General features: G+C 39.9%; 2 protein-coding genes and 1 long non-coding RNA gene across 7 annotated transcripts; 2 read left to right on the top strand and 1 right to left on the bottom strand.

Annotated features, from left to right (window-relative positions):
• Window positions 1–364: 364 nt before the first annotated feature.
• On the top strand, window positions 365–43,868 carry LOC115353458 (N-acetylated-alpha-linked acidic dipeptidase 2-like). Of its 4 annotated transcripts, XM_030042903.2 has the most exons (20): window positions 367–1,155; window positions 2,706–2,817; window positions 5,798–5,984; window positions 7,148–7,249; window positions 8,057–8,182; window positions 8,849–9,035; window positions 10,158–10,251; window positions 10,533–10,631; window positions 12,832–12,917; window positions 13,514–13,633; window positions 14,068–14,150; window positions 16,975–17,038; window positions 19,714–19,781; window positions 24,779–24,796; window positions 25,438–25,529; window positions 26,989–27,079; window positions 27,736–28,000; window positions 33,087–33,168; window positions 34,094–34,186; window positions 35,862–43,868. In XM_030042903.2, the coding sequence occupies exons 1-20, from the start codon at window positions 1,074–1,076 to the stop codon at window positions 36,049–36,051; spliced, it is 2,241 nt and encodes a 746-aa protein (XP_029898763.1). In that variant the 5' UTR covers window positions 367–1,073; the 3' UTR covers window positions 36,052–43,868. The 4 variants fall into 4 exon arrangements, with proteins under 4 accessions (XP_029898765.1, XP_029898767.1, XP_029898763.1 ...); XM_030042905.2 differs by lacking the exon at window positions 34,094–34,186 and having other exon boundaries at window positions 365–1,155; XM_030042904.2 differs by lacking the exon at window positions 24,779–24,796 and having other exon boundaries at window positions 368–1,155.
• A 1,572-nt stretch (window positions 43,869–45,440) lies between these two features.
• On the bottom strand, window positions 45,441–64,567 carry CHORDC1 (cysteine and histidine rich domain containing 1). Of its 2 annotated transcripts, XM_030042513.2 has the most exons (11): window positions 64,212–64,562; window positions 58,716–58,765; window positions 56,603–56,659; window positions 55,965–56,125; window positions 55,271–55,371; window positions 54,263–54,321; window positions 53,117–53,187; window positions 52,782–52,887; window positions 50,936–51,055; window positions 50,202–50,264; window positions 45,441–49,691 (listed from the first exon to the last, which is right to left on the bottom strand). In XM_030042513.2, exons 1-11 carry the CDS (start codon window positions 64,273–64,275, stop codon window positions 49,548–49,550), a joined length of 996 nt encoding a protein of 331 aa, XP_029898373.1. In that variant the 5' UTR covers window positions 64,276–64,562; the 3' UTR covers window positions 45,441–49,547. The 2 variants fall into 2 exon arrangements, with proteins under 2 accessions (XP_029898373.1, XP_040974416.1); XM_041118482.1 differs by lacking the exon at window positions 50,202–50,264 and having other exon boundaries at window positions 64,212–64,567.
• Window positions 64,568–64,664: 97 nt separating this feature from the next.
• On the top strand, window positions 64,665–68,773 carry LOC115353301. Its single transcript, XR_003927537.2, has 3 exons — window positions 64,665–65,211; window positions 67,300–67,386; window positions 67,997–68,773. It is a non-coding gene; the product is annotated as an uncharacterized LOC115353301 (long non-coding RNA).
• Window positions 68,774–121,896: the final 53,123 nt, after the last annotated feature.

Raw genomic sequence — 121,896 nt, 5'->3', positions numbered from 1 at the left:
GACATTAACTAGTCTTTTCAGATGTTTCTGAATGTTTTCAGTGCAACCTAGTGTATTTAAGGAAGTTCTGATACTTGGAGTACTTCCATTTCTTTCACAAAATGTACCTACTTTGGACTCTTTTGGAGCAAGTGGTAAGAACTCAGAGCATGTCCAGGCTCCCAGAAAAACTTTCCCATCTTCAGCCAGATAACTGGTCTCAGATGGGCAAGTCCTCAGTTCCAGAAACTTCAGTCTTGGCTTCCGTGTAGCTGTGCAGGAGCTCACCGGCACGGAGTGATGTGCAAGGCCAGGGTAAGTGCGTACAAAATATGATGATTCTATGATAATATCTTGACTATTCCCGGGGCTGAAGTTGTGTCCTTTCCCATGAGATACAGATGGATTTGGCTGAATTAGACTAGGAAAACTTGATCCTAAGAACCTTGTAATCCAAAATGTAAAAAGCTAGAGAATATAGGAAATAATTTTGCAACTTTTCGCAGTTGCAAATTGGATGATGTCTGGAAGTGTCCCCATTGGCTAATCTAAATTGCATTCTGAGCTGCTCTAAGCATTCATCACTTGCCAAGGATTAATGTAACCACAGATTACAAAGGGGAGCAATTCAGTGCTTCCTTGGTAAAGAGAAAACAAGTTTTCCGTTCCTCCATTTTATCTCTTGGCCACTTCCACCGCAACAAATACTGATTGTGATTAAGCCTAAACCAGGAACTTTCAAAACCAGAAAGTCCTGATAATTAATAGAAATTAGCTTTGAAGATAGTATTTACGCATTGCTTGGTGCACAGTCTAGGTGCATACTTGTTACACAGCTACACACACAGCTACACACAAGCTGTCTTGTGGGGTCAGACTAAGAAATGCAGTGCTTAATTGTACTCAGCAAATCATGTCATCGTCATCCAGGGATTAAGGCTGGTTAGGCAGAAAGAGAGCTGAAAAACACAGAAGCCAGGGGCAGCCCTGGGGCTGAGGGCGGGAAGAGGAGGAGGAGGAGAGGGAGGAGGACGAAGGCGGCTGCTTGCCTGCCCTCCTCGCCGCCTGCAAAGCTGCCGGCCTCCCGTGTCCCCATGGCCAGGAGCAAGGCCACCCTCCGCACATGGCTGAGCTGCCCCGGGCTGCTCGCCTGTTTCTTGCTGGGCTTTCTCGCAGGTGAGTACGGAGACACAGGGGCTCAGCCCGCAGCCTTTGCCCTCTGCAGATACTTATGTGCACCCCCTGTTGTGATTAACTCCCCATCGGGGAGCTTTTACTGCTTTTTAGGGACGCTATGAAATACTCGTCCCCTTGTTTTTCTAAGAGGTTGTTTAGCAATTTTGGTCTTCAGGGAGTGAGGACTATAACGGCTGCATGCTTCAGCCCAGGATGAGCCCTGGTGAATTGATAGCTTCCCATAACAGGCAGTCAGACATTCGAAGAGGAGAGATTAAGAGAAGAGTTTGAGACTTCTGTGTCTGCAAAACCTCCAGGATTATTTTTTTATTTGTATTTCCTGATTTTTACTGAAGATCTATTTAAATGCTCCTATTCAGTTGCTATTTTAGAAATTAAGGGCAGAGTGTAGAGGAGGAGTTTTGACTGACAGCCAAGAGTGGAGTTGCTGAATTTTTCATCATGTACGATGAACTGTACTAGAACATTAGATTCTTTTCTGGAGTCACTTGCAGCATTTGATTTTAAGTCTAAAATTGCATGTCTGCTTATGTCCTTTTAAAACTTGTGTTGTAGCACACACCTAAGGCTAAAGCATGACAGAAAAATCCATGAGGGCTATTAAATATAAAAAAACATTAGTTTGATTTAGAAGATTCCTGAGCTGCAAATTTCTGATGCTTGTGCTATTCTTATACATTTCCCTGAACAACATCTTTTTGCCATGCTCCAAAACAGGATGCTGGGCATGATGGACCTTTGGTCTGATCCAGTATCACTGTTATGTTCAGACTGTTACTACAATTGTATTTAAGTCTAACAGGCCATATAGATTGTGCATGTGACAGCACATATACTTGGCTTTATTATGACAATTTTCCCAGTTTGGGGTTTTCTAGCTATAATAATAATAAAAGGATTTGTTGTTTTGGGGTTTTTTTAAGACAAATTCATATAGTTGATATAGTTTCTCCTTTCAGATTTATGGCTACTGAAAAATCTTTAACGTTTTAAAACTGACTTGGGTCACAGTTAACTTTATTCCTTTAATTATTAAATAGACTAACCCCACCCTTCCCCAAATCTGTAACTACTATAATGCTGGCAGGGTGGCTGTTGAGTCCTAGACCTTCACTTTAACTATGCTTACACACATATTTTTAAATATATGTATAAATTAAATACGGGAATTTCATCATGAGTATCAGGACTTCAATCAGTCCTCACACTGGAGTCAGTTAATTGAGCACTTAAACTTTAGTTTAAAATTAATGAGAGATGAATCTGCCTTAAAAAGGGACTGTATTTAGCAGAGATTTAGGGTGTGTTGTTTGAATTCTGTCACTTTTTTGGCAATTCAGTCAATTAAGTATATTTTATTTTTCTGCTTGATTTCTGTGTTTGAGCCAGCAAACAGTGACAGAGGGTGCTCTAAGCCCTGTTCATTCTCGTGGTTTTAATGAGACTTTAGTACTTTAGGTTGCATGTGGGCTCAAATAGGTGAGGACTGGGGTTCTTGCTAAGCAGGAAGATTTTCAACTGTGTTTCAGGATGGTTTACAAAACTGACTGAAAAAAACCCCAACTCTTCAGATGTCTATCAAAATGTGCGACAGAAACTTGTGGCTGAAATGAAAGCAGAAAACATCAAGCAATTCCTTCGGTAAGCTCTGTGCATCTTGGGTTTTGAATAATTTTATCACTCAAAAAAGCCAGAAAGTGGTAACATCAGCTCCAAGGGAGAGCCTCTGAAAGCAGAGCTGTTAAGATGCTTTTGAAGTATTTGGTTTGTACAGAATGTCTGGGGGAAGGAGAAGGGAGAGACTCACAACCCTTCCGTTCGCCCCGTCCCCATTTTTGAAGTTACCTTTTTGGAGTGGTTGTACTGTTAAGTGTACTTCCCTCAAGCTCCATTACTGCCAGTGCTTATCATGCTTTTTTATTATGATTTTCCATAGTCTTGATTTAATGCAGTATAAGTGTCTGGTTTTTCCTCACAAGTGTCTGAAGTTCTGACATTAGATAACTTTGCTTTGTCTCTGAGATGATTTTACTTTTTTGGGGATACACTGACTGCTATTAATTACATTCGATTGATAATCTGTCCAGTGTCTCCTTAAACTTTCAGTTTGAGCAGCTAGTCTAAGTAGAAAATTAATATATTAAATGTAGCATTAAAAATGCTGCAAAGTTTGCATGTATACTTACAACTGATAATTCCTTTAGTGTGGCCAGATCCCATTATACCCTGTCTTCTGTTTCAGAAGATGAAAAGGTCTATCCATGTGCAGTGTGTGTGTATGGTTGGTTAAGTCTTGCATGATGTAATTGTTATTAAATATTCTTTTTTTTGCATCCTAGTGCATCCATGTGGTTCTTTCAAAACATCTAAAATGCTGGGGATATAGAAATACTCTCTTGTTTTGCTGTGTATTCCACTGGAAATGAAAAAAAAAACATTATTGTACGTATTTATATCTTCAACAGAGGAACAAATATATTCACAGAAAAAGTAAACAAATATCTCTGCTTAGTAACATGTTGGTATTTAGCATGTAAGTCAGCAGCTGCATCGCAAACATCAAAGGATTACTGACAAATTTGATTTCTCTACATTTATTCTAAACCCAAAAGGTTTCATTTCTAACATCAATTAGCTTTTTAAGTCTCTAGGCCTTATCTTATTTTGTATTTGTTGCTCTCAGTAGATTGGAGAGTTCCTGAAGATTATGTTTGAGTGAGAGTCTAGGCAACACAGAGATTGATGACAGTATAAAATAGCTCTGTAATTATGCTAAAGTTTCTTGGCCATAGGGTGTTAATGGTATCTGGTTTATCTGCTTGCTTTGATGATAGGCCAAATGCTTCACACTGTTTTGGGTTTTTTTCCTAAATTCAAATAAAAAGCAGGAACTGCAGAAAAATTATATTAATACACTATCCAGAAAGTTTTTTAAAAGCATAAAAAATGTGAACTTGAGAATTTTGGTCCATATTCATAGTGTTTCAGACTACTAAATCTGCTTTTATGAAGTGGGGAAAACAAACTATGAGTCTCAGAAAATGCAGACACTTTGACCTTAGCATTTCCTCTGGGAAGGATGAAACTGGAAGTGAAAAATTGAAAAAAGGCATCATGTGTTGTTCAGTGTATTTTTCCTTAGGGCATTTGTAGTATTTAAACTAGAGTACTTAAGGAATTAACAGGTACTTAAAATACTCTAGAGAATTAAAGCGCAAGAAGAGACAGGCAACAAGCTTTGGCAAAGGTTGCTTCCAGACCTCGGTGCATACCTGCACAGTTTAAAGAGAAGGAAAGACAACAGCAGAGAACAGAAGGTTGTGGTCTACTTAGCGAATCGAGATGGATTCAAATCTAGGGGGCCAGGTGGGATTCACAGGAAAGACCTGGATGTCATGATTGCAAGGCTGCTGTCTATGAGAAGTTCTGGTGGTTGAAAGACATCCCTGGTGGCTGAAAAGGGCTGATGTGCCATCTTTAAGTAAGGCAAGGACAACATGGGGGGACTGTGGGCTGGTCAGCTTCACTTCAGTCCCTGGAAGGGTGACCAAACATCCTTCTCGAATCTGTTTCCAAACACATGAAGGACACAAAGATAGTTAGGAACAGTCAGCATTTCTTTACTAGTTGTTTATATGATCAGCATGATGGCCTTCTGTGAGGAAGAGAGTGGCTACATGGATGAGTAGAGACATTACAGTGGCTGTAACATCCTTGACTTTAACAAGGCTTTGGACGTCGTCTCCTGCAACATTCTCATTTGGAAGCTGAGGAAGTGCATACTGAAGAACAAGCTGTTACATGGGTTGAAAATAGTCTGAACTGACATGTTGAAGTGGTACTAATCATGGTATTTGGTACCACTAATTAATGGTAATTAATGGTATCTGACATAATGGGGCAGCCATTAACAAGTAGCCTGTTGGGAATTCGAAGGCGGTGCTTAGTACCCGGCTGACTGATCAGCGTTCACCATAACTCATTTGTTCAGTGGACCAAACAAATTGTAGACAGATTTGTGTGGGGTAGCCCAGAAGGGGCAAATGTTTCTGACTATTTATCACCATTATGTGTTATATCTGATCTCGATGTAAATGTTAAGAAGGCTTTGATTATTCAGGCTTTTGATTAAGAAAAAAAGAACAAATCTGTGCAGGTAATTTGACATAATGATTTTCAAGTTAAACTTACTAGTACGATATGCCAACAATGTACAAACCCATCATCAGATACCAGAACTATTTGGAGGGCTTCTTTCTGAATGTGTAGCTTTTCTGTATCTATTTCTGCTCCTTGCATACTGTTCATACTCTTTTGCTGAATGTCTTTGACACTGATTTTCATTGCTTATGTGTAGATGTGGTTATTTCTGTTATGCAAAGAGAAAGGTTCAGCTGACTTATCTTAAGGCCTCAGGAAAGATCCTCTGCTCTGACTACATTTTGTGCTTATCCTGTTGCAGACTCTGATAAACAAGCATGTTATACAGCTCAGACTTTAACCATAAGACCTTACTTTCCATGCATGTGGCTTGACGATAAGCTTTATACACACTGATCCTTGTTCACTATTGTGCCTCTCTGCATTTGCTGCTTACTAGCAATTTTCTGTTTTATTCTAGCTCGTTTACCAAGTTGCCTCACCTCGCAGGAACTGAACAGAATCTTCTTCTTGCCAAACAAATTCAAGGCCAGTGGAAGGAATTTGGACTGGATTCAGTAGAACTCGTTCATTATGATGTGCTTCTTTCATACCCAAATGAAACGCAGCCAAACTACATCTCAGTAATTGATGATCAAGGGAATGAGGTGATCTTTTTAATGATTAAACTATATTTATTTAAGACTTCTTTAAAGAAACAGTGTCTTCCTCTGTTCTCCCACACAGTCATCCCAGCGTGTGCTTTATAATATGATAAAAAATCCAGCATGGTGCAATTAGTCTCTTTAAGAATCCTTATTAGACCTCTTTTCCAAGTATTTATCCAGTTAGTGACCCTTGTTAGACCTCTCTTCCAAGTACCTATCCAATCTCTGCTTGAACATCTGTACAATTTTTGCTTCCACAACATGCTGAGGTAAGGAATGCCACACAGATACTGTCCACTGTATGAAGTACTACCTCCTTTTATTTGATCTGAACCTGATCCTACTGGCTTCCTATGGTGTCTCCTAAATAATAATGAACATTGGGTCTATAGTCACCTTCTCCATTTTGTACACACAGGGGAATAAAGAAGTAGATGTAAAATCTGGCAAGGAGCCTGAGTGACTAGAGGAGATGGGACTGGTAGAGGAGATGGGACTGGTAGAGGAGATGGGACTGGTAGAGGAGATGGGACTGCTAGAGAAGCATCATAGCACATAGGTAGGGATGAAGAGCCCTGGCAGAAACTAAGGAATATGTGCTCGGGGGTGACATAAGCTTAGAGGTGAAAGAATGGAGAAATTCTTCCAGAAACCCCATAACAATCTCTCAGCTATAATCTCACAAGGTGACAAAAAGTGGACATGAATCTTGAGGCAACATGAGTGTTACAATAGATAGTGATAAAAGGCAGCACATTTAACTAGAACATAACTAGCAAAGAGGTGAAGAGAAGAGTAATAATACAGGTGGAAGTAATCACAAAAAAATACCTGTGTTGGCATGGATGAACTACGTGTCTTTTTATTGCCACCACCTCTTGGCAATTTTCAGCTACTTCTTTGCTTAGGTTCAGGCAGTGACTGATGAGCATCTTCTGACAAATGATCTACCTCTCTATATTCATATCTGCATTCTGTTACAAAAATTCAGCTATGTATCCCTAGCTGTTTTTTTGTTTAAACTTATGCGTGCTGGTTAGAATTGTATTTTTTGCTAACAATTTATGTAATCTAGCATATCATTTGCAATAACCAAGCTTAGTGTACAAACTTGTGCCTGGAGGTAGAGTGTCTGACCAAAGACTTCTCTTATTTATTGATAGATTTTCAATACATCATTGTTTGAACCACCTCCACAGGGGTATGAAAATGTTACTGATATACTACCACCATATAATGCTTTTTCAGCACAAGGAGTGCCAGAGGTAAGAAAAAAGATTATGTAAGAGTATTATTAGCTGAAGTCATATTTTGTGAAACACTTGCTGGGACAGATTGCTCCAACTTCTCAAAATATTTGTTGTAGTTTTAATTAACCATTAGTATAAGAGAACACTTAAGGACAGGTAGGCCACATATTGTGTGAAGGTTAGAAGTCTCCTATTACCAAAAAAAGATTTCTCAAGTTGCTAGAACTCTGAATCACATAATAAGTGAACAGCTTTTATCTTTATGGAAAATGTTGGATACATCTCAGATTACTCCACATTACTCAACCATATGGAGAGGACTTGCTTAAGTCTTGAGTAGAAATAGCAACATATAAATCAAATTGGAAGACATTTTGGATTAAGTGAATGTCTTCAAAGGCTACAAAAGTCCTTCAATCTGATAATTCATCATGGGGTAACAAGTCAGGGACATCACTGCATTGCATAAATGAAATCATATAATAGCGAGTGTATGCATATGCAAGGAATACCACTATTTTTTCATGGCCACAGAATTTTGTCAGTTTAGCAAAGTACATTGATTTAGGTTCCGAACTCAGTTTATAGGGCTGCTGTTAAGTGCAGGATAATATAGAAAGGTCAGCAGTTTGAGCCAAGGCTTCCTATAGAATATTATGTATATCTTTTGCTATCATTTTTATGGGCACTGGATCTCACTTGTAGAAATGCAAAAAAATAACTGTATCATACACAGTGAATAAAACTGTTTATTTCTGAAATCAGATATTGTGTTTGTTGAATGACCAGTTGCCATGAAACTGCTTTTCTTTTTCTGTGCAGGCAGATCTGGTATATGTGAATTATGGCCGTACTGAAGATTTTTTTAAGCTGGAGCGTGAAATGGGAATTACCTGCACAGGAAAGATTGTCATTGCCAGATATGGGAAAATCTTCAGAGGAAACAAAGTAAGGGTTGTGTTTTCTTTTTTCCTCTGTGGGTCAGACACTGCTCATGATAGAGCCAGTGGGAGATAATGAGGGCTGTAAATTGGAACATAAGAGTGTAAGGAAGTCTGCAATGTATCCATTGTGACTGCATTCTAAGAATAACTTTAAAACAATAAAAACAGAAGAATGTATTAATCTCCTGAGACTGAGATGATGGCAAACTCCTTAGACAGTTCTTGCAAGAGATTAGCTTAGGGAACTGAGTAGTTTGTAGACCCAAGGGTTTTAGTACCTTTCATCCATAGAACTGCAGTACTTTGAAGAAGTAAGTATTTGACAAGGAGCACAGAGACTGAATAACTAACTCTTCTGACTTTAGACAACAACTCTGACAAAACTGATGATAGTGGGACAGTGGGGATAGTGGTCAGGTTTTGTGCCTAAGTTTTATGTCCTGTGCTTTATTTCATAGCCTTGAGGTATGACTAAAGGTGTGACACTAATAATGAACATGCTGTGTTTCACTGTGGTTTGTTCTGCTGAGTCTGTGGTCATTTTCACTCTTCCATATATACAACTTCTAAAGCTACTTCCCCATGGAAGTAAATTGCAACATTCAGATTTATTACTGCATTTAAAAAAAAAAAAAAAAAAGGCATTTCCTAAAAGCAAATAATTTCACAGGTTAAAAATGCCATATTAGCAGGAGCCCGAGGGATCATACTTTATTCAGACCCTGCTGACTACTGTGCCCCAGGAGTAGATGCTTATCCAGATGGCTGGAACCTTCCAGGTGGAGGAGCCCAGCGTGGGAATGTGTTAAACCTGAATGGAGCTGGGGACCCTCTAACACCAGGTTATCCTGCAAAAGGTGAGTGAAAGATCTGTACCCTGGGCCATCAAGTACTTCATAAACTGGTGCTGAAAGTTATTGTGGCACTAGAAATTCATCCATTTTCAATACAGATGCAAAGAAAAAAGCTGCTTAAAATTATTTTTAGCAGTATTTAATTTTCCCGTTGTAGACTAAGATCTACCTGTATGTCATTTCAACTGGTTGCTTTTAAGTTAGGCAGGGAAAGTAAGTTTTTAGGAAAATCTCTTTGTATGATCTCAGCCTTGTAACTCTTAGAAAAGCAGGACGAGTGAGTTTACAGACTGTGAAGCAGCAGAAAACGGCTGAGAATTTATAGTCATTTTTAAATATCTGTGTTTCTCAAGAGGACCAGTTTAAACTAGATTATAGTCTACCATCAAAGAGGAGTAATAGCTTTGCTTGGAGGTATGTTTCCTGGCTGATCCTAAATTCCAAGCACAAAACCAGTTTAAAATCCTCTTTACAGGGAGTAAAATTTCTGTAGTAAAAATAACAGTAGCCTAGAGTCTTTCAAAACTTGGCACCATGAGCTTGTCTTGTCCTTGTAGGCATCCTGAACTCAGTCTGAACTAAGATGCCTGCGAGTCCTGTCTGCTGATGGGATGGGAATACAGGGGTGCTTCTGGCTTGTGTGACCATTTTGGGGGGCATAAGACAAGATAAGACAACAACCTACTGAAAAAATAGGATAGATTGTGTGTGTCTGGCCCACCAGATTCAGAGAGTCACTGACTGTCTTCAGCATAGGTAAATGCATCTGTGGATGTCTTCTGCAGCTTGCCCACAGGCTGCACAGGGGCCATCTTCACCTCACACACCAGCTTGGTATTCCCACAGTCACCTTTGAGGAGATCTAATAATATGGATGGACAGCAAATCTAACCTTGCATCAGATGTGGGGATTTCTCTTACACAGTTGTGCAGATGCACTATTGGGTTTGTGGTTCTGTCATTACATTTTGGTTTCCTAGAAGCAGTATCTAAGAAATGATGTAAGAATTAAAAAATTCATGCATGCTCATGGCTACTATGTGGCTGCATTGTTCAAAAGTATTTCCAGTTTGGTGAAAGTTGCTAAGAACACTATAAACTTAACATTTTGTTCTGGTTTCTCAGAGTATACTTTCAGGTATAAAGTTAATGAAGGTGTAGGGATTCCCAAAATCCCAGTTCATCCCATTGGATATCATGATGCAGAAGTATTATTGCGGTGAGTATACATCAGTCCTCCTCACCAGAATTCAGTATTCACAAATGTGCAGCAAAATTTTTTATACTATGTTGGTAAAACCTATGCTATTACTTGTATTTATTACTCTTTTGTAGTAGTGTGTGCTTCAGAAAACGTGGAAAATTCAAAGCAATCTGTTTCTGGCATAATTTTTTTAAGAATTTTGTAAACCCACCTTGTTTTAGGTGCAGTAATCATTAAGGGAATTTAAGGTTTTAGCCTACTGGTCAACTACATTTGTCTTGGTTTTCACTGAACAGTGCAATGGGAGGACCTGCAGCTCCAGACAGCAGCTGGAAGGGAAGTCTCAATGTGTCTTACAACATAGGGCCAGGATTTGCAGACAACTCTTCTACAAGGTCTGTTTTAACACTTGCCTATTTATAAAATATTGCAAAAAAAAAAAAATCTCAGCAAGAAAAAGACTGTGAAACAGTACATCTAGAGATATTCTGGAGAAATTTACTTCCTTCTCAATGGGCAACACTTGGTGATAATTATTAGAATTTGAAAATAAATTATCAAAACTATGGTTTTGCTCAGTGTCCCCAGTGTCAATGGATAGATTCAGAGGGTATAGGTCCAGCTCTGTCATTCCAACTTTAATCCTTACTTCAAGGTTCAGACATTGTTTCACTGGTCCTTTTCAAAATGGCTATAGTAAGTAGACATTTTTTAATACTGTTGGATTAACCCTAAAGTTCCTCCTCACTTCAAGTTTGGTCTTTCTTTTCTGTTTCTGATGACCAAGGGGACAATAGGACAGCTAGCTTGTACCAGTCCAACAGGGAAGGACTGACAATTCAGTAGTTCTCTTCTATGTACGTTTCCCTTGTCCACTGGAAGCCTCCCAGGGTTTCTGTGAACTTAGAGCTGTAAAGTGTGGCAATGATTTGGGAGTCCATCAGCTGTTCCCCAAAGCTGGTAGGCCCCGTGGTTGAAAGCCCTGAAGAACAACAGGACGGAAGAGCCCTAAGCACATATATCTTACTAATATGTCTGGGAGGAACTGGCCTTTGACCAGTTGGATTAGCAATAGTATGTTTGCGGTTTACATTTTTTCAGCTCTAACAGAGAAATACAAGTGTCCAGGTCTTCAGCACTAACAGAGTCGCTCTTCAGCAGACCAAGTCATGTAACAATTGCATTTGGTGATCAGGGATTTGACTGGCAGTCAGGGACTGTCATAGCATTCTTCCTTGTTTATAACTGGTAAGCTGTAATAGATAAAGCTGAAGATCACTTTTCTCTCACTTTTTCATGTAAAAATACTTTCGGTTTATGTGAGAGATTATTCTGTGAGGACTGGGAGTGTACCACAATGAACAGTGTGTAAAAATCCTGTATCACTATCACTGCTCCACCTCTGGCAAAACAAGAGTATGTCTGAATATATGATTTTATAAAGACTTCATTGATCATTATTCTTTCCTGCTCTGCTTTAACACTAGCTGAAAATGAATAAAGTAAGAATAAATAAATAAGAAAGCATATTTGACATAATTAAGGTGCTGTTTGGAATGTCTTGAAGAGCAACAGTGAGAAAAGAAACAATATGATTCATCCACAAAACATATACATGGGACATATTTCTGAATGCACTTTATAACATCTTCCTACTTGATAGGCTAACAGTTTTTGTAAATATGGCTAATCCTACATATACTTCTTTCTCAGAGTAGCTCCATATCAAAATGAACCTTCTGAGTCTAGGTAGAAAGTCACTTGCACATGGAAAGTGTGCAAGTATATGCAAGCTGAAGGCGCTGGTATCAGTAATTTTCTGGGCAAAGATCCAGTAGCTGTCCTGAAGTAGGTTTTGATTTTGACAGCTATGCAGATTTGCTGCTGAAAAGATAACTTCAAATGTGAAACTCTTGGGGTTTTGCCAGACACAAAAAAAGCTTTGTTTGATGCTTTGTTTATTCTACAGGTTAAGAGGGGCTGAATACTACATTATTTTTAGCTCTCCTAATACTCAAATTTCCTTCCTTTTTATAAAATTTCACAGCGGATTTTACTGAGGTGGGTGGGATGGAGGGTTGACAAATCTTGATCACTTAGATCTGCTGTCCTAAACAGAGATTTCAGTTTATTCCTGGATGAATATTTCTAATGACCTTCTCTCCAAGTTCTATCTTATTACATGGAATTGTGCTAGATACCCAAAGTGTGTTCTTTATAAAAATAAGTATATCCACAATTATCATTTTGGTCAAAATGCAAATGTGTTTTTAATTACTGTATATGCTTCTCAGTTTACTCCTCTAATACACAATTATCTGATTGATTCCCATAAATAACAATTCAATAAATTCTGTAAATGTTTGAAAGTTTATAGATTGGCCCACTTCATAGGGTTGTTTCTAAGGCATCTTTCTGTCAGCAGCTTAACCTGAAATAAAAAATGGGACACTGATACAACATGACAGGTTAGACCAGTACTGAACACACAAAACCGAACAGAAGCACAAACTTTCTGGCTTACAAGTTACTAACATTGACTTTTTATTGCCTTCTCAGTCAGAAATAGTTACTCCATACTGCTTTTCATTTCAGAAAAGTCAGAATGCATGTTCATACAAACAATAAAATAACACGAATTTACAATGTCATTGGCATCCTCAGAGGAGCTGTGGAACCAGGTGAGCATCAGGTGCTTGATGATTTTAATTCCTTCTTTATTTTGTGTTTGGTGAAATTGTTCTCATGTTGCAAGAAACTTCAAGTTTTTTAGGTAGCCGGATAATATGGAATCTGACAAACCCTTAATAGTTGTCCTGTCCCTCCCATCACACTGTTTTTCATTGGCATTCCCAAGAATATATTTGAATGGGAATGCTAGAATGATAGATGTCAGAGAATTTTTTTATAACGCCTGTCATTTTACAGTAGGTTCCCTCTTACATCATTCATACATTTTGCCTTTGCAAAAATTAACACAATGCAAAGTACAGAAAACTAGTGATGATTTGGGACCTCGACATACTATTGTTGATAGTAGCAGGTCATATATATAAAAGACTTTTAAGGGGAAAAATATGTATAAAATATTTCTTGTCTTCATATATATTCTTCAGTAGAGTAAGTGAATGATTGCAGATTACCTTAAAAAATAAATTTGTAGCACTGGTATTAAACTTCGTATTTTGTTTGACACAAGTAGGTATGCAATCAAAGGAAATACAGGTAACCTAAATGCATTTTTAATTAAGGATTGATATTGTGTGTTTGTTTCCAGACAGATATATTATTTTAGGAGGTCATAGAGACTCTTGGGTATTTGGTGGTATCGATCCAACTACGGGTGCAGCTGTTCTGCAAGAGATTGTACGGAGTTTTGGTAAAATGAAGATGGAAGGTAACTTACTTATTATAGACATAAAATGATGGATATGGAAAACAGCATCTTTGAGGAACTGTGTTGAATGTTCCCATGAGTAGTTTTGTTGATTTAACTTTTCACCTCTACAGAAAGTTGTATTTTTCATTATGAAAGATGCAAATTCATTGAAGAGATGCATATGTAGCATTGCATCTTAGCTGGCTGAATTTATTCCCTCACGTCTCTCATCAGTGTAATAGTACCCTCTTAGTTGTGTGGAATGAAATTACTGCATTAGGAAGAAATGCCTCTGCAATAATATGTTCCTCTAAGGAGTTTAGAGAGGATTTTTTTTACTGCTATATCAATTAAGTGCTATTTTTTTAAAGTGATTTAAATTAACTGTGGTGATCTTTCACTAGACTTTTTAACTTTCAGTTGAATTTTCAAGTTTAACTATGTGATTGCAGGTTGGAGACCTAAGCGAACTATTATTTTTGCTAGCTGGGATGCAGAAGAATTTGGATTATTGGGTTCCACAGAATGGGCTGAGGTAAATAAAAAATAGTGTAAAGAAAACAAAACTTGAAAGTCTGTTGCAGGCAGCTGCAGTACCCAGTGGCATCTATACCTAGATGCAGTCAATATCTTCAAGGTAAAACTGGAGCACAACAGGCTCCTTCAGGTGCTGTGAGGCCCTCATATATTTATAAAAATTACCTACCTAACTTCTTACAACATAAGTGCACTAACTCTTCTAATTTTTAAAAATCTACTCTGATTCAAAGCTAATGTCCCTCAGTGGTCTCTATGTGGAAATCTATCCCTTCATTTAACAGAATGATAGCATTTTATGTAACCTAAATTGGTTTATTTTCTAACTTTCTATTTGAGAAGTTCCTTAGTTTCTATAAACTAAAGTCCAGGTCATGTAAACACAGCATGTTCATTATTTGTGTCACACCTTCAGTCATACCTCAAGGCTATGAAATAAAGCACAGGACATAAAACTGAGGCACAAAAACTGACCACATGTACCTGTGATCCATAAGCACACCAAGCCCTTTGTGTGGAAATTAATCCTCTTGGGCAAATGAAAGGGTAGGTAATCTATGAGTGAATAGTTCCAAATTCCTGTGAAACTTCTAGTATTGTAGAGTCTCAGTGGCAGGACAATCGATTAATTCTGTAGTAGGTTCCCTGACTATATTCCTGCCTGATAGAAAGATGTTGGAAAATTCAGAAGTGAGGTTCTGAATGTTCTTCTCTTCCTTTCCCTGTTGGGCATGTTCAGTTCTTAACCCTGTAAGTGGATTTGTTCAGCCCCAGTAAGAAATATAGGTCTTGCAAGAGTTTTCATTGCTTTGTCTGTAAAATCCAAATTAGAAATAGAGCAGGCAGAAAATTGTCTGATGAAACACATTTCTGCTGAACTATGTCAATTTATTAGTACTGAATGGTTTAACAGAAATGTGTTGTCTTGTTCTTCTGTTAGAATTTTATTTACAAGGTTATATTTAGATGTGTGGATAGAGCTTTCTAAATCTGTAAAATAAAATATTTTAATCTTTTTGTTTGAGTTTATTGGCATGTATTTCCGTAAACCACAAAATTACATAGCAAAATGACACGTCAGAGAAGGGAACAAACCAGAAATATGCTCCCAAACACCAAAGGTATTCCATCATTTTCTGTTAATAAAGCTGAGATTTCTATTCCTTTGGATTTGCACTAATTCTTTCTCCCATAAACTGTTTGGCTTCCAGCTGCAATAGACTCTCTGCATCTTACTGTTGGTTTATGGGACATTAAATGAAGAAAGCATCATTGAAATTATCTTTAAAATCATTTACTGAGAGATTTTAAAGAGTTGACATTAAAGTTTCATCCCACCTGAACTCCACTGGTAACAAAAGTATACAGTATATAAAACTTTATTTGTGATTTCTTTGTCTATGTATCTGTGCACATATTTAGATGCTATCAAGAAAAAACAATTGTTTTAACTATGAGGAATATAAAACAATGACACTTAAAAGATCAATTTCTCTTGAGCAAGTCATGAATAAATTAGGAGTTCTTTTTATGTTTGATTTGTTCACATATTGCTACTGCTGTTCTATAATGTTTTTTGTTTAATAATTTAATATTTAGTAATCTATCATCCATTATTTCATGAAACAGCAGCTCTACTAGGTTAGAAAGCCATGAGCACAATTCATATTTGAACCTCAATGTTTTTATGTTATTCTTTTCTTGCTTCATCTGGGTGGTGTGCATTCCTACTCTTTGACACCTAAATTAGATTCAGTTTCTCTAGAGACATTCCTCACAGCTTACATTCACGTTTTCTGCAGCTGCCAGATCTGTCATGTAGTAAATCTTGAGGAAAATTAACCCATGATATTCACTGTCTTCTGTGTAAGAAAAAGACTGTGCAACTGTGGCAACATCCTTTTGTTACATAGACAATCTCCATTGCTCATAAATGAAGGAATTTCTTTATGTTGCAAATATGCTTTTGCATATATGCAAGGCCTCATGTATGCATATACAGGCTTGCTCCCTCCCTTCATATTCTTTTGCAGAATCTCCTCCACTGTTTGTTTTAAAGATATTAATTTTGTTATGAAGTTATCAATTGCCAATTCAATTTTTGGTTCACATGACTTACAAATGATTAGTTGGGTTATAAAATGAATGAATCAAGTAACAATTACTAACCTGATTAGAATATCTATCACAAACCCAAGACTTAGTAAAATACCACTTACTGATCAGAATATCAATTTCAAACATAATTACGAGTTTGCAAAAAATTAAACAAGTGTGTGTATATATTTAACATGAAAGCAATGCTTGGTTGACTCAAAACAGTCAGTCAAATTCATTTTAATAGGAAATGTCAGTGCTTTGACTTATCCCTTTTTGAAATGGAAGAGTGTAGAAATGACAGCAACATGAATAACTAAGGATGAAAATTGTGGAGGAATTCTGGCTGACCTCACAGTCACGTGTTGCATGTTCAAAAAGCACTGCAAGTGCAGAGTTAAAACACACGTATAACCTTCATTTACCCTGTTACAATGGCGTTCAGTAATTTTCCTGTTCCATTTTGGTCCTGTGTGATGCAGCAGGCAGCACCTGCATTTTGTGGATGTTTTCGACAACAAATTAAGTCCCAGAAAGCAGGAGTGCTTTTCATGTGCCCAGATTATTGACCCTTCCTCAAACATTAATATAATTAGTTACTTATCTACTATGCTACTTATCCTAACTGGGTTCTTAAAGGTAATGCTGTAAAAAACAGTGCACTTAACATGCTCTTGACTAAATGACACTAATTGAAAGTGATAATTACACTTTTACAACCCCAGGAAAATGCCAGAGTCCTCCAGGAACGGGCAGTTGCTTACGTCAACACAGATTCTTCTATAGAAGGTGTGTCTTTTATTTTTAAACTCACTTTACTTCACAGATGTCAATTTTAATAGTTCACTGTGTATTATTTATTGCATCCAGAGCTGGCAAACATAAGATAGATAATGTGATGTTCAAAATAAGTGTGGCAAATGCAGAATTAAGTGGAGAGAGAGAACAATTTAAATTCTCATATTGCTTTCTTGTTGCAAATAGTGCCATCCATGAGCTGCAGCCCACGTGCCTGGAGTCCAGAATGTCTCCTCTGGAGGAGTTTAGTATTCTGTGCTAATGAACTGAGCAGGCTGAATGTGAAACTCTCTCTTAACTCCATTAGCTTTAATTTACAATTACACTTTTAATATATAACAGACTTCTCCTTGTTCTGCCTGCGGCTCCATCTCTTTTCCCTTTGGAATTATAATATTTTAGGACGCTAATTTATTACGATCTTAAGATAATTTGTGTCGAGGCCTTAGGCTTACATTTTGTGGGGCTGGGACCCATTCTGGTGCTTTGGGCCAGTGTGGTCACCTTTGTTCATTGATATGAGCAGGGAGAATGTGCAGGGAGTTACATATGTATTATGGCAGGGCTCTTCTAGAAAAACAAGCGCTGAAGAGTGTTTCACAAAAAAACTGATCCACCATTATCCAATTTACTATGCCCTTCAGATTATGAGAAGAGTCTGTCATACAGGAATGCTGCTTAGAAACTGGGCGTTGAATTTTGGGCCCAATACTATAACCTAAATCACAAAAATCCTTCTTAAATTATACTGAACTTTATTACAGAAGGACTTCATTTACTGTTATCTGTGCTGAAATAATGGTCAGTAAAGTCCTGTGAAGCTGTCCTGCATCATAACCTCAGTTATTTAGGGCATTCCTCTTCCTATGTTAAACCCAACTTACTTGGGCTTACTGTATGTGAATAAAATGGGTATCAACAGGCATATTTAAGAACTCTTTTTAATCCTGTCAGCTGAAAATTTTGTCTGTCACAAAAGGATTGGAAAGAAAGAAAAGCCAAACCCAGTTTCTAAATGCTCAGTTGGAGTTGGGGTATAGGGAGGGTTAGAGCTGTTCCTTCAATTATGCAGCCTACATGCTGTGTAAAAAGTAGAGCAGAATTTCACGCCTAGAAGATCTCACGAATGAAATAATAGCTTTACAACTGCTTCATATTCTCAGCATGGATTGTAACACATATTTTTTTAGTTGGTTTGCAGCCAACATGCTGCTGCCTTAACAATTTTCTTCTAAATCTTGATTATTCAAACATGTCTCTTGCTTTATGCGTTAAAGAAAATGTGAAAGCAAAACCACTGGAAAAGAAATATGTAATAAGGAAAAAAACACCATATTCAGTGTACTGTTTTAAGTATCTTGGACATCTTTCACCTGACTGAGCATTAAAATCCCCTGTAGAGCCATAGCATCCAGGTACTCTGCCAATTATTTTGTTTATCATCATATATTCTCCACAGCGCTTCTTATGCCACGTTTTGGACAGCAAATTATTTCTATTCATTGTCCTTTAGCAGTGAAAAGAAGAATAGTGGGTCATCCTTTTGAGCATTTTTGTGACTTTAATTTCCAGTTCTCAAATATAGACTCTCCTTGGAAACATCATTAACATTATCTAGTGTTTTTTTCCATCATCATGGGGTTTTCTGTAATTGTCAGTCTAGTCCTCTTGTTAGTACACATTGTGCAAAGGATGACCCAAAGGTCTAAAGCCATATCAAAACCTAATAGCTGTGTTATCTGTCAGCTCATGTTTTATTATGTCCCAGCCTTCTCATCCCTCTTCCCCTCTTTGTTGTTGTCGTCTGTATTTGAGGGCAGAGGTGTTTGCCCAGCTGCTGTCCGGTGGCTGTAGTCTATAGAGAAGACTGCTTTACGTTCCTACCTGCCTCAAAAGCAGTGATAGTTTCTTTTGGATGGGGCTCTTGCTGCTGTAACTGACAACTTCGGTATGAGATACCTACCTAGCTCAACATAGCCAGCAGGTAATGTGGAAATCTCATGGGCGTAAAGTGTAGAAGCCACAGCATGGTGGTAAAAGGGGAAGTTTAGGAGACAGTAGGTCACAACATTACTCTGCATCTTTGTTGCCTCCTATTTGGATAAGACTTCTGAAATATAAAATGCCAAATATCTTGCAAGTCTCTTACTCAGAAGATGGCCTGTCTTTCAGATACAGTCTGCAAAAACGTTGAAAAAGTACTCTTTATGATAAGAGAAGAAGCTGCATTGAACTCTTAAAACATCTTGCAGGGAATATGTCTTTCCTCCTGCACAGTTCCTGCATGCACTAACTTTATTTTTAACATCCTACAAAAAGTAGGATGTTACCATTGCCTTCTGTTTAACACAAGCTTCAGGGAGCGTATGAGTGACAAGGGCTTGTAACTAATGAGGGATAGTTAGGCCTATTTTAGAACTATGGGAAGGCTTAACTACATTACTGCGTATGTACTATAATCAATGCATCATTGTCATGTAGTAGCAGCAGCTTATACAATGTGACCAGGTAGTCTATTTCTGTACATATTCTGAGGCAAGATCTAAATTCTTGCCTTGGAGTCAAGAAGTTTGTCTAAGAAAGGACTGCAGGGCTTAATCCATTAAGAAGATAATGCCACTGGTACGTGAAGCGAAAATTTCCATGTCTTTTTGTTTCATTTTCAGGTAACTACACATTAAGAGTTGACTGCACCCCTCTTCTCTACAAACTGGTGTATAATCTGACAAAAGAGGTACGGAATCAGAGTGTCTATTGCTTGTGACTTTCTAAGAATGTAAAACTGCAAGTTTGTTGGATAAAATTGGATTATTGAATAATATTGGATTTATCTTATTGCTGTGCTGGGAAAATCTTGATCCCACCAAAATCAATAGCAAAATATCCCATCAGTGGTACACAGTCCAGGCTCATAGTTCCTTAGTATTTATAGAAAGGTTGGAATGTGTCACTGACATAAGTGGAATATTATTTGCAATATATAGTAAAGATAATAACAATAAAAACAAGATAATAAAACACTTGAGCAAGAACAATTCTCTAAAGTGATAAGCATTCAAGGAAATAAATTGCATTTTACATTTCCGTTTCATGTGCAAAAGAGAATCTATTCATTTTCACATTGGCTACCATTTTCTCTCTGTCTGTTCCTGCTGAATCTCCTTCATATCTCACTGAGCCCCTGAAATACTGTGATAAATATTGAAGGATTGAGTGGGTTTTGTAACAGGCCGGATGTATGGATTTACATGATTACAAGTGGTCTAATCATATCTCCTTTGCTTTCATCTCTCAGGATGAATTATCATAAGGCTGAAAGATTGTGATCCATTAATGCATGAAACTTCATTGGCCGTATGAGGAGTTAACCAGATGAGGCACCTAGCATGAGCCATTGTCACTATCCTCAGATCTGGATTCATCTCAATTAACAGAAGACATCTCTGTCTGACTTAAGCAATGTAGGCTCCCTTTAAAGGCAATTGGTAGAAATAGGTACCTTTAGGATGAGATTCATTTGACCAAATGTGGTTGTCTACTCTTGTACAGACAGAACTCACAAACTATTTTCCCCCCCTGATATTAAGAGGGCCCAGGTGACTTGGTCCAGTCTAAAAACTTGCACTGTAATGGCACTTGGTAGGATGACTCCAGCTACTAGTCTCCCATCCCACTAGACGCATTCATCCTGAGTTATTTTCAAATGCAGTACACCTTGTTTTAACACTGGAAATGGCATGGTTTGAATGTGGGGTGGTTTATCTGTGCTATTCCTGTGTTTTTCATTTCTTTTCTACATTTTATTTTCTTATCAGCTTTTTCTATCTTACTCTTTCTTCCTTGTGGGGGAAGAAGCTATGCTTGTTCAAACATTAGCTGTGTGTGACACTTCACACACTGAAGGGCACTCTGGTTTGCGTATAAAAATTTCCATGTCCCTTGTGCTGCAAGGCTCTGGATAAAATAATTTACTTTCTGTCTGCAGCAAGCCACTTACCCAGGGATACATTTTTCTGCAAAAGATAAACAAAGTAAAAAAATGCTCTGGGCTAAAAATAGTACCTCACTCTTGATCTTAAGTCAACTATTCAACTGTTGCTGGGTTTGAGCAGAAAACTTCCATTAAAGTACCATACGAAGTACTTGAGACTGGCTGTTTTGAAAATTTTCCTATTCAGTGTTATTTAAGCTTTTAACAGTAGAAGCATAATGTAAACAATAGAAAATCTGACAACTACTCCATAATTCCATGCTGTCTCCCTGCTAAAAAGCTCCTAGAAGTACATTATATTCATCCATATTCTTCATAGCCCCATTTATAAAGGGGATTATTTTATGGTAGAGAGTTGTTAGTGAAAAGTCTGACTACTTCTTGAGCTCCTTAAAGCCACTGTTGGAACGTCTTAGATTTATTTTTTTTCTTGTTAGCTCGTTATAGACAAAACCCACAACTACTTTTTCTTTTCTGTTGTTCCACAGAGCAGGATTCTGCAACAACGTTCTGTCTCTCTGCTGTTCTCTGCTTTCTGTACACAGTCAAAGAGCATTTTCCCCAGTTTTATCATTTTATCTCTGTCCAAAGAATCTAATCTGAAATCCTTTTTTTCTTTTTACTCATTTTTTTTCCTCTGTCTCGCTAAATAAATTTGAAATGCTCCTTGCCACATTTGTCTAGAGGAGTGTTTTCCTCTTTTTTTGCTGTTAAACCTGGGACGGCCTCTCATCCCTGGCAGTGTTCAAGGCCAGGTTGGATGGGGCTTTGAGCAACCTGGTCTACTTGAAGATGTCTCTGCCCATGGCAGGGGGGTTGGAACCAGGTGATCTTTAAGGTCCGTTCCAACCCAAACCATTCTATGATTCTGTTCTATGATTCTATGATCTTTTTGAAAAACAAAATCATGGTTCAGTTTTTACAGTAATTCAACATTGTAGTTTTCATTTCTGAACCATCTTTCATCTACCAGTGTTGAAGGGCCACCAGTGACCTCCAGTGATCCATAAATCACAGGCTGTGAAACCTTTCTCTAGAACACTTACACTCTTTTGAACTTTTCTGTAAGATCATTCATAGAGATTGTTGGAATTTTCCCAAGGAAAAAGATGTTTTGATGGACTCCTGGAGAGAAGTCAGGGATACCAAAGAGTGTTTGCTGAAGGACCACTTCTAGCTAGGACACCGTTTTTGTTGGCATAGAAACATGTATACAGATGACTGATGGATCGTGTAGAAATGTGGCACATCTTTTACTTGGCTCACTGCTTCTAGTATCACAGAATAAAATTCAGTTGAGGGTTCAAATATCTTTGTTCTTGAGGTCTCTAAAAATTCCAGTGAATTGGATTAGGAAAAGAGGGAGACAAACTAAAGCAACAGCTAGAACAGGGAAGCTCTGTTTTGCAGAGGGATCTGCTTAATTTTCTTTTTTTTTATTCTCTTCACTTGCATTTAGGTAGCCTCTTATAAAGATAAACAAAGACTACAGTTTGTACCTTTGCTAATCAGTTGTGTCTTTTCCACTAATCTGAAAAAAACCCTAATTTCTGTAAGGGCTAGAAGGTTAGGACAGAGTGATTATGTTCTTTGTTTTGCTATTTCAACTGCAATGCATTTGGATTTGGATGACATTGGGAAGCTAAATGTACACATCAAAGCCTCAACCCATTAAGTCTTTACATATCCTGGTTGTTAGTTCCTTGAACAGGAATAGTGAGAAGTCCTGTGCACCTCAGGAGTGTCACAACCCAGACTGGACAGACCAGGGAGTCGTGTTTAATTCAAAATTCCCTCAGGCTAAATTAAGGTGAAACGACACCAAATGATCAGTTAAAGATTTTATTTATGACAGAAGCAAACTGAACTGGGGAGGCGTGGTAGTAGGTGGCAGGGTTTCTCACAACAGGAATTGGCATAAGACTACTTCTGTAAACCCTGTAACCATATACATCAATTCAGGGAATAAGGAGATCCCTCCCGTTGAGTCACGAGGTTCAGAGCCGACCCTCTTGCTTTCCAGACTCCTCCTCAGAGAAGGGTCTAGGGGTGTCTGGATCCACTCTTAGTCTCCGACTTGGTCAACGGTTTATTTCTTGAAACGGATGAGGTGTAGGGATTGTGGAAAAGGAAAAGGAAAGAGAGAAGAAGACAGAGAGAGAAAAAGGAAGATAGAAAGATTTCACCGGTCCTGGGTCCAGCGTTGGTTCAGTCAGCCGAGGGGTCCAGTCCCGGTGGATTTGCGCACCGGGGGCTTCAGTTTGTGTCCTTTTATCGTCCTTGCCTCTCCTTCGGGCGGGCACCCGAACTCGTCAGGTTAGTGAGCAGTTTGTGAGCCTTTGGGCTTGGGGGTCGTTTGTGGAGTAACTTCTTCCCTGCAGATGCGGCCATTGTTTGATCTTTGTAACAGAACAGCTGATCAGAACACGGAGCTGCACACCCTCCAGCACGCCCTCCCCCTCCTGTTGCTGATGTCTGAGCTGACGGGCTTTCCACCTTGGCTCCTTGCTGTGCAGGGTTTGTCTTTAAGCAGAACTTGCCCCACCACAACGTTTGAGACATTAACTCTTTCAGTCTCTCACAAGGAGTCCTAGTTAATTCTTGGAAACAGCATAAATGGGACCAAAATGTTCCCTATGCTTTGCATTAGGCTTTTGCATGGGATTGAGTTTCATTCAGGAAGCCCAGTATGTGAGAGAACATTAGGGCAGGTGATTATGCATGACCAAAATAAATCTGTTTCTGTTCATATTAAAGAGTCCAACATCCAACTATCCAACATTGCAAGATGTCTTTGCTCTTGTTTTTTAGTGAGCCACTTCTCACCAAAAAAACGTAGCATACACATGAAGTGTCATCTTTCAAGGAGTTCTGCATTTAAGTGTGGTCCTCAGCATACAGATGGAACATTGAGCTGTTGACAGTCTTTTTTGGCCCTGCTCTACTGCTAGGCTTTAGACAATTGATCACCACCAGCCAGCATCTGCAATAGTTGAACTCCAATTCCCCTGTTCTGATCATCACTTCTTACTTTGTATTTATGCTTAAAGAACTCTGCATCTTCCCTTAAGGTAGCAGTAAGCTTATGCCGATTCTAGATTTGGAACTAAGCCAGACCAAATAGTATGTTTTATTAGGCTCTCGTGTTGTATTAAAAAAATGGCCAATGGTTTTTACATGACCAGAGCTGTCAGAATAACATCTCTGCCAGAGCATGGAGTACTTTTACTACCATATGTCAGAGTTCAGCTTGCACTTATTAATGTGCCATTTTCAATTTAGCCCTAGAACTTGACTAAAGTGCCCTGAAAATGACAGCAGCCAAGCAGTTACTTCACAAAGTTGTTATTTTTCTGCTAGCTGGTGATGTACTCTCGGAGGTCAGAACTCTCTGGATTTTCAATTTGGAGTCTGTGTATTTTTCAATGCAGGATTTAAGTCTCAACAATACTGTGGGACCATGCATCTAGCCATGAACATTTATGCTTTGTATTTTTGGGGGACAAAAAAACCCCCCCTCCCAATCCTCTGCACTTCATAACCAATCTTACATTTAAAGGACCACATCTACTAAAGGTTGTTTAAGTGTAGATGGAGACCAGGGCCAGAGTCTTGATTTATTTTTACCTCTGCCACAGATTTTCTAAGAGCTTTGATCAACTGACTTTATACTCTTTCATAGTTTTCCTGGCTGTATGATGGCTGTACTAATACTTACCTTTTCTATCCTGGTTACATAGCTTTTCGATTTTTTTAAGGTAGTGGTGGAACCTACATTTGTACATATAGTGTCTTGCACAATGGTTCTCCAGTCTTGGTTGAGTCCCCTTGGCACTGCTGTACTATAATTGATGACTGGTTTTGACCCTTCCTTCTAGCACAATTCTTTTCTACCCTTCCTATAGAAAAGCAGTAAAATTTCAGGCTCAGCCTGTTGAAAGAATATTGCTGCTGTACGGGGCAAACCTCCACAGGGTTAGGGCCATCATCTCCCCTTGCCTGCTGAAAGGAAAGCAGCTGGGGTATCCTGGCTGCTGGAGGAGCTCCATAGTGTTACCGATGCTGTTGTGTGTGTACAGACACAGTGCTATAAGGTGGTAAGAAGTCCTAGAAATGCCCACGTTCCACTTCCCCCAGAAGTGGATGAGCTCCATGTAGTGTCCTTGAGCTTTTAACCTGCTCTTACCACTGTCTGTGGTTGGTTCCAACTACCTGTGAGATGGCTTTTCGTGGTTGGGATCCATAAATGTATGTGACATGTAAATAGTGTATGTGTACTTCCCTGCATGCAGCAATGCCGTTGATTAAGAATGATGCAGATGATAGCTGTAAAGGTCTCCTTTGATAATGAATTGAGTTAGAGGTACTTCCAATGAGATTATAATATTTTCCTCTCCAGATTTTAAGCCCTGATGAGAGTTATGAAAATAAGTCTCTTTATGAGAGTTGGCTTGAGAAAGATCCTGCAACTGAAAATAATAGCTATCCCCGGTAAGTTGTTAATCTGTTTTTTCTTTTCCAATATTTTCATCATATCATAGCATGGCTACTCTCCAGAATTTTTCAAGATGTGCTATTGATGATAGCAATACAAAACCTTTTAGTACAAGGTGACTCTCTAGCAATATCTTTTAAAGTAATATAAAATAAAATTTTATGACTTTTTTTTTTAATGATGGTGACATCTATGCCTGCTGTAAAATGAAACCTCACACATTTCAAAGGCCTTTTATTAATAGAAAAGCAATTTGGAAAGCAATCAAAAAAGAGTAGGGTGGGGAAAGAGTTCAAAATATAGTTTAGTCACCCTACTAGACGAGATAATATCAAAATTGTTAGGATAAGCAAATGCTCAGTTGAAAGAAACTGCCTAGAGTGGTAATCAAAAAGCTTTCATGACACTTATTCTTTGTTTATACAATGGATGTAAATGTAATACATTACAAATCTATATCTGAGTGTATTAAAACTTCATATTTGAAGGTATTAAAACTCCAAAACGCTGTTTGAGCTTGTGACTCGTAGGGCTAAATCGTATTCACAATGTGGCATTACTCATGTAAGATAAATAGAACTGCCCCTTTGTGCAATTTGACCAAAACATTCTGCGTGTATTACCCTATCTTTCAGGCCCGGGTAAGATGTGTTTCTAGATTCATTAGACTCGCTGAAATGTTTTCCTTTTGAAAAAGCTACCAGATCTGATCTTTCTCAGTTGATACAAAGAGTTCCTTGCAGAATTTTATACTAACGGAAGAAATTTAGCTGGAATGGAAGAAATTTACCTGGAACAGAAGAAACTTTTTTCTTTTTTAGCCAAGAAACAACAATTATTCACCAGGCTAGACATATAAACCTAAAACTTAATATAAAACTTAAATATATCTTTGAAAATACTTAGAATATTACATCCGTCTTTATTAGAATTTTCTTTTCCTCTGTCTTGCCACACCTACCCAGCAGATGGCAATATTTACTTGTAAGTAACAACGCTTATTGTGTCCTGCAGTGGAAATTATTTATCAGTCTTTGATTCTACTGTGGAATATGCTAAGTATATAAACACATCTGTCTTTACATATATTGCTGCCCAATTCATATTAGTTTGGAAATAGATGATCAATGTTTTAAGATTGCAGAGACATATCTGATACAATTTTATGGGTCTTGTGCATAACGTGCACATTGTTTTTAAATGTAGTCAGTGTCACAATCAGCATTGCTACCTTTAAAAGATCTTCCTAGAAATATTGGATGCTGAATTAGTGTGGTGGAATAAAATTGGTTAATTAAGCTTGCCACTTAGCTTGTCTCTGATCTTACTAGTGTCCCTGATGTGCCCTCCAGAAGAACTGACCTCCATTTCTTTGAAAAATCTGCATTTTGCATTAATTACTACCATACTATACAGTAAGTGCTCTCACTAAGATGTTCTCTTTTCTACATGTAGAATAAACAAACTGGGATCAGGCAGTGATTTTGAATCTTACTTTCAGCGACTGGGAATTGCATCAGGCAGAGTCCGTTATACCAAGAACAGGGTAAGTCTTCCAGATTGTTTGAAGAAGTTTGGTAGTGCTGAGCAGTCATCTTTTAAAAGCATTTATACATGATTAACAAAAAAGCTTCAAAGAATCTTTGACTCATTTGTGTATCAGTGCCATTTCATAGTTCAGTAAGAAACCTAAATGGTTAGAGAATACAACATGTTACAGTGATGTGTATATTCTATAGGCTTTCAACTTCACAGAAAGGTATTTATAGAATCTGACTGGAGGTGTATTCATTCCACCATACTATTAGTAGGCCCCTTAATATACAAATTTTCCTTGATTCTGTTCAGAAATAACTACACAAGATAAAAAGGGGCCATGATCAGGGACTTCTGCTATTCAAAACCCCAAAGTGTTTTCACTTTTAGTGAAGGCAATCTGTGTACGATAGAACTGAAGGCAGGTCTGTGTAGACAAAGAAGGAAGCCTGCTCACTTAATCTTGTGCAACAGTCCATCGATTCAGGTTATTTTAGTTTCTTAAAATGAACACACAAAAATGGAAAGATAGTACATTGTGTTTTGTAGCAAATAGCTTTTTTGATTTGGAAACTGTGCAAAACATCATAGTCATTAAGTGATCAATACATCCCTTAACTGCAGTTAGAATACAGGGCACTGACAAATTTCCTTGCTCTTTTTCAGAAAGCAGACAAATTCAGCAATTATCCTGTTTATCACACTGTGTATGAGACCTTTGAGTTAGTGGAAAAATTTTATGACCCCACCTTCAAGAAACAGCTAACAATTGCACAGTTACGAGGCAAACTGGTTTATGAACTGGCAGATTCCCAGGTCATTCCATTCGACTGTAGAGATTATGGAGAAGCCTTAAAAGGATATAGCAATAGAATTTATAAATTGGCCAAGAAACATGAAGAACAGCTGAAACGTTACAAAGTATCATTTGGTGAGTAACAGCCACAAGACTATTTCTTAAGTGCATTAATTAGAATCATGCAGGAACACATTACATCTGTTATAGCACTGAAAATGAATTCCTTACTTTCCTCTTTCAATTCTGCCATCATAATAAAGAGCCTCTATTTTTTTTTTCTAAACATAACACAGGTTTAACACATTATTGTCTAGATGAGAGGGTTATAACAATTTTCATGCATATTATTAATTATGGGAATATTACAGTGCTCATGGACAGTCAGGGACCTCAAATGCAGAACAAAGAGATATATCAGCCTGCTTCTCACTTTCTTGCTTAAAAAAGAAGACAAGTTAAATGTTTATGGCAACTGTCTGGAACTTGAGAGATACAGGTGCCCATTCCTCCTCAGCCAAAGACCTCATCTGACCCTGGGAAACTTACTTACCACCTGTCCAACTGCCTGGCTACCACTTTTAGGCCACAGAAGCACTTCTCTAACTTTTCTGCATAAATATATCCATTAGCTGAGCACTTGAACACATTGCAGTGAAGCATATAAAACAGGTCTGAAGCAGCAGAGTGCTCTGTATCCCAGGCTAGGATAACTTCCATGGTAATTTTCTTTCTCTCCTTCTCTCTCTCTTCTTTTTTTCTTCTTGCCTCATTTACCCCTTGTGTTTCTGCACCAAGGAGGATTTTAAGTCACTCCTAATTCACTTGCTATCTGATGGGCCCATGGTTTAGAGACATAAACTAGCTTTTTGGGGATGCAGTACTCTTTTGGGTTGTGTGAAACATTGAAAAGACACCTCTTTTTTTTGTAAAAAGGCCACTCGAGACAGCAGAAGCCTTGTGTGATGGATCTGAGATTTTGCATAAAACAAGGGTTTATATCAATATGTTGTTGTGTTTACTGCATCATGTCTTGTAAGGACACATCAAATCTGGAGTTTGTTTTTGCAGTAGTAGAACATCTACCAAAATTTCTGTTAACTCATTTATTTTCATAAAATCATAGACTCATAGAATGGTTTGGGTTGGAAGGGACCTTAAAGATCATCTAGTTCCAACCCCCCTGCCATGGGCAGGGACACCTTCCACTAGACCAGGTTGCTCCAAGCCCCATCCAACCTGGCCTTGAACACTGCCAGGGAGGGGACATCCACAACTTCTCCGGGCAACCTGTGCCAGTGCCTTACCACCCTCACAGTGAAGAGCTTCTTCCTAATATCTAATCTAAATCTACCCTCTTTCAGTTTAAAGCCATTACCCCTCATCCTATCACTACATGCCCTTGTAAAGAGTCCCTCTCTGGCTTTCTTGTAGGCCTCCTTTAGGTACTGGCAGGCTGCTATAAGGTCTCCCTGGAGCCTCCTCTTCTCCAGGCTGAACAACCCCAACTCTCTCAGCCTGTCCTCACAGGAGAGGTGCTCCAGCCCTCTGATCATCTTCTTGGCCCTCCTCTGGACTCGCTCCAACAGGTTCATGTCCTTCCTATGTTGGGGGCCCCAGAACTGGATGCAGTACTGCAGGTGGGGTCTCACCAGAGCAGAGCAGAGGGGGAGAATCACCTCCCTCAACCTGCTGGCCACACTTCTTTTGATGCAGCCCAGGATATGGTTGGCTTTCTGAGCTGCAAGCGCACATTGCCTGGTCATGTTGAGCTTCTTGTCAACCAACACCCCCAAGTCCTTCTCCTCAGGGCTGCTCTCAATCCACTCATCACCCAGCCTGTATTTGTGCTTGGGATTGCCCCAACCCATGTGCAGGACCTTGCACTTGGCCTTCTTGTTGAACTTCATGAGGTTCACCCAGGCCCACCTCTCAAGCCTGTCAAGGTCCTTCTGGATGGCATCCCTTCCCTCCAGCATGTCACCCACACCACACAGCTTGGCGTTGTCAGCAAACTTGCTGAGGATGCACTCAATCCCACTGTCCATCGACAAAAGTGTTGAACAGCACCAGTCCCAAAACTGACCCCTGAGGAACGCCACTCGTCACTGCTCTCCACTCAGACAGCAAGCTGTTGACCGCAATTCTTTGAGTGCAACCATCCTTATCCACTGAGTGGTTCATCCATCAAATCCATGTCTCTCCAATTTAGAGACAAGGATGTCATGTGGGACAGTGTCAAATGCTTTGCAGAAGTCCAGGTCGATGACGTCAGTTGCTCTTCCCTTATCCACCAACGCTGTAACCCCGTCATAGAAGGCCACCAAATTTGTCAGGCACGATTTGCCCTTAGTGAAGCCATGCTGGCTGTCACCAATCATCTCTTTATTTTCCATATGCCTTAGCATAGTTTCCAGGAGGATCTGCTCCATGATCTTGCTGGGCACAGAGGTGAGACTGACTGGCCTGTAGCTCCCCGGGTCTTCCTTTTTTCCCTTTTCAAAAATGGCGGTTATGTTTCCCCTTTTCCAGTCAGTGGGAACTTCACTGGACTGCCCGAACTTCTCAAATATGATGGATAGTGGCTTAGCCACTGCATCCACCAGTTCCCTCAGGACCTGCGGATTCATCTCATCAGGTCCCATGGACTTGTGCACCTTCACGTTCCTTAGGTGGTCTCGAACCTGATCTTCTCCTACAGTGGGTGGTTCTTCATTCTCCCAGTCCCTGCCTTTGCCTTCTGGGACTTGGGCAGTGTGGCTGGAGCACTTGCTGGTGAAGACTGAGGCACAAAAGTCATTGAGTACCTCAGCCTTCTCCACGTCCCAGGTAACCAGGTCTCCTGTTTTCTTCCAGAGAGGGCCCACATTTTCCCTGGTCTTCCTTTTATCAAATTCTATCAGGGCTTTAGCTTTCCTAACCTGTTCCCTGGCTGCTCAGACAATTTCTCTGTATTCCTCCCAGGCTACCTGTCCTTGCTTCCACCCTCTGCAGGGTGGAAACAATTTTCATTGTTTGAGTTTCTTTCTCATTTCAGATTAGAAGTTGCCCAAACTACCTTCTGACCAATGCATCTATTTTTGTTCCTAGATTCTAGAAGCAATCTTTTTTTAAGCTTTTTTTTCCCCAAAATATCACTTAACCCTCTCCTTAGTAACTTTATAGATGTGTCCTTTTGACCATTTTTTACAAGGCATGTTTTTCAGTCTTTTCATTATTTTCATGGCTCTTCTCTGATGCCTGATCAGTTTTAAATTATTTCTTGAATAAAACCGTAATCTTTAGGTTTTGTTTATACTATTGCACCAGAGTACATTAAAGTATACAGGCAATTTTTACAATACTGTGAAATTTAAAATTAATTTCACTCCGTATTTTCATAGAATTGCCTATTGACAACACTGACTGTCAGAAAATTGTTAATTAAGCCTGAATAAATGATGTAATTGTCCTTCAAAATAATAGGTTAAGGTTTTTTGTGCCTTTGGATTCACATTTCAGCTGTTCCTCTGCAACAATGAAGGCTGGAAACCTTTTTTTCATAAAATATGTACTTGTAGTCATACGCTATCAGGAACTAAGGTTCGCAGGGAAAGAAAAAAAATGTTGTGCTATTTTCTAAAATAACTGACACTGGCAACACTGAATAGCTAGTGAACATGAGCACAAATTCTCTTACATATTTTCAGATTATCTTTCTTTTTTGCTCTTAAATCCCCTCCTACCGCTTCTGCAATATAATCTGTTGCCACAATATAGCCGTGATCGCAGCAGGGTAGAACTCCGTCCTCTGGCAAACTTGTAACTATTGCTACGGTTGTGGACAAGTCTAAATTCTCACCCTCACAAGGTGCCATAGGTCTGTCTATACTGCAGTCTGTCAACAGCTTGCGTACATGAAATCTGTACCTCTAATTATGTAAACTAACAAAAAATATTAATACAAGAACAAACAAGCGTAGGCTGGTGATGAATAAATAAGTTTGCTAGAAATAGAAGAGCAAACGAGACTGCAGAACAGCTTTCAATAGGAGTTCTGGGAACAGAAAGCCGATCACACTGAGTAGAGTGATAAATCTATCTACCAAAAGCCTATCACACTAAAATAGTGTGATAAATTTATAAACAGTGAAGGGCCATAGTTGCTGATGGAGGACTGGATTTAGATGACCTAATCTTATGCCCCATATTCCTGTACGATCAAAGAGAGGATACTCTGGTTTATCTAAAGTTTTCTGCAACTTGTGGGCAAAATGTACAAGTTATAAACCTTCCTTCTTTGTAATTGAGTTGAGTTTTGGTAAGGCCAGAAGTTCTTCTCCTCGTAACATCCACCTGTTACTTATTCTACAAAAATTAGCTGTATAAATTGATACTTTTCCCAGGTCTGTATTAAATCCACAGGAAAATCATCGCAGCTGATATTGTCATTAAAAGAAAGGCCTGCTGCTTCTTTGGCTAAGTTATTCCATACGGCTTGGACGTACTGCCAGGGACAGAGGAGGAAAAAGCAACTGACTTACCCGCCAGCCTGCCTGCACACAGTCAGGCATAACAGGCAAAATCCTGGGGTGTGAGCAGCAGCCCTGTGGGACGGCATGCAGGGTCATGGCAGAGACACCTCCGGTGCTGCAGCTCTGGTGCAGGTGTGGAGCAAGCACGGGACTTGGCTACTTTAATCTACTTTGTCTATCACTGTGTTCCATGACAGCTGTGTCTTTTATGCCTCACCTAATACTATCCAATCTACATTATCACACTCTTCTGTTATGGTACGAATAGGACATAATGTTCCAAGAGAGAAATCCTGCTGTCCTTCCATAGCCTGCTGGAAGAGCTGCTATTTTTTATGTCAGTCAGGCTTTTTACACCAAAATGCTGCAGTGCATCCCTTTCTTAAAAAGGAAACTGCAGAGTTCCCCATTTGCAATACCAGCCTGTCTTTTCCTTGCCAGGCAGAGGGAAGATGTATACTCGTGAAAGCTTTATCAAGCATTCTGCTTTATTGTCGGCCTCGTTGCACAAGGTCTTTGTTTATGACTGCTAGTAGTGCAGCTCTTTCAAGTCTGCACTAGGGAAACTAATGAATTATGGAAAGACAACAAAATTAATGCAATTATATCAGCAAAACAAATGTAGTTTTTCTCCCACTGGGCAACTGAGAGGTATATGGGGCTCAGTAGATGCTCTGAAGTTGTTCACAAAGTCCTTCCCTTTCTAGATCCTCTTTTTTCTGCTGTGGCGAACTTCTCAAAGGCTGCTGCTGAATTTCACAGAAGACTTGAACAAGTTGACAAGAAAGAGTAAGTCTGGAAAAAAAATATATTTTTAATATATATATGTATATCTGCCTTAGGTACCCAGGGTGGCAGTTCTTTCTTTCCAGTGACTACACAAGGAGTCTCTCCAATTAGTGTAGAATAGAGCCCTTGAACTCTGAGACAGGAAATATCTGCTAAGATGAATTCTGCTTTCCGTGATGAATAGTATCAGCTGTAGAGCTTATTACTAGTATCAGCTTGTCATTAAAATTATTGTAATACATGGAAAGGCAGGTACCAAAGTTAAAATTGGACCGAGCTCTGTATTTAGACACCTACACTTGAGCATTGTAGGTGATGCCAGAATGTACTTTCAGCACACCTCAAGGAGACCAGATAATGCTTCAGAGTATCTAAGGTATCTGTGTGATGCTTGCAAACCTGAGGGCCGTTTGGGACTCCTGTGCCCTCTGAGTGCAGTGGCTGGAGGCCAGGTGCTCCTAGACACCTAGTATGGTACCAGATAGCTGTGTTTAGGCAACTGAAACCCACCCTTACTATGTTACTGTATAGATTAGAGCAGGAATTTGGACACTTGGCTTATGGGTGGACACCAAAATCTGGCTATCTTCATCTTGAACTAAATCTTGGCCTTCCTCTCCCCTTGTTAAGTGAGATCTTTCCAGTGCCATTTAATACCAAGCAAGTATCTGACACTCTCAGGAAGTCTCCCATTTTATTTTGAATAGTGTGAAAACTTGTAGTTGAGTTTTCTAACACAGAAATCCTAATGCATTAATATAGCATGTATTTAATATCTCCTTTTGCAAAACCTCATCTTTTTGCAAACTGTAGACCATCTTTGCCATCTTTTTTTTCTGTCCAAAGAAGAGGAAAACTGTTCAAATGAAACTGGGAAGTCATGTTTCCTCATTATGTAAAATGTCTCTGTCTCCATTTTCTGCAGTCCAGTTGCAGTGCGAATCATGAATGATCAGCTGATGTTTATAGAAAGAGCTTTCATTGATCCTCTTGGCTTACCAGGAAGGAAGTTTTACAGGTGAGGTTACAAGTTTCTTGACCAGCTGTCTAAGGCACTGAATTTTGCAGGTGAAGCCCACCCTAACTGACTGGTCAGTTTAACTGCTGTATAGGCCTCATATAGGTATTACTGCTCAACAGATCATTTTAGGTGCAACCCAGTAAGTAGCAGAATTTGTTTATAACCCCTGAGGAGAGCTCCTTGGCTGCACCAGTCTTGTGATGCCTAATTCCTCTTCTTGGGTCTGGCACTCTGTTTTTATTAGCCATCATACCCTGTGACTTTTACCTGCAGGTGTGTAGTACCACTTCTCTTACCACTTGCTCTTTTAAACCTGTACAAAGTCAGGCTTGAGTGGAGAATCAACTGTATTGAAAAGAGAGGAGAAACAAGGGTAGAGTAAAAGAGAGAAGAGGATGAGAACAGATGTGTAGTGAGAGTCAGGTGAAGAGAGACATCCAGAAGGGAGAGCTTGGAGAGAGTGACCTTTGAGCACAGGACAGATGAGCTGTGATGCAGAGTCCCATCTGTCCCAGCTTTGGCTGCTTCTAGAGATGCTCCTATTAGCTTAAATCATTAACTAGTTATTCTTGAAGTTTTCTCTCTACAAGCGCATGGGCCCAGAGAAAGACAATGTTCGGTGCACCACAATACCCTTTATAGAAACCCAGTGCATTTATTAGTAACACTTGACAAAAAGCTAGCTTCCAGTGTCAGGCGTGACTATGTCACTTTACTCTCAGTATCCACTTTTTCCTAATGACTGGATATATCTGACTCACTGATTGATGGCTTTCACACCAAGCCAGAAGTCCCTCAGGCAGGTAGGATTGAGAATCACACGTCCCTCCTCCTAGGATAAACTGTTGTTCACACTTTTGGAAGAATGAAATGGTTGTTTTCTACAGTTCTTCTTGTTGGGTGTTGGGTATCATTTAGACCTGTCTGGATTTTGAAATTTTTTTTTACTTGCCTGCATTTATTAATGTAGCTTTAGTGTTTATTTTGATTTGGGAGGACTCTTTCACATGCTACAAATGTGCTTTGATACTTCATATGAACAAAATCAATTTAAAAGCAGATCTGCAACTATTCATTATTAAAAAAAAAACCACCCAAACCACCAACAAATAAAATTGATACTTTTGCACAGTTCTGTTCCAATATGATCACTTTTTCTCTGAAGAATTCATACTTTTCTCAAGAAGTCTCCCATAGATTTGTTTCCCTCTTTTTACATTCCTTTCCCAGATCTGCTGACCATCATTCAGCTGCTTAGTTATTTTTGAAGTTTCTGTTCCACTTCTTATTGTACACCCATAACTAGTTTTATTCCCTGTTCCAGACTGCCATATTAGTTCAGCAGGTATGTTGAGCTCTCATTTTCAAAAAAATTTAACATTGTTTTGTTCCTAGTTAGACAAACGTGTCATCTCTTCCCAAGATGAAGGCTACGTGTCCTAAATCTGTGCCCTTTCCCATAGATTTTGCCCCGGGGGCTGCTTCCTCTTGTGCTTTTAAAGACAGGTCCAGCTAAGTTTCCTGTGTATTTAGTAAGTTCTGGTCTTCATGGGATTTGTAGCTGCTTTATGTAGCACACATACAGTGCCTTACAATGAACACCACCACGCCACCCCCCATTAATGGTTACTTTTACTTAGTACACCTACATTTTTTTCTTCTGTCCCCACAGACATGTCATCTTTGCTCCAAGCAGTCACAACAAGTATGCTGGAGAGTCCTTCCCAGGGATCTATGATGCCATGTTTGATATTGAAAGCAAAGCTGATCAACACGAAGCCTGGGAAGAAGTAAAGAGGCAGATTTCCATCGCAGCCTTCACTGTGCAGGCAGCAGCAGGGACACTGAAAGAAGTAGCATAGGACGGCGGCTTCGAAAACCTCGGTCAAACAGCCGAGTCTGAAACGTAGTGTAAGTCAGGCTACTACAGTGACCCAGTCTCTCCTGACTGCTCACCGTATCTGAGTTTGCAACCTTCTGAATGCATGCAAGTGTACCGGTAGGGTGAGGGGGAGCTCTGTGTATCAAAGAACTCCTGAGCTAGAAATTAATTCTTCTCTGATCCTGACAAAACTGTAGCTTTAACAACAACCCTAGATGGAAGCAAATTTGAGGGTGGGGAGAAAGAAAAATCAGTTCCCTGAAATATCTGCCAATTTTGAGGACCCGTTATTTTGGATGTACAATTACAAAACCAGTTATTTGCCAAGCTACCTGTAAATCTTGTCCGGAGCAGTGATCAAAAGCACACATTGCAAGAGAAAAAAATATAACACTCCTCAGCATGTGCATTTTTCTTGTTCTGATAGTTACTTTTATAATACAAGACACCAAAGGCATCTCTGTATTTTAGAATCTATTCTGCAGGACTGGTAGAATCCTCATTATACTGATTTGCTTTCTTTTCCTGAAAAAATAATATACTCGCCCTCCTGCCAATTGCCAAAGCAGCACTAGCCATTCTTGATAACCAGAGAAAACAGGTGCTTATATGCAGAAATCCAAAAGCATTTTCTTGGGGAGCGAGTGTCCATCCCTCTGAAAGTCACTGTGCGCCTCCCTCCTTTACTTGCACTTTGGAAAACAAAGATTTGGGGGAATAACCAAAAGCTGACCTCCCTGCTCATTTTGGTACTTTCACTAGTCCCAAACCCACGGCAGCTTTTGTTCCTGTTTTTTCCCAGGAGATGTCTTTCATGCAGATGTCTTCTTCCAGTTGAGGGAGCTGGAGGACATTGTTACTGTTGGCATGGGGCTTGAGGTTACTCTGTCTTCATATGAGACCTGAAGAAGGTTTCCCACCAGAAGCTGCTTTTACATTCAAAGAGAAACTGAAATGCACGAGAAGGGTAATTGTACAAAACTGTTTAATTTGTAAAAAAATTGATTCTTTCTTCATTTGCCCTTTAAATGTACTTCTCATCTACATGCTTTACAACTAATAAAATTGCTAGAATTTTATTAAAATCACATTCCAGTTTGTGGGAGCTGATAATAACCAATTTCTTCTCTGATGTAAAATATGCTACAGTTTTTCTCACAACCATAAATTGCACCAGGTTGTGGGAATAAAATCCTTTTTGTTTTATGGGGAATAGAACAGATGTGGTACTAAAAAAGACAGAATTAGAGAAACAGGACAATTACTAGGCTATAGAAGGAGTTGTTCTCATCTCAGATGCCTTGAATTCAGACAAGGGAACCAGAAATTACTATAGTTCAGTCCTTTGGGAAGTTGTTTTGGGGGATATACGCCACCAAGAAAAGAGGCTTTCATTGGCATCACTTCCAATAAGCCTCTCTGAAAGATGAAGGACTGTGTACCTATGGATGTTGTGCTCACAATTTACTGTTAAATTGCTTTTCACAAATCAAGCCTTAGGCACACGAGGAGGAAATTACACTTCCACAGTCCATGCTTTACCTCTTCTGGTGGAAAAAGTAGTGCTTAACTGACCTTGTCAGCATGCGCTTAAGAGACACAAGTAGTCAATGCTGAGGACACCAGAACAGTGACTACATTTTTGTTGTTGTCTTTACTTCTGCTTAACTGGGGCCACTCACAGTTATTAAGTTGTTCATCTCCGCATCTCTATCTTAAGGTGTTGCTGAAGGATGTGATACCCTGTGAACGGTGACTGGTACGTAACTGCACCGGTTTTTCTTCCCTTTTTCTGAATCGCCCACTCTTCCTGCTCCGTCATAGCTTTATGTTAACTGCAGTGGGCAGTAACTGAATGTGCCCCCAAGGAAGGGTTAGGATATCTGGAGGGTGGAAAAAAGCCACCAGTGCCTCTTCCTTGTGAACAGCAGCCAGCTTTGGATCTGTCAGCGGTTGCTGCCGTAGGATCATCAGAGAATAGGGCAAACAAGGAATTTCCACGTAAAAAGGAAATACCTGACAAAGCGTGCTTCCTCCTCCATTTACAGCAATCTCTTTAATAGTATAAACCAGTGAACAAACGTTCCAGTGGTAGTTAGCCTTTGAAGTTCTGTGCCATTACCTTGCTGCTGCAAAAGAACATTTTATCTCTTCTTGTTTCCCTGTGCAGTTTGAAGCTGTAAGAATAAATTACAGCTCACATTAGGCTGAATGCACAGCCAGCATCGATTGCTTTGTTCCTCTTCTCAACTTAACTGATAACTCTGTATGAATGTACGATTCATCATGACCCGCTACATCCTAAGAAGTATACAAAATAGCTTAAATCCATTTCCATTCCTCTCTATAAAGTTCTACTGAGGAAGAGTGATAGCCAAACCCTTCTAAATAAGGAAACGAAACCACTTATAAATGGCTTATACTAATTGATTTCCATAAAGTCCCATATTTTTGGTATTGAGAGGATCAGTTACTCAGAGCTGAGATTGCCTTCCCTGCTTCAGTCAGTAGCATCTCCTTTTCTATAGATGGGCAACCAAGGAACCACCACTGTCTCCCAGCCCAAAGGCTGCTGTATTTGTGCAGCTCTGCCTGCCCATAATTTCAAAGCGCGGGGGGGATTTTTCAGGCTCTCCTTACAAACGGGTAACACTGGATCGCCTACTCTGTCCTTCCCTAATTCCATTTGCACAGTTCATTCACTCAACCTGGCTGAAACAATCTGTGAATCATACAGCTGGACGAAACAGACCCTTCAGCCTAGACTGGGGCTGCAAAACAATTTGGCAAAATTAAAACTTGGATGAACCAAATATCACTTGGATATTCGGTTTGCCAATTGTCTCTTTAGAAAATCAGTCTCAAAGGGACAGTGCCAGGAAGTTTATTTCAGATTCTGTTATGGTTGAAATACCTTTGGCTTGCCTTTGGAAAGGAAGCCATAACACTTGGTCAATTTAGTGATGGCTGGAAAGTGGGGATAACCTACATGCTCCATTTTCCACTGAGTAAGCAATAAACACAATCCAGTTACAACACTCTTTCATTTGCACCAAAATTGGTAGTGATTTAAAATAGTTATTCTGGTGTGTTTTTTCGATCAATAAATAGAAATAGAACCATCTCAAAAAAAGCTCTGCAGATCTTAAGCTTAATAAAAACTCAAACTAATTAAAAACCTTTGAAGATTAAGAGTTTGGGATTAAGTGTTTCTCTCAACACCCTGTAATTTAGCAACCCTTCCCAAAGTTGACTCACGCATCAGGGGACTGCCTTTGTGGACCAAAGAAATTAAAATTTCCCTATCCCGGTATGCTGATGACTGAAGTACAAGTACACCAGCTGCAGAAGTTTCATAAATCTTCTCAGTAACTGTACAGTTCAGGTGTAAGAACAGGACATTTGGATTCGGCTAGTTTTTTGGTTAAGCCAAAGTGATTTGTCAAGTCCAGGTCAAACTTTTAAACTGCTTCAGCTGATCTAAAAAAGACATTGCAAGAGAAAGGTCCTAAAGCAGTCAATCAGCCCATTAAGCAGATGATCACAATCAGTACAGGTGCTGTACGTTGACTTTTCCAGAGGCCCAATTTCTATTATTCTGTCCTTCTTTTATAGATAACCTATAAAATAATCTCTGTATCTTCATAAGGGCCAAGCAAATGTGAACTCTACAGACTGCGTAGTATTTTGCAAGAGAAGATGACCTGAACACCTGGCCAGCAGCCCTCAGTGACCCAAAACGCTTTCCTTGTGCGGAGGAACTATTGCTGTTCCTGTCCATCCTGCCTAACGAAATACCAGGCAGCAGGTTTAAAACAAAGGGATTACTCACACTACATGGGATTATCAGGTGAAGCTCACTGCTACAGGAGCCTGTGAAAGGTGAAATGGGTTAAAAAAGGATCAGACACATGCAAGGAGTGCTCATGCCTAATGATCCAGATGCAACTTTTCATTCAGAAGGCCCTAAAGCACTTTGGAATTAAAGCATAGGTATGCATGAAGGGATTAAAACCTACCTGCTTCATTCTTTGCTTTAAGCATTTGCCATGGAGAGATTATTGGGAAAGACAGCACTTTGCACTCTCTCATTGTAGTGCTTTCCGCTGAATAGACAGCCCCTTAAGTGCTGCTGGTGGTCCTCTCTTTCTGTGCACTTGACTGAAACCCATGAAAATTAATAAATGTATCTTAAGAGGTTGCTTGTTCTCTGCTTTAAAGCAAGATAATGATTAAATATGTCAATCACGGGTCTTTTAAAATAACCAAAGTTGCTTGAGAGCAGAAATAGTTTATCCTGCAGTGGTGTCATTCAGAGGGTAAGAGGTGCTGTGCAGCATCTGCAGAGAAGAGCTACTGCAGTGACCCCACATTATTCCTAAGGAAAACAGCAGCAGGATGAGGTTCTGGAAGATCCTGACTGGGTCTGAAAGTCACTGAGGACTTTGTGCACCTCCCAGGCAATGCTGCAGAAACCCCCAAGGAGGCAGAGCTGAAACGTCCAGGTGACACAGCATCAAAAGGAGCTGGGGACCTCCTCCCTGCAGCTGGTAGGAGTAGGATATACGCAGCATGGACCGTTTTTTCTCTTACTCTAAATTCCTCTATTTTCATTCATGGGATTTTTAACGTACAGTTAAGAGAGCCATTAAGAGAGCTGAATGATGGTGAACATCATGGACTTCCCTATGGCAAAGCAAAGAAGACAACGCTAATTAAATGAAATACAGAAATCTTGCTTCTGCTATGCCATTCTCTTCCAAGTCGAACCAAAGTAAGTGCTGCGTTCCTCACTGAGCAACACCTGCTACACAGAAATTGTCCCTAGAGAAACCAGTAGGAGCTGAATTTAGTGAGCAGGCTTTTTTAAGGCAAAAGACTGTTTCCATTACACCACTGAGCCTACAAGTAGCTCCAGTAAAGCAAGACTGGCTACCGTTCTGCCCTGTAGTTTAGCTGCAAGTCTGTGGTGTATTAGAGTTGAGCTCTTAGTCAAATTCAGCAGTTCCTTCTGTTAATCACTGTCAGCAGGAGGAACTTAGAAAGCCTAAATGGTTTAGGAGCTGTCTGTCCCATGGATTGCTTCTGTACTTGCTTGTGCCAGCTATAATCTGTGAAGTCAAGGCAGCTCCTGTCAGTGTCAACACAGTTTTCGTCCTGATGGATCCTACACCTTTAAACATCATCTTCCTCATCCAAGAAAATCTATGAGCTATTCTTCAACCCAACCTGTAAGGCACATCCATTTTCTGGATGGGCTTGGGGAGCTCAAAGAATGGAGGAGGAGGAGGAGGACTGGTTTGTTAGGCGCCTCATGCAGGAGGGGCTGGACCTGGTTCAAGTAAAGTGCAAACACGTTAAAACCTTCCATAAAGGGAAAGAACAGGAGAGGCGATAATGGGAAAAGCATTTCACAGGAGGGTATCAGATAAGAATAGACTTGCTGTGTTTACATGGCACCTTCCTCAGATGTGCTTTGCTAGCTTGCTGACAGTAAACTGCTGACGCATTCCTGATGCTGCCATCCACTTACCTCCAAACTTGGCTGTATTTTTAGCAGGAAACTCAAGCCATGGTTGCTGGACACAGCGACTGTTGCGACAACACACCCTTATGTAACCCATAAGCAGCAGGACGTCAGGCTGGGGAAGCACGGTCAGCTGCGAACACCGAACACTGAAAGATTTAGCTCCCGCTGACATCACTCATCCCTTCAGATATTCCTGGAACCAACACCCCCCTCCTGAAGCACTGCTTTTGCTTCCTCAGCTCTCTCTGCCTCCCATGTTTCCGTACTCTTCCCACCCGAGCCGGCATGCCCTGGCACCTCCTGCCTGCACCGAAGCTCCATCTTCAGCCCGCAGCTCAGACAGAATTATCCTGGCACCCGGCCGTGCACAAGTGTGGGCACTTGCATAGCGTCGCCCACTGCCACAGCAGAGGAGTAAAACACAAGGATCCTGCCTGTCTAATTACGGGCAGAAAGAAACACACTAAGTAAAGACAAGTTCACTGTTAGTATACTTGAAACCGTAACTGTGTGATCAAAGAATATTTAGTTGCTATTTATTACAGAAAAAGAAAAAACAAAGCATATTATTACAGACAAACCTTTCAATAACGAAGCAGTTAAAATGATTATGAGCTGTTTATCTTCCTGGGGTCTCCACTATCATCCTGTGCCCCTGCTCTAGTTGTCCCATGCCCACGGTCCTCTACACCACATGCCATACCTCAGTTGTCAAGGCCCCCGCTTCTATGAGGCTTGTATTCCCCTACAGCGTGATGCTAGAATCATAAATATGTTGTTCTACACAGAAAAACTGCTTGTCACTAGTATCTGTATAAAAAATAGGGTTATACCAGATAACTATGAAAGGAGAAACAACAGCGAAACAAGTAAGGCAATAGCCACCTGGTCACGAGAAAACTTCTAACAGCCAAACAAGCTGCCACAACGCTGCAGGCAGGCGACGAGAAGTTCAGACAACGCAAGCCTGGCAAGTCCCGAGACGCTGCAGGGCTGGAACAAAGCTCGTGCCCTGCTGCTAGCCGTGGCAGTACTGGATTTATCCAGCCGTCAGCGGAGATCGGCACTCGGGGACTGCTTGGGGGAGATCCCAGGTTTTTGAAAGAACAACCATTAAGGACAGCTACTTACATATAGTCGTATCCGTACTTAGTACCTAGTCCTGGCAAATCTGAGAAATGGATGAAACGGGCCTAGCTTTTCTTTCTATATTCTCAAACCACCCCAGTTCACCTAATTCAGCCTGATTGGACTTCGGTTTGGCAAATATCGTTCTTGTCATCTGCAGTCTGATAAATGATAACGTGCCTGAGGACTAGATATTTATATAGGATTCAGAGTGTAACTGCAGCACTCAGCACGTGCCTCTCAGGCAGTATTATGCTCCGTTTTGTACTAAACCATAATTACCAGAATATGGAGAAGCTCTGGCAAAATCTATCAGCTCTCTCACAGCTACTGCTCATTCTGCAGACAACTGTACCTAAATTTCAGTGAATACCTACAACGTATGGAGGGAAAATGAGGAGGTACAACACTACAGATTGCAATATACCCCTGAAAAGTTATGTTTACTTAAGTACCCTTATGGGACAGTTTCAGATAAAACATATGCGCGTTGTATAATAAAACTCTGAAATGCAAAAATTCATTAAAATGACACATGCTTTAGCTTAAGAATTGTGCGCTGAAGGTTTTGGTACTGCCACTCAACCACGCTGAAGTTTTTAGCCACTTTTCATTGTAGAAGTCCCAACCACACTGCAGTCTTCAGGCAATGTGCATCAATATAACGGTTCAATAATAAACTTAACTGTCTGCACTCTAAAGCAAAATATTGTTGAGAATAACAGCAAAAGAAGAAATGCTGAACAATGCCACTGTGCTCACAGAGCACGTAGCAACAACGTGAACCTTTATAATGATACGGAAAAAAAGTATAGAACACCGATTTGAAAAGTTTCAGTGCTTTGGCTCATTCACAGTCGAAGTTGTTGCTTTGTATTAACCTTCAGTCTTAGCACGTCTTCTATGAACTACTTCATTTTTTCCATAAACATGTGAAAACCTTTCTCTTAAAAAAAATATTTTCAACTACATTTTAATATTCTCCATTCGTTTTACCAGCTTTACAGCTGCTAACTGCTCTTGGAAAGCATAAGCATCCCATTTAAGTTATAAATCCACTGAAATAAAAATTTTGTAACAGAAGTGCTGACAGGCTTCTGATTTGCAGAGCTACAATTAAAGAATAATTCTGAATTGAATGCTTTTGTTGTAGGTTTTGTTCATGAGTAGACACTCCAAATGTTAACTGCTTTCACAGATGAAGGCAGACATTAGAAGTTTGGGTTAATGTTTTTGTACACAACAATGTAACTTGAATTACAAGGCATCCCTTTAAAAAAAAATTAAGTCCCTTGGGGTCTAGAAGCGCACAGTATCAACTCTGCCTCTTGTACACGAGTCCAATTTTCAATAAAGGAAGAACAAATTAGGTCAAGCATATTAGGCTAGAAGCATATTAGGTTAGTTTTCCTCCCAAGCATTGAATTCAGCAGTAATATGGTAGTATCAGTATCATAAATTTAAAACACATTTCAGAGAACAAGGTTTCTGGACTAAAAATATTTCATAGATGGTTGTAAGGTAACAGCTCTGCCTCTAGCTAGCTTTGAATGACTTTTGTTGCAATGCAGCTTTTATTAATACTTAACAAGGAACTAATTTCTCAAATACTTGTTTCCAGTAGGTAACAAAAATGTTTTATTCAAGAGGATGCTTCCTTCTCACACAGAAGCGCACTGGCTGCAAAGAAATCTGCACACTTTCTGGATAGCCAGAATCAGTCATCATATAGGTTGATTAATGAAGCTAAAGAAAAACACGTTGATGCATTTCACATACCTCCAGATTACAGGTACCTGTTCCTACAGCCCCTTTCCTTCTAAGCTCATAGGACTGACTACAGACACGCAGCTGACAGCGGTCATGTTCAGTAGTTCATTCCTGTTCATGCCAACATTGTGGTAGGAATACAAGATGTTCAGAAGTTGGAACAGAAAAACGTTGACTTTATGAACATGGGTTGAAATCTGTGCTGCCTACAGAGAAGTGTTAAGGACCGTACCGTGTGCCCGCCCACCCTCCCTACCACTAACACCCTATCTCCCTAACACCTACCCTTCGTTCTGCAGACAATCTCGGGAGAAACTGAATGTGCTTGACTAACAATCATTTGGCACAGTAACTGTGGAGTAGTTTACAATGTCTGTGGCAGTATTTGGGTTATCTTTCGTTAAAACACTTACCCAAACTTTGAGAAAACACCAAGTTTTTATTACCACAGAAAATTTCAAGCCCCAAGAAGTGAATCCTTTTTCTCTCTCATTATGAGAATGCCAGAGGTTTTGACAGGTATCTTCTTCCTTTTTCCAAGAAACCGAGAAACTAGAAAAAAAGCAGCAGAGCTATAATACCTTCAGCATTATTAGAAACAGCCCAGACATTGTATTTTGAATTATTCCAGTTCCAGTAAGTTTGTGGCAGCTAAAAATTCTTGGACAGAACAATTTCCGTGAATGAGACAGGCTCCCATCTGAGTAGCCACACTTACTCAAATTGCTGCAAAAGTTACGTATCTTGACTGGGCTGTTGTGTTAGAAAGCAACAGGCAATGAAAGAATCCAAGGGGGGGAAAAAAACCCTTTGCCACACAGTTTCCCTCATATATAACTTGACCTGTGTAAAATGTCCACTTACATTTTATTTCAACAACCACGTTGCAAATCCAAAGGGAAGTTCTCTCCCATAACAAAAGAAGTCAAAAAAACCCCAAATGCAACCAGCATGTAATAAGAATTTTATTGAATACATTTAGAAAAAAACTAGAGCATGAAGACATGAGATTAATTTCTGCATATAAGTTTTATGAATGTGCAGAATCAAACAACCATGCAAAAAGACATCTCCCCCCTTCAACTGTAATTCAAGACTCATAATGGCAAAATTATTACCACCTTTAAAAAGTGTTCCAGACACATAACTCATTACTTTAAAAAGGATCTCGTTCCTGAACGGAGATAAAAAAATTTTAGTAGCAATTGGGAAAGACCAATGATTAACAGGTACAGTATTTAACCAATACTCATGCCATGTTTAAAGAATGCAAGCAAAAAATGCATCATTATATAGAATAAGTAGATTTTTTTTTTCAAGGCAAAATTCCTAGTAAAACTAATCCCTAAACTACTGAAATGGTGACTTGATAACGTAGATGTTCCAGAAGATCATACGATGGAAGATTTTTTTGTCAAGTTACATCAGTGCCATGTAAAATGTTAAGAGTCAGAGCAGCTGAACAGCCCAGTGCTTAACAGTATATTAACATTAAAAATAAATTCCAACTCCTCCAAGAAACGTTGTTACAGATATAATATGTAATGCTAGGTAGGAAAATGGGCTTATACATGAGGGAAAAGATTAAGATTTCTGTCACAAACTTGTATAACCATGCAATTTTTCATATTAAAAAGGGATTGTGAAGGACAAGTTTTATATGGACCTGGACAGTCAGTTCTGAGACATGTAATACGCTGTCTACACATGTAACATGTAAACTCATACTGAAACACACTGCAGCTTTTAAAGACTCATCAATAATAAAAATATAGCTAGACTGTATCAAGTTAACCAACTTGTTAAATATAGCACAACTTCTGAAAACATGAAAAAAAGGGTAAATTTGACAGCAAGTATTCCAGTACATACTTGTTTGCAATTTAGTTTCACTATTACGAGACAGGTGAAAGCCTATGCAATAAAAAATCACTTAGATCTTGCTTTTGAGAAAGTATTGATTGGTTTGGTGCACTACAGTTGGTTTCACCTTCTCTCCACATCTAATAAAAGTTACAGCCAACCCAATATTCCATTGAAGTGTCAGGTACCACTACCTATGTCAAGATGTCATTTCATGAGATACCAGGATCAAACATTGGTGTGCTGAAGCCTGTTCTGAGCAACTGCTCAAAACACTCAAACTCAGTAGGTGATACAGCTTTTGCAGCTTGATGATGCAGACGTAAAGTTATAAAAAGCTGCTAAGAATTAATGCAGTTAAACAAGAGACTTATAGCAGCCTCTGAAAGTTTATCCTTTTATTTTGAAAAACATCACAGGCCATAGAAAACTAGGCTATTATTTGTAAAACCTATACCTTCTTGCCTGATCAAAGCAGGTTGGTTTTTTTTTTTGTTTGTTTGCTTGCTTTTTTAAACAGGTGAATTTTAAAAGCAGTTTCATTGCCACTGATGGGGAAAGTCATTATGGAACTCCTGAATTATCTTTAATTTTGTGCTGAAAGTATTAACAACAAGAAAAGAGTAGGAAGAATGAATAAAAAGAAGCAAAACTGAGGACCATGTTTACAGGAGCTTTCTTCTACTCATGGCCAAGTTGACTCAGCTACCAGCAGGACATAGTTTGAAAGAGTCTAAGAAATAGTTATGGGGTCCCAAAGCCTGCAGCATTAACAGCAGAAGGGCCATTCACCCACGTTTCTCTCCATGTAGCATTTAGTATACTAAGGGAGAATACAACTTGCTTAAAAACAGAAATTGTTTTCCCCAAAAATTCCATTTCCCCTGTAGTTCTTTAAAATGGATTTTACATGATGTAAACCTACTGCAGTTTTGAAAAATTGAAAATACATTAAAAAAAATGTGGAAGACGCAAGATATTTACAGTGTATATATGCATATGGATAGACACATGTTTGAACTTGCTTGTTAAATAAAAACTCTATCCTGGGATTTAAACACTGCTCATTTTGCTGTCCAAGTTCAGAATTCTGCATACAAAAACACATATGGCATGCTAGTAGCTACAGCTATCTAGGATTTTTCATTCACTGAAGTGATTGTTCTCAGTATTATACTAATAAGAGCTCCACTTGTTGGTTCAGTACACATCAGGGAACATCTGTTCAACTTTTAAAGGACCATTTGCAGGCAAACATTTTTGTACCCTATAACCTTACAGAACCCGGCATGTTCAAATTTCTAAAAACAAACAAGAAAAACAAAACAAAACCAAAGCAAAACCACTCCCCCCGCCCCAAAACAACACAAAAAACCAGCAGCATTATTAGAGGTTAACAGAATCTTTTAAGCAGAAATTAGAGCTAGAACTTTTAATAGGGGCCCAAGGGAGCAAGCAACCACACTCCCAAGTCAATGAGGAAACAGGATCTTGAAATGAAGGTAAAAAGCACCAAAACAAGTTTCATATATACAGCACTGCTGTTACTTTCTTGGTGTTTAGGGATGGTTTCTTTGGTAATGTATTTCCTACAACTTTAAGCATGAAGTAGGATTTCAAGTACTGCTAGAGACAGAACTCTGAGCTCAAGTCAAATTATACCAGTTGGAAAACAGTATGATTCTTAGAAATCCATATTTAACTTCAGAATGCCTTTACTACGTTCTGCGTTTTCTTGGCATTACTCCAGGTCTGCCAAGGTAGGTAGACGAGCATCCACACATTTCAACAGTCCATAGGACTGCCTGTTTACATATACAAGTTTTGGCACAGTAAGTAATGGTGTACATTTTACATGACTTGTATACAAAAACATTGTTTTTCTTTCAGCTGCAACCCAAAATTAAGAAACTATTTCAAGCAGAAAGAGAAAGCAACATTACTGCATGTATTGCTGCTTGGGTAAAAGTCTCGTCTTTAAAACTATCCTGTCTTCAGCCACAAATCTTTGCTGATGGGGAACTGAAAACAAAAATAAGGTCTTGATTTCTAATTACAGTGTTTTGCTTATGTTGTTCAAAAGAAGTATTTTTAAAATATTTTAATTCAAAAGGTACAATTATGACTTGAGACAGACATTTTAAAGCTTGTTGTTGTTTGTTTCTTCTAAGATTTGTCCTGTAGATAAATTTAGCTCTTAGATTACCACCCTCAGAAACAAAAGCTATGCATATCTACACGGAAATAATTTTCCTGAGCCACCTACAGTGTGTACTGGCTTCTCCTACTACACATATCCACCTACTCTGAAAAAAGATTCATAATTTTGAATGTTGTAGAATAGGACAGAATATACATTCTAAAGACTGTCAAATATATACAGCACCTCGGTAATTTTACAATAGTCTGCTGTTTGTATGCTAAGTTATTCAGCTGTTTCACAGTCCATTCACTTTTATATTTAACAATTCAAATACCAAAGGTACATAACTAAAAAAAAAAAAAAAAAAAAATCCCCTCTTGCCAACTTCGCTTTTATTTTAATCTGATCTCCTGCTTTTATACATGAAAGACAGCAAGAGTCAGCAAGTACTGAAATCCTTAGGAAAATACCATTTATTCCATCCCTTCGCAGCCAACAGGTATTGAAACAAACCTCAGTTTCAGAAGACAAAAATGCAAGTCTACAAGTGTTCTTTCCTATTTATGTTTATGCACCCTTTTATTCTTGATGTAGAATTGCATGCTAACCACTTTGTAACCTCAGATTTTTGTACCTGTATTACTGTATGCTTTATAATGAACAGTGCTGAATTTAACATGTGCTACCCAGTAGATCCAGTCTAAACCAAACACTTGAAAAATTAACACACACAGCGGACTGAGAACACATCTATTTGGATAGTCAGTGCATGGCAGGTAAGGTTGTAAGCAAAGGGCAATAGCTCTTTTACTCTAAATCCCCATGGAGACACTCCAACTAGAATAAATATACTCATGGGAGCAAGAGCAGAAATAGCTATTACCCTTCAAGTTTACACCCCCGTTAACTGTGCGTCAGATTTCTTTGTAGAATGGAACATATGATCTAGCATAAAAAAGAAGAATCTATATAAAAGTTAAATATTTGATTACAGTAGCAAGTCACCACTTCATAATGGGAAATAATTTGTCTCTTGGAATCATTATTGATCTGAATTCTCTTTTTTTTGCTGTGTGTTGGATACCGGTAATTCAAGACTTGCCCATAATAGGGGCTCTGCTTTTCTCATAGTAAGCTCTATCTTTGTAGCCGTCATGTTCACATAACTCCTCTTTACATCGATTACCTAGAAGAGAAAACATATTTCACACTTCAATTTAAGAAACAGACTGCAAGATATTTGGGAATTAAGTTAAGAAGAGTACCTTATCACTAAATTTCAGCAGATGTTTAGGTAGATGGACTTCCCTCTGTTATCTATAAAAGTCATCCCTCTCCCATTGCCAAGCTATGAACATATGCCTATGCATATATAACATATACATTGGGTCTAACACATCCATAAGCACGCAACTACATAGTGTCAAGGCTGTTCTGCAACACCACTATCATGGTGTTGAGATCAGAAAGGACCCCAGAAGGTCACCTTCTGCTCAAAGTAGGGTCAACTATGATGTCATACCTGATCACTTGGGGCATTAGATTCAGATTTAAATGTAATTATTGAATGATATGCAACTGAATTTCTCTTAATAAGCAGAGTAACGAGGAAAAACAAACTGTTTTGAAAGAGGAAGCTGAAGGTTTGTGTTTTGGTGTTTGGGGTTTTTTTTAATAGAAAAATTCTTATACTTACTCCCCATAATTTCACACTGCGATGAAATTCCTTTTCTCCTTCAAATACAATATGGATATTTAACTTAACAGGAAAAACAACAGAAAATTTTGTCAGGCTAATAAAAACATTTGACACGTGATATATTTTGCTTAAACATACTTGACATTAGGACTCAGATCACTGAGCAAAATGATCAAATTGTCCCTCAGACATAGAATTGAAAATCTATTCTAACAGATTCTGATACAGTATCGTAGTCAATAGTGTCCATATATACATCCTGGAAGCTGCATCATTTTCTCTAAATGCATGATTAAGAAATCAGAGAAGCATTTTAACACTTGTTTTAATATTAATAGCTGTGAAACTGCATACTGTGAAGAATGATATTAAACTACATTAAGCCAAACACAATTAAATTATGAATCCATAATTATTTACACACATGGTGATGCAAATCCATCACACTCAGGTTTTAATTGCAGAAGTCAAATTAAAGATTATTTTTTTTTTGGACATATTATATTGCAGCTTTTAAAAAACCCCCAACTTTAAAGTACAGATGTCCAAACAGAAGGGGGGTGGGGAAGCTATACATACTTGAACAAACACAAATGCCAAGAAAAAGCTGTTTCTCAAAAGAGATTCTTATGCTACCTTTGCCTTGTAAATAAAGTAGAAGCCAGATTTTCCTAACTTCAAGCTGCTGTAAGAATTAAAACAAAAAATTACATCTTAAGGTAGATACTCACCATTGTGCTATTTGCTTCTACGTAGCTCAGATCAGGAACAGAGTTTTTAGCATATACAGAAATAGTCACTTCTCCTCCAGTCTGGTGCCAATCATGCCTGCACGGGACTACTTTCTTACCCTATATAAGGAAAAAGGTACAGAAAAAAGACTTAAAATTGCATTCAGGAGTATTTTTACAAGACTAATCAGGATAAAAGCCCAGGACTATTTTAACAGCCAATAAGCATAGCTAATAAAGGACTATATTTCATGTTCACAGGAGATTGAAAGACTCCACTTACATCTCTTTTTACTCAATATTTCAGCTACTGGTCCCCGACAAACATTAGAAGCAAGAAAACCAATGCTTATGACAGAGACTACAGTAAGAAACCAGGACATTGTGATAGAAAAAAAACCCTAAAAAACAATACCAAAAAAAAAAAAAAAAAAAAAAAAAAGTGTTACATATTGGATTAACTTCCTTGCCAAGACTACAGTTGTCCAGCAGGTTGTAGAAAGGAACTGAACAAACAAAAAGAAGCCATGACTCCAAGAAACTTACATATTACTGCAAAAAATTATTGAATATTACCCTCTGTTCCCTGATGCACGAAAAATAAACAGTGAAAATACCCCAAAATAACAACAAAAAGGTAAAGTCAAAAAAACCCTGTTAGCTAGAAGCCCATTATCTCAATATATACCTATTTAATATACACACAGTTTCTTAACATCTGGGTGAATTCTTTACAAGAACACTCTCCTGCTTTAGGCTCACAACTTCAGCTTTTTTTTTTTAATCCCTCCTTTCTGTATTTGAAAATAATTCTTAAACACACACGTAAATCTTCAACACAAGCAGCAACTCCATGACTTAAAGGAAGTAAAGGACGTGTGAAGTAATTGTTGTAGAATGAGGTAACAGAACTACACCTTCTATAATACACCCTTATTTTCTTCTGTTAAATGTTACTGATATTTGCAGTGTCAAACTCATTTTGCCTCAGCAACAGACAATATATTCATAACAAGAATTTTGTGTTCACCTGCATCCAACATGTGACCAGCTAATGTTTTTGAAGTAAGTGTTCAGTTCCATTATTACATTCTGCAACATTCTCTAAGAATCTTTTTAAACCTTGAATGAGAGTATTTTTTACCTTGCAATTCTGCAGTTTGTTCCCAACATTGCAATGAAACACCTACAAACTAAACAGATGCTCTCTCTATATTTGTTATACTGGTAGCCAAACCAAAACACTCAATCAGATTCAGGCCAGAAAAATATTCAGATGTGTAAACAGAATCCAAATTAGACAGAAAGAGACCCTTCCATCCCCGCCCATGGAACCTCATTGACCTTATCTGTCCTGCCATCCCCACCTAAACAACAACTCAACTATTCTGAATGAAACTGGAAGTACAGTTATTTTACTACAGAACATGTATGGCTGCTCTCTTCATGGTCTTTGGGAGAGGAAAGACTTCTAATAATATTATTTTAAAGTCTTACATATGGAATATATTCTATATGAAATACTATAGACTTTCTTAACTAACAAAGCAGAAAAGACTGCTTTTTTTTTTCTTAATTTGCCAAAACCACTCTTGCTATAAAATAGTGATACTATATGTATCACTAAAAAGAAAGGTTGTACTCTCTTACAAGTATACTTCTACCACAGATTACTTCAAACTCCATTTCTCTGTGTATACTGTGCATAATATCCTCCATATTATTTCAGAGGTAATGATCTGTAACAGCTCAACTACAGTAATAACTCAAACAAGCTACTAACTACATTTCAAGTATTCAAAATTCAGAATGGCCAGCTACAGACTGCAATGTTAATGCTACTTACCACATCCTTTTTAGTCCATACGTGTGTTCCTGTTGTGCAGCCTTCTTGAGCTAAAAATGTGTTGAAGTCAGATGTTTTTCTTTTACAACAGCTCCAATACTTCATCCTTGAAAGTTTGCAAAGCAATTAACAAACAATATTTAGGACCCTATTTACTGTGAATACTTAAGATCTTTCCTTTATGCAATATTACTGTTAATTTAGTATACCCTCTTCAAGCATTGCTATTTTTGACTGAAGAAATACAGAATGAAAACAAGGCAACGTCTACAAAGACAGCAGGAACATATAATAGAGTAATTAAAAAAAAAAATTAAAGTTAACTGAATACTAACCCTTCATGGAATATAGGTACACCAGAATGGTATATACATACTTCTTCTGTGCTGTGTGGTCCTTCGTAGGTCTAGTAAAACAAAGCATTTAAAGTATATTACTATTGCAGGATGTGAACCAAAGGAAAAAACAAAACAAAACACAACCCACAAGAGAAACGTTGAACAAAGCACTACAAAGCTTTTGAGTAAATAAGCTAGATCTAATGGCTTGCCCTAGCTTTTCAAAGTAACCATTCAGCCTTCATTCACAGATGGTTCCCTGGCGCTCCTTCTAACAAGCTATACTTTGTATTAGTTCAATGGCGTACATCAATGGTGACATCACCTATGCTCATAAAGGTCACTTCAGATATTCAGAGACATCCATCTTTAAAAATACTCTGAATATTGAGAGAAAACAAGTACTTAACTGGAAAATAAATTAAAATTATCATTCATAAAACACATGGATTCTCAAAAGGAAATAAATTAAACAATATACAACTCTGCCACTGAATATCAGATCAGTTCTTCCTAACACAAACAAGAGACTGCTCTAAGTTCTCCTCACCCCAGAGTTTCAGTAGAAAATGCAAAATGTGTCAGATGTCCAGTGAAATACTTATTTAAATTCTACTGTCCCATTCTGGACAACACAAGGGTGTCAGTGTAAAAAACTTGCAGTTTAAATGACTACATAACGTAAAGACTACTTTTGATGCTAGAAGTGTTAAAACACTTTCTTTGTGGATTCTTCCAGCAGGAAGCATTAAATCGTAAGATCTGTAGATGCTTCTGACCTATACACGGGTTATCAAGAGCAATTCAAGTGTTATCAGTTAAGCCACCTCTCAGCAACATTATATTTAACATTTTAAGTTGAAACATGTCAGTATCATGGGTTTGGCAAGCTTACTACTTAGAAGTTCAGGCCAGGGTTAAAAAAAAAAAAGTAATCTTAGGCTTACTGCATGCACAGTACAAAACAGCCCACATTTGTTCATACTAAAGTGTGTTATCACATGTGCATTCATTAAGCCTGGTGGACTTTGAGCCATTTCCAAATCAATTTGTAGCACACGAAGAAACACCCAAGAAAGGAAAACAAAACTGTGCACTTTATAGTTTAGCAGCTGGGTTTAAGAGTGGAACTGAACCACTTACTTTTGAACAGCCTGCATTTTTACATGCTGTCCCAATCTTGATTTCATCACTGTCTTCCTCTGTAAACAGAATCATATTATAGAAAATAGCAACTGAATTGTATACTGTACTAAACGTTTTGCTTTTATTAAGAATTAAAACGACCTAAGGAGTAGATTAGAAAAAAAAAACCTCTCAAGATGTCTATTTTCTGCCTGGCACTGAAGTCTGCCAGAAAGGTACAAAGAAACAGAAATTACACAAACTTTTGAAAAGTTGTATTACCTATGCATCAGATTCTAGGTTCTATAACTTTACACTGTTTTAAGTGGGGCAAAAAAAAAATTGATGAAGAAGATTATTACAATCATAGGGGAAGAGAACAATCACTCGTTTGGTTTTGTAAAACGAAGAATGTAAAAGCTCCAACTGCTGTCTATAAATACACACGAGAAAAGAATTTGGATACCAAGTAGAAAGAAGAGCTAAATGACAGTTCTGGCACAAGAACAAAAGTGTATAAAATAGCCACAAGTGTAGGTTGAAATTAGAAAGTGTTTCTTAAGGAGCAGTGTAGTTCTGGAACCAAATTCCAAATAAACTGAGGGAAGAAAAAAAACAGGAAAAACAGATGAGGGAGCACCAACTGGTCTTCAGAGGAAATTTCACCAGTTTATGAAAGGCTTTATATGACATCGTGTTTGCAGTTACATAGGAGTAGAGTTCATTTCTTGGGAACTCTTTTGGTCATATATTCAGAAACAGACGTTCCCATCATGTCCATTCTAACCAGGAAATCTTACAAAACAGGCAGTTCAAGTAATTTTAATGGCAACGGTATTGCTCCTAACACCCAAGGCTCCACATTGTTCAAATTTTGATTATCATTCCCTAGACTGGAAGGTATCTCCCAGATTATTAACAACAAGAACATAATTACATGAAATAATAACTTCAGAAACAACAGTATTTCATTTATTTGTGTGACAATTAGCATCATATACCTGCTTAACCTCCCTATACCCTTACCTTTTTTCTCTTCGTTTTCTGATGACAGTTTCAGTTTATCTAGTGCTTGCTTCAAGGAAGCCGACACTTTCAGCTGCAAATTTGTCATTGGCTCATCTGGGCTAAAAAAATGTCCAGGTATTCACGTCAGCTTCATGAAAAATAATTTACAAAAGATGACAAAGTAGTAACTTTTAATCTTGCTATAAGTCTCTTCCTTTCCAACTTCCCTTACAACAACAAACAAAACTAGATTTGTAAATGCCAATTCTTACTGTTTATGGAAAAAGAGACTAGAAACTTAGAAGGCAGTCCTGGCTTTCAACAGGAAATCCTAAATACCCTACAACAATAAAAATAAATCAAAGATATCAAGGAATCTAAATACAAACACTCTAAAATTATTTTTTATGAATGTTTAAAACACTAAACGCAACTGCTAGTGGCATTCTAAGCTATGAGGCTTGAAACTGCAATTTTTGTTTCCTGTGAAGCTAAATGCCGAGAAATCAAGTACTACCTTGTCCTAACCAGAATTCTTTTATCTCATTTTGAAGCTTACGATAACATCATCACTGCTACCAAACACAAGTTCTTTTAAAGTTAATTTGGGAATTTTTACACTATATTAAATCTGTAACACTGAATAACCAAACGAGCTTTAACTTGGCCAACTGATCACAAATTTGGCAAAACTTAGTTTCATATACTGTACCTTGGCCTTTTAATTGTTTCCAATGGTTTTGGTGCCTGAATTATGTGTTCTTGAAATTTGGGTTTCAGTTCAGCTAGCTCCTTTCGTTCAGAGGTAGTTTTGACTTCTGGTTTAACAGGCTCAGGAGGTTTCTCACTGTTATGGAGACCCTTTGTACAGCCCTATTGTGGAAAGCGTATGTTTATATATATGCAGTGTAGTTAGTGTCTACGATTAAAAATTATCAAGAACTGCATCAAGTTTTCTAGATTTATTTCTTCAGCCCCATCTTCTCCATTAGCCCACTCTAAACATTGGCTGCAAAGGAAATCCTACAACTGAAGTGGAAAATATCTTCATTTGGACGTATGTTAAAGAAAAATGCATACTTCCTGTAATCAAGCAAAGTAACAAGAAATACTGACCTTCCTTCACTGTTAACAAGTGTCTAAATAGGTTTTCATAGAACTAATTATAACCATTAAAGCTTGAAAATGAGACTCAACTTTAAAATTTTATCAAGAAAAATAGTGCACGCAAGATTTAAGACAGTTGTAACAAAAGTAAGTCAATTTTAAACATGTAAGAACACGTACCATTTAATATTTATCACTGTCATTTGACAAGTGTAAAAACTGTAAATAATCATGAGTACATACCACAATGCTTAAGAAGTCAGAAAAGTCTGTTGTTCTTCTCTTACAACATGACCAACCCTATAAACATTTTGGAATAAAAAACAAAAAAAGCATGACTACCTTATTTGGCAACAGCTTATAAAAAGCAAAAGACTAATTATATTAATTTACAAGATGTGGCACGTCATGATTAGAGATTATTTTCTTCCCTTCTTTGGACAATATTATCATCACTTGCATTTTTAAAAGCCAGAGAAACCTGTTACAGCTGCCATTTCTAGTTCACTCATGCTGCCTTAATCAGAAAGCTCGGTAAACTTGAGGCAATATTTCCATGACAAGTTAGGTGCCAACTTCGTACAACAGAAAACAGAAATATTACTTTATCTCATAAAGTAGCATGTAAGCAAAACAAATACTATACCTGAGACTAGGCTCACCTGTGGCAGAATATACAGGCCCCCTTCCTAAAACAATGAGGGTTTTTTGTTTCCTTGAGCACTAGTCAAGTCTTTCAGCTGCTTATTTCCCAGCAGAAAGCCGGGTATCTGCATTGCATAGCCATCTATCCAACTACATCAATCCAGAGCACTTTTTATTACATAAACCAGAAATCCAATTTTAGAGAAAATTATCTTGCCACTGTGAATAATGTATCTTAGAAGTCGAAGAACCTTATTAAAGGCAACACTTTGACTAATAAATGCACGACAGCTTTGAGAGCTTAAGTGGTGTGACACAATGGGTTTTAGGTAGGTGGTTCTAAAATATCCTCAAAATATTAACCATTTCCACAGTCAGGAAAATAAAAGGTTCACCCTGCCCACTTAAATTATCTAGAATTCATAGCAGGAAGAAAACTGCTCGTACAAAATTGTGATGATTTTTTTAATTAGGCTAAGAGATAGGATAAGGAGAGAGGGGAAAGTAGTACTCATTTTAAAAACAGTGCGTATATAAGAGAAAGGGAGTAAACACAAGCTTTTGAGGTAACTATGTAATTTCTGTCTCTATAATTAGGTAGAAGTTTTATGTGCTGTGTTATGAGTACAACCATAATTTTGTACAAAACAACCTGCCATAGTCTAAGTAACTGTATCATATTTGATCTAACAGCATCTGTCCCAATTTGCTAGTGGCACACAGTGGCCAATTCCAGTCATGTACTACAGTATGAGCAGTAGCTCACAGAAAGCATGCTACCCAGCACACACGCACAAGCCTCCATGAGCCCAAAAGATACCACATTATGGGACAGGGATGAGATGCACTGCCAGTAGAGGCAGTTCCTAAATACCAAGAAAAAATGCTTGCACCAAAGCTCAGTTAAATAGCAGTTTGGTGTCCTAAGAAGGGTCACTTAGGCTACAACTGTACTAACAGAGTAAACACTGCCAGGCTCCATTTCTAGACACCAGATTTCTGATCATACACAATTAAATGGTTAGAATGATTTCCAGTAATGTTTTGACAGTTGTGTCGCAAATAATTCCCTGTAGCCAGTTTGGATGCATCCAGCAGATCCTGAAGTAGGAAGACAGTTTAATATAACAAATATGGGCTATGCAGTTGGCCTAAACACTGGAGACCAGCCACAGGTATATTTAATTCACTACTGAAGATGTAGCCCAAGAATCCTGGACAGCTGCATCAGAGGCATGGGTGACCAGTGCCAACCTAACCAACATTATTATTTGGCCAATTAACAGAACACAATTATTTTTTACAGTAGGCAAATGTCACATACACATTAGCGCTCTAGCCACGTAAGACCACAAGCAGCTGGTTTGAATTCCAAGCAGGTTAATTAACTGAAAGAGTATAACACCTCTCAATGCCTCCAAAGACCTACTCACAGGACCTAATTAAACTGTTGAGACACCTAAAGTCAATCAAAAGGAAACATGTATCATACAGACTTATATGACATTTAGACCATAGAAGTATAGTTTTTAATTTCTTCTTCAGGTTTGAGTACACGTGCTTTTCTAATTTCATGGTGTTGCTCAAACACCATAGGCTGCACACCAGTTTCTGCAACACTGAAAGATTTGGAATTAAAAATGAAAAAATGCATACTGTTTTACACGTTTGGAAAAAAAGATAAGACTTAAAAGGATAGTTGCATACTTACTTTGAGAGCATCATGAAAGACTGGCACACCTGGATGATATGTGCATGAATCTAGAAGAAAATTACTATTATTACTATTCAAGCATACCAAGAATCTTTATTCATCTGATCACAAAACCATTTCACACTTGCAATTCATGTATGCCATGAGCTGTCCCACTTCCCCGAGTGCACATAATTATGAAGGAAAATACAGACTCCACAGAACAAGCTTTCTGAGAGCATATATTACATATAAATAATCAAGATTTTTTTTCTTCTGTATTATATAACACAAACCAGAAAGCAGGCATCTAAGAGAAACTTCTGCTTCCATATGGCGCAAGTAAACTTTGTATGGACCATCCCTTGTTTTCATCAAAAAATCAGTCCTTACTGGTAATTCAGCAGAAGTAAAAAGGTGGCCCTGTGGCCACCCGACAGTCATAAAATACTAGTTTACAGCATCAAATACACCTATTTGCATCTGATCAAGGCCACCTATCTAGAAACACTGTTAAAAAGTTCTCTTAACACAAATCTTGAGTTAATTATTTTATCCATGATAATTAGCTTGTTCTTTTTTTCAATTTTTGTAGTATCCTAGGTCACTTAAGGACTTGAACCCAAAGGCTAGTCTTCTACATACACAGCTTAGACATGTCAATACTATTAATTATTAATAGGTTCTGGACAAACACTACACTGAAACACAACATCCATTAATGGAACTGTTTACATTCATAGATGTTTATCAACATTACAGCTTTTTATGTAGCAACTGTTCCTTTTTTACTTAACATATGTATTTTTTCCAAGTGTATTATAATTGCTCTGATTATGTAACTTTTCTTTAACATGTACTGCATGCATAATATTTTAATGACCTGACTGTAAAAGCAATGGGAAACACTAATTATCTTTTAGCCTTTAAAGCAAAATTTTTATTGTTGTTAGAAACAGCTAAAATTAAGTGACACAAACAGTAACAATTTTATAATCAGCCTCCAAAAAACAGAAGTGAAAAATATCACAATACACATGATAGGAAGCAAAAAAGTGATAAATAACTTTTAGTAATCTGCCTCCAGATATTAAATAGGCAAACCCTCCCCCCAACTTTGTTGTTTTCATTTTTTATAAATATGTAAGATTTTTAAGAAATATTGCTTAGTATAATTTTCTTTAATTTTATGTCCAGTGCCTAAGTCTAAGGCACTAATACAGTCTGAAAGACATCAGTCCCCACCTTAACTCAAAAGGCACATATTTTGGGACATTCAGTCCTTTAGCAGGACTTAGAAGCATATTCATGAACTTCTACCAATTCCTTCAGGTTCAGGATAAAAAGTTAATGCTGGTAAACCTCAGAGGAAAATTTAAAAATGTTGGTATTTTACATAAAGAACCCAGAACTTCACTGCTAAATCAAATAAAAATACAGGTTATTCTCTTCCAAAAGTATGAAAGTATGTCAACACAAGCATCACGGTAGTAAAACTAAGCTCTGTTTGCAGCAAAGCTTACTTCTGAATCAGAAGACTTAAATGAATATTTCTAATCCCTCACAAGCACGTGGGTTAAATGAGAGAGGTGCTGTTAATCAGGGTAACATTTTTAGAGACTAAAACCATCTTATGATCAATTAACTCAGGGGTGGCTATCCTCCAGCTCACAAGTCAGACACAGACAAGTGTCTGTTTGTCCACCTGGCCAAGGCCAATCCTTTTTCCTTGCTCCCTGAAGCCCTCTCTGCAGGAGGTATATCATGGAGCAAATGACAGCCTACTTTGCTGCTATCTCATGAGAGCCACGCATGTTCCACAACAGAAGATGCTGAGGCAAGGAACTCTGCAATGCCTCAAGCAGAGGCAGTGGGACTTGCCCACTAAGCAGTCTGACTATTCTGCATACCAGAGGACAGTAAGACATCAACTCGTTTTCACTCACACGGAGTCAAACAACTCTTATCTGAGTAAAGTGTACATCCATAAAAGTATCCCATCTCAAACTAGGTGGGGAAAAATGGGAATTTAGGATACATTGATAGTCACCTGAGCAGTTAAAAGCATGTTCTATTTCTGATTTGTCCGAGTTCAGATTCCAGCCTTTGGTTGCTATTCTACATTTTTCTCTGCAAAAAAATCAAGTTATCTCCCTACTGCTGTTAATTTATTTCCTTAACCAGGAAAAACGTAAGGGTTTTCAAAGCAAGCCGTTTTCTCTCACCCTCAGTTAATTTTTGGAGATGCAAGTACCACAGATTTTCAGGTTTGCTTTTTTTAATGCTGATTTCATACCCAAACCAATCCCACTCTCATAATGCACACACTGCTGTTTGCTGTTACCTTACTGCTACATCCTTGCTTATTCACTGAAGCACTGTATTAGTCTTTCTGTTAAATGTCAAAGTAGGAAATGGTACGGGTCACCCAAACTTAGAGGTATTTACAATGAAATCCTGTTGAATTCTTGAGGATGAAGTGAGAAATCTGTCTATATACAACTTGCAAACCAACCTGCTGTCCTGCAGAAACACTGCGATACTTTGCAAGCTATGCTTTACAGCCCCAAAGCAATGGAAGGTCATTAAACCTGATGAGGTTCATTCAGCATCTTGAGGAAGGTGATGCCTTCAAGTGGTTGCTGAAGCTAGGAAGCTAATTCCACTGTATTTCTCACAGCGTTGGAAAAAACCCATAGAAAACAGGACAAACGTGGTACGGCAAGAGCTTATAAATAGTTCACAGAGAAAAGAAAGGCTCAGCCTGAGAAACAGAAAATGGTGGGGAAGACAGAGGATTACGGGGTGCACTTTATAGGAACAGAGTTTGAACTGTGAGAACCAGACAAGGTTAAGAAAAACCTGACTCTGGGCAGACAGACTCCAAAAATCTAAGCTATCATTTCTTGCAACAACATCTCTCACTCACGTCACCTCAGAAATACATAAAGTAAGTTTTCATCAGCTCTGTGATCACATTTATCCCACGGGTGCAACATCACTAAGTTCGATCTAAGGAAAAAAAGGTATAAACAAACACAAAAGAGTATGTGCTTCTGTTCTGGCAATGGACCAAATTAAACCACATTAAGAAAGATCCAAATTATAGCCTAAATGAAAAAAAACATTGCAGCCCGGTGAAGAAACCGAGACAAACACATATAACATACACAATTTCAGGCTGGTTTTGCATGCCATCTTTTCAACTGTCTTTAAGCAGCACTGCTTTCAAACCTATGCCAAAGTGTGCATGTATTACCTCATACCACTGTTTTAGTCATAAAATTTGACCAGGCCTTGAAATGGATTAGAAATGTTCATATGGTCATTGACAGGTTAAAAAAAAAAAGTTAAAAAAAAATTAAAAACCTACTACCACTTTAGGTTAAATTCTACCTTCTACATCAGATGCTACACAAGTCTTTAACAGTATGGATTAACTAGTAGTTAACATATCTCAAATGCATGTGAAATTTGTACCTTGCCAGGCATGCCACAGATGAATTCATAACTGTGCACTCGGTCACAACTGTGTAGACATACCTTTAATGCTTTCCCTCAGGCTGTTTTTTCTGCCTCTCTTTAAGAGGCATACAGTCCATGCCAGCCAGTTGCCACTTGCTCATTTTTTGGAAACAATGAGAGTTTCTACAGAAAATACATACATATATTATTTCAGCCATCAGATTCTGAAGAGAAGATTAGCGGCCTCTTACATCAGTCATGACTATGGGAATATCTATACCGCAGGCTGAATGTAGACAAAAAAACCCTGAAAGATCCAAAACTGCTTTGGGGCCAGAAGGCCTTATTTTCTACCTATCTTCATTTGAGAAAACTTCCTAATAATATATTTATCCTAAAGTTAAATATTAGATTATGTCAATGCAAAACTTCTTAAAGGAATAAGTACTTTGGTGTCTGTTTAACACATGTTCTAGCTTTAATCCCCATAATATTTTTGAGGTAACTCCAAACACAGTTCTGAAACACAAACAAACATTTGAACTTGACAGCCATACACAGATAAATGTGGATTTAGATGCCTAAGTAATAATCATCCCATTGACCTTTGTCAAGTTTAGGGATGCCAAAAGTTATAATCACTCTACTTCCGCAGAAAACATCAAACTTGATTTTCTGAAGTGGTCTGTGAATAACTATGTTTACCTTTAGAACTGCTTAGTCTAGGAGACAGTAATTCCAGTAAGTGTTCCAGTCACTTACTGAAGCAAACTTCATCTCAAGAAGTTGTTTTCCCCAATCCAAGCATCACAGTTAGCATAGGGCCACGCTGACCAGATCGAGCTTACTACAACTTGATCACAAACACAGGAACACACGGCAAAGACTGTTATTTTAGTAACAAGTAGAGGTCATGAAGCCCCAATAAGAATTTTTAGTCTAAAAACCCCTGCCTGCTTTGTCTTTGGGTCAAAGGGGCACAGGGGATGGTGGTGGAAGAGATCACTCAATGGAAGCATTCCACAACCGTGCCTGCTTTTGCTGTTACTAACATTAGCGAGTCTTACTCAAAATGCTGCCCCTGTCTTTGGAAATATTTAGCTCAGAAAAATAAACGCACTTTACACCATGGCTCTTAATCACAGAATACGCACATGTTAGAACATACTTCTAATCTTGTGGGTTGCTAAAAATTAAGCTAATGCAGAGAGGCCACTCTAGAGATTCAGCCAACAGAGCTACTTCACAAACCAGCTAAGGACAAGCCTACTGCAAACTCAGATCACCCTTTTGCAGCCTCCATGGAATTATGAAACGTAAAGTGATAGCGCTTTAAAGATGTTTCACTAGGTACTGGATTCCCAGTATATATAGGGGAAGCGCTGCTAGAGCTTACAGCACTTGGCAAAGCAGACATACAGGTATCATAAGATAAATTTAATTACCTGCTGCAAGTCCACATACTACAATTAAAAAAAAAAAAAAAAATAGTTGATAACTGCTATGTATGCAACACCCACGGAGGCCCTCTCAAAGGAAAAACGTGTGTTGCTCAAGGCCTCCCGTTTCTACCCTTAGAACGTAAGACAGCAGCGCAGGGAACTGCTCCGTGCCGCCTCTCCCCCGTCCCGCCGCGGTTCCTCCATCCCGCGGGAGCCCTGCCGCCAGCCTCGCCGCCAGCCTCGCCGCCAGCCCCGCGCCGAAGGGACAACCCCCGGCCCCGGCGGGTTTCGCGGTGCGGCTGCCGCGAAGCCGGTAACGGAGCAACCTGCAGCACCGCTGTACCACACCGGGCCCCCCCCCCCCCCAAAGCGACACAAACCACCGCGTGAAAACACGAGGAGCCTCCGCGGGGAGAAGCGAGCCCGGAGCGGCACCCCGCAGCAGCAGACAGGCGAAGGCGGGACGGACACACGGACACACACCGCAGACCCCTCGTAACCCCTCCGGGACGCCCTCCCTCACATCCCCCCCACACCGAAAGCTGAGGGGGGGCAGTGAGGGAGGCACCCCGCGCCCCCGCCGCCTTTCCCCGCCGCTCTCACCCACCCTCCGTATTGGTTTCGGGGTCGAAGCGCTGGCCGCAGCCCCGGTTGTAGCACAGCAAGGACATGGCGGCGGAGCGGCCGGCGGAGCTCCCCGCCCCGCCGCTCGGGAGGGCGAGCGCAGCCCGGCGGAGCGGCGGGCGGCAGGCGGAAGCCGGGCAGCGCCGGGGAGGGCGGAGGCGGGTCAGCTCCCTCGGCGGAAAGAGCCGGCCGGAGCCTTCCGGAATCTTCACGAAGCTTCGGGGGAAGGGGAGAGCGGGCAGCCACGGCTGCGCAGGCGCCGCCGCCCGGCGCGGGAGCCGCTGCCAGAGCGAGAGGAGGAGGAGGAAGAGGAAGGAGAAGAAGGAGCCGGGTGTCGGGCCGCCGCGGCGCGCATGCGCGGTGAGGAAGGTGAGGCGGGAGCGCACGGCGAGGCGGGAGAGCTGGGCGCGTGTGGCGGTGCGCATGCGCGGCGAGGCGGATGAGGCGGGCGCGTGTGTGGCGGCGCGCATGCGCGGTGAGGCGGCGCGGAGGCGGGATGGCGCCGGGCAGGGCGAGCGCCGCCGTCCCCCGGTGACTCTGCGGCCTCGCCGCCCGCGGCAAGGCTGGCGCCGGGCTGAAATAGCCCTGGAAAGCCCTTCATCCGCAGCAGAAGGAGGCGGGTTGTCGCCGGCCCCCCCCGCGGTGCTCCCCGTCGCGCCGGGCCGGCCTCCTCACGGCCGCGTCCGGCGGCTGGGCCCGGGGGGTGCTGAGGGAGGCTGGCCGCAGCGGGCCCGTGTGTGGGAGTGCCGCTGAACGGCGGTGCTGTTCCGCGGTCTGGAGTCGCCAGGAGCCGGCGAGCACCTCAGCCCGTGAGCGGTGCTGTTGCTGGGCTGGTGGAGGGGATGCTCAGCCTCTGGCGAGTTTTTAGCTTTTTTTCTTTTGAGAATGTTAGGTTGTCTAAGTCACTTCAAAAAATATTTGGCTACATAAAAAGACTGGTTAGGAAACTATGAGTGCTTACCTCCTAAATGCCTATGATACATGTGAGTTTAATTTTTGAAAAGTACTTATGTGTGTGTATTAAAGGATTGTCTCGTTTGCGCAGAAACAAAGATACCAACGCCAGAAATGACTGTGAAAAAGATAATTTTTTAATTATGTTCTTGCAGTTCCCTGAAAGTTACCCTGAATGCTCCTGTCAGCTGACCGATTTTATGTGTCCTCTATAGTGTGCCAGCTTCTTTGATGTATTATAATAGGTTGTATTTAATAATTATAGCTAGTTACATTTCTGCAGGCAAATACAAAATGGTTTCTTATAATTAAACTTCTACTGCACAGTTTTTAAGATAGAAATGCCTAGGTGTTCATACGGCATACGACAAATCCTGAAGCACGTGTGCGTAGAATGAGCTGATGAAGTGATCCCTACAAGTGCTTCTTTAAAGGGAGTTTAAGGATGCAAAAAGGATAATCAGGAGACTGCTGCTAACGTAGTCCTAAACTTCTGGAAACTTGTAAGTTTGTGAGATGCGCTCCACTTGCTTCATTATCTTTATATCTTGCACAAAGATACGCGTTTGCTTGAGCCATCAAATAGCAAGTGCTTGCTTCTGATCTGAGCTCCCACCATGGCCTGTCGTGAGACTGGGAGGATAAGGTTTCAAGGAGAAAAAAATATTCTTTTGCTATTTGCCAGGAGCATTTAAAGTATAAATACATGTGGTGGTAACAATTTGGAAAGAAAGGGGAGGAGTAAGAATATAACTAACTTTTATGCTTCCCTTTTTACATAGAAAGCACTTAAGTTGTTTCTGTTTGTTGGATACCTTATTTTATAAGAAGACGACTGATGGAAACGGTGTATCATTAAAGTAGGTGTATTTGCATTGTTATCGTAGGGCTAAGAATTGTTCTTAAAACATGAAATTCATGTTACTCGCTGTCAATGAAAGTAGCACATAAGAATAAAGGCCTGATTTATATCCATAAAATAAGTTTTGTGCTATTTCTGTGACTGTGGTTGCATTTCATCCATAGTGAGCGAGCATACTTCCATTTTAGAAGGAGCCAACATTTTTTGGCTTTGTGCAATGCAAATAAGTTATGCTTCTGCAGAGGGAGCGTTAATTTCTGTTCTGAGAATATTTGTATAAAAATACAGAAAGCATTACTTTACCAGCATGATATTTACTGGGTTAAACAGTAGCATTCCTATGACCTTAGTAATATAGTTTGGTTCAAACACTCACAGAGGAAACTTGTGGGGAGAAAAATAAAATTTAAAATCCATATAGTTCACAAAAAGTATCAGGTGGTGCTATTCAACACCTAATTACTATCTCACTGATAGACATGCCTTTAGATCTTTCAGAAACAAATCCATCAAGAATGTATTTGCTTCATAGTTCAAAATTCTGTAGTGTATCACATTAAAGAAAATGAAAAACTAATCTGAAAACTCAGTTTGTTGTTACTTTTAACACACACACATAAAATTGGTTCTCTGAAGGGTAACCGAGCTGTATCTGTCCTCTTTGTAGGTGATGTTAAATAGAATGAGATTTTTGTTTCACAGAACAGTGTACAAGCAAATAGTGGTTTGTAATTAAGTGAGTCTTTTGAAATAGCGAATATTCTGCCCACACAAAACACTACAGATTCAAAGTACACAATAGTCATCTCACAGAAGTCCACATGGCTTAAAAAAAGCAGTTTCTGTGCTTGGAAGGTGTAAAAGATTGTCAACCCAGGTTTGAAAATACGGGGAGTAACTTGTTCAAAGATTTAGGTAAACATGTTCTTGTGTGCATAATAGATTTGTCATTTATTCCTGTATATTTTGGGTAGAAACCTCTGTTTTTAACCGAGATTCAGAATGATAAGGAATGCTGTCTAATGGTTGATTGCTGGATTTTGGGTCCCTAGAACTTAAAACATGAAAAGTACTTATATAACTTTCAATGAGTTTAGTCCTTTACTTACAGTTGCAAAATCTTCCAGAGTGTTAGACAAACTTTTAGAATGTCTTTAACAATGGGATCTTGAGACGCCTTATCTGAGAAATAGTCAAAGATTTGTGTTCATATAACTTTATTTTATTTACACATGCTCTATTTTTCTCACATCAGAAAATCTACACTTAATAAAGTATGGAAGCAGTGTTCTACAATGAACAGACATACACAGGAGAATGTGCTGGTGCTCTGGACTTGTATGTGTGTATGCAATTGGATAGACTTAAAAAGTTGGTGGGAAATAATATGTCAGTGCCAGTCATACTGTTGGTAAGAACACAGTTGGGTTTTTTTTTCTGATCATAGATGATTACAAAATGTCAGAAATGTTCTCATTAAGGGGAATTTTGAAGTGATTCTAGAGAAAGTTAAGACTTGGTCATAGTTTGTATAATTCCATGGAAAACTGCCATTTTTGATACACGGTCACTGAGGTTAACAGAAAGGGATAGGAAAAATCAGTGGCTGGAAAGGGAAGCTACACATCTGTAATCCAGAAGTCAGATGCACATTCTTAAGAGTAGTGATGAGTGATGGGATTATTGTTATTATTTCATTGCTGGAAGCTTTAAAAGGATGATTGGTTTTGTATGGTATCTATTGGTTTTATGTGTATATATATATATATATATATATACATATACATACATGTATACATAAACCAGTGTCTTTCAAGCACAAGTTATGTAACTGAAGCAGGAATTGCTCCAGGAAATTCCTGTGTCTTGTTACTCAGGGGGTCAAATTAGATGATCAGACAGTAAAAATGAGTTTCTCTTGTGGTGAAGGAGTTCAATCTCTTTTTTCTCAGAGAAAATCCTTTTTAATTTGAGATTCATTATCCGCAATCTGGACCAGAAGATTGAAGCATCACAGCAACACATTCGCCCAAAGTGGTAGTTGGACAGATTGAACTAGTACAACCAGGAATGCATGTTGCCTTTTAGAGTGCAGAGCTACTGCCTGTCCTGTGGTCTTGAGAACCCGTGAAAAATGTTTTCTTATTACACCATGGAGATGCCCACTGTCATGTGAAGCTTTCTCATCCTTTACACCTGTCTACCATGAAATACTACACATTGTATTATTGTTAACATTTATGTTCCTAAAAGCAATAGTTCAATACTTTAAGGACTTGTTATGGAAGTTTTCAGTTCAAGGCACTCTGTACGAAGTAGGAAGCCTCTACCAAGAACTGTATTTGCTGCTTTGGACCAAACAGGTAGGTGAAATGAGCAGAACGTGGTGTTGAATTCTGCCAGAAGATAGATTGCAAGGCAATTCTTTGCAAAGACAGCTTTAGGCAAGCAGAAATGTTGTCTATTTATTGTGCTCTAAGCTTGAAAATTTATAATCAGATCTGATGTGTTTTAGTAACGTTACCCTCCGTTGGCTGTCACTGCTAGGTAGCATGTCAGTGCACCCTTGTCTTGGACACTGAATGCTTTCTGTGTGTCCTGACATGCTGGATGTGTTTTCTGGCTGATAGCAGAGGGGTTTATATCCCCCTTTTTGCACAGAGATAGATTCTGTACAGAGATTTCCTCTGCCAAAAGCCATCTTGAGTTCCTACCAGTCAAAAGTTACCCCATCTATTTCCAAGCATTTGAAATGGCAGGGTTTCACTGTAAAACCCAAATCTGTAAAGAAACGGCATGTTTCAGTTCACTTTGCAAAATGCAGAATCTGCTGATTTGCTTGCCAGTTTGTTTGGTGAGGAGCCTTTCATCCCGCTGTCTGCAAACCAGGACATTGTTCATGCAGAACTGCCAATTCTAGGATTGCAAAAAAACCCACAAACTAAACCAGATTTGAATAAAACTGAGGGGGGGGGCGGGGGAGAAGATTGTCAGGACTCTAGCTCCAGACTAGGGCTGCTATGTGGGTAGCACCTGTTGCAGCGGAATGTTTTGGATTCTCATCAGTGGCAAAGGACATTTTGGGCTCCTTCAAATTCCTTGGAACAGACAGGGAGTCCTTGAATTTTAAAGGGATCCTGGGGACTCATTGACAGTCAAGGCAGGTAGCTCCATTTCAGATCTGGAAATATCAAAATTTGAAATAATTAAACAAATCCTTTCTTTAGGAAGCTTAGCAGAGGTTTAAAATACAAATGTAAATCCCTCTAAAGCTAAGAGAGTCAAAAGCATGCAGAGTTTGCAAGAAACTGTCCAGTTCAACTGAATATGCTCAGATTTGATGGGCAGAACATCTTAAAACATCACATCTTGTGGAGAAGCAGAACAACTGGCTTTTTAGGAGAGAATACTTTTCTCCCCCTTCTGTGATTGCTGTTGCTAACATTTTTTAAATGCCAGTTTTCTCCCAGGAGGTAAGAGAGATTAAACAGCACCCGTTTCTAATAATCCACCTGAGTGCTTGCTGCCAAAACATGGCCTGAATTTGAGTAGATGCTTCATTAAGACTCAGCGCTTGCTTTTGATATCTGGCTTTAGCATAGGTTTGCCGTGTGATCGTAAGAATTCATTTAAGGCAGAATTTTCAAAGGTGTCATCTAAGTAACCTAGGTGCCTGCATTTCATTTTGAGAGGCTTAGTCACTTATGGCTGGATTCTCAAGGGGCCTTTGAAACCTAGAAAACATTATAATTTTTTAATCAGTTTTCAAAAGTCTGCTTTCAGGTCCTGCTAAGGAGACTGGAAATTTCGTTGTTGAGTTCAATAGGATACGGGTCAAGTCCAAATAATACATTGGTGCCTTCCCACTCAGATTTTTCTGTGCCTTTTTTGACCTAGCTGCAGAGAGTAGAACCTCTTCAATGCAATCTGTACAGCCTTTCTGTAGAGTGGTACTTTGTAATAACTTGCAGTGATGCATGTATTATAATGATCTTTTTCATTCTTCCTGCATCTGAAACAACGGTGAAATACAACAGAATCTGTGAATAATGAAACATAAATGCTATGATGAAACTTAAAAAAATTCAGCTCCCTAGATGAGAGAAAATACTCAGGTAGTTCATATAGGTACATATAGTGCACTAATGCTGTGACCCAGAGCAACTTGAAAATAAAGTTGATGGATTACATAAATACTACTGGGAGAAGAACAAAAACTAAATATAGATTGGATACTTAAACATTACACTGTAGTAACGTGCACTTTAATTTGGTGGATATTTTCACAGAATGTTTAAGCTTCCATTTGCCCCATCTCCAGCTTCTTGTCCTTTTTCCTCTTTTCACCCTGGGGGGAACTAACACAACTAAATCTGATTTTGTGCATGGTGAGGGGGTGTTCTGACCACCTGTTTCAGCAACAGAAAGGACTTAGATTAGATGAAGTGACCTGGTCTTAGTTACGGAAAGTAATGATGACCTTTATTCCTGTTCTCTTTGCTCATGTGATTTCTCCCACTTGGTCAGTATTGCCAGACTCATTCAAGGTGCTCTCTTGGACATTTCTCCACATCAGACGTTATTTTAAAAATAAGAGTATTTAAAATGTTTAATACAAAGTTCTTTTTATCATCAAGTTTCTGAACCTTTAATCTTACAGCTTCAGGCTTTTCTTGAGCTGAAGGCTGGATAGTTACTTAAGAGCAAAAGAAGGAAGTGCTGATTTTGTTACGTTAACTCCAGAAGTTTTAAGAATAAATTGTGGCAACGGTAGAAAAGGTCATAACACAGCTAACAAGACTGTGATCTGGTTATGCTTTTTTTTCATTCAATTTGCTGAAAGCAGTTGTATTCAAGTAAAAGCAGCCATCCAGCATACTGATAGTCTTTGTTTCTGGTGCTGTGAAGTTAGTGGGACTAAATCACATGTGCAATGGGAAAAGTGTGCGAAAGACTTTACAAGAGTGCACCTTTTGTGAATTATTGTTACAGTGACGTAAACAATGGATTTCTCTGTTCATTGATAACTAAATGAAATAAATTGAATTGAACCACAACACTTTTTGGGGAGGGATAAGAAGTGGGAAAAACCCACTTAGTTTTATGTCAAGAAGTTTAATTTTGATTATGATAAATTTAAATCTTCTCAGTTACAAAACAATGATTTTGAAATCCTTAAAAACTTTCAAATTCATTACTTAGGCTTTGCAATTTGTTTTTTTCTTTTTATCAGAAAGGTTTGCAAAATGAAGGTGTAACTTTTTTGTATTTCCTATTTCTGTATTAAAGAAAATGGGGCAGTAATGTGTGAAGAGTGCAGTGCAGACTGAAAAAATGGCAAACGTGTTACGAACTCAGTGTACGCTGGTTAAATAAGTGCTAAGTATTTCTGTCAGCCAGAAGGTGGTAGCAAAATTCTCCTGTAACAGCTCTGAATTGTGTTCCAGCAGGCATTCTCAATACAAAGTGATTTTGAAATGCAGTTCAGAAAACATATTTTTTTTAGTAGCAGGAACAAATAGCATTGACATTTTTTTCGTTTGGCAGCATCTTTGAGTAGAAAAGTGTCTGCACTTACGCCTGAGATGTCATGTGTCGGGAATGCATGTGGGATCTGTTACTTGGGTTTTGTCTCTGTTTTTTTGCAATTGTAATTATGTTTTTTACAGACTTTTTAATGCCAAAGGGAGCCATTTATGGGCTGAAATGACAAGAGATTTGTTTTCCTCATAGCATTGCAAGACTGGAAGATGTCAGTATCATGAGAAGACCAGATAACACATTATTTCCATCCAGAGGAATTCTGTCATTCTTTCACAGATACGAACACAAATGCAGGGAATATTATCCACCGCCTGGGACTGATGTAGCACCCCAGTCATACTCTTAACAAGTGTAACAACTTGAAGATGCGAAGGGATAAGTTTTATTACTCTGTTTTATTATTTTGTGATGGACTTGTGATACTTGTGTGACCCACTGATAAGTCAGTTCACTGTGCAAATAGCCATTCCTATTTTGGCAGAGACACTCTTCATCACTGCGAGAAACTTGTGAGAAATTCAGGCTCTGGAGCACATCCCATCCCTCATTTTCTTCTGAAGCATTGTATCACGGCTCTGATGATACTCAGTACTCCTCTGCAGACTTTAAGAAATTGTTCTGTATCTTAGAGATAGTTTCTATGGTAACTATGATTGTGGTTGGGGGGTTTTTTTTAAAACTTAGTGGATAGTTTGGAAATAGAGGGAGCGGAGTTTTAATTTGACATTAGGAAGAGTCACCACAATAAAATAAGCTAGAAAAATAAAGCATTCTGTGCTTGATCTGTTTATCAGTAAACTGAAATGGCAGTTCAAGAGAGCATCAGTCTCACTGCCTGGCTTATAAGGCAAGCAGGCTGGAGCTGCTAGAATTCTGCAGGAAAGCGAAGAAAAAGGATGACCCTCAGAGTAAGCCCTGCCGCTTTTAAAATTTTGCAACTGGTGGTCTTTTTAAAATTAGCAGCTTTTTAGAGTGACCACAGGTTTCATAGTCTACTGTTGCTGAAGTTCTGACAGAGAAAAACATTGACCCAAGATTACAACAACAGAGCATTATTTCAGTGTGCTGCTCTCCCCGTTTCTTGCTCTTCATAGTATAAACATAAAATTGTTTGAGGAAGTATGTATAGGGCAGTTATGTATGGAATTGGTAGTAGAGCCACAACAACTACAGTGATGAAGATACTGAAAGAGCTGATTTTGAACACAGCAAAAGATGGCAGGAAATACAAATGATGGGTAGATATAGATACCAATACAGATACAGAATGTAGATATTAGAATACATATATAGAAAGCATGGTTAAGACCCAATATGTATGTACTGTGTGGAAAACATGCCAAGATAGTGAGACAATCACAAAGTTCAGACATCTGTTCTGCACGTATGCAGGGAAGGGACATTCACAGGTAAGGTGTCTTTTAGGCAAAAATGTAGGTGTTGCAAAGATGCCAGAGGTAAGATTGACTGTGGATTACACCGTAACACCTGAGCATTTGAAAAGCCCCGGAGTAGTTTTGCCAACAGCCCTGTTTTTTCTGTTGAGGCAGAAGTTTGTAGAGGGTTAACCCAAAATGAACTTATTCAATGAAAATACAACTGTTAGGATAATAAATAATACATTTCCAAGGATTATATTTAGAGAGCATTACCATAATGCTTACCAGTTCCCTGCCTATATTTAACTGTTTCATCACAAAAGAAGGGGACAAAATGTTTATTTTGGGGAAGCGAAACAATGATAGGAAATCAAAGGGAATTGATGAAGGATGATGCAAAGGAAAAGCTGCTATTAGTAGAGCGCTCTGGTGTTTTGTCAGTACTGTTACAAACAATACATTATCCTTCTGTTTCTTTGAAATATAGGGGAAAAAAAGACCACATTATTAAAAAATGCTTTGCAATTATGGAGTTCAGTTCAGCATAGTAAAGTGCAGTGACTGCACTTTCAAATGTGCAGGGTACAAAAGCATAATTTCTAGATAGGCATAAGTGAATATTTTAGAAATAATATATAATTCCTTTATCTCCAAGTCTGTGAGAAGTCCTAATGAAACCCGAAGGTGTTCGCGCTTGATTTAATTGGTACTTGGCATCTTCTTTGAGATTATTGAATGTTATTTTATCTTCGTATAATGCCAAATGACTATTTGCTGAAAAATTGAGGTTCTTTTAAGATGCCTTATGTTGGACACCAAATTAATTGGGGTATCTGAACTCTATTAGTCATCTGAAACAACTTGGTCTCTATTTCCTGCTCTTACTGACTTATTAATGTGGTTGTGGCAAGAGAGTAAGAGGGCAAAGAAGAAAATGTCAGTGCAGTTATTTGCGGGTAATGCTTCCATCTGGAGAGCAGTGAACACCGCTATTCTTGCAAAGAGGCTAGAGTTTACAAACCTTCTGTAGAGTCGCTTTCCTAGAACTGAAGTGAAAACCTTATTGCAGTAAAAAGTGGAAAAGACCACATTCTGTAGAGTGTCCTAGGCTGACCATTTTGAAATTTTCCGTCGCTGGCAGTGAGAGACCAAGCGAGGAATGAGGAGACCCAACTGCTGCTTGTCCTCCACGCTGCTCGTATTTCCCTTTATCCTGTCACACTGATGGAAGTGAAATCTGTAGCCTGTGTCTGTAACTGTAAATAAATGGATGTGTCAGTCAGTGAGAAATTTTAAAAAGGAGGAAAGCTGTGCAGTTGATCATATATAACCAGTATGAGAAAGTAAGCACTGAAACTGCTGACACTGATCATGTTGTCAGGCATGAGTGGTTAGAAGTAGAACTGGCAAAACCAGGGTACCTGTAATTTAAGCTGCCTGGCTGGACTTGGAATTCTGCAAAGCAGGATGCAAATAGTGATGTGACCAGCTGTTTAAGCCTAAATCCATAATAAAAATAATGAGTTACTGCATAAAGTATATGAGCAGGCAATCAGTTATTAGAGGTCTAAAACAAAGTATCAATGTTTTTTGTGTAAGAGAAGCTGCAGATCCTTGTCTTCAGACTCTCGTGGTTGGAGAATAGGTCCTGGGGGATGCAGGTGCATTGCACACTGGACTTGCGCTGGCAGTAGAAGACAACAGAGGCTTTGGAACAGCTGTTCTGAGTGGATGCTCGCCTGGAGAACAAGTGATATGGTGGCCAGGTCTGCCTTAGGATGGTTTCAGCACTGTAGATGAAGCCCTAAACAAGAACAGTGCCCTGCAGTAATACATAGTGGCGGATATGCTTCTGAGCAATGGGCGCGTGTAAGCTACACGGCGTAGTCCGAGCACAACGGCACTTGCCTGAGGATGGGTTCATGGTCTAGAAAGGCTGACACACTAAAAGGTGAAGACATTACACAAGATTAGACAATAGATTTTCTTAATTTTGAGTTTATTTGGTGAAATTGTCTGGGTGTTTTTTTCCCAGATTGTTGCTCATCTCTCTGTAGTTGATGGCAGCTTCCTTTCCATGTCATTTGCCTTTATTACGTAGTGCCATTATCCCTGCATAACATCCCCACAGAAAACTATAGCAGCGAGGAAAATATTTATCTGCACACTACAGCCTGTTTCTGAGCTTAAGGTGATGAGATGTGTATTTTCCTTACAATCTTCTAGTAATTTGAGCTACTATTCCACATTGGAAAAACAATCTCATCAGTAAGAGCTGTGAGATTTCCCTGTTTTCACAGTTATGTGAATGCCACCCTTCCTGAAGTAATAACCACTCGTTAACCTTACATTTGCTGCTCTTTCAGATTTCACAGCCAGAACTGACACTGCTGACAGCTTGATAAACTGTTTGCCACTTATGATGGCTTTGCCTCTTCCAGGAACACTATTTTCTGCGTATACTCATGTTGAAGAACCACCCTGATTTTAATCTGAAGCTTCTGTGCAAATTAAGCAGCCTTTGCTGCTGAAAAATTACCGAGGGTAAAAAAAAGTGAAATTCTGGCTCAAGAAAATGTTGCCTATAGTAAAAGAATGGTTCGTGTGGAGGAATAGTTCTGTGGCACTAATAATATGGGTGCCCCTTGATGTGGGTCCTGGTTTCACATATGGGTCTTGGCAGTAAGACGATACAGTTGAAGATATAGTTTGCAGGTTATATCTTAGCATTTCATTTCATGGTCTGCTTTGATAATTTTCTATTTGCTTTTTAGCTAACTTGGTGACAAACTTACCGACAGGTGGTGCTGCCGCACTAAATCCTGGGTATTCAGACCTGGTTTGGGAAAGGAATGCTGGCACTTGAATTTCAACATCCCAGCGATTTCTCAGGCTGTAAAGAAAAATATTATGAAATATGACTCAGGTATAATCTTTTCCATGTATTCCTGGGAAGATAATTACAATAATGAATCAGGATCTTTTATTATAACAATGTTATTGTGCTTGTATATAGCATTGCTCAAAACAATTGGACTCATCCCATATGGGAAAGATCTTGGACTGTCTGACTCTTCTTGCCATAGTCTTTTGTAATATGCAACGAACCTTTTCTTAATACTCGCTGAAGTAAGTAACTATTTCCATACATGATGCCTGGGAACAGAGAGACAGAAAAATGACTTGTCTGAGTCATGCGGGAAGTCTTCATCAAGGCAAGGAATTAAATCCAGGTAACCTGTGTCATACCTAATTTACTTGCTGTTGGTCAGGGACTCTTTCCTTAGGAAATAATTTGGGAAAGGATGTCTGTCCTGTCTGGCAGTGACAGAAACATCAGTGTAATGTCAGAATGCGCAGGAATGTGGTTATGCTACCTCTGTCCTCTTTTCCAGAAGCAATGAGGCATAGCTATTTTATTACGTTTGTTGTCATTAGTCAGGGCTACTGCTTGTTTGTCTGAGGCTACCAATAAACACAATGTGATTCATGGAAAACTGCTTGAGGGATGGCTTGACTCCAAAAGCACAGTTTAGCCTTTATTTGGCAGTTGTTTGCTTAATGCAGAAAAATGTGTATGAAAGCTATGAAAAAAGAATCTGTGCTGTAACACACAGCTTGTAAAATCCACTTGATTTATCCTGCAGAAGATATTACAGTGTAAAGGAATAATAAAGACAATGCCTACCTTCATTTTCTTTTATTTTTTGGTTATGCTGTCATCTTCCATATTATTGCAACAGATTCTGGCCTATATGGAGTCATCATAACTAAAAAAATGTCTTTATAATCAAAACTGATCTGTGATGCTGAGCTTTGAAAAGGACTTTTTTTTTTTTTAATCTAATTGTAACATATGTGGAATTTTGTTTCCCTTGTATAATTACTCTGATTTAATCCTGAACCGTATGGGAGAGATGCAGTGGCACAGAGTAGTAGAGCATTTGAAGAGGCATCGTTACCCCTCCAAAAGTAGGGCATCAACCGTAGGTACTACATTACTATCATAGGCTGATTATTGGCTCTGTCCTTTGTTCTGTGGGTAGTCTAAAGCAATGGTTTCCTTCCTGGGGCCTCTGAATCTCTGGAGATCTTTGGGCCACTTCCTTGGGGTCCTTGGCCTTGGAGAAGGTATCAGAGAAAGGCAAGCTTATTGTTTAAATGCGATATACACGGACTGCCATTTCCAATGAAAAAATAAATATATTAGGGTTCTACAAAGTAGGAAAGTTTGAAAATCACTGATCTAAATGATGGTCCCTGCAGAAGCTGGAAGCGTGGAGGTGAGTAACTGTCGTGTTTTAACCCCAGCCAGCAACTAAGCCCCACACAGCCGCTCACTCACTCCTCCCCGGTGGGATGGGGGAGAGAGAATCAGAAGGGTAAAAGTAAGAAAACTCGTGGGCTGAGGTAAAGACAGTTTAATAGGTAAAGCAAAAGCTGCACACACAAGCAAAGCAAAACCAGGAATCCATTCCCCACTCCCCATGGGCAGGCAGGAGTTCAGCCATCTCCAGGACAGCAGGGCTCCAGCACGTGTAACGGTGACTGGGGAAGACAAACGCCATCACTCCAAACGTCCCCCCTTCCTTCTTCTTCTTCCCCCAGCTCCATCTGCTGAGCATGACGTCCTACGGTCTGGAATATCCCTTGGTCAGTCGGGGTCGGCTGTCCCGGCTGTGTCCCCCCCAACTCCTTGTGCCCCCCCAGCCTGCTCGCTGGTGGGGTGGGGGGAGAAGCAGAAAAGCCCTTGGCTCTGGGTAAGCCCCGCTCAGCAGGAACAAAAACATCTCTGTGTTATCAGCACTGTTCCCAGCACAGATCCAAAGCATAGGCCCATACTAGCTACTGTGGACAAAATTAACTCTATCCCAGCCAAAACCATGCAGAAACAAAGGGGCTTCATGCTAGGAAGGAAGCCCAGATTTTTCTGACCCAGCTGAGGAGGGCTACGAAGACAATTGCCCGGCAACTCTGAACAATTCGATTAATCTCCATTAGCGTTTTCATTTGAATCGAGAGTGCACTTTTGAAGTGACTCTCCCAACCATCCCCAGTTTCTCTGCTTTGGTCAGAGTGGTCTCAGAGCACCTAAACTAGAACCGTCTGAGATGAAGCCAGGCTGGAAGAGGTACTCCAGGAGCACACCTAGCCCATTTTAGTTGGTAGTGAGCATGCAAGAGACAGGACTGGACGAGATGTAATCTGAAGGAAACCCCCTGAAATCCATTGGTGCGTGCATCACATCGTCAGTGACGGGGCTTTTGGTCTGCTGATCCGCTCGCGGTGGTCACCGCTACTTGCTAACGCAGGTGCAGCTTAGCAGGTAGCGTGCAATGGGGTTCCACCACCGGCCACGGGGAGGCTAGGGGCAAGTCTTCACGTGGAGATGCGTGACAGCCTTCGTGCTTTCAAAGGAGCCTTCTCTGAAACAGGTTGGCTCTCACAGGTGTTTCTGTTATAGGTAAGACCTGGGTGGGCACTAATTAACCCCGGCATTGCCAGGGGGAGAAGAGCACTGCGCAGAACTGAGCTCCAGCCAACCGAGGTGATCGACATGGGTGGCAGGGGACTGTAGCGGGTGGGCCCTGCCGTTGAGAAAGGGGACGGCTGAAGGGCCAGGGCCTAACTGGGTGACCAGCAAGAGAGCAAAGGTCTCAAGAAACTTGAGGAGTGTGGCTTTCTCCCTGCTGGAGTCCCAGTCATGCATTGTTCTTCTCCTAAATTGTTCATACTGTCTTGCCCAAGTATTTTCTTGTTTAAAATTTGCGGGTCCTGGTAAACGCAAGTTGGTTTAGGTCTCCTACATGGTGTGAATAATTCTCTTCATTCCTTGGTATTGCTTCCTTCAGGGTATTTAAACTGTTTTATCATTTCCCTTCAGGCTCCTTTTATCTGACAGTGTATATTAGACTCCTGTTTTCTCTATTTTTATGTCACAGTCTCCAATCTCGCTTTCATTTATTTGCCTGTCTCTGTCTTTAAATATGTGGGATAAGCTAGCATACTGATATGGCATTTTGCTAAGGTAATAGAAAATTTCATATAATTCTAGGTAGATCATTACTGCATCATATAAAGCTCCTCAGGATTCAACCTGGACTGTTTTAAAGACACCTGCTGTTCCACTTTCTTTTACATACCCTGCTTTGTGAAATTATATATCTATCAGAGAGGTTTTTTAATGTTTGTTTTTTTTTGTTTTTATTTCAGCAAGTGAGAGCTGCAGAAAATGTGTTTATTTAAATGACAAGTTGAAATTGTCTGAAATAATTTTTTTTTTACTTGGTATTTGTCCTCCTTTGCTTACAGAGAAAGTCTGCAAAGTCTGCAGTCCTGCAACAGGACTGGTAGCACTTGGGCATAATCTCATTAGTATCACCAGGGCTTTTTACAGGCATTAAGGTGCACCAGTATAAATCCAATTTAGGGATTAAGACATAGCTATGACAACACACAAGCCAAAAGAAAAGTCTTAGCTAAGGAAGTGATGCATGGTTGAAGGATGAGAGGCAGCAGGTATACGCGGAGATGAGACAGATTCACAGGGTGCCCAGGGAGGTTGTGCAGCCTTTCTGTCTGGAGGTTTCCAAGACCAGACTGGATAAAGCCCTGTACAACTTGTGTGATCTCAGAGCTGACCCTGCTCTGGGCAGACGGTTGGACTGGAGACCGCCTGAGGTCCCTTCCAACCTGAATTTCCCTATGACCCTGTGAAAAATAATGGCTACAGATCTACATGGTGATGTATGGGAAAATATTAATAGCCCACAGGAGTAAATCGGTGTTTACTGAGCTTCCTTCCACAGTCATTATTATATTAAATTTGTACAACCTCAAGAAAGAACAGATTTTCATTTCTTTTAACGGTTGGGATCACCCAATTGCTCCCATAATACATATTATGGAATATTTTGCTGATCATATCTTCAAGATGGCAGAACCCAATTTTCAAACATCTATAGATGTTTACGGTTGAAAATAGAGCCTGATTTTGGAACCACAGCACATTTTACAGATAGCTTGCTGAAGCAAATACCCTTTTATATGACCATTTGAATCAGTCAGGATTTATCACTGTGAAGGGGCCAGGGCCATAAAATATAACAGGGCATAGACTCCCTACTAAAGAATCTTCTAGTCTGCTTTTTTTTAAAAACGTATAGCATTTTATAATCCTATAGCAAATTCTATAGCACCTTTCTGTAAAGGTGCGGACTGCCTACTCACAGAGAAAAACCTTATGTTCTGAACTACCAAAACTACTGGGGTTTTTTGTTTAGATGTATTTTTCAGAAGATCTTCCATCTAAGTGTAAATTTAGTCCAAGGCTGCTAAGAATATGAAGTCAGAAGAGATCATGACACTAGACAGCACAGAACAGACTCGTGAGATAATTCTAAATGTGCTTTAAATCAAGAAGGAAGGGGTCAAGTATATTACACCATGGTAGAATGAGATGAAGGACGTTGCTGTATTCAGGATGAAGCCCCTGAAAAAAACCTGTTAAATAAACAGAAATAAGGCACAGATTGATCAGAGAGAAAAATTTTAGACGTAAACATGCTTGTTATCCACAAGGGTTTCCATAGAGGACAACTGACCGGAGAAACCACCTCTTGACTTGTGATTTGATCTCCAATTCCCTCAGCTCCATTTCGCAGTGCAATCAGATCTGTTGATTCCTCTAGCCACAGGGTAGCTGTCTGTTTTCCTTCCTTCATCCCTCCCTCTCCCCCTTCTCCCTCTCAATTTTCTTTTCCTTCCTTCCTGTATTTCTGTCTTTTTCTCTCCCTTCCTCTTTGCCTTCCCCTTCTTTTTCCCCTCTGTCTCACATATCTGTAAATAACCACATGCAGACATGACTTTCCCAAACATCCAGTATGTTACTACTATATTAATACAGAAGGAAAGGTATTAACCATAAAATCATGGACAGATCCAGAAAAAAACTGGTGTGTATCACATGGGACCACAGCACTCAGAATAAGGTGGGTTTTTTTATTTCTACGGCAGAATTATGATATGTAAATTAAAGGCAGGAGTAACAGAAGAATGGAAGCCCAGACTGCTGCATGAATAATACTTCTGTAGTTCTGAACAATGAATTTAAGAGTTTTTCAGATGGCTCGTACAGCCACTTCTATACCGGTTGTATAGGAAACCATATCGTGTTCTGTCCAGACATTTGAAGTATTCATCTGGGGCTTTCTGTTCAGGAAGCATTCCTGATGACCTAACACACCAGTGAAAGGAACATCAGAAAATTGAAAACAGACAACATTGTTGAGTCAACCTGGACAAGTGTAGGAGATGTAGTTGCTCACCTTTCATAGACAAGTCAACTGAGAACATCAAGCCTAACATTCTTTAAATTATGAAAAGAATTATTGTCTTATGGCTAGACAGTGGTATATTCACAGGCAGGACTTTTTGTTTTCTTTTCGAGTATGGTGCTGAAAATAATTGAGCAACGAAAAATCCTGTTTAGGCCTGTAATAACAATTAATCAAAACTGGGTATGTTATAAAATATGGCTTGGATGTTCATCCGATGCAAATCAGCTCTCGTTTGAAATCAATAGAGCTGTGGCAATTTATGCCAGCAAAGGGCTTGGCTCTTTTTCTTTTGAATGAATAATATACCCAAACTATTCATTTTTCTTTCTTATTATAAGTGCCAGATTTCAACCTGTTCATTCACAAAGCTGTGGAACACAACTGGTTGTAAACCACTCTGTCTCACGTAATTCAGTGCTTTCTAGGATAGAGTTTGTCATTGTCTATTTTTCTCTTCAGTGTCACCCAGGTGAAATGATGTGAGTTTAGTCATGCTGCTAGTCTGAAATTAAAAGCTAAACAGGACTGGAATCTTTTCTTTTCTATGCCTCCAAGAATCTGGTGTAATGCTCATGAAGTCTGGAGTGTTACAGTAGTGTGAAATAATTCCTGCCCTCGGATATTTACTGACATGAAAGAAAAGAAAGGATGAGGCTGATGAGCTGTTTTTGACAGGGACAGAGAAGTACTTTGTTGGAAATAATGGTGCAGCGTTGTAGCAACAGCATAGCAGATCTCAGCGGGACACCTTAGAGAGGGAAAGGCAATTATATTTTAAAACAAAGCTGACTTCATTCATCCATCCACACATTCCCACAAGCACGTACAACACCAAAACGTGTTTGTCCAAATAGTCCGTCTACCCTTGGAGCACAGGAGTGCAGGTAGGCAGACCAAGATTCCCTGTGGTGACACAGAGGACAAGAGAAACAGGCCAGTTTCTCTTCACATCTTCTGGGTTCATCTTAGGTTGGTGATTTTGGATACGTGTCTTTTGTTCCCCTTACAAACTGACAGGGATTAGTCTCTGCATCCTGTCCCACCTGTGAGTCATCAGGATTTACTGACAATCTTTTGTTTCTCAGTCTGGGTATCCTGAGAAGAAACACAGAGATGTGCTGGGATCTTGATGACCTCCTATCTAAAGTGACATCGACACATGTCATTCTTCTAACCCTTCTCCTGCCATTTGATCCTTCTGGTGCTCCCACACCCGTACATTTTTATTCAGACCAATCTAAACATCGCTACTGCAATTCTTTACAACATGAGACAGATGCTGTTCTCCTTATATTTAATGCAGACATTTATGATGAAGTGTGATGCTGAAAAATATGTTAATAGGGGCATTACAGAACTGATATCCAACTCTTGTCATAAATTGTCGTATTAAATATCAGTATATCATCACTGGTGTATTACTTCCCACTAGAAGGAATGTTGCAAAAGCAGGACTATTATGGGCTTGAAGACAAAGGTACATTAAACTTGTTTCTTGCTTAATCCACAGTTGACTATACCTCATAACATGGGTAACTGGTATTAAGAAGCGTTAACATAATCTGCATCTCTTCTTATTCTTGGGACTGAATTAATCTCATCTAACTATAGACATCTGCAGTGCTGAAATTTACTTTTCAGGTACCCACCTGAAGTTCTGGGTTATTGGTGAAGAGAAATGGGCATTTCTAAGGTGCAGTTCTTTTGATCTATTTTAGATGCCTACTTTAGCATAAGAAAGATAACAACTGAAAACGTTTCTTTTTCCCCACTGATTGTAAAAGAAGCCTACAGAGAGTAGTTCAAATATAGAAATCTACATTTATTTAGTAAATATCACCCCAGATGTCTGTTTTGTGTAATAATGGCTCCACAACTATTATTGTGACCAGGTGTGGACAAAATAAACTTTGCCTGCTGCCCCCAGAAGAGTCACATCAGTGATGGAAATATTTCTGGAATATGAAGAATTCGAATTGAAGTGTCTTTTCCATATGTATAGGATGGAAGGCTTGACTTCCTTTTGGGTATAATTAAATGTATTTCTGTTTAGTGTGGGGGGACAAAATCCATTTATACAAGGGGAGGATTTGATCCAGAATCTCAGGTTTTCATCTGGCACATGATAAAAATCAATCAATCAAATGTCTCCTGCACGTAGAAGCATTTTGTATTCAATTTGCTTCTGAATGATAACTAAATTGATAACTCGTTTAGCTCCTCTAGCAGGTAGAGATCAGCACCCATCACAATTATGAATGGCAATTACATTGTAGCTGGTCTATTTTTTATATTTCAGTTTTCAGTGGTGACTACCATAGTTTTGAACTAACGCTGCTTTTGCTAGTTTAAAGGCTCAGATTTTAACTTTTCCAGATGACTGATGCCTATCTTTGTCATCGCTGCTGGTAAATTGTAATGGCTGTGCAACTCCTGTTCAAGCATTATGGCCAAGAATTGCAAATGTGGCTACTGATTTCCAGTGCTCACTCTGAAATACTTGTGTCCAGCCAGAATGGTGTGGGTCTTCCCGATGACATGGCTGACAGCTCCATGCTGATGTTTGAATATCCTAGTGGGTCCAAAATGGTGCTATATGCCTAAGTTTAGGCAGTTGAATCCTACTCCAGCTGCTTTTGAAATTCTTGGACAAAAATACCGAACAGGGTTTTTTGAGCCCTGTTTTAGTAAGGTAAAGGAGAAAGTAAATAATTTGTCATGAATGGGGTTCCCTTTGAATGACTCAAGGCTCATTCCTCTACTGAAAGCCACCTTTCCTGCCCCCTCAAAACCCCCAAACCCAAGCTCTTTTCAACATGTATAATTACTATTAAATCTGATCCAGATGTTAAGAAATAACAAACTGGTATTAAAACCTCAGTGGAAACATTTCAGCAAAATGCAGTGAAGACGGTCACAAACGTATACTGTCCAATGCTGCACTGCAAATGCTGAAGCATTTTTCAATTTTTGACTGTAGCACACATGTGAACAAACCAAGCCGGATTCTTTCTTTTTTCTTTCTTTTATTTTTTTAGTGTTAATTTCTTCGTACAAGAGAACTTAGCAAGTCATCCACTTGTCATGTTCAAAGAGCTTGCCTACAGGAAAGACTGAGTTCTCTGAAAAAGCATGTAGGATCAGGAACACTGGTTAATATTTACTGGCTTACAACAGCAGATGCTAAATAATAATTGGTTGCACAGCAACACCAAAGTCAGAATATTGCACAAAACTACAATTAGTCCTTGAGACTTCCCATCATCTTGAGTCTATTGTTATAATTTGCACCAAAACTGACAACACACTTTTTATGTGCTGACTTGGGCCCCTGTTCAGCATTATTACTGAGTCAAAAACTATGGTTTTAGCTGTACTGGAGAATGCTTACTGCAGATTCTGTTACATTATGTCAATACTCTTGTGTCATTAGTGCTACACTTTCATATTGCTTATCATACTGTAGTCCACGCTGAAACTTTGCACACCAATGATCGGGTCTTGCTCTCCTTATGTACACAATGCATTAGAGCCAATGGCTCTATAGCAACTGGTTGCAAGATCAAGCCCTGAAATTTGCAATAACCTTTAACAGATCCATAGTCAATGAAATCAACATTATGAATCCTATAGTTTCTCCCATCTATAACCAGAACTCTGAAGAGCACATTTCAGATAGTACAATACTTAACAAAATCTGAATTTTATATGTGGTGGATACTGGCCTGGAATGAATAAGGCAGAACATATTCAGTGTTCTCAGGCAGAACATGTAATTGATGCTAAGGACAAACCTTCCTTGACCTCAAGACATCTCTTTTAGAAGCCGTATCACCACCTCCCTTCCAAACCCCTATCATTCTTAATTAGATGACAGTGAATATTGATAAGAGAACAGAATAAATATCCACATGGTGGTGCTTTATCAGGACCTCTCTGGATTTGTGCCTTCATCACATTCTTATGTTTTCATGGTCCAGTGCATAGAAAGAAAATGCTTCGATGCTGTTGTGCTGCATATTTCATGTCAGAAATGCTGGGAAAATATGCAGGGGTGGAGAGGGAATTCTTTCTGCAAATGGCCAATATAAGCTGCATACATCATGTAAACTCTATCCCATGCTACCAGCATGACTTAAATAACTGAAGGTCCTCTGCTGGCTGTCTTCATAGAATAACAAATTTTACCAGCGTCGTTAAAATAAGCGTTTAAAAATATGGACAGGAATTTGAAAGATGGCAGTGGAGCTCTTGCTCTGAAATGTTTCACACAACGCTGAATCTGTGAAACTAACTGAGTGGCAGGGGTGGAAATGGGGTAATATACCTGCCCTAACTCAAGCAGCTATAAATTTGAAGACAAACCTGAATGAATCATCACAGGCTTATTCTATAGTCAGGGTATGATTCATCTCATGCTAGCACAGAAACTTTTAAACTAGCTCCCAGGACTCCAAAGTTTCAGAAGTCACCTGTTTACATCCTTCTGCACTGCATGTTTCCAGGACCCTGTTATTACACCCATTAAGAGTTTTTTAACAACTTCTTTCAAGTGCTCAAGGATAGTTATTCCATAATATTAATGAGCAGACTTTTACTGCTGACAGATGTGGTAGTAATTCGAAGTTATTGCCAAGACTTCTGAATTCTCAAGAAGGTGGAGACTCCAAAGATAAGGTATTTCTATATATGAATTGACATTAGAGTGATTTACACAAAGGCATTAGATGATAGAAGGAGGCACTCTAAGTCCAAAGCATGAACGTAATTCTCATTCGTTGAATTCAGTGATTTTGTACCTGTTATAACTTGGTGTCAATAGCAAGAGCCAGGCCCCATGTTTACCACACACCTCACCTTTCACAGGGATTTTCACAGTAATGATTATAACAATTTCATATTGCCAAACATCAGCAAAGTGTCTTGGGGCTGTATTTTGACTGTTCCCGGGTTGCCTAAGCAGTCCGTTGCAAAATAACTCTTGCCCTGGGTGCTTTGCCTCAGAGGCACAGGGAGTATTTTTCTGTCTTCACTGTACATGGAGCCAAGACCTGGAAGTTGTGGACAATGACGTAGATTAACCACTTGCTGGGCTGCCACCTGCTCTTTGAGCTTTGGCACTGCGGTAGTTATGACGACGAGGTTCAGCACCTCTGTTAGGTGGTCTGAATGTGGCCTGGAGTGCCTTTTCACTTGAAAATCAATTGACAATTACAAAATCCCTGGGTGGACTTTTCTTCCTCTGAGTATTAAACTCTCTTACTTTAGAAAACTGGTTTCATGGTTTAGTTAGTAATTATTACTCTTTTTCCTCATAATGTGGTTTAGATCAACATTTCATTTCACAGTACCAAAGTGAGCAAATGCTGTTGTGCAACTAAGCCTCTGCATACAACAACAGTACCATCAACTGCCTTTTTGGGGATCAAGTAACTGAGAAATGTTTACACAACAAATGAACATCAGAGCTATATATTATTTCTTAGTAAACAGAGACATAGCAACCTCACAACACTATAAATTGGTTTCTTAATAGTAAATAAACCAATCTCTCACTTTGTCAGTCAGCAGTGGAATCTGATATTCCCTGCACTCCAACTCCGATAATATTGTTTATTATATACCCCCAGAGGCTGTTTCCACACTGATCTAACAGGCATTAACATCAACCAATCTACTTGGTAAATAGCTCTGAGATGCTTTATTGCCCAGCTCCCTGGTACTCCACTTTACTTACGTACTAACACCAGCCACTTTTAACCTTCTACTGACAGAGGGAATAAATCATGGAAAGTCTCTTTCCTAAAACAGGGAAGTGCTGTTTTCATTTCATTTATTTTGGAGAGCAGTTGGATGCCCAGGCGCGATGGTGGTATTGGGAGCTAAGGGCTGGTGCTTGAACAGGTCCAAACTGTGACAACTCTAACAGATGCAAAGGAGCTATACTGACCTGTACCAGCCAATGTGATAGCCCAGGGCGCAGGGAGCAGGTAAAGGCTGGGCTGTAGCACTCCAGCCGCCTTCCCTGTGATCAGCTCACTGCTAGGGGCAGCAAATCTCGGGAAGAGAAAACAGCTGCCGCTGGGTTTCTCATTTCATGCTCTCCTTGCTAAGATCACTCACACAAAAAGAGGTTTGGTAGGCTTTAGTTTGAATAATAGGGTTTGCAGTGTGAATCCTTGTTCCAGAGTGCATTTCCCAAGGCATTGGCAGACTGCAGCCCTTCAGCTCCCACATATTAGCTCTCCTGGGTGGAAGAATGCTCCACGTCGTGGGAAGAAGGGGATATTATGCCAAGGTGTCATGGCTGTTTAAGATGCAGACAGAAACCTAATCTACAGGCAGATGGAGGCTTATGGATAGAAGAAGGATAGAAAATTTCAATATAGGGCTTGATGACTGCACCAATACGGACACATCCCTTTTATGAGTGAGGAAAGGAAACAAAGTAAGACCTCTTTGAGCTATTATAAAATGAGCGTTTGGAGCAAGAAAAAAGGGGAACCGTGGCCTCCCTGAAATCTGAACTAAAACTCTAATCTGTGCTAAGAAATATATCTGTGGGGGCACAGATGGGAAGAGTCTTTGCCATTCATGCCAGAGCACATGTCCTGTTATATCCATAATCAGTGCTACCATGAATGAAATAATTGAAATATGCCATGTAAACTGCTCAAGTGATGGATGGAGAGAGTAACATCCAGCTGGTGTGTGGCAACATGCAGCCAAGGTAGCATCATCCGTGGGGCAGCTTGTCTGCTCTTGGCTTTGAGAGTCAATGAGATTGGAAGATTAGCTGGGAAATACTTATTCCATGGTGGAAAGGCTGGTGGAGGGACAGCTGGCTAAAACCATGGAATATCCATGTTGTTCAGTCTCCTCACCTCTTCTCCTACGTTCTCTTTGTGCTTCCTTCCCTGCCTCTCTCTCTCTGATAGAACCTCTCCTCTTCCTGCTTATCAAGAAATGTGTCTATGCCTTGAAATCTCTAAATTTTCTTTCTCCACTGCTTCCTCTCTCTGAGTTTTTCTGCAAAGAAGGTAATCTCTTGTGTCTTCCCAGGACACCTAAATTTCCTCTGTTACAAGGAGCTATTACAGGCAAGACCTTTGTTTTTTAATTATTTCTAATTTGTTTTGCAAAGCCAGGATGTGACTTGAAAGGCCTCTGTAAATAACAGCAGAGTACAAAGATAATCTCTGATACCTATTAACTGCACTCAAAACTAACCTGACTGAAGAATCCAGGTATATTGCTTGGGGGAAAAAAAGGAGAAAAAGAAGGAAATCTGGTTTTGTCTAAATATTCCCTTTAATTAAATTAGGTTGTAGGTATATCATAGACAGCATCTAATGTGCCTAAGCAAGTGCTACATATGGGGACTTTGTACCTCTAGATTTTTAGAGATCAGGTACTCGAGTTGCATTTGACCGGGAAATTTTCACTTACAGTATTTCTCAATCACACCAATAGATGGCAATCCGTCTTCACATCCCTTCGCTTCTTCAAAAGTGAACTAAAAGGTGAGGAGGAAAGAGAGAAAACAATTTTTCTCAAATGCTTTTTCCCTTTTATGTGTCAGAGTTTCAAAGCTAAATGTTCAAATGCCCTGGAAATGAGAAATTATCTGAAAACTAGTACACTGCATACTACCACAGCACAAATTACCCCATGCTGTCCTGTCAGATTTAATCTGCCTGAATCATTTTTGGAAGGGTTGATATGGGATTTCGTTACCTGTGAGCTAGTAAACTGAGATTAGCACTGTTCTTGATACTATTGCATATTTTAATATATGATTCAGTTTATTGCCCGAGTTCTACATTGTGAAATCTTCAATAGATATCAAAAAGATTAGAAAAAAAGAAAAGAAAAAGAAATCTCAAGTCATATAAAAGATCCCTGATCTTCCCATCTGATTCTGCTCTGTACCTTGGTACTGTAATTCAGCAATAACAGCAAAGAAAATATCTCGGTGTCAGAGTAGCAGATGTGATGGTAAAATTAAACCCTGGCTGTTTCGCTTGTTTGCTCTGCTGTGATTGTGGGAGCACTTGTGGAGTTAGGAGCTAGTTTTTCTGGTTTTGATGGCCTCGGTTTTGCTTAGAGCATCTGATTGTTGAATTAATTTAACCTTTTTACTTCCTTTATTTACTCATACACTACTACCACATCCACAGAGCCCATGGGCACGTGAGATTGTTTTTAGGAGATATTTCCTACAAAACCTAATTTCATTGCTGCCGATTTGGTTAAAAAGTGAAAAATAAAACACCATGGATGCCTTTGCCCTGACTGTGCAGTTCTCTCCACCCAGGAGTGGGCTGGGGCCAGCAAGTTCAGTTCGTTTGGAAAATAATCTTTCTTTCAGCCGCATTGTCTTGTCGATCCAGGGTGTTCTTCTTGCTGCCCTGCACAAGGGCTAAGACTTTATGTGGAAAGCCACTGAACGGGGACAGCAGTTGCCCTCTCTGGCCTGATAGCCGTGGCTGGGACAGAGCTGCACGGATGCCGGGAGACAGGATCCTCACTGGAAAAGTAGAGGCACGTCGCGGGGATCCATGGAGCCCTGCCACGGCTGGCCACAAAGGCCGGGGGCTGCCGCATGCAAGGCTGCCGCGCCGGGCATCATCATCTGCCACGAGCTCTTCACCACCGCCTTCCGCTTCCTCCGCGGCCCTGCTCCCGTCCTTCCCTCGCAGCACAGCTCTTCACATGTCCTGCTTCCCTCCTGCAGTGTTTGCACCGGGGCCTGGCTTTCTGAAAATGTGTGCGGGGGGGGTCTCTCATTCGGTCTGGCACCGTGCGGAAGCTTCAGGCTGTTTGGAAAGAAATTGTGCGCTTCGACGCTGCATACTTGTTTCTGTTGAATTCTTGGCATCCTGTAATTTATTCTGTCCTTCCTTTCACCAGCAACCGGAATATTGCAAGTCAGTAAACAGGCTTTAATCTAGAGCCATTGTTAACTAGAGAATGCAGGTAGTGCTGAAAATAAATTGCAGCTAGTAGCAGCGCACAGCATGAAACCAGAAGTTTCTTATGTGACCCTCCTCTTACCAAAAATAGAGCCTCGTATATAAAGAATAGCTATCTTACGTAAGTTGCAAGTATTTGTTTTTGTGAGGTGCTCATAGCTGATGGATAGAGCTGAGGCTGGAGAGTGTATTGCGGATGCTAACGGCAACAATAGGGCAGGTAGAACAGCAAGCTAAAAGAAAATGAAGTTTCATTCACAATTTACCCATTCTTCAGGCTTCCAAGTGTAAACGCATTGTGCTTCCTGGGAATAAGATGGCCATGGGCCTTCAGGTACAGAAAATGGTAGGAAGGGCTTTGCACCGTTCTTTACCTTTCACAGCATTTCTGCTCTGAACGAATGCTGTCATTTTATGTAGACATTTTATGTATTGCACGCATGTCAGAGGTTAGGTGTTTTTGTAGTGGGACATCCATTTACTTCCAGAAAGAATATTATTCCGCCTCTTTGCATTTTATGAAGCTTTTCCCTTTAAGAAAAAAAACCAAAACCAAAAAAAGCCCTAACCGCAGTCAAGGATTATGTGAAGTGGGGAGACAACACACAAAACCTGGCCTTCAGCTTCAGAGACGAATCGCCATAACCCGAAGCCAGTACCAGATGAACTGCTGAAGGGTTGCTATTTAAGCCTTGATACCGTTACCTCTCATCTTTGACCTGAAGGGATTGATTACCTACTTCTGGAGTATTAATGAATTTGCTGAGCTTCTTTGCAGCAAAACTGTGGGCAAGAACTTTCTCTTGCCTGAAAGAATGGAGGTGAAATCTCTGAGCTTGTTTTCATGGCTCCAGTTTAATTGCTGAGACAGGGGATTTTGTCATCTCTGCAATGAACGGCAGCAGAATCTACGAGTGTTACATTTCCTCCACAAAAAATGCAGGGCGAGGAAAATGCAAGGAGGGAATGGGAAAAAGGGGAAAACACACTAGCATTATTTTCCTGCTTTCAGAAACACATTTGCTAACACAGTTAATAAATATTAACAAGGCATAAGTCTCCATGCGGCCCCTAGCCAGTTCCCCAGTAGATCCATAGCACTCTGATCCAAGTGAAAGGGTGTCAGCTTCATTAATGGCAGCATTCTCCAGATACACACAAATTAATCAAGCATGTTATGAGAAGTTAATGGGTATAAAATTAATAGGGTATTTTCGCTATCTTTTGTAGATATTTCTGAATAAACCGGGATGCTTATTCCTGGAGCTAAAGAACAAAGTCAAAAGACCACTAGGTCAGTAGTTGTCTTTTTATTCATTTTCAGTGAACTTTTGAGCAGGATCTGGTAGTATAAGCACAGCAGAGAAATGCAGTCCTGGGTACAGCACCAGGCTTAAAGTTACAAGACTCAGCTTTAAAGTCAGACTGCTCATCTGCTGTACCTTTACAGGTCGCTTCACCGCTGTGCCTCAGTTTCCCCCAGCAGCTCCTTCTGTCTTTCTTCAGGGTGGGATTGATTCTTCCTAGTGGGGATTTGCTGAACCCCAATTGTGAGGGGGATGCGGACTTTCTGGGAGACCGTCAGGGGTACTGTAACACAGATTGTCAGTCTCTGACTTGTAATCAGAGGTTAGGAAATTCCTGGGCGGCAGTCAAAGCCCAGGGTGCGTTGCTGACATCCGCACGCTCTGTTCTGTCTCACTGTGGACCTTTGGCATTTCCCCTGTTTCGGTTCTGGATCCTTTCTGAGCAGATTGTCAATCCCACCAAACAAGGGCAAAAGGACTAAATACAAGCAGTTTTCAAAACAAATGCATCAGTTCATGCATCATTAAGTTTACTGTATGAATGCTCTCTCAGTGGTGCTAGCTCAGCCATGCTGCATGTCCTGTTTATTTCATAGCGTGCTTCCACATTTCATTTATGAGTTTGAAAAGGAAAAACTACCTTAAGGAATGTAACTTCACCTGTCACCTGGGGAAAGTTACCTTGTTAATTTTCTATTGGTCAGCATTCTGAGCTCTTGAGGAAGAGCGTCAGGAGATTTATTCCTGCCAAAGGATATGGCCTTTGGTGAACTGAGAAACACAGCATGCAGTTTCTGTCTTAAACTGACTGCTGCATCGCTTGTCTTATTTATGCAGATGTCCTCTGGCATAGCGCGAGAAACCAGGAAGGTTCACATGCAGACTCACGGGGATTATGTTGATTCATTCCCTAAAGAAATGCATACTTCCACACAAGCACAGCTTTTCCCGTAATGTAGGAATAGGAAGAATGCTTGTGTCATATTGGAATGACTGACTATCAAATGGAAGCTATGTCTTCCTCTGGCAGGGGCAATGGGGCCATGATTGGTCCCACAAGTGGAAACTGGAATTATTCTGAGTCATCGCTCCTATTGAAATGTCTCTGTTTAGCCAAGGATCTGTATGTGGGTACAGGAATGATAGATAGTCATATCAATTCTATGCTTAGTCTAAGCTGAGACAAGCAACATTAAAATGTCACAGCATTTTTTCTGTATCACCACATCTCCCTAGGCAGAGCTCAGTTTCTGTGCATCTTCTAAATGTACATTTCCATAATATGGCATATAGTGATGTCTTTAACATGTTGCCTTGGCCCTGATTTTTCTGGGTTTATAGTATTGCTGGGCTTAGGGAAAAAGTCCCTTTAAGAGAGAAAGCTTTACAAAGAAGAAATAAAATAATGATCCCTTAAGAACCAAAAGGGAGATACAGGATCCATTGCAACCCCTAAGAAGAGATTATGCAAATCAACCTTTTCTTTTTTTTTTTCTGGGAAGGAGAAAGGGAGCATTGCAAGGGAGCTGGTAAAATAGCTGCTGAGAAAGGAAGAGTCCTTCTGTCATGCCAAGGGCAAGCACCTTTTCTTTCATACTATCCTCTCGATGCTTTTCCCAACTTCCTGATATCTCTTGTGTCAGCAGTAAATTAAAATTTATTGAGGGTTTGGATACAGTGAGTGTCCTTTCATGTTCCCCAGTGTTTTCATGGCTCAGTATAGTACATTCTTCCTCTTCAGCCTTTAAATCCACTTCTGCTCCCCTTCAGGAAAACCTCTGGTACTTTCAGAGAATCTCTGGTGGATTTTCCTGATCTGCTTTGGCTGTTTTTCTTGAAAAGACTGCCTCTTGCATTAATAGCTCTGTCCCCAAGCTCCAGTGAGTAAACTTAAGATGGCAGTTTATGTCCAGATAATTTTGCAAAAAGGTCTTATTTACGTGAACCTCTTCTGCCTAAGCAGCAGGACTCTAAAGCATCCAGCAAGGGTGGAAATATTTCAGTAACGGAGGTGGGATGCACAATTTATTGTTGTTTCATATTTTTATTTTACTAAGAATATCTGATACTTTCCGTAATAAGACTTTGCCTGTTAAGTGTAGCCCTGGCTTCTTGAGAACAGGGCGCGCAGGGTACCAGCCGTGAAAACAGTGAGTGTGTCCTTCCTGTACTCTTCCTAATGCCCTTGTGCCTTAGCAGCCCTCAGGGCAGCAGCTTCCCACAAACCTGGACTGTGATATGAAGAGTGGACACGGAGGGAGCCGAAGTACTGGGTCTGGGCAAGGAAACGATGGAGAATGAGTGACAACATGACCCGAAGGATACGGGTTGGAATTACAGGACAAGGAGCAGGTCTCTGGTGCACTGGAGGTGAGAGGGGGATGTCTTGGACAAGGACCCAAGTTGGGAGGGACCTGGGACTGACTGGGCAAGGAGCCTGGAGCAGGAGAAGGAGCATGGAGTTGAGAACTGGACATGGCTGATGACTGTTGGCTGGGATTGGAGTGAGAAGCCTGAATGGAAACTGGTGCGGCAAGGAGAAGGGATGAGGATGAACCATGTGGAGTGGGATGGAGAGCAAGAGGAGAGCAGGGTAATGTTAGGGTGAGTCAGGCTGTGGCGGGTGAAGGGAAGGGCAGGCAATTCTGCATTGCCTTCCCACACCGGGCAGGAGCACAGGCTGGGGTTTCCAACCCATGTTTCCTTGTTCTCTGCACATGTGAAGGCTTCCAGAAAAACATCTTCACCCCTATCCATGCTGATCCACATCAAAGATGGCAATCAGCTGTTGCTATCAATTACTCCATTAGTTTGAATTGGTTGAAAGCTATTTTGGTATACTTACAGGATCCAGCTTGAGCTTGAGCTCTGTGATTGACACCACGTGATAGAAAAGCTTCTGGGTTTTTTGATTGTGCAGTTTGCCTGCATATTGCAGCAAGAAACACTTTCCCCAGATTCCATTCCTTCATTTGCACATTTCAAATTAATCTCTTGGCCATTCTTACAAGCTGAATCTAGTCTGTTTATTTAGCTGGATAAATGTCTGATATAAAATCTCATTAGCCCTAAAATTACCTTTGACACCATAAATGAACAAAGTCTCTTTGCCATGTAAATTAGGAAATCACACCAAGTCACTTCCAGTTCTGAGACAGCACAGTTTTGAAAGACATTCAAAATGCAGAACAGTTAAAGTCATTAATATTTCTGTGGTGAGTACAGTTCATATTGGACAGCCTGGATACCACCAGACACAAGATTCTATTATAATTCCTCATGATGAAGCTGTCCTTATGCATCATATGCAGACCAAAAGCCCCTTTGTGACATTAATCATTCCACTTGATGATTCTTTCAGCTCTTCCTCTATGGCATTTCTTTGGAAAATAGCAAAAAGAATGAGAAGAACAACGACTGATCTTCAGAGGAATGGAAAATAGGAAGGCGAGTCCATTCTTTGCAGCACCTTTATTATCAATCACCATTATTAACCAGTATTAAGCACTATTAATGCAAAAAATGACTTACAGTACCAGAAATTTAGATTTGGGTCTTGATTCCCTCCTGCACTTCTCCTGTATTTTCTCTGATGTGGTGAAGACTCTCTGTTTAGTGAGTGTGCATGAAGCTCAAGATTTGGGTACTGAGGGAGCTGGCGGAAGTGCTCACCAAGCCACTTTTCATCTTTTATCAGCAGTCCTGGCTGACCGGGGAAGTCCCAGTTGACTGGAGGTTAGCAAATGTGACGCCCATCTGCAAGAAGAGCCAGAAGGAGGATCTGGGGAACTACAAGCCCATCAGTCTGACCTTGGTGCCGGGGAAGGTTATGGAGCAGATCATCTTGAGTGCCATCACACAGCATGTACAGGACAACCAGGCGATCAGACCCAGTCAGCATGGGTTTATGAAAGGCAGGTCCTGCTTGACCAACCTGATCTCCTTCTGTGACAAGGTGACCCGCTTAGTGGATGAGGGAAAGGCTGTGGATGTTGTCTGCCTGGACTTTAGTAAAGCCTTTGACACCGTTTCCCACAGCATTCTCCTGGAGAAACTGGCTGCTTGTGGCTTGGGCAGGTGTACTCTTCACTGGGTAAAAAACTGGCTGGATGGCCGGGCCCAAAGAGTGGTGGTGAACGGAGTTAAATCCAGTTGGCGGCCAGTCACAAGTGGTGTTCCCCAGGGCTCAGCATTGGGGCCACTTCTGTTTAATATCTTCATCAATGGTCTGGATGAGGGGATCGAGTGCACCCTCAGTAAGTTTGCAGATGACACCAAGTTGGGCGGGAGGGTTGATCTGCTCAAGGGCAGGAAGGCTCTACAGAGGGATGTGGACAGGCTGGATCGATGGGCCGAGGCCAATTGTATGAGGTTCAGCAAGGCTCAGTGCCGGGTCCTGCACTTGGGTCACAACAACCCCATGCAGCGCTACAGGCTTGGGGAAGAGTGGCTGGAAAGCTGCCTGGTGGAAAAGGACCTGGGGGTGTTGGCCAACAGCCGGCTGAATATGAGCCGGCAGTGTGCCCAGGTGGCCAAAAAGACCAACAGCATCCCGGCTTGTATCAGAAATAGTGTGGCCAGCAGACTGGGGAAGTGATCGTCCCCCTGTGCTCGGCACTGGTGAGGCCGCACCTCGAGTGCTGTGTTCAGTTTTGGGCCCCTCACGACAAGAAAGACATTGAGGTGCTGGAGCGTGTCCAGAGAAGGGCAACGAAGCTGGTGAAGGGTCTGGAGCACAAGTCTTATGAGGAGCGGCTGAGGGAACTGGGGTTGTTCATCCTGGAGAAAAGGAGGCTGAGGGGAGACCTTATCGCTCTCTACAACTACCTGAAAGGAGGTTGGAGTGAGGTGGGGGTCGGTCTCTTCTCCCAGGTAACAAGCGATAGGATGAGAGGAAATGGCCTGAAGTTGCACCAGGGGAGGTTTAGATTGGACATTAGGAAAAATTTCTTCACCGAAAGGGTTGTCAAGTGTTGGAAGCGGTTGCCCAGGGAGTCACCATCCCTGGAGGTATTGAAAAGATGTGTAGATGTGGCACATAGGGAGATGGTTTAGTGGTGGACTTGGCAATGCTAGGTTAATTGTTGGACTTGATGATCTTAAAGGTCCTTTCCAGCCTAAATGATTCTATGATTCCATGATTCTATGATTCTGATTTCAAAGAAGCCCAAGTCCCATTCATAGTCAGCGCCATTTGGGTGACTCTGACACTTTGCTGTTTTGAAAATTTGGTTGGAATCTTTCTGAAGTAACAGGCATTGATATCTTCAGTATTTGGTTTCCCAGTCCCTCAGGCCCTTTTACAAATATTATCCAGACGGAGTATTGCTTGGAAGTGGGAGCTTTTTTAATGGGCTGTGTTTGTTCAGAGAACCTGTATAAGCTAACATGAAAGTGTGTGTGCATAGAAGAAAAAGAGCTTTGTATGAAGTTTCCCATTCATGTAACTGTGTTGTGGCATTCTTTTTTAATAAATGGAGCTATGTAGTTTTTCCCACACAGCAGAAAAATAATTGGATTTCAAACAGACATGCCAGAGCCTTGTTTACCCAGATGTTGTTCCTTTATGGTACAGCATCTCCTCTAATTCTGTAGGGCTGTTCTGGCCATCCAGGTCACCAGCAGCCTCATTAAAGAATACAAGTACATTATGCTCAAAGTGAAAACTATGACTGATAAAAAGAACACATTGTAATTAACCATAGCATGGATCTCAATCTGGGTTGATGTTTTTTAATATTTAAATGACATTTAACCACTCCTGTAGAGATGAGCAGAAAGCAGAAGTAGAAAGAAGCAAAATAATTATTTGGCTAGTATTCACACTGTAAAGAATTCACTCTTCCCATCTGACACAGATTACTGTATGTTCCATACCTATCTGTCCATAAATCAGCAGCAGACTGACAATTTGTAAAAACAAATAGCCATTTATTCAGAGAGCTGTACCTTTCTTCATGTTTTAGTTTGTTTTCTGTTATCTTGGCTTAACAAATGTGGTTAATTGTCCATAACTCTTTCCTGAATTTTTTGTGCGAATGTATTTTCAGCCTTGGTCAGAAAGTGATTGTGCAAGATTGTCCTGTTAAGTGTCGTAGATCTTGACTGTTAAGTGCAGCTCTAATTTCTGCTGAAAACAGTGGGGTTTACAGCAATGAGCTTTATAGACGGTTCTCCTGCTAGGTCTGGATCACTCGCTTAATCTCTACAAACTATATGGCTTTTGCTAGAGTAATTTCTTTGATCACTACACAAATCTTTTTGATTAAACAAATGTGTTCTGAGCCCAGAAGTCCTTTATTGCAAACATTTATACTGTTGTCTCCCTGACCTGAGCAGTTAGCATTTGGGGCCTGGCCAGGTTGTTTCCATTAAGAGGAGAAATTGATGACAGGAATTAGACAGGTTTTTTTGGTGCTGTCCTGCTTATTTACAACGAATATCCGCAAAGTTATGCTTCCCTGAACCTGGCAGAAACCACCAGAGGCAGCTTTTGAACAGGGTTTAAAAATCCAGTACCTCAAGTACCATTAACTTTGGCCCTCTCTCAGGGCCACCTGCACAAAAACGTTTCATTTTTTCACCACTGGCTTTTGTCTAGCTCCTCTGTCACCGAGAAGTGTGTCCTTGCAAACACCGTCCTGCTGCCTGCGCTGCCGGACTCTCAGCCTACACGCGTCAGTCGTGCCGAGGTTCATTCTTGCTTGTCTTGACCATCAGCTACTGCTGTCACCAGGTACCTTCTTCTGTAAAGGAATGTAATTTCCTCCCCTGTAGGTGAAAGAACAGTCTTTAACTAATGCTGTGGTAAATGGCAGCTGCTGATACCTTTTAATGACATAATATAAATTCACTATCACTCACACGAAGTTATCGCATGCATAAAAATTGGTGGCAAAAGAAAAAAGCTGTGAATCAAGACTGATTTTTTTTTTTGTTTCTGTTAGAATTTGCATATAAAGGTGATTACAATTATTTTTAGATGAAAAATACTGTTTATACAATGTCAAAATATTATGCTTTTTAAAAAAAATATTCTGTTTTAGAAAACCCACTCTCTTTTCTTGGGTAGGGTCTAGTAGGATTATTTTAGTTAAGGTTGGTTCAGCCCAGGTAAAAGTGTTTTATCTTGTTGAGCTGCCTCAGAAGATTTAGCTTGCTCTGTTTAGCAAATTGTTATACTGTGTTCCCACTTTGTGCATTGGTCCATGAGATGGCAGTTTGAGATGCTATCACCCCAATGATCTAGAGGTCTCCAAAGGATGGTTTCCTTCTTTCACAAGACAAAATGGATTTCTTTCCGGGTACACTCTATGTTTCAAGGTAGAAATCATCTGACTCCGGTGCGTCATAAAAGATGATAAAACAATCCAACTTGTGAAAAGGAACATGGGCATCACTCTCCTGAGATATAATGCCTGTGCAGTGAGGTGTTATAATGAAAAAGTCCTATGGGTGTATTAAACTAATTCCAAACAAAGCATGTGAGATCATATCAGTAATCAACAGTGAAGCTGTTCAACTGAACTTCAGTCAAAATATTTTATTCCAGATGACAATGTCAAAAGAAAAATTTGATTTTTGTATAAAAATGTTCTTAATTCAAATTTTTTGTCAGCATGCAGCACAAAAAAAAGCTGGCATGCCTGTTTTTCCTTCAAGATGAATTCCGGATTTTGTTCATCTCTGAGTGTAATCCCTTATTTGCAGATATAGGCCCCTTGACTGTCTATATTGTAGCTTATTTTTATATTAAGTGTTGACATACAGTGCCAGTAAAATACAGGTTTTGGAAGAATCTATGAGTTGTTGCCCCATTTTGTTCTTAGCCTGTGAGTTCTCAGGTTGGAAGCCATCTTTCAGGAAGGTGTGTATGGACACTAGTTTCTCTTTTAGACTTCTGGCTATTAACAATTTTATAACTTACATTATCATGCATTCTGTCTCTCTCTTTCATGTGTCTCTCCAATCCTGTGGCTTTCAACTTCTTTCAGTTTTGAACCCCTAAGATTTTTTTCTGTGGAAGTGTAGACCTCTGTATACCATATTCTAGTCTCCTGACAAAAGCCTTTTATTTCTTAGTTACCCTCTGCAGATCCCTTAGAAATTTTCCACGGGCTGCCAGACTGAAAACCCACAGATCTGCTGTCAGACCCACATCCATTGGACTGTCCTTTTCTCTTTCCCCACTGCATATGCACACTTTTACTTATAGTATATATTCTTGACAAATGCAGAGTTCATCTCTGGCCAAGGGAATCCAAAAGAAAAGCCTTTGCCACGATTACCCTTTTCAGCTTTTATTGACTTTGAGTCTTAAGAGATTTCCTGCTAAAGACTACTGAGGTCTTGTGCTAGTTAGAAAAAGAAAAAAAAATGCTCTTTTTTAATCAAAAGAAAAAGCAAACTTGAAACAGTCAAACGTCAAAGTTTCCAAGGCAGTCTGAGCAGCAGGAGACTAGACATTGCTCAGAACCAGTAGGCTCAGTTTTCAATTCTCCTTTACAGTATTGTTTTCAGTCCAAACACTTTTCCAGCACCACAATTGTTTTCTACATCGCTACAAGGTCTTTTGTACTTTTGTTAATATTAACAAGGATTCTCAAGCTCTTAAACCCTATGTCTTACTGTGAGGACTCTACCTAGACACCTGTCTGAATCAAGACCACACTGAAGAAATATTGACCTCTCTTTTGTGTCCACGTCAAGTATCTCAGCAGTAGAACTTCAAAGTGCTTGTGAGACCTCTAATGGTGCACATGGCACTATATATTACAGAAATAGCCAGAAATCAGACAAGAGAGATTGAAAATATATAGTTAGGAATGCTGCGTTTGTGTATTTGCTGTAAAAAGTTATATGAGCTATGACTGTGCCCTTGTGTCTCCTTTGCCTTGATTTTTTACTGTGTGAACAGCAAAAGACCCAAAAGACCACAAAACCCCTGCCTTTTGTGCACCTGTTTTATGGAGAATCCTTTGAAATGATGCAGTATATGGTGTGCAGGCTGGTTTTGTGGGGTTGTAAGGACTTCTGTCATCTCCTTTGGGTCTCTCCGCACAGAAGGGTACTACCATACTGGCTGACAAGAAAAGTGCTTAAAACAAAGTCCATATACCTGTTCCACCTATATTAGTATAGCTGAGGGGATACTCCTAGCTGCAATTCCAGGCTCTGCCTGAACCCCCTGTATCCCTCATTCAGTCTATTGATGTTCTCCCTAGCGTGAGCTTATTGGTGATCTTAATGATCTTTCTTTCTGAACATAGGAAAGTTACTAACTCTGAACTGGCTTCCCAAAGAATAGCAAGAATCTTCAAAGCAATGGGTACAATTTATTGTAGCCATTGGGAGCAGCCAAACTGGCCCAAAGAGGACTTTAGAAAGGTATGCAGCTCCCCAGGTGCAGAGAGTATCTCAGAAGGCATTGCATGAGCTTTGCTGATTATTCACCTTGTCCAAGCTTAGAGGGGCAATTTGAGACAAGATGGTGTTTGGAGCTTTTTAATGAGCAGGAGCAATCATTGTGCGTACATATATGATTATGGTGGCTGTGACTCCTTGACACAGCTATTTGAATCATGGATGTTGCATGGGGTAGTCATCGGACCCCACGGACAGTGGCTACGAGGCAAATTCTGATCAAGGAGAGTACAGACTGTCTTTGCATTGGCTCAGGAATCTTCAATTTTGCAAAATGGAAATATGAAAAATTGAATGGGAAGAAATCCAGTTTTGAAGCTCTCAGAAGGGAATTGCAAAAGAACTGATCTGTTTTTAAAATCCTTAAATCCCCTGAAGCTTCTGATTAATTTATTGAAAAAATGTTCATAAAAGATGTAACCGAATCCAAATCTGTTGCTTCAGTAAAGAGCGTATTCAGAATGAAAAGCCCAGGGCTCTGCCCTGCCAGCACAGAGAGAGCATTTCAGCTGTCATCCGAGTAGGCACCTGTCACTCCCATCAGAGGAGGAACAGCGTGATTTCTGGCCTAATTTCTAGAACGTCAGTGATATTGAATGGAGATCAGGGTGCTCAGAAACTATGCAAACCAGGACCCAAAACTACAAATGCTGCTGCTTTTTCTTCTTCTCTGCCCCTGTGAAAGCCTCAAGGAATATGAAGTCATCCCTAACTCTATTTCTGTTCCCCAGGCTTTTCTTTCCACAGTGATGGGCTGATCCTCACATATTTGCATGATGGTCTGACCCACTTTGAACAAAGTTATATGCTGATCAGTGAAAAACTCTTTCACTGATCAGAATACTCTTTCCTGGCTTTTGGATTATTATTCAAAAGGAAAGGGAGGCCCAGAGCAGCATGCTATGTTCACGGCTGCATGACAACACTTTTGAGTAGCCAAGTTGTAGTAAAGCAGACACATGGAGAAACAGGAGTCTGCCTTATGGTACAAAAACTTTCTCCAGTCATCCAGCTTAGTACCATCCAGAACACTGTTGTGGCAAGAGCTGTGGGATGCGAGTTCTATGTATGAAAACGAAGTTTGCTTTTTAGTTATAATTGTGGTTTAGCTGAGTGTCAGGGCTGTGCAAACCCAATGCACTTAAGGCATTAATTCCTTGGGTGGTCCAGCAGCTCCTCCTGGCTTGTCACCTGCAGAGACGAGACAACGGACTGATTTGAGATAATGGACAATTTGAGGTAACGGCTTCAGACTTGGTGACTGACTGAAACTTTACAATTAGGTATTTGGCTGTCACAGGAGCTCTCCAGGACGATTCTAGACATTCCCCAGCTCAGATCCTGCTGCGTCTAGTCCACTTTGTGTACTTAAAGGTGTTGATTAACATCCTGAGTGGAGCGTCCCAAAGACTCCCCTAGATGTTCCTGCTTTAGAAGCGATAAAATTTTACATCGCTAAAACATTTATGAACACTCAATAGAAACTGTTCCTGCAGATATTGTCACAGAGGACAGTCTTTAGTATGGAGTCAAGATGGATTATGGATGTGCTGGGCTGATCACATAGGACTGTGGCCAGCTGGGTTATAAGAGCTGATCAGAACAGAGGTTTGGGGTGTCTCTCTCAGTCCAACTGAAATTGCTGCTGCAGACACCAGGTACCCTTGCAATGGAGACTGCTGTCACCACTGGTCAGAAACCTGCTGTTGCATTGGGAGATTTTATTTCCTACACAAGCGTTGCCCTGTGCCAAGATCCTCCCAGATTATTTTTTTCTTTTAACAAAGACTTTGTCCTGAGTGTCCGTGTGACACCTTGCTCCTTACGCTGTGGCACGTGGGAGGGGAGGGATCCCTGCAAGCAGAGAGAAGGGGCTTCCTTGAAGACAAGAACTGGACAGCCAAACCTCTGACCACCCCAGCAGCCTGCGGGACCTCCCTCTTACAAGCTGTCTGCTCGGGGTCATTTACCTCATGGGCACCTCTTCTGCCTACTGACTCCTTTCCCCACTTTGTTTATGTATAGGAACTGATCCAAGTCTGAGAACCTAAAACTGCACCAGGTAAATTGTTGAGACAAAGCAATTTCCCTGCTGGGAAATCAGTGCCAGGAAATCAACGTGCTTCAGCGATGAGCTTAGGGCTTGGGGCAGCAGCGATGTGCATGGAGGTGAGACCCTGTTGGACACTCCTCTCCTCCCCTGTCATGCCACCATGATGCCATAGTTGGCATCAGGCTGTACTACTGGAAGGGGCTCGGGCTCCTTCTTCTCGTGGCAGTCAGTAAATTCACCCTGGATATCTAAATAACAGAGTTAGAGGAAAATGGTTTTTACTTTCCATATAAAACAGAGATTAAATATCCGTGGGAAGCTTTAGGCATCTCATAATAAGTATAACTGAATACTAAGAACCTGAATACATGGATGATTTGGGAGTTTTGATTTTTTTACTCCTACAAAAAAAATCAAGATTTTTTTATTAGGGAGAGCAGCTGCATTCCACAAAAAATAGTTCATTCAATCAAACCCCTAGTTTCCTACTGAAGAAGTATATATTTTGATGGGGATATTTTTGTCATCCCTTCTAAGTATGGATTTGGGGGTTTAATGTTAGGTGAGGAAATGGAATAATAACAAAAAAAGGTAAGGTTTTTATCCTTTGTATTCCCACTCTCTCAAATTCCAGTCCCATTTAATCAAAGGTCATTCCACCTTCCTTATTACCCTGGTTAGGAAAGGAACAGCTGTATCAAGAAATCACATAATATGTGGCATTGCTGTGAACTACCAGACACAATGTTCAGGTAACCCCTGCCACCAGTTACAGTGTTGTTCTGCACTAAAAATCTTTCAAGAGACCTAGTCCAAACCTACTGCTTGCACTCTTGAGTCTTGCTGTCCTGTCCTGTTCTTTGTGCATACTTAGAGTTCTATTTTGGGATTTAATATCTATTTTCTCTATCAAGTCTGTAAAGATTAAAGTAAAATTTAATTGATAAGAGGCATCTTATCCTATCCTAAATTTGATTTAACTGCAAAGTGAATAGGGCTTAGTAAATGTTTTTTCCCTGGACAGTGCTTAATATAGTTTTAAAAGCAATATTCATAAATTACCAAGCTCTTTTATGTTTCATGCAGATGATTTTGTGTTATGTTTATGTCACTGCCCTTGTGACTGTATTAATTGCAGGGACTATGCAACATCTAATGCTGAACCAATATGAGTGATGGGTCTGCAGTTCCCCAGATCAGTGCAAAGGCTTCCTTTTGATTGCTCTTACTTGAAAACAAAAGTAGAGGTCCTGCATATAATGTACATAAAAAGGAGAAGATCAGCTCCATCTGGAAGGTGCGGTCCTTCAAGGATTTGCTTCACCTTGCCTCCCAAAGACTTTCTGTGTCAGAGGCTCCCACAAGCAAATTTCCTGACATTCAGAGATCTTTGGAGAAACAGATACTTAGTTATTGGCTTTATGGGACTCAGTCATAAAAACAGTAATAGAAGCATGGCTTTGTGACAATTGTAATGTGCCAAATATTTGGCAAATCATTTGGAAAGCTGTCTCTATGCCTTAACTAAACCAGCACTCCTTCCTGATAGCAGAAAACCCCAGCAAAGATGCCAGTAAATAAAACTTAGTTTGAGATTGTCCCAAACTAGTTTGACTTGCTAAATGTACCTTATTACTTTTGGGACAACCGTTTCTGTGCAGGTTACAGTTTCTGTAAATGAAGAATATCAGGACCAGGCCAAATATTTCTATCAGTCAAGCAAAATGGATGTATTAGGGCCAGTCCCGCAGGCTCTGATACAACAAAACCCTTAAACACATGCATACATTTAAGTCCGAGTATATTTTTGCAATCTTCATTGGGTATAGAGTAGAATAATTGAAAAATTATTCACAAATAAAACATGTGCTTTGCCAAATTAAAGTTGGAAATACATAAGCAAGCTACTAGATTCCTTTTTTGGGTCATGCTACTCAGGTTCAGTATGCCCGAACACAAGCTTTTAGGCTGCTGCATATCTGCTGCATACTTTGGTTAATAGGATGGTTAAGAAAGGTCCCCCTTTTGTATTTACATTTGTCCTGCACTGTAAACTTTGCAGTCAGTGCTATTTATGAGAAATGGACTCATGGAAGCTGGGATACCATCCTGAGTGAACACAGTTGCTTGGAGCCAGACAGTAAAGCAGGGAAGTGAGGCACAAGTAACCTCCTTGTTCCTTTTTCTTTCTGCTAAGTACAATCTCAGCCTTTCTCAGCTCTTAATCATACTGTTAATTTTGCACCTAAATTTGGCAGGTCTTTAAAGTGCCAAGAGCTAAGTAGGTTGAAATGGCACTTTCTCTTCTGGTTGTTTTGGAACTAAAGTGATGGTGGCTACCATGCTTCATGTTGAAGTCAGAGCTCCCAGCATGTGTGAGTGTGATCTGAGCACACCCACCAGATCAGATCTCTCAGGTTACTTTACACAAAAAGACACCAATTTTTTGAATCCCAAAGGGCCCTAAGCAAGAGACGTGCTTGAACCCGAGCTGGGATGCGGGAGTCCAAGACGTGCAGCATCACAGCTTTAAGCACTTGACGGTAGGCGGGCAAAGCAGGGCTGGGGGGCTGCTCAGCTGAAATAACATGTCAACAGCCTGACTGTTTCTTTGGCTCTTGATCCACATGCCCAGAAATGAGGAGTTCTCGATGTGTTTGCAAGAGGGTGGGATTTAGTCCTGTTCCTTGCCTCCTCTGGCAATGCTTCCTGGCCAAGATGTGGTTACTGGCAAACATGAGTGACAACAGCTTCTTGTCATTGATATACAGGTAATGTCTTGTATGTGCAGAATGTCACAGCTGTGCACATCCTTTGTGTTTCATACTTAAACAAGTGAGAATTAAACCCTTCTCCATGGAAGTTCACTTAGAATCACTAAGGTTAGAAGTGAAAATGACTAGGCAATGTTTTTAATAGTCATTAATTCATATGAATGGTATCAATAAATAACATAGCAAAAATAAATATGGTAACAATAAATTGATTTTTGTTGTAATTTGTGCAAAGAGTAAGGAGTCATTTGATCTCAACACTACTGCTGTGACATAGGCAAATATTTATAGCCTCATATATAATGTGCAATATGTAGTGCAGAGATGATGTGTTCTTTACCAAAGTCAAAGAATCAGTAGGGAACGAGGAAGTTGCCTATAGGACCAGACATGCTGACACCCATAAGTAAGCACTTGTGAATTCCTTATGATTTGGCTCTGTTAAGTGATTTAAGAATGAGATTTTCAAGTCTCTTTGAGACATTAGTTGTAATTAGAGCTATGCCTCCCAGTTCCTTTTGTCCTCTTAGGAAACCTAAGGCATTTTATTTTTATTGGCATTGCAGCATCTGTAGTTATAGACCGGGGGAAAATATGTCAAAAAAATCCCCCAAACAAACCACAAAAAAACAAACACAAAAAGAAGACAATTTCTGCTTCCAGCAGCAGCACAGAGCTAATCCCTGAAGTGTGCATTTGTCCTGGCTAGCTTTAAATAGCCAAAACAGCTTCCACATCTTTTTAAACTATTTCACAGCCTTTGCTGATTTCTAATGAGACTGAATTAGCACCTTCTTTATTTTCGAGGGACTGCATCTTAGCATCAGGGTTGTTGGAGAGTAGGTGAGAATGAAATCGTGTAGCTGTGCGCGGAGAGAGGAGCAGCCACTGGAGCTGCGCATGCCTGGCTGGAGTTCACAGAGCATAAGCCAATTTTTGCGCCCACAGAGCAGTTCATTTCTTGGCAGCTGAATCAGAATAAAGCTCCAAGGCTACAGCAGCCCACAGCCTGCTGTGACTTGGTGACCACAGAACCTAATTTGTGCTGGATAAAGCCCTAAAGAGATTAACTGACTCATAACATATGCTACTTTACCTTCTACAAATGAACCTCTGATACAGTGCCATGTTTCTGATCCCTCTCTAAATTTTGCAAATACTCCACCACTTAGTCACAGATAGGGGGGAACCTGAAGAAGAAAAAACCCCACCCCCTCTAGTTTATCACTCATACATTTTTTGCAAACACTTCAAAAGACTATATGCTTTTTCTGCCAGGAATGTGACATTTCACATTAAGGTATCTATAAAAAAAATGCATACCTTCCTTTTAGAGAATCTCTGAGAAACAGCAGTGCAGGTGCATTACCTGCGGCACAGCCATGTAGGAGAGGCAGGTACATCCAGTGTTGAGTTTAATGAGGGATGGGCCATATATAAGGCTATCAAAGTCACTGAATTTGTTCTACAGTCTTCCTAGGACCATAAAGAGCTCATTGGAGGTGGTCAGCAGCTTAAAAGAGGGACCATCAGGAGCAGGAGTGTGAGCCAACAGGGTCAGCGTGTTTCTAAAACAGCCTGATGAGCGTCTGAGCTGTGAAGCAGATACAGTCTGTGGTTCAGCGGTTCCTGACTCCATGCTGTGGAGCTGACCAGGATGAGTTATTCTTCCCTGGTAGCCCACACGCAACAGTATTACACTGGGGAGGAGGTGCCGGTATTCGTTCAGATCTCATTCCAGCATGGAATTTGAATGTGGGTCCAGGGAAATGCAGTATATATAGCATACAAGACAGTGAGGCTCAATTAATTTCCATGTTGTGAAACCCTACCTTCCCAAAGGATTCATAGAAAGGCAGCCAGTATGGTCACAGGTACAGGTCATCTTCCACAAAAGCAATGACCTGACATCATTGGTCTTACGTTTCATAAATCCTTTTGAAAAACCCAACCTTCTTCTACACTGTTGAAGTGAAAGGCATTTATTATCAGTGATTTCAAGTACAGCTAACTTGATTAAATTCAAGGCATTACATCCTATCAAAATAAAAACAAATATCACCACAAACAGCCATTATAAATGAGCTGATAAATACTGAATCAGATGAATGATGTTGCTGATTAACAGCTTCACATTTTTAGCCTACTTTACTGTCATAACTTCAAGCCAAATATATCTGCAGACTTCAGGAACAGCATCCAGATGAGGCTTAAGTAGGAACGATTCTGTATTAAATGACGTATTAGAAAGGAATTTGGCTCTTTTAAGGTAATAGAGACCCCATACACTAAAACCTCTATGTGTCTACTCAAAATTGGAAACTTAATGAATTTAAAGTTACCAGTTAGGATCCTCCCTGCTGTCCTTTTTTTCCTGAGATTTTTCCAAAGGCCCTTAAAAATCAGGGCATCCAAATCCAAGTGAGAACTGAAAACCTTACTCCTTTAGTGTCTTTTGAAAAGCATAGTCTTTCTTACACTGCTTTTCTCAGCAGATAGGTGTCAAGAAATCGAGTTATTGCAGTTTACCTTCCAGGCATACGCTCCAAAGACCAAGCAAAGTGTGTCAGCTGCCACGATGCAATTGCACTCATTTTGCTCTTGTGATCATGGTCAGTGGCTGTGGGTGAGCTGATGAGCTGGAACTCGTGCTGCAGTAGATCAGTTGCCAGTTGCGAAGACAGTCTAAAGTCCAGCTTAGTGAAGATCCCAGTATCAATGGATTCAAGGGGGCAAATTCGACACCATATGGTACCAGTGTGCCTTCAGGCCGATCCAAACACACAATTAATGTTCTCTCATAGATCAAACTTGGTTTTCAGCTCAAAGAGATAACCAGCCTGCACAGGCTGCAAATTTGTGTGCTTAGAAAACATTTTGATTTTTGTGTCTGGAATCTTCTTGACTTATATAATCATTGGTCTCCTAAAATATAGTGGGCTGGGCAGATCAAGTCCTTAATCTAGCTGGTTAACTGGGGGTCTTCTTCCTCTCCCTTTTCTTTCCAGATGTCTCCTAACAACGAAGCTGGGTCTTACAGCCACCAGAAAAACAAAGCTCAGAAGGTGTCAAGCTGGTAAGATGTGAAAAACAGAGTTATTTTTGCAAGTGAAACCAGCTCAGAAGTGAAACAAGCTTCAGAAGTTTCACCGCCTGAGCATAGACCCTGTGCTCCCCAGCCTGTTAGATGCATGTATTGAGTCTAGGCCCAGGTGAACAAGTCAATTCCTTAAAGACCATAAAATTGGCATAGACCCATTGGACTCAGTGGATCTATGCAGCCAAGGATGCTTATTTAGCTCCAGCGGACTGGTATGATTTTAATATAGGAGTGTTACAACCTCTCTGGTAAAAACTTGGGGGAAAGAAAAAAGGAGAAAAAAAGAAAAGAAAGAAAGAAAAAAAAAGAGAGAAATGCAGAAAGGGAGAGAGATTGTAAATATCATTGGCAGCAAGCAGACTAGAAGCAGCTGTCTCTGGCAGACGTGTTTCATTCAGATCAAACAGAGAGCTGTGATGTTTGGAAATAACCCACATTTACTATATATTTAACTACAAGCTTTCCGTTTGTTTGAAGGCAATCAGGGATTTATGCTCAAACAAGAACTTTTCTCACCCAGGTTTTGTTCAGAAAGCACTGTTTTCCTGTGGCACTGGCGTGTGAGTGCCAGGATGCCACATGGAGCACAGGCAATCCACGGCGGGAGGAGGGCTCCTGATTTCACAGCTTTTGGTCACACAGTCCTGGAGGTAAATGGAGCTGTTTTCAGAATGTGCCTTTCTCCAGGAACCTAAATGCTTTCATTAGCCGGGGGGGAAAGGTGAAGATGACCTTGTGCTTTGGATGTGACAGCTGTTAAACCACGGCATCTGACAGCCGTTACCACTGCTAACTCCTGTGAGCAGTATTTCCTGCGAGGGACTCCGCCATCTGCCGCATACTCACAGGGACGGCAATCAGTCTGGGGACTCAGAGCCCATCCTACATCATCTGCAGAGGTCCTCTGTCCTCCTGAATAAGAACATTGAAAGGCTGTAATTTTTGCTTTACCAGCTCTGTCACATTTCCTCCCTATTCGATTTCTTTTCTTTTCGGTTCTTCCCTATGTAAATGGTTTTTTGTTTGTTTTTTGCACACATGCACTCTAGCATTTGAATTCTAGTGTTTAAAGCCTTAAATAATATAGCAGTGCTGCTGTCTACTTGCAGAATTGTCTATGGACTCTTGTTGCATCACGGCTATTAAGATCAATCGCAAGGAGAATATAAGATGATAGAATGTAATTACCTGTGTTGGAGGCTTGCCCAGACTGCCAGCACCTGCATTCCTTAAAAAAAAAAAAAAAGAGAGAGACTTTGGAAAGTCTAAGTGGCACCAGGCAAGCTGCCTTGGTGTGGACGGTGCTCTTTGCTAGTGCTCTTGAGGCAGGTCTTGAACCTGCCTTAGGGCTTCACTTTGCAAGCCACGAGGCTGCTTCAAGGATGTTCAAAGCCAGGTTGGACAGAGCTCTGAGCAACCTGATCTAGTTGAAGATGTTCCTGCTCGTTTTAGGAGGGTTGGGCTAGGTGACTTTTAAAGGTCCCTTCCAACCCAAACCATTCTATGATTCTGTGTGCCTGCTAGTCCCAGTCTTGCTACAAGGAGATTGGGTGCACCTTGCAGAACTGCTCTGTACCACGAATACAGTTGTTCATGGGATCTCACAGTGAGACTAGGAGAAAAATGGAAATCCCTGTGATGGTAAGTGGGGAAAAAGGGCCTGATGATCTTCTCGGATTAGAAAAACAGAGTGCTACTAGAGATTGTTTGTACAAAAGTGGTGGAAGTTGTTTGCTTTCCAAAACAGATCACTTCACTGATCTGTATTAGCGTGTATCTCCACCAAAAAGTATAGGGAACAGGCAACCAGGCACAGGGAGCGGCAAACATCTTTTATGCTGGTTTTGCTTTATGGGCAGAACTCAGCATGAATTTATGCCCTGACATACCATAATGTGGAACTGCACTGACAGTGTCCTGAAGATCACCTCAAGATAATATGAGACAGATTTTCAGAAAGGACTGAAAACATTCCCTCAGCTAAAAGTCACTCTTGTTTTTAAATTATACAACAGAAAGACTGCTTCTCCAAATGATTACACACACCAGAAAACTGTGTTCCTATTAAAAAGGATCACAACTTTGTTTCTTATTCAAAGAAATACATGCATATGGGCCTGCTATTTATGTGTGTAGGCACCATGATAAATCCCCATGATAAATCCCCAGATGAAAGTAACAGTTCAGAATTTGCTAAAACACTGTGGTATTATGGAACAGTTTCAAAAGTGTGGATTTGTTTTCCATCTTTTTCCCCAATAATAAATATTAGACTCAGCAGTAAGTGCTTATAACAGAGCCACAGTAGTACTGTAAAGTGTAGGATTTACGAGCCAGATCTGTAGAACATAAATTTTCCAACAGGGGCTGTAATTATATAAAATGCTACATGAATCCAACAATGTGAAGAAATCTATTTTTAGGGCAAAAGTTTTCCAGTTATCAGAGTTTCAGTCTTTGGCTGGGAATTAAAAACTTTGCAGGACTGAGGTGCTCAACAGCTTGTTGGAACTGCCACGTGTCTTCTGCTAACTAGACACAAATCCCCCTCGAACCCTGGGAAGGGCCCCCCCATTAACTCAACCGGTCAGTTCTGGCATGTCTCTGGTACCAGCCCTGGTGTTAGCACAACAGATACTCCAGATTAGGGTGAATAAAAGGTTTAGAGCTTGTGGAGAGAATCAGGGTTTCATATGAAGAAGGGACCTGACTGAAGTATTTTCGTATCCTAACGGTTCTCAAGTGCTATCAAGTCTACCACAAGTCTTTACAACAAGTAAATAGCTGCATGTTGTCTCCCTCGAGCAGGTAGCTATGTAGCCTAAAACCAGGTCATACTTTTAGGTCAGCTCCAAGGAAATGCCAAATCTCAATTCCTATTAAGTGCATCTCAGTGGATGAAACTCTTCATGAAGTGTTGCCCTGCCCTTTCCGTGCACTGGCTCTGTGCTGACTTCACAGGGAACAAACAGATTTTACTGTTCTTCTCTCACCCCAGATCATTAGTGCCAGTTGTGAATATGAATATTGTGCTAGTGAAATCAGCTAGAAATAACCTCAGAACTGTATTTTATATATCCTCATTTGGGCCATGCTTCTTATAAAAGCAACAGTGTACTTTCTCAGATTTTCATGTCCATCTGTCCATATGTAAGCCAATTAACTCCTACAACAGATTGCTCTCAATGCTGTTCCTTTCTCCCTTTGCTGCCTTTTCTTTTTGCTACAACTCATCACGTAACTTTTGAAATTAGACCCACATCCTGCAGGCAGGTCCACAGAAGTGGAGGACTAGGCTACTCAATGGTTTCTCCAGGTAGGTGTTGAATCTACCTAGGCAGACCCAGTTACAGCTTTGCAAGTTCATTTCCTTTAGTTCTCCAGCTATGTTCGTAGAGTGCATGAACATATTGTGCAATATCTCAAAAAAAACCACCTCCCCCCCCGCTATCATCATGACCATCATCAGTAATTTGGTGTAGTTGGGGAGTAACCACACCTTTTTTTTAAGTCTGATTTAGGTATCTGAAAAAGGTGCTTCAGGTCACCGCTCAATAACACCTAATTGTTTGGTTTCTGCATGGGCTTCTCTAAGTTGCACTGGAGCCAAATGCCTAAAGAAAGCCAAAGAAGGTTGTGGTCATGCTCACCAATGTATAAAATATTTTAAAGAAAAAAAAAAGTAAATCTTAAGAAAAAGTGGATGTAAGCCATAAATCTAGCTGCCATAAGGTGCTTTCAGCTCTTTCTCTTTGTTTTCTCAAACCAGGGAGCACAGGATTGTCCTACCTCACAGAAAGGTCATAGCAATAAATCCATTAAAGAGTAAAATGTGGATAAAGTAGCACAACAGAAACCACTGGAATGCATGTATGCTTATTGTTTGCAGACACACATAAAATAATAACTCCAAAATACTTATTCTTAAAAATGACTCCTTGCTTTTTTGTACCAATTTCCTAGTTTCCTGAAGCCTAGTTCATGAGATTTGGAAGTGACGACTCTGTGGTTTGAAACAGTCTCCAGACATCTCCCATTGGTTCTTCACACTAGACAAACCTCTAGTGGAATCTCGCCACTGAACTTTCAAAGGATATTAAAATCTGCCTTTGTGTTCTTTTTTATAAATTTAATCTGCCATTTGCTGTTTGCACATTTGTGATACTAAAAATGACTATTTGGTACTTTCCCCTTAGAGCTGTGCATTTTTTCCTCCATAGATACTGTTTCCAAAGCTCATATTTGTCACTCTAGCAAAGCAGAGCTGAATGAGCTATTTAGCCATATAATAAAGTAACAATGAATGAAGCAAGAGGACCAATTGAATTGGTGCTATTATTTCAACAAAATCCTTTCAGCAATTGCTTCTCTCTTCATAGAGACCTTCACGGCATTATTTCACTAAATGACACCATGAATGTAATTACTTTGATTCAGAGTGTTGGAATCACACAGGTAACAAATTACACTGCCCCCTGATGAGTAATAATTCAATTATTCAGTGGCCTTATAACAATTTGAAATAGCCTATTCTCATTTCACAAACATCATATTTACTGCTGGAAATAAACCATTTCTACAAAGTGAAATATTAGATCTATATATCTTAGCACATGTAAGCTCCCAAATGGATCACCACATAACTGCATACCTTTGGTGGTTTTAATATTAAAGGGACTGCAGAGATGCTGAGCCTCTTGGGTTACTCCATCTCAGTAGATGTGTACATATATTTTGCCTATTTACTACCTGGTGAATCAAGACTTTATTATAAATATCAAGCAGCAATTGTGCACAGAGTAAGGTTTGATCTCAGTGGCACCAGAGCTATTGGAATTCATCCCCAACTGGAAGCAGAATCTAAATGTGTGTCCAAAGAGGCATTCCTCGGACATGACTCTTCTCTTCTGTGCTCCAGCAGAAATGAAGCCTACAACACTGCTGAAGCCAAGATAGTATAAAACAGGGGTGAAGAGGGGAAGAAACAACCCTGCTTGCTGAAAGGTCAATTCAAAGTTAGACTTTTGGGGTAAAATGTGTAAAGCCCAGTGAGATTTTCAAATGCATTAAGTGCCAAACTCCTAATTATGCAATCTCCAAATCATGTTTAGACACCTAGGAACTTGTGAAAAATCCCACAGACGGATGTCTATCTTCACCTTTAAGTGCCTGAATATTTTTAAAAACTTTAGGTGTCTTAATCTGCTGTGGTGTGATTTATACAAGCTGTATTCAGCTCAGAAGGGCAACATTCCTCCAGGCTGACTGCAGGAGGCATCAGTGAGGAATTTCCAGACCATAATTGCTGGGTTTGGTCCTGAATAAAAGCAGCAGCAGATGCTGCAACCCCTTTTGTATCTGATACTTGGTAGCTTAGGGTTTTTCTGCAGGATGTGGCAGATATAGATTCCATTTCTGAATTTGCCTGAAGATGTCCAAACTTCTACTTCCTTGGGGACAACCTTGACACCTGGCTTATCATTGATTTGATTGAATAGTTTTCAGTCTTTCCCATGGAAGCTGTGCCATTTTACATGAAGTATTTAAAGATGTGTTAATCTTGTAAGAGCAAGATGTGCTCCACAAGTTCTCAGTCGAGAGACAGCGTACACCGCTGAGAGTGGAGGGGGTGGAGGGCTGTCTGCCAGTCACTTCTATTAAATTATCGTTACAACAAGGAGGTGATTTTCCTCTCAGGTGAGGACTCAGTCCCTAGATGATGGAATCATTCTGTCTCTGCCAAAGAATTTCCTCAACCAGAACTAAAGTCTGGTATTGTAGCATATTTTTCCCAGCTTTGTTTAAAAGCAATGGTCATTAGGATGGTTTTGTAAAAGTCAGTGTCACAAGGTGGATGTAAAAATATCACTTTACAACTTGCAATAACTGCATTCCACTAAGGAAATGTTCCAAAACTTTTCAATAAATGGCCACAAAGTTGTAATAAGATGAGGGATGAGTCAAGGGAAAATGAGAAAAATGAAAACAGATGAAGAAGAAAATTAAGCTGATTATCTACCAAGACTCAGTGCTGCTCACCAGTATTCAGACACACATCTCTGTAAGTCTAAAAAAATCTGCAAGATCATGAGCGTGCATAAACACTATGGATTACTGTGCACATATAGAAATGCAAACCCACATGCAAGGAAGGGTAATCAAAGACCAAAAGTTTTTCATGTGTTTTTCAGAGGAAGAAAGTTTCTGGTGACCTCAAGTTTCCAGGGATAATGCCTATCTTCTCTAAAAATCTGGCCATGTACTTTAATACTTACAAGTCTGACAACCCTTTCTTACGTGATAATTTCCAGGCAAAGATCTCAGTACAAGTTTAGCCTCAAACAAAACTTAGTTACCTTGATAATACAGCTATGAAGTTCACAAATTCTGTTCACACTTTAAAATGAGCAAACCGAATAATGAAGACTTCAAGAGAGCAGGTCATTGCAATTAGCAGCACGGAAAAGAATGGAAAACTCAGTCCACACTGAGCAGCCCTTCTGTAACGCTTCACATCCTTAAAGCTGAGCATGTTGTATGTTTTTGTAGAATTAAGAACTAAACTTTTGCTATGATCTACCATGCTGAGATCTCTGTCTAGCATAGAGATTTTTAAGTAGCACTCCTATTCTTAGAGAGGAAGAAACTCAGTCATTCTTGTAAAAGTAAGTCCAAGTTTTAATCACACCTTTAAAACCAATAGCAAAACTCTCTGAGTTAGTGAGGCTGTGAATTGACCCGCCTATGCCACGATCCAAAACAGTGTTGACTTTTCCCCACCATGTAACATCTACGACAGTTCTTTCACCTCTCAAAAGCATAAAATGACTCCTAAGGTTAAAGATTTCAATTGATTGGAAACCAGAAAAGTCAAGAGTAGCTAGTCTGCTGTTGTCTGTCCTGTCCTGATTACAGCTTAAGGATCCAAGTGTCCAATCCTGAAGTGGGTTTGAAGTAGAATTCAATCCCAAAACGTCCTGCTATGTTGCCACCCAATTCTGAAGGTGAGTAACCCCGGCAGCTGTCTCAATTTTTTAACTTTGATGTACCCCACACAGCTACGCAGCAGCTTGGCCTCTCTGTCATGCTTAAGCTTGACTGTGATCCCAAGAGCAGACACTCCTGTGCCTGCTTCCCTTGAGGGATTTTCTCAGGAAAAGAACAAGTCTGGCACACTTCTGTAAGGCTAGTCTCCATTCAAAGAGGAATGATGTGTGCTGCTGTCCTCTAAAAGTCAGTTGAAAAAGAGTTTTTACTTCTTAAACAATAGCATTTGGACGCAGAAGACCCTTATCTTTTTGACAGACGTCAGCTCCCCACTTGCCATCACTCAGGGAAATTCTTTGCCTACCCAAGTGCACGCAGGAGTTGAGGGGAAATCAGGAGGAGGAATTCAATCCCTCTTCTCAGTGCTTTTCAGAGAACAATTCAAGATTCATTGCCTTGGTGAAGCGAAGGAGCATGAACATGGCTGTGTAGTTTATTGAGTAGGGCAGTTGTTCAGGGTAGGAGAGAACGGGGATCTCTCCCATAATTATTCTAATGCTTTCTCAAATGATTGTTTAATATTAAATTCCACTCCAAAGCCAAGCACATAAAATTTAGAGGTCAGAACAGTCATTGACTAAGTTTATTTTTGGAGCTAGTGGTAAATATAATGTGTTTGCAACCTTGTTTTGGCTAGATGGAGACATTTATGTACAATAATACATTTGAAAACACAAAGTTCTGTGGGAAGGAGTTGCCACGCTGAATACCTTGGTTTATGCTAGGTGAGACTGCCTGCCACAAATTGTGCAAGGCTTGCCAGGCTGCATTTGACAGTCCTCCTTATCAGCTTTTCCTCCTGATCAAATAAAATCACCCTCTGACTGGTATGATGCTGATGACCTAAATTCCAATACTATTGAGGGTTGTTGAAACTGAGGGGAATGGATTGAGGACTGAGAACTACGTGTTTACAAAGAGACGTCGCCTGGCAGCACACTGTACATTTTAAAGATTTCTTTTTACTATGAAAACTGGGCATTCAATAGGGGCACCCAGACAGCCTTCTGTTTTATGGGAAATCAGTTGAGGGTTGCTCATCCATATTCCAAGCATAAAATAAAATGACAATAAACAAGAGTGTTATATAACAAAATGAAAATAAATTCTGCTAGACCTTTTCAAAACAGAAGTCTCAGCTTTTCTCACCCATTATGCATGTTTAGTACATTTCAGATCAATATTTTATATGTGGTGTAATAGCCTTCTTTTTTCTTTAAACAGAGTTGATTTGAGAAAGGAAGGCAGAAAGGTTTTATTGCTGTCTAACTGGTATTGATTTCATAACTGCTGAATTGAGAGCAAAAGAGACTCCAGGAAAGGAATACATTTTTATTTCACGTGACATATTCCCTAAGGAGAAGACAGCAAAAAGAGGGCAAAGAAGGATTTGGGGAAGCTCATTAGCACAGATCATAAAAATCAAAGAAATCATAGGGAGAGAATTCAGGAAGGCTGGCATGGCTACTCCAGAGGAAGGATCAGCCATATCTAGGTCTTTCCTGACAGATGATTCTCTGAGCTGCTCTTAAAAATCTCTAGTGACAGAGAGACTAAAATCTCCCTCATGATCTGTCCTCATGTTTAAACAACCTTATAGTCAAACAGATTTCACTGACACCTGACTTTTAAATTTCTGTGTCTTTAATTCTACAGCTGTCTTTTAGCTTTGACTTGTTTCCCACACTTATGAATTCTCCGAGTTTGTTATTTTCTTGATGTCTATTGTCTTTATTCTCCTTCTTTCCTTTCCTTAGACAAGAATGCCATTATTCAATGGTCAGTGCCACCTTACCCTCCCTCTACTTTCACGTTGTCCATTCCCTGTTGTTGCAATAAACTGTAGAAGACTAGCATCCTGTCTCCAGTTCTGCTGTATTAGCTGGCATCTCCATTACTCCCAGCTTCTGATGATTTTTCTGTTTGCTCAGACTAAACCTTTATTCTTGATCTTTCTGGCTTGGTAGTCTAAGGTAGCTAGAAAGAGAAACTGTGGGATACATTCCTATTGTTATCTTCTCATCATCATTATTCTGACACTTTCAGTGAGTCTATTCTCTTTTTCTGCTGAACCTGGAACAAGTATATATATCTTTTATAAAGCAAAACTCTTCAGACTTTCCTGGTCTATTCCTCTGGAGCAGTAATTTTCCATATTAATATTCTAGCTATGCCAGTTATCCCACTATTTATAGCAGTTAAGCTGTAGTTTTTATTATGCATTATGCTTTTAGTCCACGTGGTTTATTCTCAATATATCTTGCATTGGAATATAGATATGAAACTACAGTCATCAAAGATGTAATTTTGAGCCATTATTCTGCTGTTGATAATGGACTTGGACCTTAACTCTGTTCTCTGATCAAATGTGTATTGGTGTCTCCTTGTACCATGCAGGAACTTAGGAGGATAGTGAAAGGTATGTAGATGCATATCACCTGTTTCATTGCCTATGAAAAAAAGGCCTGATTGAAATACAAATAGTGCTATTAGACCATACTTAAATATTATAATGGAAATAGTAACTATAATACTTTCTAATTTAATAAAGTTTATAATTTGTTATTTAAAACTATCAATCAAAATGTAGTTTTACTTGTTTATAGCTTAGGCTTGCTTACAAATTTTTCATTTAAAAGTATGGATATTCAGCTCTAAGCCAATTTCCCATAAAGCTGCAAGGGGTCTAAGCTGTTATATCAATGAATCTTAAGCACCTAAGTTAGGAGGCCTACTGATACAGGAGATCCATTGACTGCACTGAATACAAGAAATATAATTACGTCTCAGAATGGGTGGGGTTAGACGGACTGGATGCCTCCCTAATATGCAAAGAAGTATTTAAAAATATACACTATGAATCTATTGGCCCTTTGGATTTCACCGGGATTTGGGCAAGTGAGTTACCTTTGAAAATCCCATTCTTACTATTTATATGGGATATAAATAGTACCATTGCTAATTTTCAGTACAAGATGCTTTATAAAAAGCTGACAACATGGTCACGATGTGCACAAGATCCAGAATCATCTTCTTTCTCTCAGCACTCAATATAACAGAAAGGGTTTTTCTTGTTAGAAGACCAAGCTTTTAATCTTAAAACTTTGTATAAATATTATTTCTGTTTGTTTTCAAATGCTCAGTTTTGGGCAAGGAAGAGATATCATCCGACAAAGCTGTGTCCCACAGATTATCTAGCTCTCTACAGTACTTCTGTGGCCACCAAAACAACCATCAACAAAGACAAGGGGAGCCTTATGCCAAGACAGTTGCCTGTCTCAAGCAAGGGAGATATTTTGGCATAATTCACTGCTTCCATAGTTGTGCATTATTATATAATTTCAGAGTCTGATACAAAGCTTGCTAAAACAAAGAGTCCTGTGGACCATGGGTCGCTTTGGATCAAACTGAAATCAAAGTTCCAGCTTCTCAAACTATGTCAGCCTTATCCTAGGAAATACTCTACCTGCATTTCTTTCATTCCAAGATGCTTTGTAGATCTCTGATCCAGAGCCCACTGACCTCAAATCAAGAAAAAAATGGATATGAGAAATCAGGAGGAATTTTCCTATTCCATAGATTCACCTGACAGGCTAGAAATTCACTATGAACCCAACCAAGATAAAGAACAAAGCTGATGGAGAATTTCCTTTCATCTAAAATGAAAAGTTTCACATTGTCTCTTCTTCAGAGAGTTTGTGTTTATCATGGTTGGTTTTAGTCAGTGCCTGAAATTCACTGTCAATGTGTCATTTTTTAATTAACATTGGTTGTGAAAAAATGAAATGTCTTTGGATGTTGCACTTTAGAAACTGGAGAAGCAATTTCATCAGCTATGAAAGGAGAAGGATTATTCTTCCAGGTAAATTAGGTATCTGGGGAAAGTGATATATTTTGTGACCAATACTAATACTATTATGAGGACATTTGGATTCACTTTTCCTATTGTAACTCTCCTAGATACAAACATTATGTGACAAACTAATAGAACAGTTAGTATGGGCTTTAAGATCAAAATTTTGTCCCACAGTAATTTGTGTGGTTTTTGCAATTTTATTTCATCTCAGATTAAAAGATTTTTTTTTTGCAGATCACATTCTAAAATATTTCATTTATGTTCATCTACATTGTTCTAACTTTCATAATATGTTCTATAATAAATCTTCAATGTCAGAATGATACAACTCAAAACATTTTAATTATATCAAAGTGTGAAAATTAAGAAAATCACTATATGATTGCTAAATGTTTTTATTGCATGGAATCAGCATTTTCAGATGGAAAACTGTGCCTGCGCAATATATTTTGGTCATATTTTATTATTTTGACATGTTATTATGGGGAAACTTTTTCTCTTATACTGTTATAAAACCATTTCCGTAATTGGAATGCTAACTTATTATGGAGCCCGGTATACACACCAATATTCTGAAACTTCCTATTCTTGTTCTGAAGAAATATACCTTGTCTATTCTGTAAGCAACATTCACAGGGAATAGGAATCTGTAAATAAAAAAATAATTATTTGTTTAATTTCTTTTTTTGTGGGAGCTTTTAAAGATCAGTATCAGTCCTGAAATTTAGGGTTCTTCCAGTGGGGAGCCAATCACAAAGGACAAAATCTATCCATGATCATATTAATAAATTTTATATTGCTTTTATTCAGTTGATCGCAGAGCATGCTGCTATCACTTCTCTGATTTGAGAAATAGGGAAACTAAGGCACGTCTGAAGACAGTGAGTGACTTGGCTGTGTCATCTCTTCTTGAGCCTTTCATTCCACCTGCATTCTGAAAGATACTGGTGTGTATTTAATAGTGTATTTTCCCTTTCTTTCACCAGTATATATATATATACACATAAAAAAGAAAAATGTTCTTTTCTCCTCTGTGTTGAAGGTGGAATTAAGCCAAAAGGCATAATGCCACTGAGCTTTGTAGAGTTGTAGGTCCTAATGCAGATAGGTACCATTGCTATCATGCACTCTGACATAACCACACAATTACATTTTTTACTGTCACAGAGGATATTTTTATCGTCCTGCCGTATCTATTGAAAAGCCATCCAATCTTAATGAAAAAACACCTGAAGATGGAGATTTTTACCTCCCATTATTCTATTGCAAGAATATTTGGATTAAGAGAGATTTAGGCCTAAGACCAGGCAGATGCAGTGTGTTATTTCTCAAAGTGCATAATGTCACTATAGCATAATCTGTATAGACAGCTCAAGTGGGAATGGATTTTTTTTTTTTTAGGATTGTATTTCAAACCTGTGTATAAGTATGATATTTAGAGGTATCGGAACTGAAATGTCAGATGCCTCCATTACTAGCATCTTGAGGACGATAAAAAGGAACTTGCCCTAGCATGCAGTTCAAAGAGGACCTGCTACAGCTCCGAACCTGATGTGCTTTCACCTCAGAAGCACAATCACCCCCTCCAAAGTGTACCTGTGTAGCTCTGTAATACACCATTGCTAGTTACAGCCACAGGGTTTCTAGAGTTTGCAAGTTCTCGGGAGGGAGGTTTTTCGGCCTTGAACTTTGTTTGACGTGCCTGCAGCTTTGTTTTACTTCATTTAGCTCAGACATCAATTTCTCTTGTTGACCAGGTGTCAATGGCTAAATTGTGTCACTTCTTTATCTTTTCATGGTACCACTGTATTTTTATGTAGATAGTAGTAACAAAATGTAAATAAAATATTTCATGTAAAATGAAATATTTATGACTCTAGCACAATGATGTTTTGTAGAGAAATACAGGCCTGGTACAAGAGCAAAGGCCTTGAGAAGTGGAGACAATGTATGTGGTGCAGACAACAGGCATGGAATGATGAGAGATGGGGCTATAAACAACTCAATAATGGTTGGTTAAAGAAATGCAGACCTACAGCTGGACCAAGCAGACTT

The sequence above is a fragment of the Aquila chrysaetos genome, chromosome 19, assembly GCF_900496995.4.
Source record: "Aquila chrysaetos chrysaetos chromosome 19, bAquChr1.4, whole genome shotgun sequence".
NCBI lineage: Eukaryota > Metazoa > Chordata > Aves > Accipitriformes > Accipitridae > Aquila > Aquila chrysaetos.
The sequence above is the reverse complement of the archived record's forward strand: the minus strand, read 5'-3'. Positions and strand labels throughout refer to the sequence as shown.

Coding starts and splice junctions, on each gene's coding strand:
- LOC115353458 (XM_030042903.2), top strand. CDS start 1,074: ATGGCCAGGAGCAAGGCCACCCTCCGCACATGGCTGAGCTGCCCCGGG. Junction 25,530..26,988: donor GAAAATAATAGCTATCCCCG/GTAAGTTGTTAA, acceptor TTCTACATGTAG/AATAAACAAACTGGGATCAG. Junction 33,169..34,093: donor GAACAAGTTGACAAGAAAGA/GTAAGTCTGGAA, acceptor CATTTTCTGCAG/TCCAGTTGCAGTGCGAATCA.
- CHORDC1 (XM_030042513.2), bottom strand. CDS start 64,275: ATGTCCTTGCTGTGCTACAACCGGGGCTGCGGCCAGCGCTTCGACCCC. Junction 58,766..64,211: donor CCCCGAAACCAATACGGAGG/GTGGGTGAGAGC, acceptor ATTTTCTTCTAG/ATTCATGCACATATCATCCA. Junction 49,692..50,201: donor GCAGTGTGAAATTATGGGGA/GTAAGTATAAGA, acceptor TTTCTCTTCTAG/GTAATCGATGTAAAGAGGAG.